Source organism: Xenopus laevis, chromosome 1S (genome assembly GCF_017654675.1).
Source record: "Xenopus laevis strain J_2021 chromosome 1S, Xenopus_laevis_v10.1, whole genome shotgun sequence".
In the NCBI taxonomy this organism is placed as follows: domain Eukaryota; kingdom Metazoa; phylum Chordata; class Amphibia; order Anura; family Pipidae; genus Xenopus; species Xenopus laevis.
The window spans coordinates 52,393,667-52,515,562 of record NC_054372.1 but is presented as its reverse complement, the minus strand read 5'-3'; the positions used below and the strand labels follow the sequence as shown (position 1 = coordinate 52,515,562).

General features: G+C 38.2%; 1 protein-coding gene across 2 annotated transcripts; it reads left to right on the top strand.

Moving 5' to 3' along the window:
• The first annotated feature begins 405 nt into the window (after positions 1 to 405).
• On the top strand, positions 406 to 55,303 carry LOC108706074 (UPF0462 protein C4orf33 homolog). Of its 2 annotated transcripts, none has more exons than XM_041579577.1 (7): positions 406 to 499; positions 27,365 to 27,407; positions 29,426 to 29,606; positions 31,637 to 31,697; positions 43,442 to 43,493; positions 52,978 to 53,183; positions 55,051 to 55,303. In XM_041579577.1, the coding sequence occupies exons 1-7, from the start codon at positions 429 to 431 to the stop codon at positions 55,145 to 55,147; spliced, it is 711 nt and encodes a 236-aa protein (XP_041435511.1). In that variant the 5' UTR covers positions 406 to 428; the 3' UTR covers positions 55,148 to 55,303. The 2 variants fall into 2 exon arrangements, with proteins under 2 accessions (XP_041435511.1, XP_018098230.2); XM_018242741.2 differs by having other exon boundaries at positions 417 to 499; positions 27,365 to 27,402.
• Positions 55,304 to 121,896: the final 66,593 nt, after the last annotated feature.

Genomic DNA, 121,896 nt, shown 5'->3' with positions numbered 1-121,896 from the left:
TATTTTTCTGATAGGCATAACATTTTTTTAAAATATATGCTGCTAGATTGATGAAAACTGAATAATGATTTTTTTTGTTCGATGAGAATTTTGAATTAGTTTCTGATTTTCTTAGCATAGGTTTCAGTATCAATACATAAATGAACAAGGTCATTTGATACTGTAATATTCATTGTTGTTTACAACATCTATAGAAACTACAGGGGGAACCGCAATACTACTGTAAGGTTCTGCAGCCAAAGGGCTTTAATAATGATTAACCTGCACAAATCACTATATCCATTATTTATCAGTTCTAAAACCACAAGGTTATTTGGATTATTAATCACTAGGCCTTGAAAGGGGCTAAATATTTAAACAGTCACTTGGCTTTCGGAACGAAACTCTGGGTATAAATATGTTACATGTACCTTCACACAACATTCAAAATGAAGGCTGTACTGATTTTAAGTGCAATTGTCGGATGTGTATCTGGTGGCTTTCAAAAGTTGTCTAACAGGTAAGAGCTATAAAATATAAGAGAGGGCAGAGCTGTTTAAGCAATGAAAGGTTTTTAGTTTCATCTTAAATTAATGGTAGTCACACAATAAGGGGTCTAAGCCCACTGATGGATGCTAAGATGGTTTTCTTGCAACTGCTAGAGTGCCAGAGCTTGTTCCTTTTATCCTTTCAAGCTTTATTTTAAAGGTCAAAAATAGATCCCTGTACATATTCATATAAAAGGACATTGTCATTATAGTATCACACCCTTACTGACCCCCTGCTGATGAACTTTTTCTTTAAGTGGATCTAGAATTATAACTTTCTTAATGGCTTTGAGATAGTTTATGATAACTCTATAGAAAGTAATGGACCTCTTTCTATAAGCAGGGTCATTGTTCTTATACTATATATGACTTCTGATGTATCTAAAGGTACTATACCTAGGACTGCCACCTTTTTCTAAATAAACTCCAGGCGGGTGACGTGGGGGGGGGCTGATGATGTTGTGGGTGGGCAGGTGATATCAGGGACAGGGCTGATGACGTGGTGATCAAAGATTAGCTGATCATCATGCCATTCACCGCAATTTGTAAATCCAGGCAGCCAGTTTTCAACCGAACAGCCCTTCCAAAAAACAGGCTGTCCGGGTTAAAACTGGACAAGTGGATACCCTAACTGTACGTAGTCAGGTGTACCATCTCTTTGTAACTAGGCATATTAACAACTTTGTGACTCTGGTATGGACTGCAGAGAGGCGTGTCTGACTTTGAATATGGGGACGTGCATATCAGCTGTCCATGAGGTGCGAATAGAAGTGGTTCCTGGCACAATGAACATCTTGAGTCCTGTACATTTTCAGCTGAGCATTTTGTGTAGCTTGTACTGTGACTTGGGTAGGTACACTTGGGCTCAGATTTATCAATGGTCGAATTGAAAAATCTAATTTTTAAATTAGAATTTTGAGCTAATTTTAGTGTAATTCGACTAGGGAAGAGTCCAAATTTGAGTCAACTGCGATATTCCTTCGATTCGTACGATTCGAATTCGGCCGAATACAGACCTATTCGATTGAAAACGGACCTATTCGACCAAAAAAAAACATTGACTTAATTTTGGTTGGTCTATTTGAATTTTTAAATCTTTTCAATTCAAAATTCGACCCTTGATAAATATGCCCCATACTCTTTCTTTAAAAATTCGACTTGACTATTGTCAAAAAAAAAATTCGAAATGACTATTCACCATTTAAAATCGGCGAATTGCTGTTTTGGCCTATGGGGACCTCCAAGAACTTATTTGGAGTCATTTGGTGGACTTCGAATTTTCAAAACTTCGAAGTTTTTTTAAAAAAATACTGTACTTCTAAGCAAATTCGATAGAATACAATCCAAATTTGATTCAAACGATCAAATACAGCCTATTCACTCGAAGTTAAACATTTTTATTTTTTTAATAAATTTGGTACACTTGCCAAAAGATTTCGCACTTGAACCTTCCTAGCCTTATAAAATGTTCCATTATGTTTACAAAACGTTGTAAACAATTGATGAACACCTTTGTAAAATAACCTTCCTGATTTTCTCTTCTTAATCCTCAAGCTGTGAACAACACTATTGGGGAAATGATGGGGAAAGTCTTAATTGCAATACAAACACAATTGTTACACTTTTGGGCAAATTTATTAAGGGTCAATTTGAAAATTTGAATTCGAATTTTCAAATTTATTTTATGGTTACAACTGTCAAATTTGACTAGGGAATTATCCAAACTCAATTCGAGTTTTTTTTTAAAAAAAAAAAATTAAATTTGATTTTCGAGATTTATTATGCTTTGGACCTTTAAGAAATCAAATTTGACTATTCTCCACCTAAAACCTGCTGAATTACTGCATAAATCAATGGGAGAGTTTTCAACATTCAAGTTTATTTTGGAGAAAAAACTCTAATTGAGTTTGGTTGAATTTTATTCAAGTTTTCGAGTCTTAAAATTTGTCCGAGTTTGATGTATTGAATTTTATTAAAAAATAGTTGAATATTTGAATTTAAAAAAGTGAGTTACAAAAGACTCTTTATAAATAAAAGCCTCATAGTATTGATGTCGTTATTTAAAGGCCAGTAAGAGATTTGATTACATACACTGTATACTGGTGCAAACTCTATAATTTCTTTCTTTTTTATGTCCAATACTGGATGTTGCTACATACCTTTGGTTATGAACAAAAAAATGTTCATGACTTTTATTACATTACCCCTTGTTAGCCAACTTACTTCACATTTCCCCAGCACCTGAACAATTATAAGCAATACATATCGCAAATCCATAAGCAATGTGAAGTATTCAACATTAAAATTTCACTTTTTGAATTTTATATCAACCCTTCACTTCCATCACATTAAACAGGTCACCATCAGTCATGCATAAAGAAATAGAAGCCTTTGCTGTTATTACATTTGTGTCAAAGATGTAACAGACTTTTGTTTGATGCAGAGGACCCCGAATGGGTAATGAGAAAGAATCAAACTGTTTAAAAGAGATTCAAGGGGACAAATAGCTGACAACCTGTGATTTAATCATCAAAACCGAACCCGCACAGTGGGCTTTTCCAACATGTTTTCACTGCGAGACGGAAAATGTGTCTTTGCTTGTACTAGTACTAGTCTCTACCAAAAAAAAGAATAATAATAACATTAAATCCTCACTGTATGTGTTCTCTGGTTACCATAAAACTAGCTTTTCCCTTTGGAATGGAAATGGACAAAATAGGAATTCTGCCATTCAAAATCATACAAAATGAAGACCATCTGAGACATTTTTTAGAATAAATCACTAAAAACATAACAGGAGTATAGTAAAATGTGCAAATTTTGCCTAGGTCTGGTATCCAAGGATATTGGGATACTAAAATCTATAGTTACTGTATGGGTATATATAGTTTATGTGAGTATATGGAGAGGTCAGTGTGTGTATGTGTGTATGAATGGATGGATTTGGAGGGGTTGAATTTAATTGACTTTGGTCTTTTTTTAACCCGATCTAACTATTTAACTATGTAACCCATAACAACTAAGGTTGTAAGCAACTAAACCTTTGCTCACATTACAATCATTTAAACATGACCTTCTTCTTCAGTACAGGCTTAAAGGAGAAGGAAAGGCTAAAATTAAGTCAGCTTTATCAGAAAGGTTTATATAAATACACCAGTAAACCCTCAAAGTAATGTTGCTCTGATTCCTCTGTCAAAAGAAACACTGCATTTCTTTCCTTCTATTGTGTAAACATGGGCTTCTGTATCAGACTTCCTGTTTTCAGCATAAACTTCCAGGGCTAGGGCTTGAGCATGCTCAGTTTGCTCCTCTCTCCCTTTCCCCCCCTCCCCTCCCTGCTGTAATCTGAGCCCAGAGTGAGCAGGGAGAGACTCAGGAAGTGAGTCACACCAAGATAATATGGCAGACGCTATCCTAAACAAACAGAGGGCTACTAGAGTTGTTTATTCTGGTATGGTAAAGCATTATGCGGAATAAATATAGTGTTATAGCTTGCACTATTGTGGCTAATCTATTGGCAATAAGCTGCTTCGGTAGCTTTCCTTCTCCTTTAACATGCAAACATTTTCGAGACAGTGATGGATGATGAGCATAAACCTACCCTTCTTTTCATACTTGCATTTATACATTTAAAACAAGCATCAACATCAAATGAGGAATGCTGTAGACAGCCATGTATGTTATGAAAAGTATTCAATGTTTATTCTACCTTATTCTACCTTATTTGTGGATACAAACATATACAATTGTTGTGCTATTAGGTTTTTAAAAGTTTTTTTTTTGTAATACAGAATGAATATAGAATGAAATATAGCATCTTGCCTGTGTAACATACCAGTATTATGAAGACTATATCAGTTTGCTACTTAGATAAGGATACTTTACTTGCCACTCTATATATTATGTAGGTGCACCGTGGGTTATGGAAAGGCCCATACATCTGCAATATAGTTCTGATGCCTACTTAAAATGTATTTTTCTTTAAGCTTTCACTGCTACCCTACCCATACCCCTTTCTACTATAGTTCTTAGTGCTATCAATATTTTTAGCAGTATGCATTTTATAATATGCTATATAAAAGGTTATTGTAGGCATAGGCTTCCAGTTCAGTCTATGATTAAGTGTTAAATGGAACGCGTAAGGCTGTGGACTCAATAAACATTTTTTACTTTGAACTGTTGTCCTGGTGGAGGTTTGCCTACATTGAGTGCCTACTCTCAATTGGTTTTCGGTTTGTCCACTCCCAGTGCTGAGGGCTCAGGGCGGTGCACCTGGGCCACTTCCCCTATGTGGAGAGTAACTACTTTACCTTTGGAGACCCTTTACCACAGATGTATCATAGGCTACCAGTTTCAAGAGAAGTTACTGTGATCTCCCTATGAACAAGCCAAGAAACTTCTAGACAAACTGGCCTCATACCATCCAGGAGTAACTCAGAAATCTCATCTAACTTGCTGAAACTAACCTCTGGAAGGAGATCTTGGAATGATAAGGGGACTCTTCAATTGACCCTTCACCTTCACGCAATCCACTGAACCCCATTGTTACATATTGTAATGAAACACCAGGAGCCAGACATAGGGTTAAAATGGCCATAGCATTTAATAACATTTTATCAAATAAATAGGACCTTGCCAGCCTAAGCCAACACATTATATTCTAAAGCCAGAATTGCATAAAAGATCACTACTATGCTTTGCTGCTCCTCACTTGAGATCAGCACTATGTCATTATATCCACCACTGTGTATTATGCTCCTGCTACCTACAGAGAGGATGGACCAAAATCTACTACCAGCAAGAGCTGCATCTCCCACCATGAGAGAAGTTCAGCAGCCCTGCTGTAGGCCCTGAATCTGCAGTGTCTCCAAGCAGGCTGTCACCTAGCACAAGCAGTAGTAGCATCTGTATCAATCAAACTCACAGTTGAGAACCTCCTTTCTCCCACTTCCTGTGAAGTACTTTGGCAATGTCCTATCGCCACAACGAGCCCAACTGAAAACCTTCATACCTCTATAATAAAATAGAATAAAATTGGCCATTAGCCCTATGATATATATGTTTTTTTTAATATCTTTTTTAATATCATATGTATGCAAAAACAAATAAATGCATTCCTTTATTGAAATACATTTAAAGTAATCTATGACCGTGTGCATCTGCCGGCCACCCTTCTATGGATGTAGATTTATGGGACAGGTTAAAGCGAGGTGAAGTTACCACTAGGTTACTAACTTACTTTTCTTTTAATAATAATGGGGTGCAGGTTAGCCTGCCCATTCTGTAGGGACCCCCCTCCAGCCATAGATGCCTGGCTCAAAGGGTAAGGTCAACCAATGATTTTACCATGCTGCTCCCTTAGATGCTCATCCACTCTATAGAGACCTCCCTCTAGCTGTACATGCCCAGCATAGAGGTTGAAAGCTCACAGTGTAAGGTCAACAAATCACTATTTCCATAGCAGCCATTAGAGTAGAGACCTCTCTCCAGCCGCTCATGCGTAACTTATAAGGGCCCATCTCAGAGTGTAAAATCAACCAACCACTTTTCCTTAAAGGAGAACTAAACCCTAAAGTTAAAAAAACCCTACCCTACATAAACCCCTCACCCCAGCCTAAATGGTACCCTGGGCAAATGCCCCTACCATTTTACTTACCCCTCGGTGCAAATTCATGCATCGGAGTTCACGAGTGCCATCTTCAGCCGATTTGGTAATCTTCGAAATGAGACCGGTGCTTCGAATATTTTAATTTCAGGCTTCTTCTTGCTTCTTGCGGCTGCACATGCACAGTAGAGCAAAAAACAGAACTTTAACTATAATGTTGGCTTTTTAGTTCTACTGCGCATGCGTCTGCCCTGGGAAATTTGAAGAAAGAAGCCGGAAGACAATCGCTCCGTGGTACTCGCACCCCGGGCCAGTGCAGTTTTCTGCTGATAGGAGCACTGGCCCGGGGTTTCAGGTAAGTAAATACAATCACTTGGGGTGCACCCCCAAGTGGAAGAAGATTTTCCTTCTCCTTTAAGGTGCAAATTGTGGCTGCCATGTCAAAGGCAGCACATGGGTGGGTAATAGGCTTATAGTAGAAGGTTTTGCACACTTCCTATTCAGTAGGTACAAAAGCTAGTGCCTATAGGCGCAACATGGGATCATCTTAAAGAATGCTTTCTCAAAAAGGTACAATAGTCTCTTGAAGGACTGAGACAGATTGTGGAAAGTATGTGGCTAAATGTGTAGTCTAAGATATATTACTGCAGTTTAATGGATTATTTGTGTGCAAGGCAGTACTCCTTTAAGGGAAAATAATTTTTCAAGTACCCCCCCAATATCTCTTTTAGCAGTCAATACTGATGTACGATGGTTACAAATGAAAACGGCCCCCATATAAGGTACAGGTAAAGGTAATGTATAGCGACTGAGACAATAATTACACTTATCGGTTGTGAACAGGAAACCATTTCCAATTCCCTGAAGGGTAAAATCAGGACAACATTTAATTCTGGAAACTAGCTTTTATTTTTTAAGTCGTCACGAGTATCCACTGCAGACAATAAATAAACAGACAGATTTGCTGCACCTGCAAAACAACTATTTTTTAGAGCAGAAAAAGTAACATTCAGCATTTGCAGTGAACTCCAGAAGTTAAATGCACAGTTACACTCATGCAGAGCTCTTTGTGTTTTCCACTGTAGCTCTGTCTCAGTAACAAGCTGCCAGGTGGGTTTAAACAACATATTGATTTGACAGGTGAGCTTTCTAAGCAGTCGCAGTTAGTAATCTTATAACCCATTGCCGGGGTTGCTTGTTGCTGGGACTCTGTATTTGCTGTATGTACAGGTCTGGAAATTTCCACTGCCCTACTAGTCAGTGATGAGTAGAAAAATACATGACACAATAAAACAGACTTTTTCCATACTTATTCATATCCATTTTTCATAATCACTCGGAATATCCTGAGTTGTCTGCTTGTGAATGTAGATGAGTCATCTATGACTATCAGTCAAGTATGATAAGACCTGCTTTTAATTTTTTTTAAGGACATTAATAAACAATTAAAATTGTTAGTTTGTGGTTTGCTTTAGCAGTTCTACCTACATCAATGTTAATGCCACAAACTATATACAGGTAGCACAGTAGTCTTAGGCTCATTGGTGTGTGTTAAGTGGTATGAACTTTCTGTATGTAAATGTGATTGTATGTTGTATTTTGTATATATACTGTATATGTTTGTCAGCGCTGTGAGCGCTTCATGTTCCATCTGCCAACCTTTAGTTAAGATTGAGAGGCAGGTTTGTGTCTTTTAAAAATGATAATTGACAAAGTACTTTTAATGGTTTAATAGATTACTTCTTGTAAAATAGTGAGAGTCAAATTTGCCAAAAGGTGAAGCCAAAGCTGGATACAGTTTGCAAGAGTTCACAGCTCTTAAATGGGGCCTGTCAGCCAGATATGAAAAGCTGTATAATAAAAGTGTTTTGTAAATTATCAAGAAAGTCAATTTTTTTGTGTTAAAACATCCATACCTGTTATCAATTTATTTAAAAAATCTCAGCTGTGAACCATATATTGCTTGCTCCGCCTCTATGTCTCAGACATAGAGAAGTGAAAGTCAGTTACGTTCCCCTTCAATTCAGCACATCTTAGATGTCACTGCACTCTTCTCATATCCCCCCTCACTTATAATTGTATAGCTTGTGCTTGGGCATGGGCAATTATGTTCCCCATTCTGGCAAATACAGAAGAATTTGGGGTGATACAAAACTTAATAACAGTGTCCACAAAATGGGGCCTGCCTGCTTAATGCGATTTTAAGACTGGGTGGAACAAAATTAAAATAATTTATGTAGTGTAAGTAAAGTTTATTTTGACCAACTAACATGATAGAAATAGGCTAGAATTTATTTAGGGTGACAGGTCTTGCATAGGATTTTAGGGACCAGGTGTAGGGTGTAAATAACTTGTATGAGGAAATGTAATAAAAGGTGCAAAGTTCACTACAGGTTTCATCACCTATCATCAGCTATTCATCAGGAAGCATTTACTGGTCCCCTGTTTAAAAGCAAACTATGGTTTACTGCATGGGCAAATGTTGTACCATTTATTACATATGGATTTTTTTTAAAAAAATTGCTAAATATGCCACTAAAATACCATGCAAGTGAACAGACAGCTGAGATCAAATGTGCTGAACTCTTTTCACTCTTTGAGAAATATTCTTCAAAGCAAAAGTGGGGTGATGTAGATAAACAAGACAAGAGTAGGGCAGCGAGGGCAAAACAAGATTAGAAACTTTAGAGAAAGCATGTAGTTTGTTACAGTTTTGGTACAGGTGGTAGAAAACAGAGAGACGGGGGGGGGAATATGGACGAGAAAAGCCAATCATACAGCATGACATGCTGCTTTTTGGTGCTTTATATTGTAGAGGTCAGTTGAGCATTTCCATTAATAAACACCTATCTGACCATTAACAAAGTCAAGCCAGTGTGTTTTAATAGAGCTTTGTATTTCACCCTTAAATTTTCAAAATTGCTATTTTCATAGTTTTCCTTAGAGCCAAACACCCAAACTTGCAAAGTCATCATGTGTTATAAGATGACCCCAATTCCACATGACCCTTAATTAAACGCATTTAATTAAATAGAATATATCTCGAAAAATAAGTGTTAGAATTTCCTTGGTTTGTACGTCATATCTGTCATGTCAAAAACGAATATAAATGTAAGATGTTCTTTATCCTTTTTTTGCAAAATAGATTCATCTTTTTCAAAAGTGTAATTTACATTTTAGACAACACACAATGCCACAATATTTATTTTAATAAAAAAGGACTTCTCTGAAGGACCTTCTGTCTTCTGCTTACATCCTAAATCAAAAGTATCTGACTGTAAATTGTTCATGAACATCTTCTTAGCATAGTATTAATCAGCTGCTATAAATTTCTTCATTAGGATTGTCAAAAGAGCCAGTGGCATCTTTAATCAGATGCTAAGCAATTAGTTGAATTTAGTATCCATACCTGCATCTCATTGAATTCATTGTTGTTTTGTCAAGATAAATAGCATTTTGAAAGTCATCTAGGCTTGTTGGCTAATTCATCATTGTTATATCATGAAATACAATCAAGTATAAACAAATTAATTTTTTAAGCAGTGAAAAAGTGAAGTGTCAAAAAAGACGGCCATAGAGCCAGAAACATTCCAGCTTCCTCCCAGCGTTGCGTGAAATGCATAATGCAAAATCTTAGCATGAGTGTGTTGTTCTGTCTTGTAGAATGTAACCTGTAACCTTTTAATCCATCACATAACAGTTTAGCATCCTTCACATTCATGCATTTCTGCTATGATCAACAATACAAACTAGGAGTAGCATTTTTTTCATAAGCAGCTACTTTTGGAAATTCGTAAAATGTGTCTGACTTTATTTCATACATTTTTGTTCAAATGGAACACAATGCAGAGGAGTTGCATACTTCTGCATAATTACATCACACAATGAAGAGGAAAGTAACGTACAACTCCTGCATTTGCATTCACTTTTTTGATTGATTCTGTTTAGAATCACCTGGAAAAAAATAATTCCTGAAATTTCATATTGTCGAGTAGTGGAAATGGTGTTTCCATTGGCATAAGAAGGGGCTAAGACATAAACTCATTTCGGGGCACATTTACCTAGGGTCGAATATCGAGGGTTAATTAACCCTCGATATTCGACTGTCAAAGTAAAATCCTTCGACTTCGAATATCGAAGTCGAAGGATTTTGCGCTATTCCTACGATCGAACGATCAAAGGAATAACGATTAAATCCTTCGAATCGAATGATTCGAAGGATTTTAATTCATCGATCGAAGGATTTTCCTTCGATCAGGAAATTGTTAGGAAGCCTATGGGGACCTTCTGCATAGGCTAACATTGGCCTCGGTAGGTTTTAGGTGGCGAACTAGGGGGTCGAAGAAATTTTAAAAAGAGTCAGTACTTCGACTATCGAATGGTCGAATAGTCGAACGATTTTTAGTTCGAATCGTTCGATTCGTAGTCGAAGGTCGTAGTCAAAGGTCGAAGTAGCCCATTCGATGGTCGAAGTAGCCATATTCGACCATTCGAAATTCAAACTTTTTTTCCTCTTTTCCTTCACTTGAACTAAGCAAATGGGCCCCTAAAAGTTTAAAATATTAGTTATTTTATTATGCAGGAACAAGGCATGAAAAATGCATTCTCCAAAGATGAACTTGTTATTACATGGCCCAGAAAACAAAATTTTAGCTGGTGTCCTTGTAATTAGAGGAATTTATTGTCACTTTTGTTTGAACTTTGTATAATAAATTAAATAAAACTGTTTTCATAACAGTTAATAAATACATATGTGCCTTGTGTTGTTCATGGACAGTATACTTTATTAGGCATCATTGTACACATCAACTATGTTTCATTGCATACAGACATATAAAAAAGTTTGGGAACCCCTCTCAGCCTGCATAATAATTTACTCCACTTTCAATAAAAAAGATAACAGTTATATCTTTTATTTCTCAGGAACATCTGAGTACTGGGGTGTTTTCTGAACAAAGATTTTTAGTGAAACAGTATTCAGTTGTATGTAATTAAATCAAATGTGAAAAACTGGCTGTGCAAAAATGTGGATACCCTTGTAATTTTGTTAAGATGTATGCATGTAACTGCTCAATACTGGTCACTGGCAACACCAAATTGGTTGGATTAGCTCGTTAAGCCTTGAACTTCATAGGCAAGTGTGTCCAATCATCAGAAAAGGAATTTAAGGTGGCCAATTGCAAGTTGTGCTTCTGTTCGACTCTCCTCTGAAGAGTGACAGCAAGAGATCCTCAAAGCAAATCTCAAAGCAAAGATTGTTGAGTATCATGGTTTAGGGGAAGGCTACAAAAAGCTATCTAAGAGGTTTAAACTGTCAGTTTCAACTGTAAAGAATGTATTCAGGAAATGGAAGTTACTGTAAAACCCAGGTCTGGCAGGCCAAGAAAAATACAGGAGCAGCATATGCAGAGGATTGTGAGAATGGTTCCAGATAACCCAAAGATCACCTCCAAAGACCTGCTGCAGGTGGTGTATCTGTACATCGTTCTACAATTCAACCCAATTTGCACAAAGAACATCTGTGTGGCAGGGTGATGAGAAAAAAAGCCCTTTCTGCGCTAACGCCACAAACAGAGTCGCTTGTTGTATGAAAAAGCTCATTTAGACAAGCCACAGTCATTTTGGAACAAAGTGCTTTGGACTGATGAGACAAAAATTTAGTTATTTGGTCATAACGAAAAGCGATTTGCATGGCGGAAGAAGAACAACGCATTTCAAGAAAAACACCTGCTACCTACTGCATGCCACTAAAATACCATGCAAGTGAACAGACAGCTGAGATCAAATGTGCTGTGGAACTGTGTGGCTAGTTCAGGGACTTAAAAGTCAAGGGTCGGATAAATTCAACCCAATAGTAACAAATTCTTCAGGATAATGTTCAAGCATCAGTCACAAAGTTGAAGTTACGCAGGGGTTGGATATTCCAACAAGACAATGACCCTAAACACACTTCAAAATCTATAAAGGTATTTATGCAGAGGGAGAAGTACAATATTCTGGAATGGCCATCACAGTCCCCCGACCTGAATATCATGGAAAATCTATGGGATGATTTGAAGCAGGCTGTCCATGCTCGGCAGCCAACAAATTTAACTGAACTGGAGAGATTTTGTATGGACTAATGGTCAAAATTACCACCATCAAAGGCTACAGGAGGCATCTAGAGGCTGTTACATTTGCAAAAGGAGGCTCAATTAAGAATTGATGTAATATCTCTGTTAGGGTGCCCAAATGTATGCACCTGTCTAATTTTGTTATGATGTATGTTTCATATTTTCTGTTAATAAAATAAACTTTATGTCACTGCTGAAATACAAATTTTTCCATAAGGCATATTATATATTAAAAGGAAGTTGCTACTTTGAAAGCTCAACCAATGATAAACAAAACTACAAAGAATTAAGAGGGGTTTCAAAACTTTTTCATACGACTGTATGTAGGGAAAAGATCTTCAGCTTACTATAGCTAGTGTATAGATAGTGTGTTTCTCCTACATTAAGAAATACATAATTATGAGGTTCATTGGTGTTACAATTCTTAAGATTTAGACTGCATTCAATAATTAGTAATTAAATGTCTAAAAGGTGTTCAGCTTCCAAACACTTTTTTCCAGTTGTTTTCAGATTGTTCCCCAGAAATAAAGACTTTTTTCATTTACTTTCCATTATTTATTTTTTTACTGTTTTTCCAAAATCTAATTTAAATTTGAATGTTCCTGTCTGTGGTGTTTGAGTCTGGCAGCTCAGTAATTCAGGTGCAGACTCTGAACTGTTAAAATTTTGCGACATTTAGTTGATACCTTTCTCAGCAGCATCTCTTGAGTACAGTAGAACCCCCATTTTACATTTTTCAGGGGACCAGGAAAAAATCATGTAAAATGGGTAATGGGGTTGCCAAGACAGAAAAAGCTAGTAGGTTTGTAAATCTGCTGAATGACAACTTTTTATTCCAGCTCGTTCAAGAACCTACTAGGAATAACTCACTTTTGGACCGTGTAATAACTAATAATACTCAAGTCATCTCTGGCATTTGTGTGGGTGAGCATTTAGGGAATAGTGATCATAACATGGTCTCCTTTGAGATTCTGTTGCAGAAGCAATTCTATAAGGGAGTAACTAAAACACAAAATTTCAGACGTGCAAACTTTGACAGTATAAGGGCATCTCTGCAAAATATTAAGTGGGAAATGCTTTTCACACTGTTAAACACAGAACAAAAATGGGAAGTCTTTAAAATGTTGCTTAATAATATACTTGTCAGTATATTCCCCTTGTAAGCAAGAAACGACGTTGCAAAGCAAAACCTTTTTGGTTCAATAGAAGTGTTGGTGTTGAGGTGGGTAAGAAAAGATCTGCTTTCAAGGCATTCAAGTTAGCTGGGACAGCCGAATCATTTATACGGTACAAGGAGGCCAATAAATCATGCAAAGAAGCTATAAGGCAAGCTAAAATTGATATGGAAAAGGATAATGCAGCAAGCAGTAAAAAGAATCCAAAATAATTTTTTAAATATGTTAATAGTAAAAAAATAAAGCAGGATGGGGTTGGGACCTTTAATATCAGAGGGGGGTCAGTTGGTTGATGAAAACAAAATATAGATTCATATTCTCATATTTTTCGTCTGTCTACACAAATGAGGAACCTGTTAATGAAGGTTTCCTTCTTAGTAGTCCCAATTCTAGTAATACAACTAATGTTGCATGGTTCACACATGAGGAATTTCAAAAGAGACTAGAACATGTTAAGATTACCAAAAGTCCAAAAGAGGCCAAACCTCTTTACTTAATTTTTCAGGATTCATTGAGGTCTGGCATAGTGCCGAGAGACTGGCAAATTGCTAATGTGGTGCCTCTATTCAAAAAAGGATCCAGTTCTCAGCCTCAAAACTATAGGCCAGTTAGTCCGACATCAGTGGTAGGAAAGCTTTTTCAAGGGTTAATAAAGGATAAGATACTGGACTTTATAGCAAATCATAATACTATGAGTGTTTTTATGCGTAATAGATCTTGCCAGACTAACTTAATTTCTTTTTATGAGAAGGTAAGTAGAGACCTTGATTCTGGGATGACAGTGGATGTGATTTACTTAAGCTTAGCTAAAGCATTTGATACAGTGCCACACAAAAGGTTACTGGTTAAGGAATGTTGGCCTGGAACATAGTATTTGTACCTGGATAGAGAACTGGCTAAAAGATAGACTACAAAGAGTGGTGGTAAATGGAACATTTTCTAATTGGACCAGTGTTGTTAGTGGAGTACCGCAGGGTAGAGATGTCGCGAACTGTTCGCCGGCGAACTTGTTCGCGCGAACATCGGGTGTTCGCGCTCGCCGGAAGTTCGCGAACGTCGCGCGACGTTCGCCATTTTGGGTTCGCCATTGTTGGCGCTTTTTTTTGCCCTCTCACCCCAGACCAGCAGGTACATGGCAGCCAATCAGGAAGCTCTCCCCTGGACCACTCCCCTTCCCTATAAAAACCGAAGCCCTGCAGCGTTTTTTCACTCTGCCTGTGTGTGCTGAAGAGATAGTGTAGGGAGAGAGCTGCTGCCTGTTAGTGATTTCAGGGACAGTTGAAAGTTTGCTGGCTAGTAATCGTTTTGATACTGCTCTGTTATTGGAGGGACAGAAGTCTGCAGGGGTTTGAGGGACATTTAAGCTTAGGTAGCTTTGCTGGCTAGTAATCTACCTTCTACTGCAGTGCTCTGTATGTAGCTGCAGTGGGCAGCTGTCCTGCTTCTGATCTCATCTGCTGACTGCTGCAATAACAGTAGTCCTTGTAAGGACTGCTTTTATTTATTTTTTTGTTGTTTTACTACTACTACTACTACTACTACTATAAGAGCCCAGTGCTATTAGTCTAGCAGTGTTGGGGAGTGGGACTGGTGTGCTAATCTGCTGCTCCTAGTAGTTCAGCAGCACCAACTTTAATTTTTTTTTTTAATATTCATTTTTTTTTTATTTTACTTTTTTTTATTTTACTACCGCTGTAGTAGTGTATAAGTTGACCTTTTAGGCATTATTTGCCCTGTAGGCATTATTTGCACACTGTTTTCTTCAACCCGCCATCGAGCTGTGTGACCTTGTTCACATTCTGTCTAAATATCCATAATATTACCGTCTCCAGAAAAAACACCGGAGTCACTTTTTTCAAGCAGCCATAATATATTTTACGTAATCCGTATCCACCGCTGTAGTAGTGTATACGTTGGCCTTGTAGGCATTATTTGCACACTGTTTTCTTCAACCCGCCATCGAGCTGTGTGACCTTGTTCACATTCTGTCTAAATATCCATAATATTACCGTCTCCAGAAAAAACACCGGAGTCACTTTTTTCAAGCAGCCATAATATATTTTACGTAATCCGTATCCACCGCTGTAGTAGTGTATACGTTGGCCTTGTAGGCATTATTTGCACACTGTTTTCTTCAACCCGCCATCGAGCTGTGTGACCTTGTTCACATTCTGTCTAAATATCCATAATATTACCGTCTCCAGAAAAAACACCGGAGTCACTTTTTTCAAGCAGCATTCATATATTTTACGTAATCCGTATCCACCGCTGTAGTAGTGTATACGTTGGCCTTGTAGGCATTATTTGCACACTGTTTTCTTCAACCCGCCATCGAGCTGTGTGACCTTGTTCACATTCTGTCTAAATATCCATAATATTACCGTCTCCAGAAAAAACACCGGAGTCACTTTTTTCAAGCAGCATTCATATATTTTACGTAATCCGTATCCACCGCTGTAGTAGTGTATACGTTGGCCTTGTAGGCATTATTTGCACACTGTTTTCTTCAACCCGCCATCGAGCTGTGTGACCTTGTTCACATTCTGTCTAAATATCCATAATATTACCGTCTCCAGAAAAAACACCGGAGTCACTTTTTTCAAGCAGCATTCATATATTTTACGTAATCCGTATCCACCGCTGTAGTAGTGTATACGTTGGCCTTGTAGGCATTATTTGCACACTGTTTTCTTCAACCCGCCATCGAGCTGTGTGACCTTGTTCACATTCTGTCTAAATATCCATAATATTACCGTCTCCAGAAAAAACACCGGAGTCACTTTTTTCAAGCAGCATTCATATATTTTACGTAATCCGTATCCACCGCTGTAGTAGTGTATACGTTGACCTTGTAGGCATTATTTGCACACTGTTTTCTTCAACCCGCCATCGAGCTGTGTGAGCTTGTTCACATTTTGTCTAAATATTGATAATATTATCGTCTCTAGAAAAACCACTTGAGTTACTTTTTTTCAAGCAGCATTCATATATTTTACGTAATCCGTATCCACCGCTGTAGTAGTGTATACGTTGGCCTTGTAGGCATTATTTGCACACTGTTTTCTTCAACCCGCCATCGAGCTGTGTGAGCTTGTTCACATTTTGTCTAAATATTGATAATATTATCGTCTCTAGAAAAACCACTTGAGTTACTTTTTTTCAAGCAGCATTCATATATTTTACGTAATCCGTATCCACCGCTGTAGTAGTGTATACGTTGACCTTGTAGGCATTATTTGCACACTGTTTTCTTCAACCCGCCATCGAGCTGTGTGAGCTTGTTCACATTTTGTCTAAATATTGATAATATTATCGTCTCTAGAAAAACCACTTGAGTTACTTTTTTTCAAGCAGCATTCATATATTTTACGTAATCCGTATCCACCGCTGTAGTAGTGTATACGTTGACCTTGTAGGCATTATTTGCACAGTGTTTTCTTCAACCCGCCATCTAGCTGTGTGTATTATCGTTTCCAGAAAAACCAACTGAGTTTTTGTTGTTGTTGTTGTTTTTTTAAAAATAATGCCAGGCAAAGGCAGGCCGCCACGCAGAGGCCGTGCTAGGGGCCGTGCTGCTATGCAATCCTGTGGCCCTAGCAAATTGCCCAGTTTTAAAAAGCCAATGACCCTGAACTCCCAAAATGCTGAAGAGGTAGTTGACTGGCTTACACAGCACACCCCATCCTCTACCGTTTCTAACTTTACCACAACATCCTCCTCATCCTCCACTGCTATGGCCACCCCACGTAACACTTCCTCCACCACCGGTGCCCCTTCTTCACTGGGGTCAGAGGAGTTATTTTCCAATGAGTTTCTTGAACTGAGTAATGCGCAACCATTATTGCCAGAAGAAGATGAAGGAGATGAGGACCTTACACCAGATTTAATTCTGGCAGAGAACACGATAGAGATGGACATAATGAGTGATGAGGAGGAGGTCCCCGCTGCTGCTTCCTTCTGTGATGTGTCAGAAGAAATTGATGCATCTGAGGAGAATGATGATGAGGAGATTGATGTTTTGTGGGTGCCTAGTAGAAGAGAGCAAGAGGAGGGTAGTTCAGATGGAGAGACGGAGAGTCAGAGAGGCAGTAGGAGAATAAGACTTAGAAGAAGCAGGGAGGACAGCCCGCAGGGATCAGTAGGGCAACAACATGTATCGGCACCTGTGTTCAGCCGGCCAACGCACCCGCCATTGCCGCCAATACCGCCAACTCCGCCAACTTCTACTGTTACCGCCAGATCGCACACTTCCAAAAAGTCAGCAGTGTGGGATTTTTTTAATGTGTGTGCCTCTGACAAAAGCATTGTAATTTGCAATGAGTGCAGTCAGAAACTGAGCCTTGGTAAGCCCAACAGCCACATAGGTACAACTTCTATGCGAAGGCACATGAGCGGCAAGCACAAAGCACTTTGGGAGCAACACCTCAAAGGCAACAGGCAAACTAAAAGCCACACTCCTTCTGGTCCAGCATCTTACTGCTCTACCTCTGCTCTCCTTGACCCGTCTGAACCACCCTCCACTCCGCCTTCCACCTTGACCACCTGTTCCCATTCCCAGTCATCTGCCACCAGCCAAGTTTCTGTGAAGGCCATGTTTGAGCGTAAGAAGCCAATGTCTGACTGTCACCCCCTTGCCCGGCGTCTGACAGCTGGCTTGTCTGCACTCTTAGCCCGCCAGCTTTTACCATACCAGCTGGTGGACTCTGAGGCCTTCCGCAAATTTGTAGCAATTGGGACACCGCAGTGGAAGGTACCCAGCCGCAATTTTTTTTCTAAAAAGGGAATACCACACCTGTACCAACATGTGCAGAGCCAAGTTACCGCATCTCTGTCACTTAGTGTTGGGCCAAAGGTCCATATGACTACTGACGCATGGTCCTCCAAGCATGGTCAGGGCAGGTATGTCACCTACACTGCCCACTGGGTGAACTTGGTAATGGCTGGGAAGCAGGGAATGGGTAGCTCAACAACAACAGTGGAGTTGGTGTCACCGCCACGGATTGCACGCGGTTCTGCCACCACCTCTACTCCTCCATCGCTCTCTACCTCGTCTTCTTCTTCTTCTTACTCTGCTGCTGGGTCCTCCTTCTCCTCCTCCACACCTGTGCACCCCCAGCTCCCCCTAGGCTATTCGACGTGCCAGGTACGCCGTTGTCACGCTGTCTTGGGGATGACGTGCCTGGAAAGCAAAAACCATACCGGATCTGTACTCCTGTCATCTCTGCAGTCACAGGCCGATCGGTGGCTGACCCCACACCAACTGCAGATCGGAAAAGTGGTGTGTGACAATGGAAGCAATCTGTTGGCAGCGTTGAGACTAGGCAATTTAACACATGTGCCCTGCATGGCACATGTGTTAAATTTAATAGTCCAACGTTTTGTCTCCAAGTACCCAGGATTCCAGGACGTTCTCACCCAGTCCAGAAAGGTGTCGGCCCATTTCAGGCGTTCCTACACAGCCATGGCACGCCTTGCTGACATTCAGCAGCGCTACAACATGCCAGTCAGGCATTTGATTTCTGACAGCCAGACTCGCTGGAATTCAACGCTCCTTATGTTGGAACGTCTGCTGCAACAACAAAGGGCCGTCAACGAGTACCTTTTTGAACTGGGTGGTAGGACTGGATCTGCACAGCTGGGGATTTTTTTCCCCCGTTACTGGGTGCTTATGCGCGATGCCTGCAGGCTCATGCGACCTTTTGAAGAGGTGACAAATATGGTCAGTCGCACCGAAGGCACCATCAGCAACCTAATACCCTTCGCTTTATTCCTGGAGCGTGCCGTGCGACGAGTGACAGATGAGGCTGTAGACCAGCGTGACGAGGAGCTGGAAGCGCACGATTTCTGGTCGGAATCACCAGAACGAACCCAGGCACCTGCTGCAACGCAGGGAGAGGTGCCAGAAGTGGAGTCAGAGGAGGAAGGTGGCTTTGTGGAGGAGGAGGAGGAGGACCAACAGGAGCAGGCTTCCCAGGGGGCTAGTGGTGACCTTTTGGGGACCCCTGGTCTTGTACGTGGCTGGGGGGAGGAGACCGTGGATGATGCAGTCCTTGATAATGAGGAAGCGGAGATGGATAGCTCTGCATCCAACCTTGTGAGAATGGGGTCTTTCATGCTGTCATGCCTGTTGAAGGACCCCCGTATCAAGAGGCTTAAGGAGAAGGACCTGTACTGGGTCGCAACGCTACTAGACCCTCGGTACAAGCATAAAGTGTCAGAAATGTTACCAACATACCACAAGTCCGAAAAGATGCGGCATTTACAAACCAGCCTGCAAAACATGTTGTACAATGCTTTTAAGGGTGATGTCACTTCAGGAACTCATCAACATTCCAGGGGCAGAGGTGCCAGTAATCCTGCCACGAGCACACCTGCAAGGACAAAGCCCTTTGGCCAGTCTGTAACGTCAGACATGCAAATGTTTTTCTGTCCAAGGCAGCGCCACAACCCTTCTGGATCCACCCTCAAAGAACGCCTCGACCGGCAGGTAGCAGACTACCTGGCATTAACTGCAGATATCGACACTCTGAGGAGCGATGAACCCCTGGACTACTGGGTGCGCAGGCTTGATCTGTGGCCAGAGCTGTCACAATTTGCCATGAACCTCTTGTCTTGCCCAGCCTCAAGTGTGCTCTCAGAAAGGACCTTCAGTGCAGCAGGAGGGATTGTAACTGAGAAGAGAACTCGCCTAGGTCACAAAAGTGTCGATTACCTGACCTTTATTAAAATGAATGAGGGGTGGATCTCGGAGGGTTACTGCACGCCGGAAGACTTGTTCTGACTTCTATGCAGCTGTCCTTCTCTTCAAGCCTCATGACTCCACACACAGCTGTCCTTTAGCGTCCTCCTCCTCCCTCCGCCACCGTTACAAACTAGGGTGCAAACCCTACTGGTTTAATTTTTTCTGGCCTCTGTGCTTCAGTGGCTGCAACCAAAAAAACTGGGCAAACAATGTCTACAAGGTCAACGTATGGCAAAAAATGACTATTTTCAGCATTTATATGGCATATTTTTTCTGGCAACTGTGCTTCAGTGGCTGCAACCAAAAAAATGCATATTTTCTGCATTTATATGGCATAATTTTTCTGGCCTCTGTGCTTCAGTGGCTGCGTCCAAAAAAATGCATATTTTCTGCATTTATATGGCATAATTTTTCTGGCCTCTGTGCTTCAGTGGCTGCAACCAAAAAAATGCATATTTTCTGCATTTATATGGCATAATTTTTCTGGCCTCTGTGCTTCAGTGGCTGCAACCAAAAAAAATTATATTTTCAGCATTTATATGGCATAATTTTTCTGTCAACTGTGCTTCAGTGGCTGCAACCAAAAAAATTTATATTTTCAGCATTTATATGGCATAATTTTTCTGGCCTCTGTGCTTCAGTGGCTGCAACCAAAAAAATTTATATTTTCAGCATTTATATGGCATAATTTTTCTGGCAACTGTGCTTCAGTGGCTGCGACCAAAAAAATGACTATTTTCAGCATTTATATGGCATATTTTTTCTGGCAACTGTGCTTCAGTGGCTGCGTCCAAAAAAACTGGGCAAACAATGCCTACAAGGTCAACGTATGGCAGTTGTTTAAAGAGAACAGTAGATTACTAGCCAGCAAAGCTACCTAAGATAAAATGTCCCTCAAATCCCTGCAGACTTCTGTCCCTCCAATACAGAGCAGTATCAAGCAGATTACTAGCCAGCAAGCTTACTATCATCTGTCCCTGAAATCACTAACAGCTCTCCCCCTACACTATCTCTTCCAAGCACACACAGGCAGATTTTTCAGATACATTTTTGCCCTTGATCCCCCTCTGGCATGCCACTGTCCAGGTCGTTGCACCCTTTAAACAACTTTAAAATCATTTTTCTGGCCAGAAATGTCTTTTCTAGATGTTAAAGTTCGCCTTCCCATTGAAGTCTATGGGGTTCGCGAACCGTTCGCGAACCGCTCGCATTTTTGCGCAAGTTCGCGAATATGTTCGCGAACTTTTTTTCCGACGTTCGCTACATCCCTACCGCAGGGCACTGTACTAGGTCCCTTGCTTTTCAACTTGTTTATTAATGACCTGGAGGTGGGCATTGAAAGTACTGTTTATATTTTTGCAGATGATACTAAATATTGCAGAACTATATGTTCCATGCAGGATGCTGCCACTTTGCAGAGTGATTTGTCTAAGTTGGAAAACTGGGCAGCAAACTGGAAAATGAGGTTTAATGTTGATAAATGCAAGGTTATTCACTTTGGCAAAAAATAATATAAATGCAAGTTATACACCAAATGGAGTTTCCTTAAATGAGAAGGATCTATGGGATTTTTGTATATAACAAGTTGTCTAATTCTGGACAGTGTCATTCTGTGGCTACTAAAGCAAATAAAGTTCTGTCTTGCATTAAAAGGGCATTAACTCAAGGGATGAAAACATAATTATGCCTCTTTATAGGACCCTGGTGAGGCCTCATCTGGAGTATGCAGTGCAGTTTTGGACTCCAGTCCTTAAGAGGGATATAAATGAGCTGGAGAGAGTTCAGAGACGTGCAACTAAATTGGTTAGAGGGATGGAAGAATTAAATTATGAGGGTAGACTGTCAAGGTTGGTGTTGTTTTCTCCGGAAAAAAGGCGGGGACATGATTACACTTTACAAGTACATTAGAGGACATTATAGACAAATAGCAGGGGACCTTTTTACCCATAAAGTGGATCACCGTACCAGAGGCCACCCCTTTAGACTAGAAGAAAAGAACTTTCATTTGAAGCAACGTAGGGGGTTCTTCACAGTCAGGACAGTGAGGTTGTGGAATGCACTGCCGGGTGATGTTGTGATGGCTGATTCAGTTAATGCCTTTAAGAATGGCTTTGATGATTTTTTGGACAGACATAATATCAAAGGCTATTGTGATACTATAGTTAGTATAGGTATGGGTATATATATTTAACTATGTAACTGATGCTTGACATTTTGTGTTTCACAAATAGTCTCTATTACTTTTTTGTCGTACATTTATTTGTATACGTAATGATTTATTTGTCTGTTTCTCAGCCTCCCGAGCTGCACTCAACACACTCATGCTGTGAGTCAGTGACAGATTACACAAGCTTTAATTGGTTCATTCCTGCACAAGTCAGCAGTATGTAATGCACTCCTGACGAACATCATGGGTGGGCTGTTTGAACTGAAATGTTAGATATATGTGCATATATATTGTTAAATATAACAATAAAGGCCATTTGTATTTTAATATATGAAGTATATATGAAGAATCCACTACATTGTGGGTGCTTTTATATTAGTGACATTTCTGTTTTTTAATAAGAGCTGCTTGAGTTAGTACTGAATGTGTCATGTCACATCAAAGAACTACATTTGAAGCTGCTGCAAATGTTGGGATTGTTTATAGCAGGCTGAAACTTTGGTCTAACTGGAGCTGTCAGACCAACAATTTTCATATTTACCTCTATGAAGCCAACTGGAAGGACGAGATTTCCACAGAAAGCTGTATTTATTTTCTCTCTTTGAAAACTGGATCTGGGTAACTTGCTTTAAAATCCCAAGCAACTGCATGATGTGATTGTCAGTCACATCCAAATTCTGTTGGATCCGATTGTCATGCTGCTGGGAGCTGCCAAATGTGATCACATCACAGGCTGCTGTGTGAAACAGTTCACGCTGGACCTTTTCCTTTATACGTAGAAGGTGCTTTGTGCAAACCACCAAAAAATGGCAAAATCATTGGAATATTGATGATAACATTAAATGGGCAAAACAGACCAGCTTGTATATGTGTTTTTTTTAATTAAAAACAACCAATTCTGAGTGGACGATGTCTGATATTTCAAAGTATTGATCGAACCAGTGTTTACTAAAGTGACGTTTAATACATATCCTTGCCACTAGGTGGAAGAAGCAGCTCAATGAAATAATTTCTCTTACGTCTAATAATCTCTCTTAATTTCTTGTACATTTATTTTTTTCTGGTTTTAAAACGTACTTGCTATAGCAGCTGCATAATAATGCAATTCTAGGAGTTGCACAGAAATCTCTTGTATGTGTCAAAAATATGTCAGCTCAACCTAGTTATTGGCTTTTTTTATATAATAAATAAAAAAATAAAAATGATATCCTCTTTTATCAACTATCCCTCCCCAATGCTCCCCCTCCCCCACCTCCGGTTTCAAGCTGATCCATTGCATAGAAAAACAAACACAGCCTGCATTAGCTTGATATAAAATCTTGGCTCATAATCTGTAGCAGTCAATAGCTTCGGAATCAGGAATAATCCATTTGACTATTCTCTTATTTCATGTAATAATACAGGAAATGTATATTTAATCACAGGTGTGGAAGCTGCCAAGCAATTTATAAAATGTTGAGTATTTCTGCTCATGATTTGTGGCCCAGAATCCTCTACCTGAACTTTGTGGAAAATAAAATGAAATTGTCACTGAGCAGAATGATAGCAAAATGGTACCATAGCACATTGGGATCTTGTCTTTAACCTTTTCAGTGCCACACGCAATATAATCTACAATGCTGGCATGAAAGTTCCATAGCACCAAACATGTTTTTTTAATTTGATCTATGCCATGTTTCTTGTTTACCAGCACTTAAAGGGTTACTTTTTCTTAAGGTGGCCATAGACATAAAGATCCGCTCGTTTGGTGATGACGCCAAACGAGCGGATCTCTCCCCGATATGCCTACATTGAAGTGGGCGATATTGGGTTGATCCGATCGTGGGCCCTAGGGCCAGGTACAGACTAAGAATTAAAATAGGCCCTGGCATTTCAGGCACACAGAGGCCCAATCAGCCACCACCAGCTCATGAAATACTGACTTTCTATGGCACCTTATAGCAGCTCTTCATTTGCCAGAAGCCACAGATTGCCAGCCTAGGGCCCAAAGTTCGGAACAGAATGGATCCGATACGGGCGGTTGGATCGCAGGACCGCATAGACGCACAGATGCGGCCGCAATCTGACGGTATTTTTTAACCTGCCCGATCGAGATCTGGCCGATTTAAGACCAGATATCATTCAAGGAAGCCCCACACACGGGCCAATAAGCTGCCATTTCGGCCTGTTGAGAGCTTTTTTCGGCCCATGTATGGAGGCTTTTAGAGTGACTTTTGCCAGAAGCAGTGTAAAATAATAGCTTCAAATCTGGCATTCGCATGGCAGCTTTTTACACCATTTTTTCGCAGATTTTCATTTTAAACAGCTAAATGAAAATACCCGTAAGGGCTAACCATTGGCATTATCTACTACGAGTGGAGTTTATGTGATCTTCTCAATTTTGTGTGGGTTTTCTCTAGGCTAAAAGGACACTTACGTTTGAATGATTTAAAACATTTAGTAACATGCAAAAATTCCTACAAAATACAATATATATATATTTATTTTTTTAACTCCCTTCAATCAAATGTTTGCTCTCAAACAGCAGATCATAAAATCTTACCTGATTGGATACTTTGGTGTACTTAGCCTAGAGCGTTGCACATTTTTATTATATTTCCTCTGCTCTTGGTGTACAGAGAAATAAAATATGATCGTAAAACAGTTGAAATGTAGGTTTTATTTTCGTGCACTTTTCTACTGATATACTGCAAAGCCTCACTCCTAACAAGATAGACTCTTATGCAGCCTTTACACTTTGTGAGGTTGGAGAAGAGTCACCTTCCAATGCCAACAGCCTATAGATATAATTTAAAGTATTTAAACATTAACAGGACTCCATTGTTTTATTTGCATGTGTTAAGCCTTGTTTCCTGCATGCCAAATCCGGATTATGGGGAATGAGTCAAATAAATCAGGTGCATAGTAAAGGCACAGAGAAAGTTGTAAAGAATAAACACATTTAATTTTTCAGGGTTTAACTTTTATTCCTCTATCTATAAAAGGTGCTTATAACCAGATAAATAAATGGGGTGACATACCTCCATTTGATCTTCTCTACTAAATAGTGTGTCGGTCCCTTGACTTAGCACCAGAGATCATTAACAGAGGTAGTATCTGCAGATGGATTATCATTACGGTTAGAATCGTATATACTGTTACTAATTATACATAGTGGCGTACACAGCTATTCAGTCCCTGCCTCATTTAGCTGATGATTTAAGTTTAATGTTTGATGCACAGGCAGATTAATTGCCATATTTTTAAAAAGATGAAAAGTACATTTCAAGGTCATATAAAAGCAAACTGGATTTCCATTTTTTTCTGTTCAATATTTCATAAATAAATATGGCCTTTTGCCCTTGGCTACAAAGAGTTATTTCATATGCTTTGATTGCTGCCTTGATTGCAAAAATAATAATAATAATATTTTTTTTCAATACTTTTAACCCAATCATATAGTTGCGCCTGTGTAAAATTATGCTATTGTTCATTATTTTGTTGGTCAGGGGTTATTTAATAACAATTTAAAGCAATTTAGAGTGCTTCAGAAATCTGTTGTAGGCATATCAGTGCTGGTTAATTCTTGTCAATTCCCACTGGCTAGAACAGTGGGGCACATTTCCCAAAATATACATTTTTTCTGCATTAAGAGTAATTGGATAACACTTTGTGTTATATTTTGGGTAGCCGAGGATGAGTAGAGTATAACGGTGCTTTATTAGCAGGCTCATGCAGGCATTACACAACAGTAACAGCTGACAGGAAGTATGCATAGTATGTCTTGAGCACAGTGACATCTACAGGCCATTTGTATAAACACCACACTTCGCATTAATGCTTCTCCATGTAACATTCCAGCCACTTATAAACTGCAAGGATTATACAGTAAATGCTAAGGACTAATTTAAAATGAGCCTTAGAAAATAGGATTCACAGTCGAATATGACAATGGTACATTTATTTTTAAAAAAAATATTATATTGTTATACTCGTTCATCTTATAGACTGAAAATAACAATAAGCTTAATAAATAATTATACTAAGCCTTCAACCTCTGCAAAAATCTCATCTCCCACCTGTGTTTTAGTGGCAGATTTATCAAAGGTTTGAATTGAAATTTTTTGTAAAAAATTTTTTTTTCAAATTCGGGTGAAACTTAAATCAAATTCGATTCGAGTTTTTTCACCAAAAAAACCTAGATTTTCAGGATGTCTCCAAATTGATTCAAGGACGTCCCCCATAGGCTAAAACAGCAATTCAGCAGGTTTAAGGTGGCGAATAGTCGAATTTTAATTCTTAAAGGGCCAGTACATGATAAAATTAGAATTAAAATTAGAATTTTAGAAATCTCAAATCGAATTTTAAGGGGCAGATTAATCAAGATTCGAATTTCGAAGTAATGGGAGTTTTTTTTAACTCCCATAACTTCGAAATTCGAAGAAAAAAAGACGTTTTTTTCTGCGGGTGAATAGGCTGTATTTGAATAGTTCGAATTGATGTAAGATCATATTCAATCTACTTAGATTTTTCAAAGTCCACCAAATAACTCCAAATAGGTTATAGGAGGTCCCCCATAGGCTAAAACAGCAATTTGGCAGGTTTTAGATGGCGAATGGTCGAAGTTGAAGTTTTAAAGAAACAGTACATGATAAATTTCGATATTTGAATAGTCACATTTTTTCCAAATTCTAATCTAATTTTGGCCTGTTCGATAGCCGAAGTACACAAAAATAGCTCGAAATTTTAATTTTTTTACTTAGAATTTTTACTTAGACTCTTGATAAATCTGCCCCTAACTATTCCCTAGTCAAATTACACTAAAATAAACTTGAAAATTATAATTTCTAAATTTGAAATTCGAATTCAAAATTTAAATTTTCACTTCAAATCTGCCCCTTAATGTTCTGAAAATTGTACCTAAGTCATTATTCAGCAACCATCTTTCCCTTCAGAAGAATAAGGTTATAATCCAGTACAATAAACATCTTGGAATAACAAATGATACTGATGATAGACTAAAACTGTTTTATTTACTTTATGCTTTTGATTACAGAAACATTCATGGAAATGAATTTGAGAATCACCCGTCAGGTGAGGTAAATAATCCTTTTAATATCAACATACTTAATGGTCTTTTTTTTTTTTTACAAATATTTTCTCTTTCTTTTTTTTAGCTTTCTTATGGCTAAAACACAAAAATTAAGACTGTGGTAGACGTGTAGTGTTTCTATTGCTATGTGATTGCATTAAATGCAAAGGCAACAAAGTTGATTGTTGAATGTAGAGTTCATTGTATTTAGCATAGCCCTTTAGGGCCCTCTAGACTGTCTTACTGTAAATAATTGTAGGCTGAGGGTAAAGGAGACATCACCACTCAAGGAACAAAAAATGCAGTCTTCAATGCAAACACAAAAAGGACAAATTCGTTTCAGAATTTTAAGTGAATTATTTGTCCAAACATGGGTAGGGTCCCAGGTGTATAGATAGAACTGATAATATTTAATACATATGTACAAAAGTTATATATTTCACAAGATTTGTGATTTTTTGTGATCCCTAAATGGACCATGATATAATCCCAGAAACTTCTAGTAAGGCGTCTGTTTCCTGCACAAATGTACTATTAATACCAATTTCTAATTTGTGGAGAGTTTACTTTTCAACACCCAGTAGTTGCAGTGAACAGCAAAACACAAGTCTTATCAGTCATCAGGTTTATCTGACCTTCAACTTTGGGCATTTTAATGAAAAATGAAAAATGAAAAATGGATATACCAATGTTTACTGACCAGCAGGTAGGGAAATGTACTTCTTAGGAAATGAAATAAAGCTCTTGGCCTAGTTAAAGGAGAACTAAAGCAAGCAGGCAGAAATGTACATTGTGTTCTGGGCTTCTGTACCAGCCCAAGACACACAGTCCTTTAGCAGAAAAGATCTCCAAAGATTTTTACTAAACTGGTTCAATAAATTCAATATACAGTATAACATAAATATAGCCATATTCATATTTAGGATTGAGTTCTCCTATCATTAAACCCATTCCGCCAAAGATTTCAAGCCCATGCCTTTCATGGAGCAAAATGAACCAATTCACAAACACTGATCAGACCCCCACGAGGAGTGATCCTAGGGGTGCTGCCGCCCTGATGCCGACCTTCCGAGCTTAAAACATCAGTGTCAGAATGGGTCAAAGGAGAGCCGCATCGCTAGTGTAGTGTGGGCAATAGCACTCTCTGCATAAGCGGAGCTGAATTTCTGGGTTAAAGCCTAGAAATTCAGCTCTTAAAGTTACAAGAGGCTTTTTTTGCCTCCCTTTGTAACTGGACAGGGCCACTCCTGCCATGAGGCAAGGTAAGAACGGAAGGGGCAGCAGCAGGCCCAGAATCGCCCCTATAAATGGACACTCGCTAAAGGTTCTTACTTTGCCTCATGGCAGGAGCTGCCCTGGACCCCAGTTGAAACACGATTTAAATTGAGTAATATTTTGAGTGTTTTGTTTAATATGCAATGAAATTCTGGTTGGTTTGTTTGTTTTCTTAACATTGTAATATCCTATAGTCTATATTAAGGGACAGATTTATCAATGGTCGAAGTGAAAATTTTCGAACGTCAAATTCAAATTTTCTATTTTTTTTATGACCAAAACTGTCAAATTCGACTAGGGAATTGTTAAAATTTGATTAGATTTTTATTTCAAATTCGATTTTCGAAATTTATCATACACTGGCCCTTTGAGAACTCAAATTCGACTATTTGCCACCTTAAACTGCCAAATTGCTGTTTTAGCCTATGGAAGACCTCCTGGGATCAATTTGGAGTTGTTAGCAGCCTTCCTGACATTCGATTTGAATTTGCGGGTCGATCGTATTCCCCCAAGTTTATTCGATTTTTAAAATAAATTGCAATTGGTTGACTTTCGAGTTTATGGGAGTTTAAAAAAACTAATTGACCCTTGATAAATCTGCCCCTAAATCATTGTGATTAACTGGATGAAAAACATAGTAATCTTGGATTACATGAAATACAATGTATGAAATAAGTGTTGGGATAAATGCTAAGAAAAGAAAAAAACTGCTGAGCATAATAATAACTATGTGATACACCTCATACGCAGCTGGTTTATGAAATAAGGACGACATGGAATAGCATACCAGTTTTGCATTCTGCTGTCACAATCTATTTCAAACCACATGTGGAAGGACTGATAATGGAAGTTAATGCTCCATTCTTTGATGATCCAAAGTCACCTCCTGGTGAGCCTGGGGAACCATTTAATGGTCTTTGGGACTTTGAAGGTAAGGGGTCCTACTGTATTTGTTTATTTTTTTCCCTTGTTTACATTTTTTGGCTAACGATGCTGTGTGTATTAATAAAACTCCAGTAGCGATCAGATGACTTTTCAACAAAACATGTACATTGGTGTTGAAAGGGAAACTGGGAACTGGTTGTCAGATTTTATAATCTAAAGGAAATGGAAATAAGATTTTAACACATATTGCTCAGAGTTATCTGCACTACCAAAGAAGATCAAGGACTAAGCAGGAATACATTTAGTGGAAGTGTTTGAAGTTGTAGTTCGGCAAAATGAATGGCAGTAGGAGCAAAAAAGTAGCAGCAATGGACTCCAAGGATAGTAGAAGAACTGTAGAAGAAACTCTGGACATGGATGCTGGAAAAAAATACATTTTTGTTTAATGGGATGAGGAAGAGTAAGAAATTCCAGGATTTGATAATAGCATGGGAAAGTCCTGCAGTTTGTTTATACTGTTTAAATGCTAAACCTAAAAATGTTTGTACTCTAGAAGGGGGGATATAATAGTATTTTTCTAGAAAAACCCAAATCCAGCACTCCGGCCCCTGAATCAGGAGGATACTCCCAATGTGGATGACCATGTTTGGTCACACGCATAAGCATAATGAGCAAGTGCCCCATGTTGTTTGCTATGCACATGCTTGCAATGTAGGTAGGTGGGAGTACAGCATCCGATATACAGTATGCAACATGCATGTGCATAATGAACAAGCTGGGGCACTTGTTCATTATGTGCAATAGTGTGCCCCAAAATAACTGCCTGCACTGGGTGCTCCCTATTGGGGTGAGGCTTGAGTGCTCCAGAGAGGATTTTTCTTAGAAAAATACAATTGTTTCCCCTACACAAAACATGGGCTCTGTTAATCCGCACCTCTGACGGGGAAAATCATTTTAGGTGATAGGAGCACTTTTAATTAGACTAGAAATATTAGACGTGAAATATATGAGTGTAAAAGTGACATAATTTACAGAGTGTTTGAATGTAGAAGAGAAAAAGTCAAATATAAATCAGAGGGAGTGATGAGTGATTTCAGAGTAAAAAGTTGGACAAAAAAGAAAGTCATTGAGGTTACTTGTAAAGATATTAATTTCTGAAAATGAAGGACGTCCAGGGAGTAACAATAGAAAATCTCTTAGCATAGAGAACACGTTGAAAACAAGAATAACAATTTACACAGTGAAGCAGTGCATGCCTTTGATTTGGTCATGGTTTGGCTTTTGTATAAATCCTGTTTCTTTTTTTTTCTGCTTTATTGTGCCATATTTTTTTGCTCTTATGACCTCTAATATACAGACAAAACACCAGCTATCCCATAAGGTGTCTGCTTACAACCAGTTGCAATATCCCACAATAACTCATTCAGTTAACCTGTGGGCTCCTGTGGTTGGTTATTCCCTGGGGACATCCGGAGAAGGGTATCCTGTTGTGGGAAATTGGAGGCCCAGCTGTCGGCTTCTCTTCCCAAGGCTCTTGGAACACTGGCCTAGGCTTCTAGAGTGCACTGTATCTACTAAAGTCTCTAGATCTAAGCAAGCAATAGGGCGGCTTCTGCTCATGTATCAGCTCCAATATACATAAATATGTATGCTGTAAGAAGATATAGACAACAGGGCCCATTTATTATCGAATTGTGATTTTTTTTTTCCCACGAATCTCGAAAAATTTGTGGTTTTCCTATATTTCTAAAAAGCTCTGAAAATTTGACATTTAAGTGTAAAAACCATAAAAAATTCTGACTTTTAGAGGTTTTCAGATTTTTTCTATAGGAATTGTCCGAAAAACTCAATTTATAAATTCAATTTGTGGTTTTAAAGTTTGTGAGTTTACTCGTGGTTTCAAAAACCTCTAAAACCACTAAAATCCGACCTATAATAAATAAGCCTCTCATTCATGCATATTAATACAAATAAAAGAGAAACTCTGCCTATAAATAACATACTTATGCCACACACAGTTCCAGTACAATCCTATTTTCTCCTCCTTTTAACATCATTTCTTTTTTTGACTTGCAGTGGTTGAATCATTTTTTCTGAACAATGGGACAACTCAATATCTGGAAGTAGAACTGTGCCCGTAAGTACATTTATGTCTGTGTATAAAATCATTTCTAGGTGATGAAAACAATGGTTTAAGCGCGACAGCACTGAACTGTGAATGCTATAGACATTTAACAAAGGAACAGGTACAACGCTGACTGTAAATGTACAGAGTTTCTATAAACTGTTAAGCTTTGACAGCCCTGACCCTTTGTCAGTGTAAGTCAGAAAAAATTGCTCTATTTTAGTGAAACTCAGCCAAGAGGGAAGCATTTTGGATTAAGACATGTTTTAGTTGGCTGATGTACAAGCGAGCGTGAAGTCTTTAAATCTTGCTACTGAGAGAGGCTCTGAATGACATATACACAGTACTTTATACAAGCACTGCAATGTCTTTTGCAGCCAACCTTTGTAAATGTTGATGTTTAAGGCAAGATGATAAAAGTTATGAGTAGGACATAGATTCCCTGGGTAGTTCTTTCTACTCTGTAATTTCCCCTTAAAGGAGAAGGAAAGCTACTGAAGTAGTTTATTGTAATAGATTAGCAACAATAGTGCAAGCTATAAGACTATATTTATTCTGCAGAATGTTTTAGCGTACCTGATTAAACAGCTCTAGAAGCTCTCTCTCTCTGTGTTTAGTATAGCAGCTGCCATATTAGCTTGGTGTGATATCACTTCTTACTTGATTTTCTTCCTGCTCACTCATAGCTCTGGGCTCAGATTACAACAGGGAGGTGGGAAAAGGAAGGGCGGGAGGGAGAGAAGAGCAAACTGAGCATGCTTAAGCCCTAGCCCTGGGGGTTTAAGCTGAAGGCAGGAAGTCTGATACAGAAGCCCATGTGTACATAATAGAAGGAAAGAAATGCTGTGTTTCTTTTGTCAGAGCACTCAGAGCAGCATTACTTTGAGGGTTTACTGGTGTATTAACATATACCTTTCTGTTAAAGCTTATTTAATTTTAGCATTTCCTTCTCCTTTAAGTAACTCTTCTGTCCATTGTCCTATTCCCTCTTATTTTTCCTTTATTCTAGCCTTACTTCTGTCTCTATCTTTGCTGTCATTTATCTCTTTACTTGACACTCTATTTCCCCACTCTCAATACTCACTGCAAACAGTAGAACAAATACACATTGAAGCAATATTTCTTCCACTTGACGTTTCTGTTAAGGCCGTTTTTCATTCTGTAAAAGTTGATATAGTGCACAAAGTAATAGAATGGAAGAATGTTCATTCCCAGCATATTGCTAATGTGTCAGTCTAAAACACATGCAATACTCTGAATGTGCTCACAGAACTGTACAGTTACGTAAAACACTTGGATTGAAAACATCTGAATGTGTGTTGGCTAAAAGGCTGCATTAATGAAGCGTGTCAATACAGTGGACACAGTGTTGGTATCAGGGGCAAAGATTCACCCTGTCTTTTAGGATAGCTTGCATGTAAGGGGGTAAAAAAATTACTTTTATTTTTCATCATGTAAATGGTTGGCAATGTGGTAGTTCAGCCAACAAGTGGTGCCAACCCCCAAGGTTGGCCTGTAGGGGAATTCCCCTGCAGGAGCCTATATAAGGCAGTGCCTTGTTGAGACACTTCCGCTTTTGGCCTAAGAAAAGCTAGAGACATCATCCAGGCCAAAGTGTCCAGACCTATGGGGAGGTTAGTAATATCAAGGCAAGCTAGAGGATAGTATAGGGTTGCCACCTTTCGATACGGCGGAGACCAGGCAGGGGGGCGGGCTGTGACATCAGGGGCAGGGCCCCAACATACATGGGAGTGCTTGTGACATAAGGGCATGGGGCTATGATGCAGCGATTGGCCGATCGCTGTGTCAATCAAGGGAATCCTGCCCAGTTTTCCTTAATTGGAAAACCGGCAGAAAGTTTTGAGCTGGGTAGCCCTTCAAAATACCAGGCTGTCTGGGTCAAAACTGGACAGGTGGCAACCCTAAGATAGCAGTAGCAAGTAAGTTCACTCTATGGGGTATATTTATCGAAGAGGGAAGTTAGAGATTGCCACAGTCCACTAGAGTGAAATAATGCCTCTCTCCATTCATTTCTGTGGCATGTTTATCAAAGGGTGAACCTCCACTTTCACCCATTGATAAAATATTCATAGAAATTGAGCGTACCCCTTTGAGTGAAGGTTAGAGAGGGCTAGCAAGCACAAATAACCTTTCCCCAATATGCCCACCAACATAGGGCTATATTCCGAACGTTCAGCCCTAGGGATTACAACGAGGAGCAATGGGCTCCGACAGGTCAGTTGTATGAAAATTTAAACCTTCCCGATTGATATGATGGCCAGATATCGATCAGGAAGACCAGTCGGAAGCCCCCATACGCGGACAGATAACTGCCGAATTGGTCTAAAGGACCGATATCGGCAGTTTTAATCTGCCCGTGTATGGCCACCTTTATAGATCTTCCAGTCTCTCATTCAAACAACTGCCTAGTTGCTATGGTAAAATTAACCTGAGTAACCGAATACCTGCTGAGCACAAAGCTGCTGAACAAAAAGCTAAATATATACAAAAAATACAAATTAAAACCAACTGCAAATATGCTTAGAATATAAATGTTTATGTCATACTAAATTGTATTTCAAAGGTGAACAACCCATTTAATCCCCTTCTGGTATATAAACAGTGTCGAACTGGGACACCAGTGCCTGTCAGAGAAAAATCCTGCTATCCCCATGTTTAAGAAGATCATTCTTGAAATGTAACTGATTAATATTGCTTTGAAGGTGCTGTTTTCAGTAAACATTCTCTTTGGGCAGCTGTGCTCTCCTTCGTGTTCTGTTATTTGCATTATTGCTAGTACAAGCTGTGAAAGAACACAGAGCAAGACAGTGGATATAGACAGATTGCAGAGAACAGCAAAGAGAGAAACAGTGTGCAGGTAGAATCTCTCTATCCCTGTGATTGGTGGGGGAAAGGTCATAAAGGAGCGCAGGAGCTGCCGGTTGTGGGGAGCGGGTCGGCCCAGTCCAGCTCTGACCATCACAGACTCATAAAACTAACCATTTCCAATCTTTCTCACTGCTGGCAATAAATAAACATATTCTGTTCCTGGTGCTATCTGTATTTGTTTACAAAACGGGTGGAAGTGGCCACCTCAGACCTTCACCTGCATCCAATATACCCTAAGGGTGAGTGCTGATTTCTAATCTCCATTAATAAATAAACATAATCAGATTCTGGAAAAGTTAAAAAAGACAATGCTCTGTGTTCTAGAAAGGGCCCACTAAGGCCATTACCCACCGTGAAAAATACTGGTTACTCGGAAGGGCAGTCTAACATTGTACATTAGTGATAGGCGAATTTGTCCTGTTTCACTGAAAAATTAGCGAATTAACCCAGAAATTCATGAAACGTCAAAAATTACCGAAACGCATTGAAGTCAATGGGCATCAAAATTATTTTGATGTGCGTCAATTTTGAAACCCGCGACAATTTTTATGAGCGCCTATTTTGTCCGAATAGTTATGACGCACATCAATTTTTGATGCAGCAGAGTTTTTGGCAGCGAACTTTCGCCAAAGTTTTGCAAATGTATTTGCCGGGGCGAAACGCGGAAATTTGCTGTGAATTCACGCCTGCCGAATTTATTTATTGTACATATAAAAAAATAAAATCAACAACCTGCTCCGACTTATATATGTATTCCTATTCATGACTCTATGGCATGTTTCATTCTATTTTGTATATCTTTTTGGTGCTAATATAAGCATTTATTTAAAAAAAAAAAAATTTAAAAACTAACATCTGCCCCTAATATGTTATTTTAGATTCTTGCTCGGAAGGATCCCAGTGCCTAATGCTGTTTTTGTGTAAATATCTTATTTTTTGTCCACTTGTGGGAACTTACCTTCACTAAGCATATGTAATATGTGTATGCTGTTGTTTCATTGTGTAGGTAAAGTGGGCACTTTGGAATATAAATGCAGAGTGGAAAAAATAACATTGCTCAATAAGTAGTTGCTGGAGGTAAATACTGGTCTTTTGACAAAATAAATTGCTTAAGCAGTGTAATTGATGTCATTTGGAATATAAGACAGCAGGGATGATGAAAATTGATGCAATTCAGAACTGCTTCTTATAAAACTCCTAGTGCCATGGTCCTAGTCAGTTCTCTCTAAGATTACTGAATCTGGATTTCTTCTTTCAGTGAGCTGCCTTTTTTTTAAGTGCCCTGATCCACATCCTCCCTGGCTTATATCTAAAGCCTTTAAAATGGAGAAAAAGTAGTACTTATAAATAACACAACAACAAGTGACTGCACTCCAAAGAACACTGGGGAAAATGAATATGGATACAGGTTTGGGTTTTGTTTTCTGGAAACCCCAACACACCCCTGATTGCATTGTATAGTATAATACCAAGCATAAATTCCTCTTTATGATGGAACGACTATATTCCAATTTCAAATATTATGTAATGTTTATGTGTGTTTTACTAGATCTTGGGCATCGTAGAAATATCAGTTGCCCAGGTCTGAGGCAGAGAGGGGACTAACGGAGGGGGGCCAGTGGGAACCTAACATTGTGGGGGGTTTAGTTCCCCTTTAAGGCAGGAGTGTGTCCCTGGTAGAAGAGACCACTTGATGGTGTGAGACAAAACCTTTTAATAACAAACTCTATGTTGTTAGTTGCCTAGGTGATCACCCAGCAGAGTAGGAATTGAAGTGAATAGGTCCATAGTAGTGGATACTCCTCTTGAGGCAACATTTAGTATGATGTTACTCTGGATAGAGAATTGAGGGTGATTTATCATGCATTGGACAGGGTGCAAAGTGCAAAACAGGTACATGCCTTTCAAAAACAGTGCACACCTTAAAGTTTTGTTGTTGTGTCTCGGGCTCATTTACCAATGCAAAGTGCAGTTCAAAGCACAAACTGCTTGCAAAACTGTGTTCATCCAAATGCTGTTAAAGCACTATTAAAGCATTCTTCTGTACTTGATCCTCCACCTAAATGCTTGGCTGGGGGCCATTGTTTAAATGAACCCAGTTGACTGTCACCTACTAAATTGCACACAACTGATTGTGAGGAGCTGGTGTGCTGCATAACTGTCACGGCCAGCACCCAATACCAGAACAAGTGCCAAGCACCCTGGTCTCTTCACCAGTAGTGTGACCACCGTTGGGCTTCGGGAGGAGCCCTCAGCTTACTTGGGTGCCACCTGGACTTAACGAAGGGTGCAAGGCGAGATGTTCTGGCTGGTGAAGGGGCACGGCTGTTTAGCAGAGTCTTTAGGCCGAAGGTCACGGTACAAAGGTCAAGGCAAGCGGATGGTCAGACAGGCTGGGTCAAGGCAGGCAGATAACAGAATCGTCAGGCAGGCAAGGGTCAAAACCGGGTATCAAACAGGCAGAAGGGATTAGGCAAAGAGTGGTCAAAGTTCAGGCTGGGTCGATATTCAGAATTCAGTAGTCAGTATACAGGCAGGGTCAAGCACGGATTACCAAACAAGATCAAGGTTCAGGAACAGAGAGCACAAGGCTAAGAAGCACCAGGATATCAATGCTATCACGGGCAATGATTACAAAAAAGACTGTCCCTTTAATACATTCAAATTTCGTGCCATTGCGCGCTGACGTAATCACGCCAGCGCGCATGCGCCTATAAAATGCGGAAGTGCGCGCCGCGCGCACACTAGAAAGCCGGCACACAGAGGGAAGAGGAGCGGCGTGGCGGGCGTACCTGCCGCACCACTAGACTACCAGGGTATTACAATAACTACTTACTATTCTGAGGCTTTACATTAAAAAGGCTTAATACAATTAAAATGAAACCACAGGGAGCTTAGCAGAAAATGCATAAAAGGAACTGGCAGAAAACAAATCCAGGTTCAGGCACAGGGTCAGGGCAGGCAGCAAGTAAATAGAGTCTGTGAAACAGGCGGAAGATTGAGGCTCATGGCAGACAAGCATAAATCAAATAACAGGCCGAGGGTCAGACGCCAGAGGAGAATAAGGGCAGGAACTGACTTACAGGACAGGAGCTCAGGATAGGAACTTGGACGACTTAGACAAAGCAGAAGGGATAATGATCCAGCAAAGCTGAATTGAGGCCATGGCAGTAGAAAAGATAATTAGATAACTTGGCAGGCTACAACCACAGACTCAACCCAGAGGAGCAGTGGCCAGTATACACCAGGCCCATGGTTCTAAACCAGAGAGTTCTTGTTCCCATTCTGTATATGATTGATGATATACAAAGACCAAACCCATATGTTGGAATTGAGCTATAAAAAATGTTTGGTTATATAATTTTTACAATGTCACACTGCAACTTTCTAGTTCAATGCCTCAGGGCTGAACTAGTTTAAAATTATATGGTGCCACTTCTGCAAGGTGCTTAGAATATACTTCCATCACTTGCTGGATCTTGTTTAAAAATGAGTGATCAGTAGTGATGGGTGAATAAATTCGCCAGGCGTGAATACGATGCGAATTTCCACGTTTCACCATTGGCGCATTCACCGTTGACACATGCGGCAACAATCGCGTTTCGTGAATTTTTCGACGAATCGATATGGGACAAATTCACCCATCACTAATGACCAGATCACCAGAAACCCTATTTACAGAGTGAATGTTCATATTGGCCTCACTTTTTTTTAATGAAAAGGAGTTAAAATATAATCTTGCCCAAAACGAAAGTTATTTTCTCTCTGCAATTCATCATGGAAAAGCTAAATTGACGTCTCTTTTTTTTTTTTAAATTCTTGAGAGATATTTGCATTTTGACATCTAAAATACCTAGAGGCATAGCATTAGATTAGTGTATTTAGCATAGCGTATGGGACCAAAAACTCACCTACATTAATCACTTTAAAGAAAATAGTTGAAAACCCCTGTTATTGGTTAATTGCTGTCACAGTAATGTGGGGGCCGTGTAAAAGAATAAAGGTTCATAAAACTCATAAAACTAAAGACATGGCTTTGGCTGCCTTGAGTAAGAACAAAGGCCCGTGAAGCTCATCTAATTGCAAACATGACTTTTACTTATATTATTTGAGCTTTGCTTTCTGACACATTTTATAGCAATGTAACTGAGCTTAGAAAAACAACAAATAAAAAAATGGTGGTCTCTGCCTTCAATAAACAGCCCATTTGAATTTTCAGTAGAAAAGGCTGTTATGGACATTAACTTCTCTTAATATAGTTCTTTGTGTTTTTTCCTCTTGTCCTTCTCTTGCTTCAGAACATGACCTACTTTGTTCTGTTCTTTCTATGAAATACATCTTTTTCTTTGTTGTCTGCCAGACCTTTAAATATAGCTGATTGTTGCAATCATATACTGATGAAATATAGACAGGGTTCTATAGACTTTACTGATTGAATCCATTTAAAGTATGCAGGCTCCAATTTGAACATTTTGCTACTAAGAGGAGGAAAAAGGGATTTATAAATGTCAGCTTTCTAGATGTCCATTTCAACAACAACAACAAAAAACCCACAAAAAATGTATGTGTTGCTTTATGTGTAATATCAGATTTTTACTTTATGTGGGGCACAGAATGTACAGTGTATGAAAAAATCACACTTCTGTTCATTTATTTAGAAACAGCCTCTGGCAAATCTTCAATCTGATATGCATGACAAAAATGAAAGCATAAAAAATACATTGCAGCCCCTTGAGCATTAGCTAAACATGTTTGGTTATGTGTCACTGGACAGTTAAACTAGAAATATATATTTTATCTTTCTTTCTTTTTAAATTTCTTATAATATTTTATTTTTCGTTTAAGCAACATTAAAATAAGCAAAGAAACAGCAAAGAGAAAAAAAAGAAGATGGGCTGCTATGAGAGCTGGGGGTTAATCAGCTGTCTGGTTTAGTTAATGCCCTTGTGTCCTTACCTTATTATTGCCTATCATGTGCTTTATATGGTATGAAGGTTTTTGGGCAGCCTCTGGCCACATAGGTTACTGAGTATTTGATTAGACAGCAGGTCATTTATTAGTTTCTTCCAGAAGCTCAGAGTTTAAGGTTCAGTGGATTTCAAGTGCTGTAGTATAGCTTATGTTGTATAACTGAACAGATGCATAAAACACATTTAAGAATATGAGTTTATCTTCAAATCAGCAGTGATAGTAAGCAACAAGATACTTGGTGAATTGATATTAGGTAGGCCAAGTTTCTGCTTTGCATATATCAGCAAACAGAACCAAATATCAGCACATTCTTAAAGGGCATGTAAATGCAAAAAAATAAAATCCCATTTTTACTTTTTCATTACTTTAATGAAAAAGAAACCTATCTCCAATATACTTTAATTAAAAAATGTGTACCGTTTTTATAAGAAACCTGACTGTATGCAGTGAAATTCTCCATTAATTTACTGCTGTGGACAGGAATTGTCAAGATGGTCCCTAACTGCTGGGCAGGGAAACAATCATACTTCTGAACAGCAGGGGGAGCCCCCACCTTACTTCCAAGCCATGCAAAAATTAAGCAGCTTTGTTTTTTTCCCTGTAGCGCAGTTGTCGACTGTGTAGAGATTTGTTTTGGATTTTATTTTTGCCTTTACATCCCCTTTACTGTTTCCAACTCCAGCTGCAGGGACAAAAATCATGGAACCAGATTTAAACAGATAAACTGGGATTATATTTGGAGGATTATTTTGCTGCAGCCACTGGTTCTGTAGAGTTGGAGAAAGTTTGTATTAAACAATACAAAAATTACAAAATCCACATTAGATTACATGACAACACAGGACCCAGCGCAGTCTGCCTATTCTGATTATTAATCAGTCTTGCTGTATCGGCTTCTGGCAGATATTATTTGACTGTATTGATAATTTATGATGATCCCTAAGCAGCTCAGACCACATTGAGCATGTGCACAGTCTTGGTCTTGCAAAGATGTTTAACAAAGTTACAAGATGGTGACCCCCTATGGCCAACTTTGAAAGCATACATCATTTGTTTTATTAGGCTTCTGGTGCAGTAAATTCATGTTTATTTTTAAAAATACAGCATTTATAGCTTTATTCTATTTTAGACTTTCCTTCTCCTTTAAAGTGCATGAAAAAAATGCCCACTGCTCTCATACACTTTGGGCATATATCATATATTTATCATTTAGCTAACCTTAACTCCAGCCTAAAAGCATCTTTCTGCTAGTCTAGTTTAATTCTGGCATATCCCTTTTCTATTTCTGTTCTGCTCTTTCAAGATGACAAGGACTACCTGGATCAGTATACTAAAGCACCATGATAGTGGTTAACAACATTTCTGTCTGAATAAGCATTCTTTTAGCGTGGTAACCAGTTCAATAAATCTTTTAGGAAACCATGGACGAAATTCAAGTTCAGTGAGAAAAAGTTATTTCATGGTTTATCACATGAAATTCAATTCAAGGTGAAAAATGTTGGGCTTTTCAAAATCCACTGGCACAACAGGTCTGGTGCAAGCAGGGACTTGATCAAGCAATGCAATTCACCATACATGACAGACATGTGTCCCCGAAACATCACAGTTCAATCTTCACTTGTATTAGACCAGACCTGATTATATAATAATTATATCTCTATTTAATTGTGTTATAGGACAGTGAAATTTAAAGATATGGAAGCTCCTGATTCAAAGTAATTCAGGGGTATTAGTTCCCTGAATTCAGCATTGGAGCCAGAGATAAGTAAAATCCAGAAGTCTAATATTGAGATAAAGCAAAGTAAGACTTCCTGTCCTTGACACTTATGTTGCAAAGGTTTTTAATACAGTACATTGTGTCATTGTTTGAAAGGATGTTTATCTATTACCTGTTACTATATAGCACTTTCTGCAATTCACTTCTTTTGTAACAATATATGAGTATGAGATATCTAATTTGGTATATTGAAAATAATTTGCTATGAAAATAGCTCACTGCGACTCATGGGTAATTTGGAGGTGCAATGGTGTGACTCCTCCATGTGGTGGGTATTTAAGCACATTTAGACACTGTTAATTAATGGCTTGACAAAGGGCCTGCGTAGCCCGAAACGTTGCCTATGGCATTTGAGTAAAGTTTTTCAATTTTTCAAAGATATCGGAGTGCTGCTGCTTTATTTGCTACATGTATACTTTGCCCTGGCAGGGGGTACGGCTTGTACCCGGGGCTGCAAGGAGCCTAATCCGCTTTTGAAGCACACTTTAACTACATTTACTAGACCTGTTGTGCCAGTTCTTTCCTTATGGTTATAAACAGGGGTGCGTTCCTCTATGCTGTGCACCAGATTATTAATTAGAAAAGGGCCGAGAAGTGCTGGTGACTAATTTTTAACCTACTTTTTACAATTGAGTCAGGTTGATCTGTTGGATCTGTTGAATAATGATTATACTGTATATTACTAGTGCAAATAAAAGGGCACATTGTTAAAATGCATTTATTGAACCGTGATATCTCCAACCAGCAGGGCCGGATTTATATAGCCGGCGCCCCTAGGCCCACTGCTGTTCAGTGCCCTGGTCCTCTCCAAATGTTAGGCATCCCAAGTGATTGTATTGACTTACCTGAAACCCCAGACCGGTGCTCCTATCAGCAGAAAACTGCAATGGCCCAGGGTTATACCAATGAGCACCACGGAGTGATCCTCTTCCTGCTTCCTCCTTCTTCACGCAGCTGTGCATGCGCAGTAGAACGAAAAGCCGAACTTTAACTAAAGAGCCTGCTATTTTGTTCAACTGAGCATGCATTGGCCCCGGTATATTTGAAGACAGAAGAAGACGGAAGTGGATCACTCCGTGGTGCTCACTGGTATAACCCCGGGCCAGGGATATGGGGGTTGCGGACACCGCCAGCTGATATCAGTAAATGCGAACTGGAACGTATTAAAACAAATCCATCTTTATTAGACAATTTAAAAATAACCCCGGGCCAGTGCAGTTTTCTGCTGATAGTAGCGCCAGCTCAGGGTTTCAGGTAAGTCAATACAATCACTTGGGGGTGCCTAACATTTGGCACCACCAAGTGCAACAAGCCTTTCCTTCTCCTTTAAGTAAGGATCTGCCTATCATGAGGACATGTCTGTGAGTTGGGATGTCATTACTCATCTGCTATCACTCTCTCCTCGAACTTGTCTTTCACTGCAGTAAAGTATTAGCTAAATCAGGCATCTCATTAGTATGTAGCCCCATAGCAGTAAGTCGTCACTTCATACTGTATCTCACCAACTGCATAATTTCAGTCAAAGGGTCTCCCACCCTTACAAATGCAAGGATGACTGTGTGGGCTTTAATACAAACTAGGGATGGACCAGATCCACTATTATAAGATTTGGTCAAACCCCGAATCCTTTGTGAAAGATTTGCAGAATACCGAATCGGAATCCTAATTTGCATAGAAAAGAAAGAAGCATTTTTGACTTTCTTGTTTATGTGGAAGGCCGAACTGAATCTTGGATTTGGTGCATGCCTAATCCAAACATCAAATAGTACTATTGTACGATTAGAGAAGAACTACAGTACTTTTTAGTTTACTCTTTATGTCATGCCATATATTTAATCAGCAGCCAGTGAAATCGAGCTTTAGAGTCCATTCCATTGAATATACAGTATACTGCATACCAAAATATTGTGTTTATACAAATAATGAATCATGACTTTGTTTTAATTGTAATTTTACAAATTTTACATTAATTGTGCATATATTACGTTTTACAGAATATTACAGATGGAGTGTGCAATGGCATCTGTATTTGCTTTTATTATAACCAAGAGTTTTTTTTTTTGGAATTTCATTTAGCCAATCCCTTAATTGCAGTTGGATTATTTCTATTTTTTTCTAGGCACGGGCAACATCTGGTACTTTTACTCTCTGGAGTTGGAAATGCTTTTAAAGTAAGTAATTCAACACAAAACTATTAACAGATTGTAGAAAAACAAAATCTCAAAATAAATAAATCTTGTTTAGCAAACAACAGATTATATTGGAACCGACATCCCAACAAGGTATTAACTTTCTGTGAATGTCATGAAGAGAAATGTTTATTATTGCTCTTGAACAATCCCTGGAACTGGCATCTGCTTTTGTGTGAAAAAGTGTTGCCTTGAGGGAGGTAATCGAGAGGGGCATTAGCCTTGCATTTGTTTCTTCAGGGGGTACAATTATAATCAGCTACATTGTATTCTTATACCTCACTCCCTCAAGCAATAAACAGCCATAAACATATATTCAGGTCACAGGTATTTATACAGTGCAGTACTTATATGCAATCAGAAACGTAGTATTTTTTCCCATATTGTAAGAAGTCCATTGCAGGCAGATAATTGCTACTCTTTTAGCTAACTCTATTGTGCGAGGACTAACATGCTCATTATAGAGTTTCTTCATTCTCAGTTATGTAACATAATTTCTAAAACACCAAGAGAAAAACATAAAATATTATTCATTTGTGAACAGTGATTTGACGTGGAGCTTGTTTGGACTCTCTCTTTGATGACTAGATTTCCATCTAATGCCATAAATGTGAGACGGTTAGTATAAATGTAGAGTGCTCATACTACATTGTGTGTCTAAATGCTTTTTAACAGAGCCATTTATCCTAGGAAGTATGGACATGGGACAGATCAATTCTTTGAACAGGTTTTCTCTTGAGATTCCAGTTCCCCAACTACCACATATAACTCGCTCAGAATGTAAATATGCAGCTTAAAATAGCCCATCCTCACTCTGCTTCCTCAACTTTTGACTCTAGTGGATCATTTCTGCATCAAAATGAGCCTAGCCACAGATGTTTATGCTTGCTGTCTACCCCATGATTCAAATCTAGTTAAGTCATGGCCTGGTTACAGTTTTGGAAGCCACCTCTAATTCTGAAACCAGCTGACGATACAATGAACTACTGTATACAGTATACTGAGCTACGCTTTCAATTACTTTAACTTTATGTCTGTGATAGATCCTTAAATGTATGGAGCTAGCTCTCAAACACCTGTCAATATTGTAGATTTGTATGTATCCATGGAATCTTGGGGGCAGATCACTAAAGGGCGAATTGTCGCCAGCGACCACTTCGCACACATCACAAGTTGCAAATTCGCTACCACTACGCTAATTAACTAATATGTGAAGTTGCGCTCTGGGCGCCGAACAATGGCGACTTATCGCTAGCGTTACTTCGGCAGTGCAAGCATTTTATAGTGCTTATTACAAGTATCCAGGGAATCTTAATAAAGACAAGAGAATTTATATAATGCCCTACACATGAGCCCACTGTAAAATGAATGTTCCATATGTTAGGAAATGTCTGGAGAAAACCAGTTACTTTTGCAGGCTATTTTATTGCACAGTGTTATAATATGTTAAAGGAACATCTCAGTGTAAAAATAGATAGGTGTTAAATTAGATGTTAAATACATAGGCTGTGCAAAATAAAAAAAGTTTTTAATATAGTTCATTAGCCAAAAATGCAATGTATAAAGACTGGAGTGAGAGGATGTCGAAGAGAACAGAACACTACTTCCTGTTTTTCAGCTCTCTAAGGGGCAAATTTACTAAAGGGCAAAGTGGCTAATGCTAGCGACTTTCCGCCATCGTTGCCATCCGCAGGGACATCGCCGATTTTCTGGCACAGGCACCAATTCGGTAGCAAAAGAGACTGGCACTAGCGGTCATTCACACTCTATCGGCAGGCAACTTTTCACGCTAACAGACGCTATTCCACAAATTCACTAAAATGCGGATTTTACTGAACGTTACCTCTTTCGACAGAGTTGCCTTTCCCAGCTCAGACCAGGCGAAGTGCAATGGAGTTCATAGATCTACCTCAATCTTCTGTCACTTACATTATATTCTGTGAGTAGAAAATGCATCAAAGTTCAAAAAACGCTGGCATCTTTACCTTTTTTCAGAGTGATAGGCTGCAAAAGTCCTAAAAATTTTTTTTTGTGTAACCGGTTTCCCCCATAAATTTTCTAACTTATGGAACATTAGCTATACAGTGGGCTCATGTGAAGGGCATTGTAACAACTCTATTGTCTTTATAAAGGTTCCCTGGACATGTGTAATTAACAGTGGAAATGTAATGTATTTGCTACAACATATAACATAAAGACGTCCATTCAACTTTAAATTTCCCACCGTATGTAAATTAACCTGAGCACAAGACCTCTAGAGAACTTGCGCTAGGCAGAAATGAATGCTAGTGCATCTTCGCTTTGAACTGCTCGTATTGGCAAAGTAACGCTAGCGAAAATTCGCCAGCGTTCAGTGCCCAGGATGAAACTCTGCCTGTTAGTGAATTAGCATTGTCTGGGCGAATTTTCGCCTGGTGCATTTTTGCGATGGGTGTGCGCTGGCAAATTTTCGCCGGTTACTAAATCTGCCCCACACTCTGAGTTAGTCAGCGACTTGAAGGGGGGAAACATGGTACATATCTGCTCAGTGAGTTTGCAATTGATCCTCAGCATTCAGCTCAGATTCAAAAGCAACACTTATGACCCATGTGGCCCTCTCTCAAGTCACTGATTGGTTACTGCCTGCCAACCAATCAGTGCAAACCAAGAGAGCTGCAAAGCAGGAAGTGGTGTTCTGGCTATTATGTTAGACATCCGCTCACTCCAGCCTTTATACATTACATCTTTGGCTAACTTACTATATTAGAAACATTTTTTTTATTTTGCACAGCCTATCTATTTAGCCAGTTTTTATACTGAACAGTCCATTTCAAGCATTTACACAAAAGATTTTTTTCTGCCCAAGAAGCCCTTTTTCTAAGGAAGTAGGCCCAGCACTTATGTTGTCTCTACACTCAGACAGCAACTCTCGGAGATCCATCACTTACATAAAATAGTGTCTATGTAGATTAGCACCTTGCCGGTTTTCACTAAAGAGAATATCCACTATTCTGCAGCTTGACTGTAAATATACGTATATTTCTTCAGTCCGAAAATATTCCCGTTGTTTTCCTGTACCAATTAAATGGTGCATGGATGTCTTTCGAATTAAATGCCTTGCAGCTAACAGAAACAGACTAAAATAGATATTAGGAAAATTATACTGAGCGTGGGCTGGAGGATGTAGGATATCTACAATGAAGTGTTGTCAGCGTAGGAGAAGAAAAAGAAACATTTTGTAAAGTTAATGGGGAAGGTGATATCTTTGATATGTGAGGTAATTTTTTTAAGGTCACAATTTTAATTGCATCGATAACATTATTCAAAGCAATTTTCATTATCACATTCTGTAATTTTTTTTACTCTACTGGCAGTTGGCTTATTGCAAATCAGTGCTTTATTCTCATTTTTGCAGCAGTAATTGAAGATTGTGAATTTGTTAGATCGTTTATGTTAGCACAAGCAACATATTTCTTGCCAATAGTCACCCATTTGTTTGAATCATGCCAGAATATCTTGAAATTTCTTCTGAATTGGTTTTTACAGATTTTCTTTAATCAAATGAATCAAAAAGTCAGCTGACTTTTCTCACATAGTCCAAAGAACCCATTTTAAATACCTGAAGCAACATTCCCCCCTCGGGCCCCATCATCTTTTGAATAATGGAGTAATTTATTCTGCATAAAATATTATAGAGTATGTAATGGTGCCTTTCTAAAATGCAAGTGTTAGTTTAAAGAGGACAAAATATTTGACAAAAATATTGCAGTATTAAAACAGCAGAATAAAACAGCAGAATAAAACATATTTTAGAGATTATATTTATATTATAACCTAGAGCAGTTTGGAGGTCTGCAAAGCTTTAATGCAATGTCCAATTGCATTAAGACTTAAAGGAGAATTCAACCCTAAAGTTAAAAAAAACCCTACCCCCTACCCTACGTAGACCCCCCTGTCCCCATCCTAAATGCTACCCCAGGCTAATGACTCTAATGTTTACTTACCCCTCAGTGAGGGAGTTCACAGGCGCCATCTTAAGCCACTATGTTGATCTTCAGAATGAGACTGGCGATTCGACAATTTTCGTTAGTTTCGGTGCATGCTCCAACTGCGCAGGCACCACAACGCCGGTCTCATTCTGAAGATTTCTGAAGAGAAGAAGAAGATGGCACCCGTGAACTCTGATTCCTGAATCTGCACCGAGGGGTGAGTAAAACATTAGGCGCATTTGCCAGGGGTAACACTTAGGCTTTGGGGAGGAGGGAGGGGGTCTATGTGGGGGGGGGGGTAAGGTTTTTTTAACTTTATTGTTGAATTTGCCTTTGATACTTTTATACTGGTAAATCATTTTGAAGACTATCTAAATTTATTTTTTCACTTTGAGATGAAAATATAGGAAATTTTGTGTACATGTGACTTAAAATACATTTAATTCCAGGTTGTAACACAACTAAATTAAAAAAGAAAAAAAAGGTAAATATTTAAGCAAGGTACTATATTATAAATAACTAATAGGTCAGGTAAAAGTAACTTTAACTCTAAAGTAAAGGGAAACACAATGGCCTCCTGTGTCCAGATGCTGTTAAGCAAGATAAGTGCATACAGTACATTGCAGTTTCTAATGATATTTTAAATGCCATGCATTTGCACTCTTACTTTATATTTGTTTTACTGGAAATCGTTAACCAATTTATAGATCCTCCTCCTACCAACACTGATTTTATTTCCAAATATGAACCTTAAAAAGCAAAATGAACAGGCAAGCCGTCTCAAATTACCATTCAGTGGCAGCTTGTTCCCTTCACATCTATATTTTATGTCAAAGATTTTATGCAATGATGAGGTTTATATTGAAAGTTTAGTGACATATTGCAGCCGTCACAGGAGTTTTCTTTGATATTAAAATATGAATAAACTTTCATTTAAAGCTGTCTTCATCCTTCAAGACATAAGGGCCACCATGCAGCAGGATTGATCGCAGTGTTAAAGGATTAGATCAGTGGAATTAGATTTCCCTATCAGAGGCTCAAAATTCATCCCAAGTGTCTCTTTGATGTCATATTTTGAAAAAGGAAAGCTGCCGACCCGTTCCAAATAGCTTCAAGTAATCAATGTCAGGAATATTATTTTTATAAAATTTTGCAGCTGTGTTCTCTATTTTTGTTATGAAAATAAGTGGATCAAAACATGGATGGGTTGTGACTGTTGAAGCACATTTGGCTTTGTACAATAGCATTCAAAATGTAGTGCATTAGATATATTAGGATATATTATTTTTAGTATATATTTTTTTAAAAAGTATATATTGAAATAGTAATATCTAGGAAAAAAAACACGAGTCCATGAAGGTTTTTGCAAAATGTATCTTTCTGGTGCAGAGCTGGCTCAAGTAGTATCAACACCCAAGGCAATACTACTTGACCTGATGCCCTGCCACTCATCTACTCAGTTACCCAAAGGCACCCCTCACCCATTGCTTGATCTACAATACATCCCCTTTCCACTGCTCCACCCCATGGCCTTCTTGCTGCTTTCTCTTCTTTTTTTTTTCATTGCAAAAATCACTCTCACCTTGCCCCACTGTCATTTAATAACCCCCAAAGAATGTCTGTCAACATATTTTAAGTTTTGAAGGACAAATACACTAACCTCGACAAAAATCCTGCAATGAATGCCCATTTCATGGTTTCACCACCAGACATAAGGTCATAGATAAACAAAAAACAATCCAACATTACCCATATGGCACAGCAAACCTCTTTAGCACCTCTGTTGAATGGGGATTGACGACTATCAACAGTATAACAGTTTTTAAAAAGAATTGTGAAGTTGGTGTGTAAATAATAAAATTGCTACACTACCAACAGTATATCCAAACAAAGCTATCTGCAGCTGAACTTAATGCAACATCAGGGCTTTCTCTTTCTGCATGTAACATTGTACCTGTCTCTGATTCTGCTTAATCTATTGCTTGATGCCACATTGCCTTGCTTTTTTCATCCAACATTAATGATTCATTTCACTTGTGGGTGTAAAAATGTTATATGGCTGCTTTTTTTTCTTTTCTATTTCTGTCTTCACCTTATTATCACATTAAATTAATATGAGTTTGGCTCTTAAGCATCCTTTTTTCTCTCCAGCTGCAGATGATGTGTGAAAAACATTGAAAGGGTTCCTACTATACCAGCTCCTATGATCAATTTCAATTGGCAATATTTTTGTAAAAGCACAGGTTCCTTGATCACATTTTTTTTATGTTTTAAAATGTATTTTTTTTGGGGGATATAAGGCTCCACCTACCAATTTGTCATTTTCTTTATTTGGTAGGTTATTTATCAAAGTCCGAATTTATCTCAACATGTTTTGCCAAAAACTCTGATTACATCCGCACAGGTTTTTTTCCGCTTATTTATTGTTAGATTTTCCCGCAAATGTGGTGTGTGGGAAAAATACAAATTTCACGATTTTTTTAGGATTTTCCACCCGAAAACTCCAATTTTGTTTGCTTTTTCCCCCGAAAACTCTGAAATCTTCTGGGTATTGCATGATACACAGCGCACATCAAAAAAATCATTGGGACTTCTTCCATTGGAAAAAAACAAAAGTTGAACCTGACAGACGTGTGTCTTTTTTCAACCTTACTTACTATGTTACTATGTTACTATGTTACTATGTTACTATGTTACTATGACTTATATGCAATCCTGAGATGCCGGATTTTTTGATTCTGACTTTTTTCATCCGCGGTATAATAAATTCTAAAGAATTTGTGATTTCTTTAAAGTCCGATTTTTGCATTCGGAGTTTTGTAAATAACCCCCTTAATTGTCATTCAGTCTAGATATATTGTTAAAAACAATTCGGGAACATTTTCAACCAATCAGATGTGTGCCTTCAATGTTCATTCTGCAGCTGACCGTAAATACTAATCACTGATAGGCTGCTGTAAATGTACCCATCATTTATAAATAAACCCTACTACTTACTTTTTCTTGACTGTCCTATACAACAACTGTAGCTACCCTGCTGTAGTAACCCAGATCATTTATGGCAGTTTGAGGAGTGTACAGTATGTATGTAATTATTATATAAATGCTAGATATTAACTATTGTGAATTTATGTTGTTTAATTATTGCACAGTTTGTACTTTTCAGGAAAGTTTCAACTGGGAATTAATTGGTAAACAATATATTTCAGTAGTATATTTTTATTATAATGTTTTCGGCCCAGCACTAGTTATCAGATAGGAGTAAAGCAGTCTGATCATCTTGTGTTAAAATGAGATATCATTTTTTTTATTAGATGTTGCAAACTCCAAGAAGATTGCGATTGAATATATATTAATAAATTATCTGATGTCCCTGGGTATCTGTGCAAGTTTACAGACAATTCAGAGTCATGTTTCAGCTAATGGCACAGCGGGAGATGTTGCCCTCCTCCAAGGGTAATATGGGAGAAACTAGAGTTTAAATATCAATATTTGATGCAATAACTAAGGAATGTACTTGTCAACAGAGATATCCAGCTCCAGGAAAATATACAACATAATCAAATACATCGAAGTAAGAATCAAGGGTATTAGTTCTAAAGAGATTATATGCAGAGATAACAATACAACATTTCAGTCACTAGCTAAACAAAAGCAACCTAGTTATCTTAATAAAAAGAACAGTGTAATTCGCAGTATAAGCCCTCAGGGTACATTGATTGCAGATTTTATGAAGGAATGATTTCTTGCTCTTGGGTATTGTGGTAAAATGTGCCCTTTGATTCGCCTTTACTTGCAAAACTATCCTACAGTCTGAGTATTGATCTTAGGCCCTATAAGACTTTTACTTTTGTGTTCAGATAAAAAGCTGCATGAAAAGTAACATCTATATTTTTGAAGTGTCTTTACAGAATCCTGTATAAAACAAAAAGTCTGCCATGATTTTTCTAAACTTAAGGGGAACTATTGCAAAACTGTAATATAAGCTTCATCATACTAAAATAAAACAAATTGTAAATATAATCAACTATGCCCCTAATACCTTCATGCAGGAGTTGGGAGTCTGATTTGGAATCATTTGCGTTCAGCAATGGGCCGTGCACAGAAATCTTTGCAAACATTATTTTCTAGTCTTCATATATAGTTGGGTTGAAGAAGGATGAGCCAATCGAAAGAGCAGCATTTTAAAATAATGGGATGTGGTGCTCTTTGATCTACAATAAGCGTGAGAGACTTCTTTGCAACTCTGTCTGATAAAATAAATTCCAGCTCTTCTGTTACAGTAAAACACTGTTCAAAGAAAAATTAGGACTACATTCATTTTGGATATAGTGAAAACCATTTTTACAGCAGAATTAACAAGACCTTTGTATGATATACATTTACCATATTATGCAAACTGGATCAGCTTTAAACCTAACATTAGGCAGCACTATTTTTGTCTGCATGAAGCGTTAACAAGATTTTTAATGAAATAAGACTTTAAGGGGCAGATTTACTAAAGGGTGAAGTAGCTAACGCTAACGGCTTTTCACCAGCTTTGCCACCTGCAGGGACATTGCCAATTCACTAACAGGCGCAGGCGCCAATTCACTAGCAGGACTGTCGCTATCGGTTATTCGCACTCTATCGCCAGGCAATGCTCTGGCAAACGATAATTCACTACAGTGTGGATTACTGAACGTTGCTTCTTTCGCCAGAGTTAACTTCGCCACCTCAGACCAGGCGAAGTGCTAAAAAGAAGCTAGATCTTCCTCTATCTTCTGTTACTTGCTTCATATCCTGTTTGTCGAAATGCATTAAAGTTCCAAAATGCTGGCGACTTTTCCTTTTTTTAAGCGGGATTGGCTGCAAAAGTCCCAACAAACTTTTTTTGGGTAACCGGTTTTCTCCACACGTTTTATAACATATGGAACATCAGTTTTACAGTGGGCTTATGTTTAGGGCACTATATTAACTCTCTTGTCTTTATTAAGGTTCCCTGAACAAGTGGTAACTTCAAGCATTTGCACCAACATTAATAATAATAAAGATGTAAATACAACTTTAAATTACCCACCCTATGCAACTTGACGGAAGCGCAAGATCTCTAGCGAATTTTCGCTAGGCACAAATGAATTATAGTGCATCTTTGCTATGAAAAGCTTGCACTGCCGAAGTAATGCTAGCGAAAAGTCGATACAATTCTCCCTTTGGTGAATCTGCCCTTAGGTATGTTATTTGTCTAACTTCGAAAAAAATATTGATTATTAATATACAGGTTTCTATTTGTCATGTCTTAGCTATGCCTCAGTTCACTTTATGTGTAAATTACACATAAGATTTTCCTTTTGACTTTTTAAGAAAAGGGGATTTTTCTTTTACTATGTGTTACAGTATGATAAACATTCTAGATTATACTAAGCAGTACATCATATATTCATATGCTTACAATTTCTTAAATAAACATGATGTATTTTCATACTTAACCCTTAAAATAACTTATTCTCTGGCATTAGAAAGAGTTGGAATTGAAGTTTAATGTGGATACTACATCGGACTGGGGTAAATGGTATGGCAGTGCCCTTATTCCTTGGAGTTATTTTCCACCTAATGTTAACATGATGAATTCCTATGCTATCCATGGCTCTGGTATTGGGAGAACATATGAAGCCTTGTATCCAATACCTCCAGAAGAAATAATTGATGGACAAGGCCCCAACTTGTAAGTATTGAGTGTCGAGATAACTATCCATACAAGTTTCTCCAAATTCAAGTATGGGACCTGTTATGTAGAGTGCTCAGGACCTGGGGTTTTCTAGATAAGGGGACTTTCCAGAATTAGACTCTCCACACCTTAAGTCTTCTAAAAAATGATTTAAACATTAATTAAAACCAATAGGATTGTTTTGTCTCCAATAAGGATTAATGATATCTTAGCTTGGCTCAAGTACAACGTACTGTTTTATTAAATACAATTATTTTATTAAAATGAAGTCTGTGGGAGATGACCTTCCCATCATTTGGAACTGTCTGGACAACAGGTTTCCGTATAATGGAATGTCTAAAGTTGCTAGGGTTGTCCAGTTTTGATCCTGACAGCCGGTTTTGAAAAAGAAAGGAAAACCTTTCTCCTTGATTGAAATGGCTACAGTGTTGGACTGGGAAACCAAGGGCCCACCAAAAAACCTTAGACAAGGGCCCACCAAAAAACTTTAGACCAGGGCCTCACCCTCAGTACAATTTTCTTCCTCTCTTCACTCAACCTCTATTCTCCTAGTCTCTTTTCTTAACATACTATAATCTATTATTCTATCTATTTAACCTCTTTGTTCTCATAGAAATAGGGAATGGCTATGGAATAGGCCAAGTGTTTAGCAGCATGAGGGCCCACTGACACCTGGGCCCACCGGGAGTTTCCCTGATATCCTGGTGGGCCAGTCCGACACTGCATGGCTATTTACCAAACACTGATCGCCACATCATAGCCCTGCCAACAACATCACACACCCCTCCCCTTGATGGCATGCTCCCCTCCCTGTGCAGTCACATTTCCCACTCTGTGATGTCATGTACCTGCCCACTGTCCAAGGCGGCTACTACAGGAAAGATGGCAACCCTAAATATTGCAGTTAAAGGAGAAACAAACCCTTAATAAAAAAAAACCAACCCCTACCCTACATAGACCCCTCTCCCTCCCCCCCGCCTAGCTGTCCCCCCAGGTAAATGCCCCTAACTCCTTACTTACCCATCTGTGCAGATTCTATCCAGTGGAGTTCACGGACGCCATCTTCTTCTCTTCGGTAATCTTCGGAACAAGACAGGTATGCATGTGCAGTTGGAGCAATTTTCTGTTTGGTGACAACTACGCATACGCCGAAACTTGTGAAAATTGCCAAAGCGCCGGTCTCATTTAGAAGATTACCTAAGCGCCTGAAAATTGCACCCGTGAACTCCACTGGACAAAATATGCATGGAGGGGTAAGTAAAGAGTTAGGGGCATTTGCCCGGGGGGCAGCTAAGCTGGGGGGAGGGGGGGCTATGTAGGGTAGGGGGTAGGGTTTTTTTTATTAAGGGTTTGTTTCTTATGTAAAACTGTGCCAACCAATATGCACCTAAACTATAGATATATTTATTGCTTTTCAGGTTAGTAATTTACATTTTAAATCCTGATTCTGTATGTCTTATCTTTTAGACCCCCTGCATCTTTCATCTCCACCACTATCATTGCGTGATATAAAATTATATATTTTCTTGTCTGTCTTAATAAAATATTAATAAAGATGGTAGAACTGCAATGTTTAAGGAACAGTTTAACAAGTATGTCTGGCATCATGTATACAATAACGTATTCCCCTTCACAGCACTACTGTATTAATTTGCTTAAAATGTTAATTAAAAACTGTTTCCCTGTTATTGTTAAGTCTAGTTCTTGCAACTTCTGTAAACTTTTATGCCAGCTTGATCACATTTTGTGTGCACATTTGTCAAAGACTGTTCTTTTATTCAGCATGCTGCAATTCCATTTTTGTTATAAGCTACGTAGATTAATGCTGAAAGAGTTTATATTACTATTCCAAATTGTTTTTCAGTCATCGTCTGGAATATTTTCAAGAATTCAGCCTTAAATGGATTATGGGAGAAGCCTGGGAACAACCTGTTTCTGACCTCTGGGAATCATCTCCTTGAAACTCTCCTATACAGACGATATATATCTATTTTTTATCATCTGTGTTAAAAAAGATTATCCCTGTTGGCATTTAATACTTAACAAGCCTCTTATTCTTCCTCATGACTGAAACTTATATGATTATGCAAATTAATAAAATGAGCTTTCCACAGTGACTCCGTTTGATCCATCTATTTTCAGCGCTCAGTTAATGTAATTGTTTTCTATACTAGTTCTTTTACTTGTTATTATTATTTTCATTTCACAGATTGCTTGTAAAATATATTCTGTGGATTACACAAAGATAAAGGACCTCTACGCACGGAACAAAAATGCTGGAATAATCTTACACTGCTTGAAACTCCTTTATTCCCTTTTGTCATTATTGAATGCATGTACTTAGAAATTCTACTTGCTGTTTTATAAACAAACTGTAATGTCCTTGCTTTTGCTATTTGCCCTTGGAACAGACTGTTCCCGTAACATAAAAGCATAAAACATCCTAGATAATCAATTGATATCTTTATTAAACTATTTCAAATTAATTTTCTAAAGGCATTATCTCTTACACAATTCATGGAGTGGGTGGAAAAGAAAAAAATGTAGTCCAGACAGAGGGAGGACATATAACTAACTGATTGCTAAAAAAATAAATAACAACACAATACATGCTCTGAATTCCTGAGGCTCAGTATCTGGTTGAAACTGGGTGACAATTCAACTGAATGCCCCAAGGTCAGATCTGTGGTTTATCCCAGGAACAGAGAAATATTTTTAACCTGATGCTTAAAGTTGCCCAAATACAGGACAATACAGACCACTACTAACCAAGTTGGCAGTTCGGTGGTCTGTGTTCAGAGACATAAAATATGGCCTCATTGATAACATATTAAGGAACTGAACAGTTTAGGCTCACCCAGTAGCTTATCATGCCTCCATTTAACATTTTACTGGTGCTCCAAGTTCCATCAGAAATGCATGTGGCTGAAAATATCTAAATATACTACATAAGCAAGTGGTGATTGCAAGTTGACTACGGAAACTGAGCACTCTGTTATATGACTGAAGACATTCCAGATCCCTAGTGTCCATAAAAATCAATACGGATAATGTACCCTGAAAACTAAATACTGAGCGGTTTATTTATTTAGAGGGTTATTTACCAAAATCTGAAAATTTCTCACTATTATCTTAAAACCACTTCAACCAAACTCCAGTGCACATTTTTACCATATTTATCAATAAATGTATGCGCCAAACACATTTGTGTTTTTGCTCTGTTTGTTTCTCAAATTAAAGTAATTTTTAATTAGGTTAATTGGGCTAGATAGCTTTGAAAATGATGCCATTGCTGGGTCAGCAGGAATATCTACTTTTGCCTTGATATATTGAATATCTATGTCCCAAAGGCTTTAATCGGTTTAAAATACCACCAGATAAACAGGAATTTATAAGGATTGAGCAGCATTATCAGCCAGGCTGAATTTTGTAGTTTGTTTTCTTGGTTGCAATACTGTATTTATGGGAGTTATCATAATGTCTTACATTATCTTTACCTGTGTACATGATTTTCAGGTACTGTATGTTAAGAATCCAGGCTAAAAGCTGATAATTGTGATTATTTAAATGTATCTGTAAGGAAACGTAAAATGGGTCTTTTTCTCAGAAAACAAACTCAATGAACAGTAAAAGTCAAGGACAAGTTTCTAAATTGAAGAGATAACTGCAAGCTAAAATGTTCAGTGTTTACCAATGTACTGCGGTCCATTTGGGAACTGAGAAAATTTGACATATCACTTTATAGCTATGTGCAAACCCTCTATTTTACTGCAATCTGATGAACAGAACTCTGCAGGCTGCTGCTGCACCGAAATGCAAGTATGTATAGATCTTTCACAGACCATGAAGAAAAATGTTCTTCCAGGGTACAAAATGAAACAAATCTCTGCTGGGCTACAATAAAGTACAGCAAATTAACTGTAATATGTTGCTATGTGCCATTTAGCAGCAAGCTATTCCTGTTGTCTCCGGTAAATGCTTTACAGGCAAATTATGACCTTGGATGATCTTGAGATGTGGGAATAATGCTTGTTCTGGAGGGTATGTGTGGGATGTGACTATTTATTTTGGTGCCGTGTAATATTTCAGTCCAGAAACACAATAGTTTTTATTTGTATTTATTTGTTTTTTAAACTTTCAATTTTTATTGCACACCAGCCATTTTGATAGCGGCCATTCAAATGCCCAGCATGTACTTTGCACTCCGTTTATATAAGAAAATCACCTGGGTGCCAGAATAAAAAGACTATATATATATATATATATATATATATATATATATATATATATATATATATATATATATATATATATATATATATATATATATATATATATATATATATATATATATATATATATATATACTGAACTAAACAAATTAACCCAGCACTATCATTATACAACTTTAAGGAACAATTGGATTAAAGAGAATTTATCTGAATTTGGCAAAAAGAGACAGAGAGAGTGTCTCTTTTTGCCAAATCCAGATAAGTTCTCTTTAATACAATTGTTCCTAAAAGTTGTATAATGATAGTGCTGGGTTAATTTGTTTAGTTCAGTATATGATATAAGCCACACACCCATGCACCAGACTGATTTTAATTGCAACACATGGATGAGCTGCATTTTTTGTTTTTATATATATATATATATATATATATATATATATATATATATATATATATATATATATATATATATAGGCAAATACAAGATTCCTCTGCACTCAACCCATTATCAATATATTTAAGACAGAGACATTTTGTGCATACTGCTACTGAAAAATGCCTTACCCTTTAAACAAAACAGGGATTGTTTGTCCATATATTGCAATATATTTAAGCTGGCCAACTACGTCAAAGTCATCCCATATCTGGCCAGTCCTATGCTCAATTTTCATCTGATTCATTAAGAATTCTATGGTTTAATTATACATTTTATAAAAGGGACGAATACGTTTTACCTGCAACTTACTAGCTGCTTTCAAAGTAAAACTCCCAAACTTGGCTGCCCTTTTATTAGACACCAGTGGGATCACCTGACTATAGTTGGAGGGGGTGGGAGCTACAACATGGAGCTGGTCACTGCTCTTGTAGAACTATAACAAACAAGGGAAAGTTGTGCTCACCACTAGTTTTTTAAAAACATTAGGCGGGGGTGCAATGAGGCTGTGACCACAAAATACAATATAGACAAATACAAGATTCCTCTGCACTCAACCCATTATCAATATATTTAAGACAGAGACATTTTGTGCATACTGCTACTGAAAAATGCCTTACCCTTTAAACAAAACAGGGATTGTTTGTCCATATATTGCAATATATTTAAGCTGGCCCAACTACGTCAAAGTCATCCCATATCTGGCCAGTCCTATGCTCAATTTTCATCTGATTCATTAAGAATTCTATGGTTTAATTATACATTTTATAAAAGGGACGAATACGTTTTACCTGCAACTTACTAGCTGCTTTCAAAGTAAAACTCCCAAACTTGGCTGCCCTTTTATTAGACACCAGTGGGATCACCTGACTATAGTTGGAGGGGGTGGGAGCTACAACATGGAGCTGGTCACTGCTCTTGTAGAACTATAACAAACAAGGGAAAGTTGTGCTCACCACTAGTTTTTAAAAACATTAGGCGGGGGTGCAATGAGGCTGTGACCACAAAATACATATAGACAAATACAAGATTCCTCTGCACTCAACCCATTATCAATATATTTAAGACAGAGACATTTTGTGCATACTGCTACTGAAAAATGCCTTACCCTTTAAACAAAACAGGGATTGTTTGTCCATATATTGCAATATATTTAAGCTGGCCAACTACGTCAAAGTCATCCCATATCTGGCCAGTCCTATGCTCAATTTTCATCTGATTCATTAAGAATTCTATTGCTTCATTATACATTTTACAAAGGGACTAAGTTTTACTTGCAACTTACTAGCTGCTTTCAAAGTAAAATGCCCAAACTTGGCTGCCCTTTTATTAGACAAAAGTGGGATCACCGACTATAGCTGGGAGGGGTGGAGCTACAACATGGAGCTGGTCACTGCTCCTGTATAACTATAACAAACAAGGGAAAGTTATGCTCACCACTAATTTTAAAACCATTAGGCGGTGTGCAATGGGAAAATTAGTGCTGTGAAGTACAAGGGTGAGCCAAACTTGTTTTGATTTTGCTGGTAGTCCACAAGGGGCCCAGTTTATTAAGGGACTTCTTTAAATTTCTGAAGGTAGTGCCCAGTGGGCAGGATTTATTTTTAGGATTTATGTTATCTATGCTGAAATAGTCATCCCTGGCTGAATGTCTGATGAGAAAAGGAACCAATAGCACACAGGACTGGTGAAATCTTCCAATTATTTTATTGTGCAAGCGGAGTGCAATGCAACGTTTCGGGGAACAATACCCCTTTGTCAAGCATACAAAAGTGTGCAAAAAATGCATTTAAATACACAGGTGAGTGTGTTCGATTAACATATCGAATTGTGATTGGTGTGCATCATAAGTGTCAAATAACAACAGTTCCCTCCTTCATTTAAAGGGTAAATGAACCATATATCTCATTAAAATTCAATGTGTTTAAAACATGGGAAGTTAAATTTTTTTCACAAACATTAAAATACAATGTGTATAAATCGTGAGAATTGAGCAATGATTAATGCAAGTGTATTAGTGTAAGATAAAAAACGCACATACAAAAATATCAACAGAGGATAAATCGATGGAAACAACAAACAAACAGCTGTAACATAATTACTAGCTTACCCTACCACATGTGTGCAGGGCAGGACACTGATTGGTCATATAAGGTAAGTTCATCAATGTCTGATGAGGCATACTAAGACTATGTTGGAAATTTGGGAAAATAAACCTGTGTTTTCTTTGAAAAACTGTGGTGTCCCTGTCTGATTGTTCCTTTTCCTATGACTTCCTACCTACTATTTGCCAATTTCCCCCAAAATTACATGTACAAGCAACCAGCTTGTCACAATATATATATATATATATATATATATATATATATATATATATATATATATATATATATATATATATATATATATTGTGACAAGCTGGTTGCTTGTACATGTAATTTTGGGGGAAATTGGCAAATATATATATATATGTACAGTAGTCAAAAATATTAACCTGATGAATATCTAATTTAATGAACAGTCTAAGACAATAATTACCTGCTTGTGCATATCAGGCCTTTTTCAAGGAATTTACCTTATATCATGTTCCTCTTACATATACAGTAAGGGGGTTATTTGCTACAACTCAATTTTTTTTCATAGTCTGGCTAATTTACTAATAATTAAACTTAAAATCAAAGTATCAGTAAAGGAGTAAATACCTAAAATGTTTGAGTTTATAGGCTTACAACCCTCTAATACCAGCATTAAACACCCCAAAAGGAACCTCTGGCATTGACTTTTACATGAATTTGAATGGTTTTAGCTGGAGCATTTTCAGATTCGGATTTTTTGCTGCTTTGGGCAAAATAAATCTTGGAAAAATTAAAGTTTTTTCCCTCTAAAAATTCAAGTTTTTCACAAAAAATCGTGTTTTAATAACCGACTATGTGTTGCCACGTACTGTACAAGGACCAGGTTATAAGATTCTGTTTTTTTTATTAAACATTGTTGTTGGGTGACCCAAATAAAGATGCAAAATCAGCTTTGCAACCCCAGAAATTAGCACTCAAATCGTTAGTACAAATCAAAGTAATTTGATTTTTCAAAGTCCACCAATTTACTCCAAATAGGTTCTAGGAGGTCCCCCGTAGATGATAAATTGCAATATTCAAATTTTCTAATTTTTTTCAAATTCAAATCGAATTTTGACTATTCCATAGTCGAAGTACACAAAAGTTAGCTCGAAATTCAAATTTTTTAAATTTGAATTTTTACTTTGACCTTTGATAAATCTGCCCCTTAGAGTACACGGCCCCTGACCTTGCTACGGGGAAAGGAGAAGAGCAAACATGTAAAACACCTGGTAATAAAGCATTGTTTTAAAAAAAGTGATTTTTATTAAAAATAACGGTTCAGAATGAAATAAAATAATGATTTTATTAAACTAAACATCATGTTAGGATAATACCTTTATCGAAGGTGAACCACCTCTTTAAAGGAGAAGGAAAGCTACGGAGACATTTTATTGCCAATAGATTAGCTGCAATAGTGCAAGCTAGAATGCTATATTTATTCTGTAGAATGTTTTACCACACCTGAGTAAAAAGCTCTAGAAGCTCTCTGTTTGTTTAGGAAAGCAGCTGCCATATTAGCTTAGTGTGACATCACTTCCTGCCTGAGTCTCTCCCTGCTCACTTATAGCTCTGGGCTCAGATTACAGAAGAGAAGAGAGGAGAGGAGCAAATTGAGCATGCTCACACCTGAGGTAAGGAAGTTTAAGATGAAAACAGGAAGTCTGATCCAGAAGCCCATGTGTACACAATAGAAGGAAAGAAATGCAGTGTTTCTTTTGACAGGGGACTCAGATCAGCATTACTTTGAGGGTGTACAGGTATATTTAGATTGACCTTTCTGATAAAGCTTACTTAGTTTTAACCTTTCCTTCTCCTTTAAGAACCCAGGTTAATAGCATCTAATTGGCAAAAGCCACATTAAGTTACTCCATATTCATGTATACAGAGTCTTGGCTTCTGGAAGAGTCCAGCATAGAGTACACACAACTGACTTTTCTTTAATTTTGCAACACAAAGGAAATTAGTCTATTACATTGGGAGAATACTCAAACATTCAAAAACATTGACCTTCTAGCTCAGGCTCCCTAAGTTTTTGCTGGAAGGGCACAGGCTGAAGGTTATTATTCTAGTTCATCGATTTCAAACTGTCAGGGATCCAGCTGTCACCCCAGCACTCAAGAGAACTGGCAAGCCTCAGTCCGATTACTGTGTTATAATGCTTCAATTAACTTACAGCAATTCTTATTCTGTCCTGCCACTGAGAAGGCTTTTCGGTATAACATTTCAATACACCCACAGTTTAAAAAGCAAAGCTCCAATAATATGCAATTATATATCACAATTTCAAAAAAAAAAAGAAAAAAAAGAAATTGATTAACTGTCACTTGAGAAGGGATATTAGGAAGTGAAAATTGCAAAGATTTTTGTCTGCACACTGTAAGCTGAGGGGATTCTGGACTCATTTAACAACTATCCCTGTTCTTTCAGAGATGAGCAACACTGTCAGATAATCTTAATTACACTTTAAGTGGGATGCAAATGAGTTGTGACACTACATCATTTCACATGAAAGGTTCATTACTTACATTAACTTCCACAATGATGTTTCTAGCATGGAAGTTTTAGAATGTGTGCACTGTTAACCCCTGCAGGGCATGTGTGCAGTACTGCCTGCTAATGTGACATTGGCACCTCTCTGTATATTCCTTAGAGGAATGCGTGGCCGCACTATGAAACATGCTTTTCCGAGGTTTATGTCAGTTTGCTGAACTAGCGTGGATGATTTGCCTGCCCATGTGATGTGATGTGAGGTCACGTACGGCAGATTCAAGCTTTCAGCCTTTGGGTTACAACCCAATTACACTGCCCGTGGTTCTTTTTAAACCATATAATCTATTATCTAGCTATCCACTATCTATCTATCTATCTATCTATCTATCTATCTATCTATCTATCTATCTATCTATCTATCTATCTATTATCTATCTATCTATCTATCTATCTATCTATCTATCTATCTATCTATCTAGCTATCTATCTATCTATCATCCATCTATCTATCTATCTATCTATCTATCTATCTATCCATTATCTATCTATCTATCTATCTATCTATCTATCTATCTATCTATCTATCTATCTATCTATCTATCTATCTATCTATCTATCTATCATCTATATACAAAACTACACTTAAAGGTGTAAATTAATACATACAGTAAATATAAGAATAATATTAATATTTAAATTGTGCCATAAGTTAACCTAACCCAAAGTTGATCATGACCAAGGTCAGGCTAGGCTGGCACGACACTGGGAAAAAACCCGGTGTGCCCCGGTCCATATGGGCCCCTGCTGAGGTCAGAATTTAGAGGTTGGGAGGGGGCCCCAGGGGATTGCCAGGAGGGCACCTTCATTTTGCATCCCCTGTGGGCCCCCAAGGCTCCAGTCCGATTCTGATCATGACTTTAATCGAATTATTAGTAATTAGAGACATCTTTGGCAGTTTGAGAGTGTCAGTGTACATATGCTACAAATGGAACTAACTGGAAGAAACGATTATCACGGTTTTACAAAAGGGAGACTTGTGAATTCATTACGCTCTGCTAAAACTGCCTTTAGATATCTTCCCTGACAGCAAATTAGTAACTACACTTTGGCAACATTAAAACATAATCAGGCTTTTTAAAGTCTTGTGATTACAGACTAGTTCTGAGATGATATATACGGTATCATTCAAGGCAAGGCTCAGTACTGCAATGTGGGGGCTGAGCTTTAGAAAACCCGTTGCTTTATACTTGTTCTGCTTCCCTATTTTATTCAATAAATTGAATTGCAAAAAAAAAAAATCACCTAAAGTAAACATTAAACATCAAGCAGTTTTTCTGAAAAGCCTTTAGGTAGTTTGTGCCACTTATATCACTAAACAATTCTTTCTTCTAACCTCCCAGTATTTAAGCGGGGAATTCTAGCTGTGGTTACACCAGATCCAATACCAGTTGTGAAATTCATGAGAAATACAAAAATCCGTTAACTTTTAATACGAGTTAACTTTTAGTATGGTGTAGAGAGTGACATTCTGAGACAATTTGCAATTGGTTTTCATGTTTTATTATTTGTGTTTTGGGAGTTATTTATCTTTTTATTCAGCCAATCTTCAATTTGCAAGATTAGCAATCTGGTTGCTAGGATCCAAATTACCCTAGCAACTATGCACTGATTTGAATAAGAGATTGGAATGTGAATAGGAGAGGCCTTAATAGAAAGATGAGTAATACAAAGTAGCAATAACAATGCATTAGTAGCCTTACAGAGCATTTGTTTTTTAGATGTGTATATATATATATATATATACACAAATAAATAGAAGATATACCCTTGATAAAAGGTTAGGGACACTTATTCAACTGTATAGTAATCTGATCCATTTAGCTAACAGCACATTTATTATTTCTGAACATCACACTTTGTAATATATAAACTGAATTGTTTTGTGAGGTACAATGATGGCACTTCAACAATAAAGATACATACACAATGCCATTTAACTAAACTATTCTTGCATGAAGTACAGCTAGACTATTGTTTAGAACATTTACAGAGATTGTATTATAGTGCTTAAAACTGTTCCATTAGGCGCAGTACATTTCTAAAGCGCGTTATAGCTCTCCAGTAACACAAAGTGCAAATCAACACAAATGAAACAATAAGATAACAGAATAACTGTTTATTAGGCTACTGAAGCATCTTACTAGTTTTACTCTTGACTTATGGTGATACATTTCAATTCAGAAAATACTGTGAAATAAATGGTTCTCTCTGTTTTGTGGCAGCTAATTATTGTTTCTAGCAGCAGCCCACGAACAATGACAATGTCAGCATATTGTCACATGATTACAGCATCATGTTATGGACATTTATCAGCAAAGGGGGTCCAAACAAAGAGATAACAAATAGCAGGGATTGCCATCAAGTTCAACCCCTCCAAATAAAATCCAGCATCCATACACACACATATTGACCCCTCCATGCACTCACACAAACTATATATACTGTATACTCATACACTAACTATAGAGTTTAGTATCACAATAGCCGAGTCGGCGTACAGAGATGAGGTTCAGCAGCTAGCGGTCTGGTGCAGTGAGAACAACCTGTCACTGAATGTGGCTAAAACTAAAGAGATGATCGTCGACTTCAGGAGAACTCGCTCTGCTCACACACCACTCAACATCAACGGCTCCACAGTAGAGACAGTAAAGAACGCCAAATTCCTGGGACTCCACATCTCTGATGACCTCACCTGGATCACCAACACCGCCTTCATCACCAAAAAGGCTCAGCAGCGTCTTCACTTCCTAAGACGACTGAAATGGGCCAGCCTTCCGCCTCCCACCCTCACAGTGTTCTATAGGGGCACCATAGAGAGCGTCCTGGCGAGCTGCATCTCTATCTGGTACAGTAGTGCCAGCTCTGCTGACCGGAAAAGTCTACAGCGGACTGTCAGAGCACAGGAAACCTTCCACAAGCGATGTGCAAGAAAGGCCTCCTGCATTGCACTGGACTCCACACACCCCTCACATGGACTGTTCACGCTGCTCCCATCCGGCAGACGCATTCGCAGCATTAAAGCCCGAGCAACCAGGCTGCACGAAAGCTTTTTTCCACAAGCGATCAGACTCCTCAACTCACTGCCTGCCCTCCCACTACATTCCAGACACACCTGAACTGTGAACTTAACTTTGTGAACTGTTAATTTATTTGTACAATTCTAAAGGTTTACACATGTATATATCCAATGTCTGCCTATATATTGCACATTTCAAATGTTTATATATTTATTGTGTATTCTAAGTGCCTTTTTGTGATATGTACTAGCTGGAGCCATGTTGTCTCGTCTCACTGTGTATTCGTATACTGCTGAGATGACAATAAAGTTACTGCTGAGATGACAATAAAGTTTACTTTGACTTACTTACTTTGACTTGATATTATGTCTGTCCAAGAAATCATCCAAGCCATTCTTAAAGGCATTAACATCACCCGGCAGTGCATTCCACAACCTCACTGTCCTGACTGTGAAGAACCCCCTATGTTGCTTCAAATGAAAGTTCTTTTCTTCTAGTCTAAAGGGGTGGCCTCTGGTACGGTGATCCTCTTTATGGGTAAAAAGGTCCCCTGCTATTTGTCTATAATGTCCTTGTAATGTGTAATCATGTCCCCTCGCAAGTGCCTTGACAGTCTACCCTCATAATTGAAGTCTTCCATCCCTCTAACCAGTTTAGTTGCAGATCTCTGCACTCGCTCTCTCTCTTCTCTCCTCCTTGTACCTGATAAACGTTTTGACTTTCCCAGCTAACTCGAAAACCTTAAAAGCTTACCCACCTCAACAGCAACACTTCTATTGAACCACAACGCGTTTGTTTTTCAACAATGTTCCTTGCTTACACGGAGAATATACTGACCTGTATATTTATTAAACACCATTTTACATTTTTGTTCTGTGTTTAACTCTGTGAAAAGCATTCCCCACTTAATATGTTCCAGAGATGCCCTTATACTGTTGAAGTTTGCATGCCTTAAATTTAATTCAATGCTTTCGCCATTTTGGAAATTATTTTGCAGTTTCACAGATTATACAGATTCGCCCATCACTAATGATCACTATTCCCTAAATGTTCACCCACACAAATGCCAGAGATAAATTCGGTATTATTAGTTATTACAAGATCCAAAAAAGACTGATTCCTATTTGGTTCTTGAATAAAAAGTTGTCATTCAGCATATTTACAAAACTGCTTTTCCTGACTTGGCAAACCCGTTGCCCTGGTCAATGTCTGGATAATTAAAGTCACCCATAATAGTTACGAAGCCACTTCTGTTTGTAAAAGTAGCTGGGATTCATTCTTGTCACTTATACGAGGTGGTTTATAACATACACCAATGATCACTTTCTTTGTAACCTTTTGCCCAATTGAAATCTCTACCCAGAGGGATTCCACCCTGCCCCAGTGCCAGCAATGGTTATTTCTTTAGTGCATGGCTTTAATTCAGTCTTTACATACAAACACACTCCTCCTCCCTTTTTATTCCCTCTGTCCCCGACTCCCTTTTAAAAAGAGTGTAACCATTTAAATTCACAATCCAGTCACATGTGTCATCCCACCAGGTCTCAGTGATACCAATTATATCATAATTTTTGGAGCATGCAGTTAATTCTAGGTCTCCCATTTTACCTGACAAACTCCGTGCATTTGCCCCCTTCCATTGACTCTAGAATAGCCTCTTGAAAACCATCAAGCTATTGCATAGCCAGAGATGCACTATATTGACTATATCTACAGATATTTTAATAATTGTTGGAATAAACTCCCAAGTCTCATTTGCCCATCATCATATTTCAGAAAATCAATCAGGGCGAGGGTAGAGCAAAGAGCTTTCATTGGAGGTGGGGTTTGGGAAGACCAAAACTTTCTATGCAAAAACTGTTCCTGTAAAGGTCAAGGTTAAATTCCACTTTAAAATTAGCTAGCCAGATTCTAAAGCCCATGCAATTCATTTCCATCTTCTTGGGTAAATATTCAAATTGGAATTGATGCAATAAAGAATTCTGCAGGCATGATATAACTTTTCTTGAAAAATGTTTACACACCATGCATACTGTAGGTTGGGGGGGGGAAGGCCTTTATATTTCAGAGGAAATAATGGTTTAAAGCAGTTTGCTGGAAAAGGAACTATCCCAATAAATCATCTGTCAGTGTGGATAATAGAATACTACATCATCCTCTATCAGCGAGAATAAAGGTTAAACACTATACCTTACTCACACACTGTGCCATCTCTCCAGCAAATTCAGCACTTGCTTCAGTATCCCTCTTGTTTCATACTTAATATAACACCTTTTCAACTTTCTAGAACTCTGTAATAATTTCTGAGAACTCCTGGAATCTTGAGATAATAATAAGAAAATGCTAATCAGGCTGATGCCCTCGTTTTAGTGACAGAATGAGCTGCTTGTGGAGTAACTGGATAAACATTGCAACATACCACCTGGGAAGTGAAAGTATAACAGTTTAGATACCATTAGAATTAATCATTTTAGTTTTGTGAAAGTGTCATTAAAAGTAACACAAAAAGACATATTTATATAGAGTCTAAAGGCCCCTAATTATATAAAAATGCCTAGTACTGTATCATATGTCACAGGTTCATTTTTAAAAAAGCTGTTTTTGATGCAGAGCTGATTCTATACAACTGGTGCATATTATATTCTTATGTATTATATACAGTAACTACGTATACCTGTTTCATATGCATTGGAATCTGTCTGTGTTGTTTGCAACCAACAGTAGCGATGGGCGACTTTCTCCCTTTTGTCGAAAAATTTGCGAATTTCCAGCAAAATTCACGAAAATGTGAAAATTTTTCGAAACGCGAACTTGACAGTTTTGAAAAATTTACGTGCATTACAGTCAATGACGTGCGTTTAATTGTCACCAAAAAAAAAACCTTTGATGCCGACAAATTTTCACAGCAACCAACAGTGCCAACAGTATATGCTAATTTAAGTCAATCTGCCATAAACGTTGACCACATTATGAAGACTCTTCAGAAAAGAAGTGCCCTTTGTACATAATACTCTACTTCAGTGCTGTCCAATTTATATGGTACAGACAGGGCCGGAACTAGAGGTAGGCAGAGTAGTCACGTGCCTAGGGCGCAAAGCTGGGGGGGGCACCAGGCACGCACCTCCTCTGTCGCCTACCCCCAGTCCAGTGCCCGACTCTGTGTGGTCTTTACTTCTTCTTGCTCTCCTGCACATGCGCCCGAATGTATTTGTCGGCAATTTGCGCATGCGCACATTCACGCATGCGCAGAAGCGCAAAAGAAGTAAAAACTACCGCTACATGCGCACTTGGGCTAAGCCGGCGACGCGTCCGCCAGCTTGCCTTGGGCGCCTGTGCGGCGCGGCCCGGCTCTGGGTACAGAGGGCCTGAATTTTTCTAATCTACATGGTGGAGGGCTGATAATGGAAACCAGTGTTAGCCACTCCTTGTTTTTAGACCACACCTACTTTAAACCACACCCATGTTACCACAAGGTCATGTCCACATAAATAGCACATCAAAAAACCAGATGGTTGGTGCTCACTGCAGGGATCAGGGCTGGAACTAGGGGTAGGCAGAGTAGGCAGCTGTCTAGGACGCCATCATTGAGGGGTGCACTTTTAATGGGGTTTTTTTATTTCATTTTTTTTAAGCGTATTTAATCATTTGTTTCAGTAATCATGGTCACTCAGTCCGGTAGATCAGATTTATTTTTGGCTGCTCTGTTGTACATTTTCTTGCTTACTTTATTTAAAAACCATCATGGTAAGGAGGTAAATGGTAATACAGGACGGTGGCGCTAACTGAAGCTCTTGCCTAGGGTGCCAAACTACCTTGGCCCGGCACTGGCAGGGATGCCACTCATATGTGAAAAAAGTAGGGATGCACCGAATCCACTATTTTGGATTCAGCCAAACCCCAAAATCCTTCGTGAAAGATTCGGCCGAATACCGAAACAAATCCGAACCCTAATTTGCATATGCAAATGCAAATTAGGGGTGGGAAGGGGAAAACTTTTTTTTCACGCGATTTCCCTCCCTGCCCCTAATTTGTATATGCAAATTAGGATTCGGATTCGGTTCGGCTGGGCAGAAGGATTCGGCCGAATCCGAATCCTGCTGAAAAAGGCCAAATCCTGGCTGAATCCCGAACCGAATGGACCCGAACCTGGATTCGGTGCATCCCTAGAAAAAAGTTAAGTCATTTTAAGACATACCCTTAAATCCATATGCCTCCTCCTCCCCTGTGTATAATACAGTACCCCAGCGTATGATAAAACACCTTAGGGGCCCCTAACAACAATTTTCAAATGCTAACAAAACCCCAGAGCAAATAGCAGGCTTATGTTCCATTGGGATCATAGGTCAGGCAGAGTATGGCAAACACACTGTGCAAAGAGCAGGCAAAGTATGACACACACAGGGAGCATAGGGAAAACAGAACAGAGCAGGAGACAGGGAAATCAGGACCAGTCTAATACCAGTCTACATACAGTGACACAGTGCTGGTGCCCCATTAGTATTTTTTATAAAGTGTGAACAGGTGAACAATGTGGGCAGTTTCAGTCTGGGTCTCAGGTGTGAACAGTACAGGCCTTTAGGATATAAACAATAGAGGTGTCAGAAGTGTGAACAATGCAGGAGGATCACAGGTGTGAACAATAGAAGGGATTACAGTGTGAATTTTATTAAACAATGCAAGGGCCATTTAATCTCTGTAGTGATACCTTTTAAATTTTACAAATGGTAAGAAGACACAGCAGGTAGACTTTGATATGGAGGGCCACATCCATGCTCCCGCGGGCTGCCAGTTGGACAGCCCTGCTCTACTTTATCAAATAACTCAAACCGTATATATACACATATATTATAGAGAAAAGGAGAGAAAAAGAAAACAGGGGAAACAGAGAAAATAAAGATATTATACAGCAACTGATTACGGAATAGTGAGAGAATGATATACACTATATTAAATAATATTGGGTAATATAGAATATGATGGGGTTGTGCTATGTTATGACACACAATACACAGGTAAGGGGCTGTGTTTGCAGAATCTGAATTGTCAAGAAAAGTCATTTGTACAATTTTCGCTTTGTGGTCCCTACAGGTCACATACTTAGGTAAATCTATGCATACTGGGCATTAAACTGTGCGTTAGAAGGAAATACCAAAATGGAAATACCAAAATAGCTTTGCATTAAAGTGGGTGAAATCAGAAGGTATTGGGGTGCGAGGCTTATTATAACAATGGGTGTGGCTTATAGTTGTGGGAGGGGCTTCTTTCAGCACACCACTCTACACTCACCACACTGAGAATCCCCCTTTTTTTTACTCCAATTCAAGCACTGTATATATATATATATATATATATATATATATATATGTATATATATATATATATATATAAAAGAACAAAAAAACAGCACCAAGGGTCTTCAAGTGAACTTCAACGTTTCGATCCCCCGATCGAAACGTTGAGGCTTAATAATAAAACATTTTTTTTGTTTTTTCACTAAAACCCTGTGAGTGCCGCAATCCTTTTTATATATATATATATATAGGTAGCCCCAGCTATCTCAATATATAACCCCCTGAAAAAATATTCTTGCACAGCTGAACTGTAACTTTCTTAAAAAAGACACTTTTAGTTACAAAGTTTGTACAAAGCATGCATAAGCTGAAAAGTTAAAAAAATTAAGTGCTATCTTTGGGGGGGAGACCATACCTGATTTTCTCTTTATTTAAAGACACCAATATATATATATATATATATATATATATATATATATATATATATCTAGTACAAATCACAGGTCCTGCCATACTGTTTCTTCTCAGTGAAAGTAGTATCTATGGACTCTATTGACAAGAGGAGCTTCAGGTGGAAAAAGAATGAACAAAGAGGAAGCAATTTGCATGGCTGCCATATAAAAACAGCCTTCTGCCACTTGAAGGCCAGTTTTAGTATAAAGTGCAGGGGAACAGATTGCATGAACAGAGCCCTGTAATTAAGGCAGCAGAGCCCTGTAATTATGTCAAGCGGTAATTGTAGGGTTTCCTGTATAAGAAGAAGTCAAAACTCCTACAGTATATGCTGCTTTCTCATGCCACACGACACAGGACCATAGTAAGTTGAAGCACTAGTAGCATGCAGTGGTGAATACTATCAAGCTATTTGCAACTCCTCAACCACTAACATGGTATGGTGAGAGAGAATGGAATGTTTGCTGGTAAATGAGCCCTCAGGTATAGGGGTACACAATTCTAGCTGACAAGGACGCATTTTAAACATACACAAACTGTGCCATTTACCTATTTAAACATACACTGTACACAAAACACAATACATGCAGGAAAATTAAAAGTGCTGTACAGAGAAACCACTCACGAAGGACATGTCCACAGTACTTCCGTCTCAGCCGCTCCGGCACTCCCCCTAATATCTCTGATTCACGCCAGAGTCCAATTCCAGCCGCACAAAATTGGGCGGTTTTGGACTTTTAAAACCTGCCACTACATTTTAAAAACAGCCCAATTTGGCGGTAAACCCACCAACCTAGCAATCCTGCCCTGCGTCGGTGCCTGTAACCCCATATCACCAGGGAGAGCAATGTCACATTATCCCCCCATAGGCAACACAGAGCAAAGATAACAGCGCCTCCACCCGCGCACCCTACTTTAATGAATGTAAAGGCCTTCTTCATACAATGAGCTTACTGCTGCTTTATAGTCTCAGTTTGGGCTATAAATACTGTTAGTACACATTGGGAGGAAAGTAATAAAACTCGGTAATGCAAAAAATATTTGCAATGCGAAAAGTTCTGCCTTTGTGCAAACAAATTTGCTTTTGTGCGAATTTAATATAGCTTGTGCAAACCCGGAAACTATTTAGTGACCACTTCTGACAGGGGAAGAATTTTATAGTTTGCACCAGTGCGCAGTAAATGTAACAAAACTTCTTACTGAAAAACCGTTATGTTTGCTCCAAAAGATTATGACACCTTCAAGCACTTCTTTAAAGTGGGCAATGCCCAATTAAAATTTGCGATCCAATAACAATTTAAGGAAGAGTATTACATTGCGAAAATTTGTATTCTTATTTGTGCAAATTGTTTTGCTCTTCACAACTTTTATTACATTCCCTCGATTATGTCATATCGTTCTTTCATTCCTGTGTTTAACAATTGTTAAGAAATTCTCACAGCGAAATTGTGATCTTTGTCTTATCAATATATGGAAAAAGAATCTGGTTCTTACATGCCCAATGCTCTTGCATTGGTTTTAGTTTTGTCCTAAGTGGTTATAATAAATAAATGGTTTTATATAAATACTGTATGTGTTTACAAGTGGCAAGGATCAGCGGATTAATCACGCTAATAAATCTGTGGCCAACCTTTACCCACAAGACATCCATTCATTTGGTTTGACGTTTTTTTTTGGGGGGGGGGGAATAGGTGTTCACTTCCCCACAGTCTTATTTGAAAGGAAATTGCTTTGATACACTGGGGTCACTAGGGCTCACACCCTGCCAGCGAGAGAGACAAGAATAATGGGGATTTACCATGAAGCTCATAAGGATTTGTTTTTTTTATCCTCCACTACATTTTACATGTGAAAAATCAGCGATGAGGCGCAACATCAGCCATGTTGAAATTGCCTTCACAGCATGCAAGATTATTGATCATTTCAGATAAATAAACACAAGCTGCATGCATTACGTAAAGCAGCATATTTTACACTGCATATTAAAATAGTCTGCTTTTCTAGTGAAATCACTGGGTAACCTTTACACAAAAAACACAGGAGCAGATGATGCTATATATTTTTTTTTTTCCAACTTCAATATGTCAATTCTTGGATCCTGCTTAGAGAAAAATGTTCCGACTTTGTGCTCCACGGCTGTAAAAATAACACATTTTAGAAATTAGAGTTAAAGCCTTCCATCCAGTAAAACTGCGAAAGGTCTGTATTTTTTGTAATCTGTGCCATCTGGTTCCCAAACTTTCTTCAAACTGATTGTAACCCTGGCAGAGCCTGCGTGCTGACCTTGCACAGTCTATTCTTGCTGTGAAATGGAGCCAAAATCCTTGCTTTATATTGTTCTTCAGCCTTGCTCCAATTTTACTGTGAAAGGACATTACGGGCGCCTTATTCATAGAACAGAACAGGTGCACATTTACTTTTATGCTATGCTAATATGGTTTGTAATTCAAAGGTTTTATGCCTATTATGATCCCAGGCAAAATAGCCTCTCTGTCATTAAAGGGGAAGAGACATTTTTTTATAACTGTACATGGAGAATTCTTCTGTAAGTTGATGCAGTTCACAAAATAGGTGCTACTTTTAGGAAACCTCCAGGTTTATTCCCATTGGGCCCCTTGAGTTGATAAAGGCACATGGGATATGTTAATTGAGAAATATTTTAATGTGTTTAAATGAGCGACTTGCTTTACTTCAGCTCATCCTGCCAGTGGAGTGTTGCAGCTTTAAGATCCTTTACATATTAGAGCTCATTTATGGGTGCAAATGCGTTGTGCAAAGTGCAATTTTGTTTCCCACAATGCAACATTTTTCTCATAATTAAACTGTGGTTGTGACCACATGGTGCTGATGTGCCTGGTGCAATTTCATCTGAAGTGTTAAATCATGAGCAATTATGTATTTGCTTCAATGTGTATCAGATGCAGTTTGTACTTAACAATTTCATTATCATTATTAAGCATCCTAATTATGTCTGTGCTCTGCTCTACTCTTTTCAAGTGTGTGAACCCTAAAGCTACTGCCACTTTTGTGGATGTGATCCCATCTTGTCCAGGGCAGACACACAATATTTCTTGTTCTTTTCCTATGTAACTCACATAAATTGTTATATTAAGACAAAAGCTTTTTCCTGGAATCAGTAACAGAATCTCTCAAATCCAGGATCATCACTGCTATAATAATAATCAACAAAGGGGCTGTATCATAAGTATTGATAGATAATCAGTGCCCGGCGTCTATCTAATTTGCTTCTGCTTGCCCTGTATTTCATCAGCCTGCAATTTTTATGATTGTCTCATTTCTCTTTTCCTTTCTTCACATTGGGTATCATGCTTGTCAGTAGCTATTTCTGTATTTCCCTTCTTTCCTACTTAGCAACTATCTTTCAGGCCATTGCTTTTCTTCACCTCTTTAATTTCTACCTTGTTTCGCTTTCAAGTCTGTTTACCACCTCCTCATGTGTGAGCAAATTATCCCAATAATATCAGTAAAGCAATGCATACCCAGATATTATTGAGATAATTTGTCTCTAATGTCACGGACAACTCGTACATTTTACTTTTGTTCACTAGATCCCAGTGTGAGGTAAAGAGGGGTTTATCGATAAAAGGCTACACACAGTCATCCATGGGGTAGATTTTCCAGCGAAATTCACGAAACGGTGAAAAAATTAGCGAAACCTCGAATTTTTGAGACAATTTTGACGCCTGCGTAAATTCACGGAAATTTTGACGCTTGCTTCAATTTGGACGCCGGCATTAAAGTCAATGGGCATCTGAATAGTGTTGACGTGTGAAAATTGGAAATTCCCCAAATTTGCACCTGCCGAATTTATGCGCCCATCACTACCAATAGAATCTGGGGAGGATGGTTCAGAAGAGGTGCTTGGGCAAGAGCGGGAGACCATCTTCATTCCTGAGTAGTTAGGCCAGCTATGAGGGCATATTGTGTCAAGCTCACCTTGAAAAATTAGATGTAGGAATAGACCAGCCATTTGTGGAGCATGGGCTCTGCAGAGGAGGATAGTGGAATCATGACAAGCATGTCATCAGTACAAGGGCCAAAGAAACAGGGCCAGAGATAGTGAAAACCTTATATGTATCCAAAATGTGTGCTGGGAAGGTCAAACATCTTTGAAGGCCCGGTGGATGTCTGCAAGTTTGAGTCAAACAAGCCCAAAGAAAGCACCATGGGCATGTGAATAAATATACTGATTTTCATCTTGAAGAACTTGAAGTTGTAGAATTATCTCCCAAAGGTAGAATTTGCAAGGAGATTCAATAGACAGACTTTTTGCTACATTGCCCTAATATCGAATGCTAAAACATGATGGAAATGGCAACAGCATGGATGGAGCTAAAAAATGAAGTAAAAATCTTGATAGTGATTCTAGGACATAGTTTGCTGGTATATTATTTCAGGAAGTACCACTAATATCTTTTGATATAGACTGGCTGGCATTATACTTGCTCTATAAGTTTACTTGTCTGCTTGAGTGCTGATCAGAACATTATGTTAATGGGAACATAGGGGGGCAGACAAAATTACTTATTTTCAGATGCTAGTTGCATAAGATGCCCAGAAAAAAAAAATAGTTGGGAAAAACATTCACAAAGGCATTCAGTTTCAGATTTGTCAGTGGCATCTGCTTTGATGCATATGGTGTTTAGTGTGGCTATTAAAGCCCAGGAATTATTGCCTGCCTTGAGCAGTCAGATGTTAGGGGCATTAGCTGAATTAGCTTGTAGGAGCCTATGTGCTATTTACCCCTATCAGACATTTGCAGGAAATGTGTATTTAAACAGAAGAATTAATAATAAAAACCCTATAACAACAACCTAGCATAAAAGTATAATGAGCAGACAGAAAAACAATTCCCAGACAATTGGTCTGGGCAGGCGCCAAACAAAACCACCATTGAGGCAGAAACAGACAGAAGCTCATGGTAGACAAGCAGAAATTCAGATCATGGGCCACAGGTCAAACTTGGGAGTCAGGATTGGGGGAACAAGGATAAGCAGGAACAGGCTCACAGGATTCCAGAAGACTAGGATTTCAGGACACAAGATTATGCTCAGTGCCAACAGACCATTGACCAGGCTTAAATATCCATTTAGTTGGGCTATTATCTGCTGCTGAATCAGTGTCAGGGAAAATTAGTAGGGAAAATTATTGATATTAACATCCAGGCCAAAACCACAATACCTTCTGTGGTTCCGTACTTCTGGAATTCCATCCCTAAATTATTCTGAAAAGAATAGACCTTAGAATTACTTATGAGACAGGGGACCAGGGAATGTGCATTGATTAATTGGCAAAATCAGTAGCACTTCCATTGTACTTAAACATGTTTTAACTTAGCCTTTGACTGCAACCACAGCCCCCCTTTTTGTATTCTGAAAAGAACTCTCTCTCAGTCTCTTCAAGAACAAACTTAGATCCTACCTTTTGGAGCAGTAAAACACTACCTGCCGAGTGCTCAAACTTAAGTGCCAATGACCAAACTTTTTTGCACTTTTGCTCTCCTATTTGTGCCTGTATGCTATCCACCCACTCAGACTGTAAGCTCTACAGGGCAGGGATTCCTTTTTACTGTGTCTTTTACCACATGGTATTTAATAGCTGTATATTTATACTTATTTATTTATTGCAATATTGGCGTCCCTGTGTATACTTTTCTATATTGTATATTGCGTATCCTGCTCTATAAATAAAGTTATACACACACTTACACACAAATAATTTTTTGCATATAAAGGCATTGCATACCTTGCACTTGTTCAGCAAATGACTCCAACATATTTTGTTCTGAAGGTGTTTTCTTTAACGCAGCAGATATGTGTAGTTCAGCTCCTCAAACAGTGTTGTAGGTTTGCCACTTCCACAGCTGATTATCGTGTATAATGATTCACTGGAGAGCTAAGTAGTGCAATTCGTTAGGGCCGGAACTAGGGGTAGGCAGAGTAGGCACGTGCCTAGGGCGCGAAGCTGGGCAGGGGCGCCAGGCACGTACCTCCTCTGTCGCCTACCCCCAGACCAGTGCCAGTTCGGGGTGATTAGTTGCCCCGAAGAAGAGATTTTTCACCGGCAACTAATCTCCCTGAATCTGCCTGTGTGCCCTGACTCTAATGATGGAATTACAGTTCCCACAATTTAAACAAGGAAAGGTTCCATATTTTGGTTTTGCCAGGAATTGTGTTCTGTCCTGAGGCTTATTAGTCTTTGCCCTTCTTAGGTGGCTAGCAATGTTTTTACCCCTCTTGTATGAAAATAAGGGGTTATTTCTAAACAATCTGCCAAACGGGAAGTCTTTCTTCAATAGTAGACAGAGTTTAATTACAATTTTCTCAATGATTTTACATAAAGGGCCATAGTCAGAAACAAATGGGATCCTTTAGATTTTATTTTTATTAACCAAGCCCTTTAATAGTTTGTTCCTTGGGATCCTTTGTACTTCATACCGAGGTACATTTATCATATCCCCTGATAATGAATTTCTGATTTAATTTGTCTGAAGCCTCATCTGAGGATATTCTCCTAATCCTAAAAAATTGTCCCTTTGGTATTCCTCTAATGGTAGTCGGTGTATGATAGCTATCACTTCTCAAAATGTTATTTCTTTCCAATGGTTTAGAGTATAATTCAGTGGAAATATATACTCATTAGTATTTATCACCTTAACCTCAAGATAGTTCATGTTAATGTGACTATAATCAGCAGTGAATTTTACTGTTCAGTGATGTCAGATTTTCTGACATACCTGAATTTACAGCACGAAACAGTACATGAAACATGATTTTCACTGGCTATGGAAAAAGTGCCAAGGTATTGAATAAATATTATACAGAAATACTTTCATCTATAGTTCTTAATTCGACCATAGTTCCTATCTTATTAAGAAGCTTTTGGACTGTCTCTGGTAACTCTCACAGAGACCTCTACATTTTGACAGGCAAAGAGATATTCATTGAAAAAACACATTTATGTGCCTTGATAAGATCTTGGTCGGGGGGGGGGGATTAATGAACAAACTCCACTAGGCTATATCCTAGTAGCCCATCTAGCTTTTTTCATTTATTTATTATTTCTAATTTTTTCCCTTTAATATTTATGTTTATCTGCACTGATGGGTCTAGTCAAGCTCACCTCCTGGGAGAAGAATGATGGCAAGGATTGGCTCCCGAAATGTGTGCCAATCCAATGACATCACTGGCATGCACCAAACTTGACTTGACAGCATAGAGAGCTCACATATCTGGTCCCAGTAGTATCTTAGAAAGGGGGGGGGGGCTGTCATCTCTTTAATCTGCCACTCTCTGCCTGCCATTTTTAAATGTGTTAATTGTTCTTACATCATTCCCATTGTTAGGATGGGGAGAAATGTTGGGTATTTAACAATAGGAATGCTTTATAATAGCTGATAAATGGGATTGTCCTAGACATAAGATGTATGGTTTCCTTCTACTGGGAAAATTCACAAGTAACACTGACTTGGTTTTTTTTGGCAGACTCCCTATCTAAGAGTGGCCTTACCAGCACCTGCACTTAGGTAAATTCCCTTCTAACATTTTTACCACATTACTCTGGGTCCCTCCCATCATTTCCCCTCTCCAATGCCATAATGCTTTTAAGTAGATTTGTTAATAATATAACTTTGTAACCCCTCAGTGCTAGTTAGTGACCATTTCCAAAACATTTACAGTGAGTTTGTAATGCCAATTTTAAAGTCACTTTTTCCAAAAACCACCAATAACGGCAAAGTTAAAGCAGAAAAACAGCAACAGCAATATTGCTTGTATACAAGCCCCAAGAGACAACATGTTATTTCCAAATATCATCATGTCATTTCACAGTGAGACATTGTGGCAGTAAATGGGTATCTCTATCTTCCCAGATGAGTCACTTTGTCTCTGGAGATGAAGCTTATTGAAATTCAAAATAGTTTTCGGGGAAAAAAACTTGACCGGTTTAGCATTAGTGTCTCTGGCTTGCTCCCCAAAGAATTCTTCTGGCTGCCAATTTTTCTTTTTCTTTCATTACCCTCAAAAGAGAACACTGTTTACAAACAGATCTGATATAGAGAGATGCCTTTTGTCTATTGTGTGAATTTGTGGTAGTATTCTGGGCGGTGACAATACAGATCTCTAAGAAGTAAGAATTTCAATATGCTCTACGAGCAATTTATGATAATGCTGGAAAAATCAGCATTCTAACCATGCTAAACTAACCAACTTCTGAAACAAAATAAATCATTCATCAACTCATGGCTGACAAAACATTAATTTGCCCAGAGATCGGTTTGAATCAATCTATCCTGACAGTACCATTCATTTCTGGATGACTACAGACAACAAAAGTTTGTTCGCAGTTTTGAAAACGTTGTAGAATGATTCATGTATGATGAAAGGCAGTTTTTTTTCCCCATTGTTAATGCAATTTTCAGAAATGACCATTAAAATGCGCTTGTTTTGGTCTCTGTCAGTTTAGAACTGAGTAGCTAAAGAAATTGTGTTTTCAGAATGTGTGTTGCAGCTTCTGTTAATGAATGTGAAAAGGAAGGATATATATGGAATGAAATTAATCAGGGTGGGGGTTCACATTAGTTATGTTACTGATGGTGGTCGCGTAAATGCAGATGAGATTGAGGATTTATTTGAAGGCTTTCAGCTGAGCTTCTGTATTTACAATTACAACATTTTTACACCTTTTTCACAATGTTAATTGAAATTTGCACCTGACACAGTTATTCATTAAACCTTGTGAACTCTTGCATGTGAGGAACTCCCTGGTTTCGAACCAGGAACCTGTTATGTTCCAGGCACTGCTCCTCCTGCTTGAGCCGCAGTGTGGTGGCTCCCTAACTTTGACAGGATGCCTTTTGTTTTGATGCCTTCATGTCAGTGTCTGCAAGTACACACACTATATCGAGCTGAGGGCTATTGCTCATTTGAGGGCTATTTAAGCCTGATTCCCCCAATACCCTGTGTTGGATTATTGGCCCTACTGCTGACTCCAAGCCTCGTGACCATGGGATATCCTGATCGTGTTATTGATCCTGTTCCTGAAATATTCTGATAAATCTTGTCTTGTTTCCCTGCTCTGTTTCATATCTGCTCCCTGTTACCCCTGATTTTTGGATCTCCCGGTATTGACCTCAGCCTGTTTTTGACCTTGTATGAACTCTGCCCGTCCCGACTTTTGGCCCATCCCTCATATGTTTGTCTGCTGCCTGCCATGGACTTTTGGCCTGTACCTGGACTTGTGTTTTTGCTGCCATTTATGTTTCTGCAAAGGACTGTGCAAATTTTTGTTATTAAACATCTTGAAATTATTCAGCACATTGGCTATTGTCTGTGAACCCTTACATTGCAAAGTGGATTATTAGATTAGTTTAGGTTTGTTGTGACTGTTTTGTTGCAACAGTCCATTATGCAGCAGTATTATCTGTGCACTGGAATCGAATTAACTTCCTCCCAAGGACCAAACATGGAGTAGCTTCAGTTTGCTACAGTATGTTTAGATAAAGACATACTGTAACAAAAAAAAAACAGTGGCGTAACTACCGGGGGAGAAGGGGTACGATTGGACCAGGTCCTGCACCCCCTCAGGGCCCCCCGGCAGCTCGCGGGCCACGAATTCCGGGCGGTTCCGGGCCTAAGGAGGGGGGGGGACTGCTGCGCATCCCGCGCCAGGGGCGCCCCCCTCTAGTTAAGTTGCTGGAAAAAAAAATAGGGCAAAGTGTGTTCACCACTTTAACTATTGGTGTTCTACAATATAGCCCAATGCTATATTGAAAGGTTACCAGATTAGTTAAAAAATTAGGGACACTTCTAGACCATCCAAAAACTATAATCAATTATATTTGATAGAAATCCTGTCAGTTAACAATCGGTCCAGCCCAGCCCAGCAACAGATTCCTGGATTTGAATATAGAGGATATTTATTAACATAGTTAAGATCACAAATCACAGAGCAGATCACTGTTTGGTGTTGATAATTTTTGATTGTTCAAAGCAAAACTGTACCCCTGAACGTTGTAGGTCTCTATAATATATATCACATAAAACAGTTCATACATAAAGCATCTAAATAAATCATCATCATCATTTCATCATCATTTATTTATATAGCATGTGTCAGCCCTAAATGAAATGTCTCCCCCTAGCTCATACAATTCACTTTGCTCATATACACAAACAAAGAAAATGCATTAGGTACTGTAACTTCAAGAAGTGGCTGAATGGCTTTTTACAATTGAGGGTTATTGAAAATAGCTCTTAGTACAAGTTGATTCAGGGACTGGTCCAATTGCCATTCTGGAATCAGGAAGGAATTATTTCCCCCTGTTGAAGCAAATAAGAGAATTTCAGAAGCTTTTTATTGCCTTCCGCTGGATCAACTAGCAGTTAGGTAGTAATGATGGGCGAATTTGTCCCGTTTCCTGCGAAATTCACAAAACGGGCGAAAAATTTGTGAACCACGAATTTCACTGCCGGCGACATTGGATGTCCATTAAAATCAATGGGCGTCCGTTAATCGCTGACGATGTCAAAATTGGCGCTGGCATCCGAACCATCGTCGGCGTTGAAAAAACTTTGACGACGGCATCTGAACAATTGCCGGCATTACAATTTCTTTGACACCTGCGAATTGTGGCAGCAAATTTGCGAATTTATTCGGCAGCGGTAAAACACGTCCTGCCTGGCGAATACATTCACCCATCACTGTAATAGGTACTTTTTATTTAGACAGAAGAGGTTAAACATGATGGATGTATATATATTTTTTAACCTAACTTACTATCTTACAAGCTAAGGGCACACATACATTCTAGGTTATCAGCCAATTAATGGCTATCCATATGTACACATGGGACTTGTACCTTGCTCTGCATCTACACCACAATTTATTAAATAAAATATACAATTTCACATTTCAGCAGTGTCAGATTGGGTCTCCATGGATCCACCAGCAAACCTGACATCAGAGGCCCACTCTCACAACAATTAAATGTACAGTAGATTGTGCTAAATGTAATATGCTTCATATTGACCTATTGTGGAATAAGGAAGGGCTGATATAAATAGTCCTGGGCTGGGGCCACTGGACTAATGCACAGCTTTTTTTGAGTGCTTGAGTGATGTGCTTGACTGGAACAAACATGGCTAGAAATATATATATATATATATATATATATATATATATATATATATATATATATATATATATATATATATATATATATATATATATATTTTGCATTGTTACTTTTTTCATTCCAAGCACTAACAAAAAACATGGCCAGTGCAGGGTTTTTTTTTTTAAAAAAAACCCCATATTAGATAGATCAATCCATCATGCTACACCTGCAATTTTGCAATGAATAAATGAAGTACTGTAGTTTAAGAGTAAAACGCTGGTACATTCTGAAAGCCCTTTCCTTAATGGTTTGTGTCTGGAGCAGCGTAAGCACCAGACTGGAGAGAGCCATGACAGAATACAAACGAGGAACTTTTCAAGGCAGGCTGATGCCAGGAAGCTTTCTGCGTAGGCAAAAAGAAAAACCCAGAGAGCTCAGCTGAACAGGGGCCTTTTTAGGCATTGGGAGATAGGAAGACATTGCTTGTCTCCAATATAAATGATAGTAGCTATGAGGGGGAGATATATCACTTTTATCACAAGTGTATCTTCCTGTTATGCACTGTCTTAGAAATTCTTAGATATTCCAAAACAGAGGGAAAACATATTTTAACCCTGACTAGAACTATAGTATTCAGTATTTCACAAATACAAAACTGGCACATACAGAGGAGAGGACAAGGCGAGTGAGTGGCTTTACAATGCTTTGATGCCTATTTACTCTATCACTCTGAAAGGCAATGCTATGCTTTATAGGACAGAGACAAATGGCTGGCCTTTCATATACTGCTTTCTTTCACCTTACACGGCTCTCTTGAGCAAAGACGTAAATGCCTTCCCAGACACGCTGAATTTAAATGATGTACCGCTCCCTTGCACTTCAAAAGATTATTTTCTGATCAATTATTTTCACTAATTGCTCTATAAAACACCCACCAACTGCTGCAAACTATTGTTTTATATATAGCAAGTCAACACCACTGTGATTCATTAGCTGCATGCTTCCTCAGTCCTGATATTTCATTTATATGAGAGCTTGCGAACAAACCGTTGTGCAGCTGATAATGATGTATGTACAGTGCAGCAAGATAAAGGTTCTGTTTCTGCTGAAGTCATCATTGTGGGATACTAACCTCAGTGTCTGTGGCCTATGCTAGAGAAGGTCAGTGCTAGACATGACTAACAGGACTGCACATTCACATCAGGGACTTACACTGTCTGATTTCATTTAATGGAAGCACAATGACTCATTTGTATACATTACTATAACTATCAAGCAAAGTTTCTTCTGCAGATGGGCCCCGAGATCCCATGGTGTAATGTTCCTAATAAAGATTCTTGGCAAAACAAATGATGCCCTATTCAAAGTTGAGATAATATATCACACAGATACATTTAGTAAAAGTAAGGGGTTTATTCATTGTTATCCAAAAAGCTCAGAAATAATGGAGAACCTTTATTTCCCATAGAGTCTTATTTAAACAAGCAGTTGTTCATTTTTGATGGATTTATTTTTCCTCTGTAATAATGAGACAGTACCTTGTCTCTCTTGATAACTAAATTAGCATAAATTCACATTTTTGTTGAAACAAGCCTTTTTTAATGTTTTTAGTAGCTTAATACAAATTATGGAACAGATGGGAAATACCCAAATGTAATTTGGATAACTGGGAAATAATTATTGCATGCTTTTTAGAATGGAGCAGTGACATTCAGAAACACATTTAATACAATAATCCATGGCATAATTTTTCCCATGCTTACAGATGATGTACTATATATGATGTTACAGGAGAACTATACCCTTCGAAAAAACATAGGTCTCTACATTATGAAAAACCCTGCTTCATGTAAAAAAAATCATTTTCATAAAAATATATTTTTTGGTAGTATGTGCCATTGGGTAATCCTAAATAGAAAATTGGCATTTTAAAAACCATACATGTTAGGTCACATAGTTCTGTCTTTTGCTTCCACACTTCTTCCTGTTACAGTTAGGGACAGATTTATCAAAGGTCAAAGTGAATTTTCAAATTAAAAAAAAATTCAAATTTCAACTATTTTTGTGTACCTCGACTAGCGAATAGTCCAAATTAGATTCAAATTTGAAAAAAAAATTGAAAATTAGAATATCGTAACTTATCATGTACTGTCTCTTTAAAAATTAGACTTCCACCATTCTCCATCTAAAACCTGGGGAATTGCTGTTTTAACCTCCTAGAACATATTTGGAGTCAACTGGTGGACTTAAAAAACATTTTTTTTGGGAATAACTTTGATTTGAAATCGATCGAATGCGCTATTACTTCGATTTGTACAATTCGAATTCGGCTGAATAATAACCTGGGGAATTAGACTTCCACCATTCTCCATCTAAAACCTGGGGAATTGCTGTTTTAACCTCCTAGAACATATTTGGAGTCAACTGGTGGACTTAAAAAACATTTTTTTTAGAATATCGTAACTTATCATGTACTGTCTCTTTAAAAATTAGACTTCCACCATTCTTCATCTAAAACCTGGGGAATTGCTGTTTTAACCTCCTAGAACATATTTGGAGTCAACTGGTGGACTTAAAAAACATTTTTTTTGGGAATAACTTTGATTTGAAATCGATCGAATGCGCTATTACTTCGATTTGTACAATTCGAATTCGGCTGAATATGGACCTATTTGATTGAAAACTGAACTATTCGGCCAAAAAAAAACTTCAACTTAATTTTGTTTCATCTTTTTGAATTCGAATTTCAAAGTTTTTCAAATTCGAAATTCGACCAGAAATAAATAAATATGCCCCTTAGAGTTGTAGTATTTCTGGTCAGGTGATCTCTGAGGCAGCACAGAGACCATCCCAAAATGGTGGTTCAAGGCAAGAGATGTAATAGGTCAATATTGTGATAACTCACCCTGGTGGTCTAGTGGGAGGAGGTCTGCAGGGACGCCTGCAGCCTCCTCCTCTAGGCCACAAGAGAGTAATAGTTAGGGCGTGCGCTGCGCAACTTCCTGGTTTGTTTGCGCATGCCCGCTGGCGTGTGACATCAGCGTGCAGTGGTGCGAAATTTGAAAAGTATTTAAAGCCACAAAGCATCTCTCCACATTGCCCGTTATAGGATCTTGTTCCTGGTGCTTCCGTGCTTTAGAGCTTCTGTCTAGTGATGGGCGAATTTATTCGCCAGGTGCGAATTCGCAGCGAATTTGCGCGATTCGCCCGCGAAAATTGGCGGCAAAAATTCGCCGGCGGCAAAAAAAATTTTACCGAAAAAACGGACGCCGGCGTCAAAAACGGGCGCCGGTGTCAAAAACGAGACACCGTCGCCGTTTCGCGAATTACCAACTTCGATTCTGCTTAAACCTTCTGATTGACTTCCTGGTTTGACCCTTGCCTGCCTGACTACGTTATTCTCTGCCTGCCCCGACCCCGCCTGATCTGACTACTCTTTTGCTTTACGTCTTGTACTGCGACCTTCGGCCTAAAGACTCTAGCTAACAGTCGTGCCCCTCTGCCTATCCAGAACCTCTTGCCTTGCACCTCTCGTTTAAGTCCTGGTGGCATCCAAGTAGCTGAGGACTCTTCCCGAGGCCAAAGGCGGTCACGCTACAGGTGAAGCGCGAGCCGAGACCAGGTTGCTTGGCATTTGTTCTGGTGTTGGGTGCCGACTGTGACAAATATTTACTTAAATATATATACGAGTTTGGTAAGATTCTTTAATATGGTATATAACTAATTCTACTGTGAAGATCAACTGGTAACATGCAATAACATCTTCAAAATGCCAGGACCACTTATTGTATCTTTGAACAGCTCTGCAATGGAATAGAATCTATTGGTCAACAAGGTTAATGGTGGTTGATGGTGGTGTTAAAGCACTTCAGTCTTATTTTCAAAGAAAAATATAACCTATAATCCCTTGCTATCCAGCAAATCCTAGCAAAAGATGAGTTCTCTTTGTGGATGAAAGATACTGGGAACTGGGATTTACAGCACAGTGCCCCTACCTAGTGAACACTGAGGATCACACCTCAGGGGAAATCCACTAGGAAAATAAAACACATAATTTGCAGTAAACCAAGAGAAACTTTATATAAAGAATAAAGAAAGAACAGGTTTAAACACGTGCAATGCAGTAATATTACTACACTGGAGAAATGTGGTCTAGCAACTAGCACAGTCTCTTTCCATTCCGGATGAACAACACAATACAGTTCACATGAAATGTCCCTTTTCCCAGAACCCTTTATTCTCCAGGTAGCGCTACCTGCCCCAATTTACCTCTACTTTAAGGTATAGGCTGTAGCTCCCATGTGGCAGACTAACGAGAAACACCTGTCCTCCCACCGGGGACACACAAGGGTTGCAACTGGCATCCAATGCAGGGTAACCTTTCTTTCTAGGCTGAAACTCAGATCTGTCCAGCTGAGCAAAAAACACAGTTTCACTTAGTACTGCAGCTCTTTCACATTACATGCTGCACTTTCACTCTCCCTAGATCCGCTCTGGCTGGCTGCTGCAGCAGGGGCTCCCTTTATCAGCTCTGTCTGCAACCCTGTGCATTTAGCTCCAAAGTCAGGCACTTCCCTGGGTCATCCTCCTCTCCCTTTGATGCACTGAGGCACCCAGCCAATCAAATGGCTTTCCAGCCTGCAACGGGGCTGGATGATGTCACAGAACGAAAAACAGGAGAAGGACTTGTCTGATCCCCTACATTTCATCACTATACACTTGAATGCACTACACCATTAAATCATTCCCAATCATTCATATTTTTTTAATAAACCCCAGGTGGCAGAGCGTAAATGATAAGCGGATGAGAACTATGGTGAAATGACAGTTTTTGAAGGCAGTAATATTGACATTGCTCTTGTTGCTGTTCCAGGGTCCTGTAATGAGCGTTACCTCTCAAGACAAGCCTGGTCCCAGCTGCTGGAAAGCAATAACTGCTGAGCTCTGTACATAAACAAAGGCTTGAGAGTGCCTCAGAGTTAGTGTAGAGCAAACAAGAAGCCAACCCGGGTTTGCTGTGTTGATAAACAAGTTGTAGCTAAGATGTGAATTTGTATCACTGAAACTCTTGTTGACTAAATGTAATGAGACAAAGCCTAATCCTTCTCTAAATCTGCAGTGATGATTAATTGCTTGGAAATAAGCAGCATAATGACATCTTGTTCTGAAAACAAGAGCTTTGACCTGCTTACAGGCTTTGGGCCTGCAGCCCTGTTCCTTCATATTGTTGCATTATGGGAAATCTCTGTTACTAATAGACCTAGACCATGTATTACTCCAGCAGGTAAGATAATTTGCAGCAATTAAACTGGTCTTTCTGTTTAGCTAAAAGAATGGGGGGGGGGCAAACACAAGTCTAAATTATCTGTAAAATTAAATTGGGTTAGAATTGACAGAAAAGGTCCAATACATTTGTTGTAAAACCCAGATTGAATTATGTAGCAGTAATGCATTAAATATGGCTGGCCTAGAAATCAAGAGAAGCTTGGCAGACTGAGAAACAATATCGACAAAAAACTCTAAAAACTGTTTTTTAAAATTATATATTTCGGAAAGAGCAGGTCTATCAGCAACACCGGGCTTTTTAGAATGCATTTTTATTACAGTTTTCTATTAACATTCTCTAGCTTACAGCTACTTTATGCTTTCACATTTAACACTGGCTGTAATAACCTAAAAGACTGAGATTGGGCAATTACAGTAACATACGGAACTGTGCGCTGTGTAAACCCTTCACAGAATTGTTCAGTTTCTCCTGCACACAGCCTGCACACAGCCTAGTAATCTAAACATTTTTCAACTACTCTATATAAATGGCTCTTAGGTTTGTCTGTGTTTTCTAAAATAAACATAAATGTGCCTGATTTAAACAAGGTTATATACGTAAAGTACAGAGTCCATCCTAATGCTTTACTGATGATAGTCTAGCTCCAAGCATCCCCTTTTGAGGCACAGGTATGGGACCTGTTATCCAGATTGCTGGGGTTTTCTGGATTAAGAATCTTTTCATAATTTGGATCTCCATACTTTAAAGGGGTGGTTCACCTTCAAACAACTAGTTGTTTTCAGGTAGATCACCAGAAATAATGACTTTTTCCAATGACTTTCTATTTTCCATGTGTGAACGTTTTTCTAATATTGAAGTGTCAAGTGCATTTTTCACCTTCTGAAGCAGCCCTGGGAGGGGGGGTCGCCGACCCTGTAAACTGTTCTAAATTGATACATTTAGTTGATACATTTCTTATCTTTGTCCCTGCTAAGCAGAATATTTGGGTTTCATTACAGGCAGCTGTTAGAATTGATACAATAGTTGCTAAGAATCCACAGATACTGCTGAAAAATGTATCAACTAAATGTTGCAAAATTGTAACAGTTTAAAGTCTGCATTAGAATTACTGAGCTGCCAGACTGAAACACCAGAGACACCATCATTCAACTTTAAACTCAGATTTTGGAAAAACAGTAAAAAATAAATAATGTAAAGTAATTGAAAAACGTCTTTATTTCTGAGGAACAATATGAAAACAACTGAACTGGAAAAAGTGTTTGGAAGGTGAACAACCCCTTTAAAAGAATCATTTAATTAGTAATAAACCCCAATAGGATTGTTCTGTATCCAATAAGGATTAATTATATCTCTGTTAGGATTAAGTACTAGGTACTGTTTTGTTATTACAGAGAAAATAATAAAATTGAATTATTTTAATGGGTTTTGAGAAAAGTCCCTTACCTGTATATTCACAAGATTTATGTCAACGTATACATATGGACACAGGATTCATGAATTTAAGTTGCATTTTACTGCTTATTAATTCAGCTGAGCAATACACAAAATCATTTATTCAAACATTTTCATTAATTTGCATAGTGCTTTTCTTAAGACTGTGGACATGCTCAGTTTGGTCTGGGCTGCTTAGGGATCGTCATAAACAAAGCTGCTTGAGTTCTGCATGGCTGGGAAGTAAGGCAGGGGCTCCCCCTGCTGTTCATAAGTATGATGGTTTCCCTGCTCAGCAGTTAGGGACCATCTGACCATTCCTATCAACAGCAGTAAATGAAGGGAGAATTTTACTGCATACAGTCAGGTTTCTTATAAAAATGTTACACATTTTGTCATTAAAGTATATTGGAGATAGGTTTCTTTTTCATTAAAGAAAGTAAAAATGGGATTTTATTTTTTTTTGCCTTTACATGCCCTTTAAGTGGTCTTTCCTCGGAGTCTGCCTGCCTGTAATGGGGGACTTCCTTCCTGTGATTTGTAGCTTTCTAGATATAGGCTTGTGGATAATGGATCCCATACATGTACTTGCATTTGCATTCAAAGTTGGAAACACTTGTACATGCTTGGTGTATATGCAGCTCCTCACTTTACAAGATGCTGGTAGTTATCTTACATTCTCATTCAAGTTGTTCCATGTATCCATGCAACTCCCTTTAACACACTGATAGTGTCCAGTTCTATTAAAAAAACACAAGTGTTTATGGAACAAAGCTGTTTACTGGGCAGTAGATACACAAAGGCCCAGGATTGGCAGGGCAAAGTACAATGGAACCATCTGCATCTTCTCTCTACAGTTACTCTGGCTCTGAACGACATGGATGTGGCTGCATATTTATGTGGTACCCAGCCCCATCCCAGCTCACAACAGATGCTGACAGTACAAACAGCTCAACTGAAATGACAAAAAACAAGTATAAGCAACATAACTGCATGTTTATATATGAATTACATTTTACTAAGGATACTCAGGATTTGAAGGGTTATAGCTGTTATTTCTATTAACTTTGGGTAATGATTTACTTGTGATCAAATCGCCTCCATTGCAATGGAGCATAATAGCAGAAAGATAACCCCAAATTCAGAAAACAATGCTCTAAAATATAAGTCTTTCCTGTTCCTGGCCATGTTACCTTTTGAAAATGTTCAAATAAACTACTGAATAAATGTGAGTATAATCCTGTAGATGGCAGCATAAGACAATCTACACCAACAAATGAACACACCCAATTCAAGCATCCAAACAAGCCAAAAGATTAATGGTGCTGTACAGTGTTGATTATGAGTCTAACTAAATGCAGCCACCATGTCTGTTCTAAATGACAGTGCAGGTAAGAAGAGGGATGTTTTATTCATCTGACTGATATATACACAGTAAAAATTAACACTTCATATGCATACGGCATCAATATTTCAGTGTCTGGGGTCCGTTTGTTACGTAAATAACAGTTTTCTTTCGGTAGTTACAGGAGGAAATGCAAAAGCATGTACATAATTGTCTGTTGTGTCAATTTGATTTATTCCTAAGCTGTTTCTTTATTTAGCAGTGATCTACGTTTCAGTTCTTCCGAGTTGTCATGTCTCCAGTATCAGTAAGGCTATGATTACTAGACAAGGCAATGCATAAATAAAATTACAGATTGCAAAGGGCGTTGTGACAACCACTCTAAGAGCCTAGTTTATCCAGACGATTCCTTCGATAATGCACTAGCTCCATGAGTTATCTTCTGAATTACAGCCGGAATGTTTTAATCATGAATCTTCCCTATGGCATTATTATAATAAAAAAGACAAAATGTCCCTGAATCAAATTATTTTTAGTTGTTTTGCAGCAGAAGTATGACCAGCATGTGCTATCAATTCATATAACTGCATCTACATGTTTTTTTTACTCACTGTACTCTATTTGTGAATCACATGAAATGGAATATTCTGGAACAGTATTTTGGGCCACCATTGCAAGTAGATTTGCGCAGGACACTTACTGTACTTTTATGGGAAGACGGTTTCACTAATACAATGCAATAACTGCTATTTACTTAAATGGTATTTTTTGAGTCATAATTCTGTTATTATTTGCTGGAAGGTATGATTATTGCCTTGTACCACTGTTTTCAAGACTAACGTAATAAAAAAGTAATTCTTTTTTATATGTTTAGTTCAGTACGTGAGGACGCTGTTAAAACACATTACCTAGGACTCCATTTTAACAGAATTCAGCATGGAAAAGATGGGTTTAAATCATTTTTACTCACACTTTTATCCAAGCTGTGCCTAACTACAAGCTTGCACCCAGAGTTCTGCCATTGGGGTTAAAGACTTTAGTGCAACAGAAGCTCAGCACTATATCTGTCAAAATTGTCCGTCTGGTTTTCCTATTGCCTGCCTGGTTTTTCCAATTAGGATTCTCCTAGACTTATATGAGATTGACAATGGCCATGTCATAGTTCCAAGAGGATTTGAGGGGCACACACCTGGTTAATTTTCTCAAGCTTGGGTGCACCTCCCGCAGTGTCCTTCCACACTGAACCACAGGAATCAGAGAAGAGATGGGCAGCACTCCAGGATAAAGTAAAAATTGCCTTTATTTACAAACAGCAGGGCAGCATAGCAACGTTTCGAGCCTCGCACAGCTCTTTGTCAAGCTTGACCAATGGCCATGTCATAGCCCGTCCCATGATGTCACCCGGTTCGCGTTGCAATGACCCACATTCTGCCCAGCATATGTGTCAGAGAAAGGTGGCAACCCTACTTATTAGGGTGGATTAACCCAGTTAAAATGGTTGTTCTGCCAGAGTTACTATATTTTTACATAATTCACCTGTCCCTTTCCCATTCAGTCTAAACTGGCTTCAATGATCTCTCCATTTTTATTGGGCAAGAAGCAACCATATATTGGCTTAAAAAAGTTAGCAGCCCTGAAGCCAAGGATGGGTTCTTACTGTACTATACACCTGCACAGCTAGTATATGTTGCTTAGTGGGTCTCTCCTTTGGGTGAAAAAAACACCTTCCCTAAATCAGTGGAGGGGGCAGTCTCTGTTGAAGCAATGGTAAATATTACCCTCCAGTGGGGTGCCCAAATGTTGCAAGTTCTAGCGTTAATATGGGTAATGACCCTCTGATATGATAAAACTCTTTTAAACACTGTCTTCCAAACACCTCCTTCTAGTGCAACAGGCTGCATAAGCTCTTCCAGTACCAGTCCCAGTTATCTGGGCAAGATACAAAATGAAATACTGTATGTTGGTCAGTTAAATAACAATCAAGGATCTAAATCTTTTGCTACTTTGGCAGCACAATCTCCTAGGACCTATGTTGTATAGATATCTGTATCTCAGGCCCACTGCTAGCAGCCAGTTCTGCAGTCTGTTAAGGTTGCCCTGTCTGAACTGGAATGTGATCATAGGCCACCAGGTACTAAGAGACTACTGCATGATACACAGAATGTACTGTATTGCCACGGTATTGGCCATAGACCAGATAACTTATGCTTCAAGTGTGGGATTAGTCCAGGAACTTTCTTTTACTTCTTCTGAACCTGTCCCAATGATCAGAAGCTATACCAAAATGTCAAATCCCCAGAGGCATGATTTAGTGGTAGAAAATACAGCCCTGGTATAAAGCAAAGTATCCCTTTGAGACTACTATTTTATGCTAAGAAATCAATAGTTCTAATCAGGAAGTTGGCAACTACACGTACCCTAACGATCTGGAAGAAACCCGACTCTCTTTATAATCAGACTTACATGAGCAGGGGTTGCCTAGACAAATACGGACGTATTGAAAAGTTGATTAGACCACAGTCTCAATCCAGCAAACTGACTAAATTGGTATAGCATAGCTTGTGACATGTCAACCCAAACGTTTTGACAGGTCATGTATACCCCATGGTCTACCTTCTTCCCTTCTCTTTACTTAAATCTCTTTCTTTCTATAACCTACTATAATTGATCATATTCATATTTTTGGTTGTTCTTACTGTTCCAACCTTGAAAAGAAATGGTATACTGGCTTTCAATTGTCAACCAGATAACTTGATTTTTCCATTCATTTATTTGAAAGCAAATAAATAAAACCTTTAAAAAGAAAAATATTTAATTGAGAAACTTTCTTGGTTTTCTTTTTAATGTTAACTTCTAATAGACCGTACTTAGTTATGACCAAATGCTTTGCAGTACTTGTATTACTGCTCTTATGGGCAACTAGATGTGTTACTTAAAATGATAGTCTATGAATTATTTATTTATACTAACTGCCAATGATTAAACTGTGAAACTGTAAAACTTATTAAAACAGTATGTTTAGTTGCAAAGGATTGTCAGTAATACCAATTCCTTGTTCCAATAAATGAAGCTGTCTAAAGGGAAGTATTTTCCCAGCACCTGCTTTTTACATTGACATAAATGGTTTGCCGTATGCATTATGAACCTCCATATTGAATTCGTACCTTGAAGTCCAAAAACAATAATAACACCATATGTAAGAGGCATCTTTTTTTGGCCAACGTGTTTAGACTTATTCCAGTTTATTTTTTGTGCCATGGTGTATTTCCAGAGAGGAAGACTTTTCTTACACATATTTTCTGCGTGACTGGGCCCACCAGTTGGGTTATCCATACTCAACAGTTCATTCTCTGTTTCTTGCTTACAGTAGGGCCATAAAAATGAGTAATGCCCTGAACTTGCATGCTGTTCTGCTTATGGAATCTCATCTCTGTCACAAGACCGTCCCCCAAAGCTTCACAATCAGATCATATTTAATTGTTGTCTACATGGCACCAGCATTGGCATTTTATAGCAAACTGGAGCATACACATGGTTATAGATAGTGGATTAGTTGTGACTTTGATTTCATTCTTTTCAAGTACCAAAGTTTACCCTAATATAATACAAAACTAAGGAAATTGAAGTATTATTCTCCATTAGAAAAGAAAAGTAGTACCCTTAGTTAAACATACAAAGTAACCTTTTAGTCTAAGCTCAGTTTGAAGGTTTACATCACTCAATTCTGTTGACTATGTTCATTATGACCATGAGCCAGTAAACCTAGGTGCAAAGTGCATGAGGGTGTTGCTTCCTGAGGCAGCAGCTGCAATGCTGCCTCTCTTTACCCCCCAGCCCTTACTTCTATCACAAAGAAGTGGGTCAGGGGCACTGATGTTTTTCCATTTTAAAATTAAACTAGTTAGGATAATTTTTTTAAGGTAATTAAATTTTTTTCCATTTCGATGTTCTTCAGCTAAGCGTATATTTGGAGAATACAGGGGCAACATTTATTAACATTATTCCATTAACATTTATTCTGCCAACTCATGCTGGAAAACTAGCAACTGCAAGAAGTTCGGTAATAAAAAGGATAAAGAAAGGCAGTTTAAAAACAGGCAAAAGAGCCAGAACAACCCATCAATTAAATAAATAAAAGCCTGATTACAATAAGGTGTCAATCCAATTGCCTATATATGCAGTAGAGCACTGTCCCTCTTTGGTGACACATCAACAGACATCAACAAAAACCTACCGAAGCTGGATCTCAGTTTGCTTGGAATATAGCAGAGAAGTAAATGTGAAATTGTTCACACACACACTTTCACTGCTAAATGAGAATCCTGCCAGTTATAGGTGAAGAACAGATTTTATGCTTTTGTTTGTCAAATACCTGTTCACTATACTGACACAGAAAACAAAACATGATTTCAGAACAGATAAGAGATAAAATATTTTTTCTTTCCAATTAGATGATGATGAACATTGTGTAGAACATACTGTATATCAAGTTTTTGCACCTTATTTTTTTGTGCTAAGATAATAGTCTAATGTAGAAAGGGATGCTCGGATATGGTGTCATGGCAAAGTGTCATGGAGTATAAATGTTAGCATTCTGATCCATCTCAAAGTTCTATTACAGGCCTCCTGAACAAGTTCATGACTGCTTTTTCATTACTTGCTCGTGCCTGTTTCTGTGCATGTTTTTTCTTCCTGTTTCACTTATTTGCTGAATCTCAATCTGCCCTAAACTCTTGCTTAGCCTCTGGCTATGTTGACCTCATCACTCCTCGTCACTGCTGTACCTGTCAGATATAAAGGTATTTTGTACAGAAAAACTGAGAAACTGGCTTTTAATAATGTAAAATATGACTGGTTGAATTTAAAGTGGCAAAATTATGCAGAAATAGGCATAAATTATGTTATCACTTTTGCAAAAGTGCAATTGAATTATTTTGTTACTAAAACTCCTAACATTTTTTACACAAGGAAATTATAAATGATGAAGAAAATTTACAACAAGCAATTGATTGCAGAATATAATGCACTAGGCCTGGGGTGAGCCACATTCAAATGTAAAAAAAAAGTTGGAGAGCAACATAAGTATGCAAAGTTTTTTTGGGGTACCAAATATGGGCTGCTATTTATTTGTTAGCCCCTATGTGGACTGCCAGTCTACAAAAGACTGTGTTTGGCAGTCCACATGGTTTTTATGCAACCAAGTCTTGCCTTTAAGCCTGGAGTTGAAAAATTAGCTCCTGCTTTGAAGCCACTAGGAGCAACTGGTTGGGGATCACTACACTAGGCTATTGCGTACACTGCTTGTTTCCTTGTACTACTGCAATTAAAACAAATTGACTTGGCTTTCCTGTCACTGTGTCAGGGCCAGGAAGAGTGGACTAAGGAGGATGTAATGTAGGACATAAAAAGTTAAATATCGTGGTACTAGAACAAAATCGTAATCCAAATATTAGGAGTAGGTCGAGGCAGATAAGACTAGCCATGAACAGGCTGAGAGTCAATGAACCAGAATCAGAGAAAGTGCACCCAGGAACTTAGCATAGTAAGAACTAGTACCATCAAGAAATATTAGGATGAAAGTACAAACCAAAATACTGTAATAATAGATCTAACAACTTCATTTAAGCTTATAGCACATTGGTGTATGGGAGAGTCCAGTAATTGGGAGCCTCACAAGTCTGATCGTGTAGTTCTTGAGCAGAAGGTATTTACATGCCTCATCCTACACACATAGCACTGTCACAAAACAAAAAATGAAGAGGCTTTAACCTTCATTTAAGGAACTGTGGTCTATAATTCTTTAAGTGAGGGGTGAAGCCTGCACTTTACATAATGGCTAATGGTGCCAGCACAGTCACCCCTCAATGTGATATCTAAAAAGTTAATCACGCTGGAGTCCCATGTAATTGTAAATACAAGTTTCATGTTGCTATTATGCCAATTCTTTAGGATAAGAGGGGTCCAGATTTCCATAAAAGCGTCAAGTCATCAATATACCTACCGTACTAGACAATACAGGTTCCCATCTTCAGAGAAAGGCATAGGATTGGGCCAAAACGTCAGGCTGGAGTTCTGAAAATAAAGATTAATTTTGTACTCTTAAGCCCTGTGAGTGCAGATTCTTCTGGAGGTACAGTGAATATTTGATGTTTCTGCACCCTGGCATATTCAATATTCATATGACTTTATTGAGAGTGCCGGTAGGTTTGAATAAAAAGTAGGGATGCACCAAATCCAGGATGCGATTCAGGATTTGGCCAACTGAATCTGAATCCTCCTTTGCATATGCAAATTAGGGGCAGGGAGGGAAAGTGCATGACTTTTTGTCACAAAACAAGGAAGTTATAGAATGTTTTCCCCTTCCCACCACTAATTTGCATATGCAAATTAGGATTCAGATTTGGTTCCATATTCGGCCCAATCTTTCGCAAAGGATTCGGGGGTTCGTCCAAATACAAAATAGTGGATTCGGTGCATCTCTAATAAAAAGGAACAAAGGCTGCACCCATGGTGGTTGAATAAAGAAGCTTCCATCAAAAACAAAATTATGTGTTAATAAAATAAACACAATTTTTTAGATCAAAAGAATAATGTGAAAAATGTACACAACGTTATTGTATATTTTCTGCTGCCTTATTGTGGGAAATGTATGAATAAAGGGATCTCACATAAAATGAAATCTGAATATATAAACAGTTTTCTTAAATGTATTTTAAATGTGCCTAGTGTCCCTGATGTAAGAGTCTAATCTTAATACCACTGGCTGGATGCAGTTGTCCACCCACATCAAGTCCAAAAGAGTTAAGATGATCGTTTGGATTTTTTTAGCTAGGAATTATCTGGAAAACTCACATTTTTAGAGATTTTAAAGGTTTTTGGATAACATAGTGCATTGTTCAGCGTTTTTTTTTTTTCGTTGGCACTTTCTGTATATGGATCTTTTAATAAATTCAATGACAATCGTGGTTTTAGAGTTTATAGTCAGTTTTAGAGTCAGACATGGTATAAGCTGTGTGCTTGAGCCCTATCCTGGTTTCACAAACTTATCTGCTTATCAAAGTTATGTTTTAATGATAGGATACAGTGAGGCCTGGCTTCCTTTTTCCTTGTGTAGCCACCTGGCCAAAGTTGTTGCAAACATGATAGAAAAAGTTTGATTGGGGAGTCCATATTTCCTGACCCCTGTGGTTTTTTTTTTATTAATTCATTGTTAAAAAGTGAATATAGTTTAAAAAATAGGGCTTTTAGTTAGCTGCAAACCCTGAAGAAATCCATTCAAATCCATTAAATTTGGCATGGCCAGTTGCCTTGGCTCATCTGACAACATTAACATAATATTTATGCAAGCAAACAGAGGAGCAATAGTCTATTAAAGAAAAAAAGTGTTATAAATAGGCCTTTTCTACCTTCATTTAATTAAACTAATACAACATCTAATTTGAAGAGATTTCCTTGCATTTACCCCAAGGATTAAATGATCCCATGAGAACTATTGCTATTGATTATTAAAGGCTTGTATGTTTTTTCTTTCTTGGAAATCTCATTGTGTCCTGTATGTTAGCTATATATAGATAGTTATGATTTTCTGGTTGAGGATAAACTGCGGGAACAATGTACTGCAAATAATCATCCAGATGTCAGAATAATTATTTAGAGAACATCAACCAATAATGCTCCATTGCCATGGCAAGCTGTAGAGATCAGAAATCAGCACTTGCATAATAACAGGCTCTGATGTGCATAAAGTGGCATGGGTAATGGTTAGCAACGTTTTAGCCCTAGACAAGACCAGCTTCCTCTTATTTTCTGCCATGCACCCATGACTACAATCGGATTTACATGCCAAGAAGATTATTTGTAGGATGAAATAACAAAGAACAGAAAAATGATGAATCTACAAAGTATTGGATAGCCACTAATTATTCTACCTACTGGTCAGTAACAGGTTCTATGTATTCCCGCTATATGAATTGAATTATGGAAGTTGAAATTAGTTGCATTTTTCTGATTTATAGGGATTGAACTGCCATATAACAGTACATATTCAGTCTGTACCCTTGTGAATGAACTGCAACATCTAACTAATTAACATGATTTTGTTCTTATGTTGGCAGTGAGCTCAGTTTTTGTTCAGGCAAATGTTGACCACATGTTGCTTTTGAAAGGAAATTATTACAGTATAGAAAATATATGTAAAATGTACCACAGCTTCACAGAGGTCTAGCTTTCCTAATTAGCAATATTTCTTTGCTTGCTTGGATTTTCTGAATTTCCCATTGCCCTCCTGCTGATTCATTACCAGGATCTGTAGATTAATAATCACAGCTTTATAGATTCCAATGTAAGTTTAGGAGACTAACACACAAGGCTAATGCTCACAATCTGTCTGTAGCTGATCACAAATAACTTTCAGAATAAATGTTCTGTTATTAAGAAATGGAGCTCAGTGGTGAAGACCCAGAGGTCAGTCAGACAGCTGTTGTAGCAGACAATCTTCAGCGAAATAAACAAACTGCGGCTTCTTGTAAAGGTCAGGGTACAGTGTGGGAAATAGAAAACTGTAAAGATGTGGGAAGTTTACGTTTGTGTGCTTTTATAATATCAACTGTCATATAAAACAATCATTGTATTACTATGCCTTAATGTATATGACAATGAATTCCTGCTCAAGATGTTGGCTAATTCCATAGTTAATTGCTTTACAGAGTAACAGTTTTTAAAAGGTAAGGAAAGGCTCCCAAAAAATTATACATAAAGCCCCTTATGATTACTTTATTATTTGCTTAAATGTTTTAAAAATACAATTCTATTGGTTGCCCATGTGGTGATTTACTCTAGAGAAGACATTTCAGAAACCTAATATATAGGGTATCTTTTTTTCATACTGCTCTCAGGTCACAGCACTGGACTCTGGAGAGATGAATTAACATCGCTAAACCCAGATAAATGCTTTGACAGCTTCTACAGATCCCCTAGCCATGCTGGTACCAATAAAAGAACAGCGTTTACATAATTTTCAAAGACACTCAATAGACCCAGATCCCAAAACACTTTTGCAGCAGTTAGTACTGCTTTATTAGCTGTCTCTCAGTGGCTTTATTTCCAAATTCAGTTGCATTAATACACCTGTTGTGGGGGTGTACACTGGGATTGAGAGCTTCAAAAATTAAGTTTCAAAGGCATCAATACTTTTAATGTGTTGGACTGAACCCTAGAATTGCTTTTTTGTTTCCTGAAGGTATATTAACAGTGATGCCCTTTCCTGTTTCTACTGTTGATGGTGAGCTTGTTACTGATTTGGTTCCTCCCTGTGAAATATACAGAATTATTGTTCCATTATTACTGAAAGGGGGACTCCACAAAAACAAAACTTAAGCTTTTTGAAAAGTAAACATAATTTCAAGCAAGTTTGCAATATACATCGATTCAAAAATATGCAGACTTTTCATGATTTTTAAAGGTTTGGAAAAGGAGAGACTAAAAACTGATGTTACAAATTGTAACAACTTCTCCACAGCTTACAGACAGCATGCAGGAACTACATAACCCACAATGTGTTGCACTGTGATGTTACATTCCTTATTGAACTCACATGTGCAGGGAATTGTGGGGTTTGAAGGATGCAGTCTAATAACAACTGGCTGTTGATACAAAGTAACAGTAGTCAGCCAGATTAGCAAAGTAGTCAGAGAGATTAGCAGGAGAGCAGGGGGCTAGGCTTAATATTTTTTAACTGATGTATATTGCAAAATTGCTTGAAATTATGTATACTTTTCAAAAAGCTTAAGTTATGTTTTGTGGAGTTCCCCTGTAATAAAACCCAGGGATTCAGCTCAGCAGAAATAAAGATAAGAAATGTATAAATTTAGAACAGTTTAGAGCAGTGCCGTCCAACTTCTGTGGTACCGCGGGCCGGAATTTTTCCTGCTTACATAGTGGAGGGCCGAAAATGGAAGCCAGTGTTGGCCACTCCCTGTTTTTAAACCACGCCCACTTTCAACCACATCCATGTTATCACAAGATCATGTCCACATTAACAGTGGTAGCACACCAAAAAACCAAATGGTTGGTGCTCATTGCAGGGATATCACTCAACACTCATATGTGAAGAAAGTTGTCATATTAAGACATACCCTTAAATCCATATGCCTCCTCTTCCCCTTGGATAATACAGCACCCCCAGCACATGATTAGGGGCCCTTAATAAAAATTTATTTTCAAATGCTAACAAACCCCCAGAACAAATACCAGGCTTATGTTCCACAGGCAGAGCAGGGCACACACAGGCAGATCAGGGCACATGCAGGCAGAGTAGGGCACATGCAGGCAGAGCAGGGCACACACACAGGCAAAGAAGGACACACACAGGCAGAGCAGGGCACACACAGGCAGAGCAGGGCACACACAAGCAAAGTAGGGCACACACAAGCAAAGAAAGACACACACAGGCAAAGTAGGGCACACACAGGCAGAGCATGGCAGACACAGGCAGAGCAGGGCACACACAGGCAGAGCAGGGCTCACACAGGCAGAGCAGAGCAAGGCACACACAGGCAGAGCAGGGCACACACAGGCAAAGCATGGCACACACAGGCAGAGTAGGGCACACACAGGCAGAGCAAGGCACACACAGGCAGAACAGAGCAAGGCACACACAGGCAGAGCAGTGCAGGGCACACGCAGGCAGAGTAGGGCACACACAGACAGAGCAGGACCTACACAGGCAGAGCATGGCACACACAGGCATAGCAGGGCACACACAGGCAAAGTATGACACACACAGGCAAAGTAGGGCGCGCACACAGGCAGAGCAGGGCACACACAGGCAGAGCATGGCACACACAGGCAGAGCAGGGCACACACAGGCAGAGCAGGGCTCACACAGGCAGAGCGGGGCACACACAGGCAGAGTAGGACACACGGCACACTCAGGCAGAATATTGCACACACAGGCAGAACAGGGGACATACAGGCAGAGCAGGGTACTCTCAGGCAGAATATGGCACACACATTCAGAGCAGGGCACACACAGGTAGAGCAGGGCACACACACACAGGCAGAGCAGGGCACACACAGGCAGAGCAGGGCACACACAGGCAGAGCAGGGCACAAACAAGCAGAGCATGGCACACACAGGCAGAGCAGGGCACACGCAGGCAGAGTAGGGCACACACAGGCAAAGCACGGCACACACAGGCAGAGCAGGGCACACAGAGGCAGAGCATGGCACACACAGGCAAAGCAGGGCACACACAGGCAAAGCAGGGCACACACAAGGAAAGTAGGGCACACACGAGCAAAGTAGGACACACACAGACAAAGTGGGGCATACACAGGCAGAGCGGGGCACACACAGGCAGAGCATGGCACACACAGGCAGAGCAGGGCACACAAAGGCAGAGCAGGGCACACACAGGCAGAGCAGGGCACACACAGGCAGAGCAGAGCACTGCACACACAGCGAGAGCAGAGCATGCACACAAAGGCAGAGCAGAGCAAGGCACACACAGGCAGAGTAGGGCACACACAGACAGAGCAGGACACACACAGGTAGAGCAGGGCACATACAGGCAGAGCAGGGCACAGACAAGCAGAGCATGGCACACACAGGCAGAGCAGGGCACACGCAGGCAGAGTAGGGCACACACAGGCAAAGCACGGCACACACAGACAGAGCAGGGCACACAGAGGCAGAGCATGGCACACACAGGCAAAGCAGGGCACACACACGCAAAGCAGGGCACACACAAGCAAAGTAGGGCACACACAAGCAAAGTAGGACACACACAGGCAAAGTAGGACACACATAGGCAAAGTAGGGCACACACAGGGAGCATATGGAAGGCAGAACAGAGCAAGAGATGGGGAAACCTAGCAGGACCACTCTAAAATGTACTACATACAGTGATACAGTGCTTGTGCCCCATTAGCCTTTTGTATAAAGTGTGAGCAGGTGAACAATGTGGGCAGTTTCAGTCTGGGCCTCAGGTATGAACAATACAGGTGTGAACAGTACAGGGCATTAGGATGTGAATAATAGAGGTGTTACAAGTGTGAACAATGCAGGGGGATCACTGGTGTGAATAATACAGGGGATTAGTCTGAATTTGAGGTTTAAATAATGCAGGGGCCAGTTAATCTCTGTAGTGAAACCATTTAAAGTTTACACATGGTAAGCAAACACAGCAGGTAGGTGGGGGCCACACAAGGGGGGATCACCAGTTGGACAGCCTTGATTTAGAGGGTCGGCAACCAGAGCTGCTTTAGAAGGTGAAAAATTACACTTTACACTTCAATCTTTGAAGAACGGTCACACATAGAAAATATAAAGTAATTGGAAATAGTCTTTATTTCTAGTGAACTGTCTGAAACCAACTAAACTGAAAAACATGAAAGGAAAACAACAATTTTAAGGCTGGTACTATCATACTACTTTCACCATTACATTGCTAAGCATTTCAAATGCATATGTATCCTATAAATGTTATACAGATCACTAAGTAATAAAATGTGATGAATTGTTAAAGTCTTAAAGGAATAGTTCAGTGTGAAAATAAAAACTGTGTAAATAGATAGGCTGTGCAAAATAAAAAATGTTTCTAATATAGTTAGTTAGCCAAAAATGTAATGTATAAAGGCTGGAGTGAACAGATGTCTAATAAAACAGCCAGAATCCAACTTCCTGCTTTTCAGCTCTATAACTCTGAGTTAGTCAGCGACTTGAAGGGGGGCCACATGGTACATAACTGTTCAGTGAGTTTGTAATTGATCCTCAGCATTCAGCTCAGATTCAAAAGCAACAGAAATGACCCATGTGGCCCCCCCTCAAGTCTCTGATTGGTTACTGCCTGGTAACCAGGGCAACCAGTCAGTGTAAACCAAGAAAGCTGAAAAGTAGTGCTCTGACTGACTTGTTATACATCAAATCACTCCAGCCTTTATACAATACATTTTTGGCTAACTAACTATATTAGAAACATTTTTAATTTTGCACAGCCTATCTATTTACCCAGTTTTTATTTTTACACTGAACAATTCCTTTAATGATTGCTTCAATCATTGTACATCAATAGTTTCTAGCTAGGACATTTATCGTCAGGTATCTTGTTCATCTCAAATGCAGTAGATGGTCCCTTTGCTTGTCGTTTGAACTAGAAAAACAGGAGGAGGGCAACAGGAGGTTGTTATAAATCATTGTGCTTCTTGCCATAGTGTCACAGCACTAGGACCATTTACAAAACTCTATACTATATCTTTATTTGGGCTTGTTTAACCAATTCTAATGATGGTATGTGATAATTGGTGTTCTAATTTCAATCGTATAGACTTGTCCAGCTCTATCACTTCCGATGAGTAGAAATGTTATTGAAGTCTACACATACTTTAAAAATGCTTGTTTTTATGACTTACCACACTTGCTATAATTTAGATGTTAGACCTGTCCTTCAGCACTCCATCAGTGCATGCTTTCAGGATATCCTCACAGGATCCTAATGCAGTCTGTCAGAATAATTCATCCACTTATTGATTTACCTTTGTTACTGGCAATATATCCTAAAAGCTTACATTACATATACAGTAAGTCCTAAGGACAGATATGAAAGACTCTGGTTCACACAACTCAGGTGTTTCATCTTTTGATAAACCCGGGGAATGGTAAAAAAGGTGCAACTTGAATCATTTTGAACATTTGTCTGAGATTAGATGTTTTATATATGAAAGAAAAGTATTTGGTTCAGTATCTTGACAAGAATCAGGAATGCCTGGGCTTGGTTCATGTATAGACTTCTTTTGGACCCGTGGTCTGAAAAATAAGATTGTGTGCTCTTTGGGCCAGTTAAATTTGCAGATTATCTAGATTTCATATATGCAGTATTATAGCACAGGGCAAATTGTTAAATATTGTTGCATTCTAAAACAAAACAATTGTGTGTTAGTATTGTTGCTTTAAGAGTCTCACACATTTATGATCATTGCACTGGAGTATTAATGCATCGTACGTTATATTGATTAACAACGGGTGTAATAAAAACATTGCACTACACATTTAGTATCTCTGGTCATTATCAATATGTAGAAAGTCATCAACTTCATATAATGAATCATAAAATCTCATTAACAGCTACATTTCATAAGGGGCTAATTACAAGGCAAACATTAAGTTTCTAGCATGGATCTTTAAAAATAGTATTAGCTGAGAAACACTAATGAAACATCTGCCAACAAATGCAAATGTTTCTCATCCTTCTCCTTTAAATAGACTGCACCTATTCTGACCTGCAACTGTTTTGGGAATTCACTTACGTGTATTCCTGCTGCACTGGTACGTGCAGAATCATGTTCATATATCAATAATTAATGATTAAAATTAAAATATCAGTGTTTGCAGACGACACAAAACTATGCAGCCCAATTAATTCCATCCAGGATGTGGCATCTTTTCAACAGGATCTTAACAAACTGGCAATCTGGGCAGCTAAGTGGCAAATGAGATTCAATGTTGATAAATGTAAAGTCATGCACCTGGGATGTAAAAATATCCAAGCCACCTATACCCTTAATGTGACTGCACTAGACAAATCCATAATAGAAAAGGACCTTGTAGAGTCCTTGTAGATAATAAACTTGGCTGTAGTAAACAATGCCAGTCAGCTGCATCAAGGGCAAATAAGGTCTTGAGCTGTATTAAAAGGGACATAGATTTGTGGGAGGAGGGGGTAATTTTTCCACTGTACAGAGCACTGGTAAGGCCCCATCTAGAATATGCCGTACAGTTTTGGTCTCCATCGCTAAAACAGGAATTAGAATTAGAGTGGGTGCAGAGAAGGGCAACTAAAAGTATTGAAAATCTTAGCTATGAGGAAAGACTGGCCAAGTTGGGGTTGTTAACGCTGGAGAAGAGGTGCCTGGGGGTGATATGTTAGCTATGTATAAATATATACGGGGATCATATAATAATCTCTCTAATGCTTTATTTACCAGTAGGTCTTTCCAACTGACACAATGTCATACATTTCGATTAGAAGAAAAGAGGTTCCGTCTAAATATTTGGATGGGTTTTTACAGTGTGAGCTGTGAAGATGTGGAATTCTCTCCGTGAATCAGTTGTACAGGCTGATAAATTAGATAGCTTTAAGAAGGGGTTGGATGCCTTTTTAGCAGTTGAGGGAATACAAGGTTATGGAAGATAGAACATAGAACAAGTTGATCCATGGACTAGTCCGATTGCCATCTTGGATTCAGGAAGATTTTTATCCCCCTCTGAGGCAAAATGGAGAGGCTTCAGATTTTTTTTTTGCCTTTCTCTGGATCAACTGGCAGTTAGTCAGGTTATATATAGATTTAAAAGGTTGAACTTGATGGACGTGTGTCTTTTTTTCAACCTAACTTACTATGTTACTATGTCAAAAAGATGAACCTTCTGCTCTGATTCACAACAGGTAGTCAAATCACAGAATAACAGAAGCTACAGTATATTAGCACAGAAGCACCAGGAACTCGCAAGGAGATTACCTATAATGGGCAAGGATCTACAGACAGAATGCTCCTTTTATACCCCTTTAAATTTTGCGCAATTTTGCTGACATCATACATCAGCGCGAATGCACCTATAAAAGAAGCAGAGGCGCGCCGCGCATGCCCTAAGAACCGGCAGAAATAGAGGAAGAAGGACCTCATTCTTTCAAATAGTAAGCATAAATATGGACTAAATTATTGTCTATTGTATAGAAAAACTCTACTGTCAGATGCCAAAGTTTTTGGGGAAATGGCTAACGAAAGAAAAAAACCCTTTATAGATGTACAGTATGGGGGTTTGTCATCCAAAAACCAAAGGAAAGCAGCAAAACACAGGAATGCCATTTCCCATAGGATCTATTTAAACAGTTGACATGCTTTGCCCTTTTCTATCTATCTATCTATCTATCTATCTATCTATCTATCTATCTATCTATCTATCTATCTATCTATCATCTATCTATCTATTATCTATCTATCTATCTATCTATCTATCTATCTATCTATCTATCTATCTATCTATCTATCTATCTATCTATCTATCTATCTATCTATCTATCTATCTATCTATCTATCTATCTATCTATCTATCTATCTATCTATCTATCTATCTATCTATCTATCTATCTATCTATCTATCTATCTATCTATCTATCTATTATCTATCTATCTCATCTATCTATCTATCTATCTATCTATCTATCTATCTATCTATCTATCTATCTATCATCTATCTATCTATCTATCTATCTATCTATCTATCTATTATCTATCTATCTATCTATCTATCTATCTATCTATCTATCTATCTATCTATCTATCTATCTATCTATCTATCTATCTACAGTACCTATCTATATATCTATCTACCTAATGTAACTATCTTCAGTGTTTAAACCTAGAAAGAGGCTGCAAATCTGTGTGCAATGAAGTTGCTCAGAAACCATTGTTGTATGACCTGAGATCATAATTCACACCACAGCATAAAATATGATGAATCAAAGGTGGTCAAGCATTCAGTGCACATGATTCATGGTGCCCATCTGCTTGCACAGTTATTGTATGCTCTAAAGAACAACTTAAGTAGGACAAAGATATTAGCTAGAAATAGGGAAAATAATCGTAATAATAATTATTAGTTGTAATAATAACTTTTATATTTTACTGTGCAATTTAATAGATCATCCGCAGTATATCTGGCCAGCACTAGCCTGTGTGTAGTTGGCATTACTATATATGACATTGTAAATATGTGAATATTAGCTTAATCATAAAGGTGAATGATTTGTTCTCACAATGTAAAAAAAAGCTTAATAATTATTCCATTTTTTATATCAGCATCTTAAAAACATCACTATGAATATCAGTGAATATTATATACTGTAACCTCATGTCATTATCAATAAACAGATGCTCATTAACATCATACAGGGAAGCACAAAGTCGTTAACAATTACTTTACATAGGGGGGTAATTAAATGAGAATATTTTGCCTCCGGAATAGCTACAGTACATAGAAATGGTATTTGCTTTGGAAACCAAATTAAACATCAGGCCTTGAGAAAAACCTTAGTTACTCACACTGGCACTAGATGAAAGGCAGTTTAGATAGAACACAGTTTAGGTTTTGTGCATGGTGTGTTTGCAAATGTACAGTGAATAAAGAATGTTTCATATTTTAGGATTTAAACCAGGGCCACAATATTGCCAGAATATTTTTAGTCTTGGACTTGACATAAATTGACACAAAAGGAGAAAGAGACAATTTTGCTCCAAAAACAGCTAAAAATTAGTTTAGTAATACTATGGGGCACATTTACTTAGCTCGAGTGAAGGAATACAATAAAAAATACTTCGAATTTCGACTTCGACTTCGAATTGAACGATTCAAACTAAAAATCGTTCGACTATTCGACCATTCGATAGTCGAAGTACTGGCTCTTTAAAAAAAACTTCGACCCCCTACTTCGCCACCTAAAACCTACCGAACATCAATGTTAGCCTATGGGGAAGGTCTCCATAGGCTTTCTAGCCAATTTGTGATTGAAGGAAAATCGTTCGATCGATGGATTAAAATCCTTCGAATCGTTTGATTCGAAGGATTTAATCGTTCAATCGAATGATTATTCCTTCGATCGATCGTTTGAACGAATAGGGCTAAATCCTTCGATATTCGAAGTCGAAGGATTTAACTTTGACAGTCGAATATCGAGGGTTAATTAACCCTCGATATTCGAACCCAAGTAAATTTGCCCCTATGTATCCATTCCAAATACCATATTAACAGGTTTGGCATTGATATACTGTTCTTTTAATGCACTCAAAGGAGGATGGGCACTGATGTGGATTTTTTGCAATAAAACTTTTTTCTTTATATTAAGTCCCAGTGTGCGGTACTCTCTGTCTATTTATTTTATTTTGACCAGCACCCGGGCAGTTAACTAAATTTTTTAGGGTTGTGCTCCTCTATGCACCTATTTTTATATACACCTATTTTTATATATACCTGTATATAGACACACACACACTCAAGTATATATATATATATATATATATATATATATATATATATATATATTTATATATATTTATATATATATATATATTTCTATTTCCTGAAAAAAATGCACAAAAACTATTGACATTTTTACAACAATTAGTACTGGGAATTATTTTAGCTTATCTTGGTTAAAATCACTGGCACAACTTCTTGCTTCAGGGGTTGTACAGCAGTTGGGGATTATTTGCATATCTGGTGGACATGTCCTGTAGCACAACAATATTGGGCAGAGATTTATAACTTAATTGACCGAGTATTTCACACACATATAGTCCCCGAAGCTACTACGGCTCTTTTAGCCTGCCCGTCCAAGTCCCTTACGAAACTCCAGAATACTTTGATGAGACAAATCTTAGCTGCTGCACGAACCAATTTAGCGAAACACTGGCTACAATACGCTATTGATACTCATGTTGTCATTGCAAAAATTACTCAAACACAGAATATGTTATATTTAACGGCTTTATTGGAAGACAGGGTAGAGAGACATATGCAAATTTGGGCCCCATGGGATTCGTTTCTGCAACCTTGAGCAAAACAATAAGTTCAATGTATGTTATACTACATGGAATTGTACTGATGTGTTCTACTTTCACTGTTCTATACTGGAAAATATATTTACGTTATCCTCTGTCAATGTATCTATTTTTGAAAAATAAAAGAGATTATAAAAAAAAAAAAAAACCAAAAGAGGTCCTAATGAAAGGTCAATGTAATCATGTCACATAAGCAGTCCCCTTAAGGGTACAATACACTGACTGACACTCCATGGTATGCAACTGATTGGCCTATGTGCAATAGAACTAGCAACATACAGTATATTTTGTGTCCCAATGCTACTGTTATGTTTTTTAGGACAAAATGATTTAAAATGCAGGAAGTGTATGCTGGTTGAGAAGCTAGTAACTTGAATGAACAGCTGCTATATGGCCATTTGGCATCCCTGAATTCCATTTTTAATCTATATATAGTAATACTTTCTGAAAAGTCACCATTTATTGTGTATTTACTTTCTAGTAAAAACTTTTTGCAGCAAAGAAGGAAAACCACAGGCTGGCCATACATCAAGGCCTTTAAACAAGCATATGTTCCAGTGTTTAGCATTAATAAATCAGGTGTGTAGCAGCTCTGTGAGACGTTGCTGAACCTGCTTGTATGTATGAATTAGACGGTTCTGGCTTTGCTCATGTTAGATTTATGTCTGACTGTGTAAAGTATCTTTCTGCACCTGTTTCATTGTTTTTCTTGGTAAATTGCTTGGCTGCCTTTTTAGAGTGACATCAATAATCAATTTGCATACTATCCATTATAGAATTATGCTGGAAAAGAGATTATTGTTCTAACACATTGATGGGTCTTTGGTTGTTGTTTTGCTTTGTTTAAAGAAAACAGTATTCTACAGGTTAAAACACATTTTAGAACTGTTGGTTGAATGAAGATTCAGAAAAAAACATGTTCCGGTGGACTCCAGGCAACTGAAATGCACAAAAACTGGGCATCTTCCCAGGGTACTCTGGAAAATAACACCCATTTAGCATTCAGTGGGAGCAACTCATGTGGAACTAACAGATACATTCTGTATAGTTACATAGTTATTTTGTGACAATGTCAGTTGTAATTGATCTAATTTCCTCATTACTCTACAATTATACATTCATAAAGCATGATAACATGTCTTGGCAGCATCCAGTTCTAGGGAAAAAACACACAATAAAACCTGTTAATTGGGAGAATACGTGAATTGCCACAAAAAAGTTCAGCGGTTACCTGTACGATATATTTAAATAACAGACATTATGCTAAAGTTGTGACATGTTAATGAGTTAGGATGTTTAAAGCAGGGACATCAGGTGCACTTTTTGCTTGCTGAATGTATAACATGTGCTGCCACATCTGTTTCTTTTTTTTTTTTTGTAACTTAATTTTTATTGATTTCCAAAAGAAAAAATAAAACAAAGAAAAATACAGACATTCCCAACCGTACTAGGTATCCATGCATGCGTAGAATTGCACAACATTAGCCAGTACATTGTTCACATAAAACAAGTCCATCAAAGGAAGAATCATATGCCACATCTGTTTCTTAAAGTTGGAAAAATTCTCAAAGGGTCATTTGAATGATTTTTTGGCTTAGAGCAATCGCTGCAGTAAATCTCGTCGCATGATACATTAAACATTGTGCTTTTGTTGGCAGTTGGTGTTTGTGGAAAATATGTTTCTTCTGCTGTAGAGAAATAACGCTTATGATTGAGCATGGTTGTTAATGGAGCATGCATAACAGGTAATTATCTAAATAATACAAGCAAAAATTGCTGCTTATATTTCACTGATCTAGGGGCGTAATTTTGAATTTCAATTCTCTTAAGTGCAACAAGTGCACAATAATGTGGTACATTAACAACATATTGGCCATATTGTATTTTTCCATACATGTGATGTCCATACTGTCTAGTGCAATACTTATTCAATAGGGGGTGCCAATATGTTAGGCACGCCTGCTCAATTCAATTGCTAGTTTTTTCCAGGCCTGGTGCTCCTTTTAGGAAAAAAGTAAAGTAATTCCATGCTGCCATTTACCATTCCCAAGCATCCCTTGGGAGACAACCTTGTTTTTACACATGAGAGTAGAGTTTTTTTTCAACTGCAAATGCAGTAGAATACGGACAACTGAGAAAGCAAAATACCTTAGGAGTAGTGTGGTGCTGCAAAAGCAACCATGGGGTAAGATATCTGCAATAATAAGGCATTATCATGGCAAAACAGCAGACAGCCTAGAGCAACTATGCATACAAGGTATTGTACTACTGAGACTCATGAGCTTTCAGGTGTTTTTGCTGGTTTGGGCAGTCTGAAGCACACCTCCAGGGGCATATCACTTCCCCTGGACTACCCGCTATCTTTATAACTAGAAGATGAGAGGTGGAAGAATGAGCATTCATTTGGTGCTCTGAGCTACGGGACAGATGACAACCAGTTGCAGGCAGGGGATACTGCAGGATACTGTAAAATTTAGTTCCTGTGCTGTGCATGCAGTTAAATTCAATAAAAATAAATTAGTGATATATAGTAAGTAATTATAATAGGACAGAGGGAAAGGAAGTCACTATTTGACATCCAGACCTGGAACCCTGTGACAGACAGGAAAACTCCATCTAGGGGGCTCCGGGCCCCACCAAAATGGTTCCAATTGGCCCCCGCAGTGGGTAAGACCAGGAAGTTAGCAAATACCAGTTATACCTGTATACCTGTTCTGGTTGTACGGTAAGTCTGGCTCTGACTGTAAGTTGCTTTAGAGGTGGGTAGTAAAGTTAAAGAGCATGTAAAGGCAAAAAATTAAAATCCCATTTTTCCTTTCTTTAATGAACAAGTAACCTATCTCCAATATATTTTAATTAAAAAAAGAAACCTGACCTATATGCAGTGAAATTCTCCCTTCATTTACTGCTGTTGATAGTAAATTGTCAGATGGTCCCTAATTGCTGAGCAGGGAAACAATCATACTTATGAACAGCAGGGGGAGCCCCGCCTTACTTCCCAGCCATGCAGAACTCAAGCACTTTTGTTTATGATGATCCCTAAGCATCCCAGACCACACTGAGCATGTGCACAGTCTTAGTCTTGCAAAGATGTTTAACAAAATTACAAGATGGTGACCCCCTGTAGCCAACTTTGAAAGCATAAATCATTTGTTTGATTAGGCTTGTGGTGCAGTAAGTTCATGTTTATATTTAGTATACAAAATACAGCATTTCTAGCCTTCTTCTATTTTAGACTTTACATGCCCTTTAATTGTATTGCTTTATAAGGATCCGTTGAATCCGTTGCCTAGAAAAGGATCAGCTTCATGGCATAAATGGAGAGCTTATTATATTACTCATATATCATAAGATACAGAGATAAAAAGTATTATGTACTGTAGTGGGTACTTAGAAAAGTGATACTACATGTTATTTTTTCCATACCTGTCACCAATTGTTGGAGCAAGACTATCATTATCTCACTAGGATCTTGTGGCTAAAGCAGTATGAAGGGTATATATATATATATATATATATATATATATATATATATATATATATATATATATATATATATATATATATATATATATTTATATATATATATATATATATATACTGAACTTATCTCTAGCATTTGTGTGGATAAGCATTTAGGGAATACTGATAATAACTTTGAGATTCTCTTGCAGAAGCAATTCAATAATTGAGTAACTAAAACACTAAAACGTGCAAACTTTGACAGTATAAGGGCATCTCTGCATCATATTAAGTGGGAAATGATTTTCACAGGGTTAAACACAGAACAAAAATGGGAAGTCTTTAAAATGCTGCTTAATAAATGTACATCAGTATATTCCCCTTGTAAGCAAGGAACGACGTTGCAAAGCAAAACCTTTTTGGTTCAATAGAAGTGTTGGTGTTGAGGTGGGTAAGAAAAGACGTGCTTTTAAGGCTTTCAAGTTAGCTGGGACAGCCAAATCATTTATAAGGTACAAGGAGGCCAATAAATCATGCAAATCAGCTATAAGGCAAGCTAAAATTGACATGGAAAAGGATATTGCAGCAAGCAGTAAAAAGAATACAAAATTATTTTTTAAATATGTTAATATTAAAAAATTAAGCAGGAAGGGGTGGGACCTTTAGTTTCAGAGGGGGGTCAGTTGGTTAATGAAAACAAAATAAAAGCGCAGATTCTGAATTCATATGTTTTGTCTGTCTACACAAATGAGGAACCAGTTATTGAAGGTTTCCTTCTTAATAGTCCGATTCTAGTAATACAACTAATGATGCATGGTTCACACATAAGGAAATTCAAATGAGACTAGAACATGTTAAGATAAACAAAGGTCCGGGGCCAGATGGTATCCCATGGTATTTAGCGAGCTTAGCTCTGTGATTGCCTAACCTCTTTACTTAATTTGTGCAGGATTCATTGAGGTCTGGCATAGTGCAGAGAGACTGGCGAATTGCTAATGTGGTGCCTCTATTTAAAAAAGGATCCCGTTATCAGCCTCAAAATTATAGGCTAGTTAGTGTGACGTCAGTAGTAGGAAAGCTTTTTGAAGGGTAATTAAAGGATAAGATACTGGACTTTATAGCAAATCATAATACTATGACTTTGTGCAAGCATGGTTTTATGCGTAATAGATCTTGCCAGACTAACTTAATTTCTTTTTATGAGAAGGTAAGCAGGGACCTCGATTCTGGGATGGCAGTGGATGTGATTTACTTAGACTTTGCTAAAGCATTTGATACAGTGCCACATAAAAGGTTACTGGTTAAATTAAGAAATGTTGGCCTGGAACATAGTATTTTTACCTGGATAGAGAACTGGCTAACAGATAGACTACAAAGAGTGGTGGTAAATGGAACATTTTTTAATTGGACCAGTGTTGTTAGTGGAGTACCGCAGGGCTCTGTACTAGGTCCCTTGCTTTTCAACTTGTTTATTAATGACCTGGAGGTGGGAATTGAAAGTACTGTTTCTATATTTTGCAGATGATATAAAATTGTGCAGAACTATAGGTTCCATGCAGGATGCTGCCACTTTGCAGAGTAAGTTGACAAAACTGGACAATTGGGCAGCAAACTGGAAAATGAGGTTCAATGTTGATAAATACAAGGTTATGCACTTTGGCAAAAATAATATAAATGCAAGTTATACAGGACCTAGGTGTTTTTGTAGATAACAAGTTGTCTAATTCTGGGCAGTGTCATTCTGTGGCTACTAAAGCAAATAAAGTTCTGTCTTGCATAAAAAAGGACATTAAGTCAAGGGATAAAAACAGAATTACGTCTCTTTATAGGTCCCTGGTGAGGCCTCATCTGGAGTATGCAGGGCAGTTTTGGACTCCAGTCCTTAAGAGGGATATAAATGACCTGGAGAGAGTGCAGAGACGTGCAACTAAACTGGTTAGAGGGATGGAAGACTTAAATTATGAGGGTAGACTGTCAAGGTTGGGGTTGTTTTCTCTGAAAAAAAGGCAAGGGGACATGATTACACTTTACAAGTACATTAGAGGACATTATAGACAAATAGCAGGGGACCTTTTTACCCATAAAGTGGGTCACCGTACCAGAGGCCACCCCTATAGACTAGAAGAAAAGAACTTTCATTTGAAGCAACGTAGGGGGTTCTTTACAGTCAGGACAGTGAGGTTGTGGAATGCACTGCCGGGTGATGTTGTGATGGCTGATTCAGTTAATGTCTTTAAGAATGGCTTGGATGATTTCTTGGACAGACATAATATCAAAGTCTGTTGTGATACTAAACTCTATAGTTAGTATAGATATGGGTATATACAATTTATGTGAAAGTAGGGAGGGGTGTGTGTATGGATGCTGGGTTTTCATTTGGAGGGGTTGAACGTGATGGACTTTGTCTTTTTTAAACTTAATTTAACTATGTAACTAACTATGTAACTATATATATATATATATATATATATATATATATAGTCATTTTGTGTATTACATAAAATATGTCCTTACTGTTTATCCACAGGGATGCTGTGTAAATACATACAGTATATACATACTATACATACCGTATCTGTTTATATACATACAGGTATACATGTAATACCGCTTACACTATACCATACACATAAATAAAATGTTTTCATTATCAGTATCAGTACTGTAATTCTTCATTAACACCACTATGACTCTTTTCAAGCATTTTTAGTAGCCTTCTTTTCAACACAACACATACAATTTGATAATAATAACATTGTTTCCTCTACTTTCCAAAGGCTATGTTACTATTTCATACAGGGGCTTATTATACATAAAGGTGTCAAGGTCTGTGCCCAAGTTACTTCTCTATTTTTATACGAAGTATGGAAGGTCATTTATGCCAAAGCAAAAAGAACAATTTTATGGATATGTTTATTCTCCTACCTGGAAATTAGTGTCTAAATATGCGTGTCTTGTCTGCATGCTGTAAAAACTGAAACCATCATTTTTCTTGTTTATGAATCTATTTTACCCTGTTGAAAAAAAAAAAAACCCACAAAACAAACAACGAGTAACAATATAAGCAGATGGATAATGGATGTATTCATGAGGCAGCCTTCATTGAAGCTGGTACAATAACATCATGGTGTTAAACAAAAGTACAGGATAAGGGAAAGCGGTTTCTCTATTTTATACTACAATCAAAATCATTTGGTTTCATAAATTATTTTTTTATAAGCAGCTCTTTGATTACCAGAAGTAGTTGCCTGCAGTTCTTTTTTTGCCAGAGAAAATAGGCATTTGTGGAGCAAATATACGTAAGTTTGGAAATAAGCAACTTAAAGGGATACTGTCATGGGAAAAAAAAAATTTTTCAAAATGAATCAGTTAATAGTGCTGCTCCAGCAGAATTCTGCACTGAAATCCATTTCTCAAAAGAGCAAACAGATTTTTTTATATTCAATTTTGAAATCTGACATGGGGCTAGACATTTTGTCAATTTCCCAGCTGCCCCATGTCATGTGACTTGTGCCTGCACTTCAGGAGAGAAATGGTTTTTGGCAGGCTGCTGTTTTTCCTTCTCAATGTAACTGAATGTGTCCCAGTGGGACATGGGTTTTTACTATTGAGTGTTGTTCTTAGATCTACCAGGCAGCTGTTATCTTGTGTTAGGGAGCTGCTATCTGGTTACCTTCCCATTGTTCTGTTATTAGGCTGCTGGGGGGGGAAAGGGAGGGGGTGATATCACTCCAACTTGCAGTACAGCAGTAAAGAGTGATTGAAGTTTATCAGAGCACAAGTCACATGACTTGGGGCAGCTGGGAAATTGACAAAATGTCTAGCCCCATGTCAGATTTCAAAATTGAATATAAAAAAATCTGTTTGCTCTTTTGAGAAATGGATTTCAGTGCAGAATTCTGCTGGAGCAGCACTATTAACTGATTCATTTTGAAAAAAATTTTTTTTCCCATGACAGTATCCCTTTAAGGAGTGTTGATGTATGCAAGCTATAAATTGTATGTTTGTCTCTGCAGGAGTTAACCTAACAATTATAGCTGTATACACTATATGGTGATGGCTGTAACGTGTAATCAACAAAATTTTAGCTTTAGCCTTGTAGGTGTATCTTATGTTGACCCAGCTTGCCAAGGGATACTGTCATGGGAAAAATTTTTTTTTTCAAAATGAATCAGTTAATAGTGCTGCTCCAGCAGAATTCTGCACTGAAATCCATTGAAATCTCTTTTCTCTTATATACAATTTTGAAATCCAACATGGGGCTAGACATATTGTCAATTTCCCAGCTGCCCCAAGTCATGTGACTTGTGCTTTGATAAACTTCAATCACTCTTTACTGCTGTACTGCATGTTTGAGTGATATCTCCCCCTCCCTTTTCTCCCCCTGCAGCCAAACAAAAGAACAATGGGAAGGTAACCAGATAACAGCTCCCTAACACAAGATAACAGCTGCCTGGTAGATCTAAGAACAACACTCAATAGTAAAAACCCATGTCCCACTGAGACACATTCAGTTACATTGAGAATGAAAAACAGCAGCCTGCCAGAAAGCATTTCTCTCCTAAAGTGCAGGCACAAGTCACATGACCAGGGGCAGCTGGGAAATTGATAAAATGTCTAGCCCCATGTCAGATTTCAAAATTGAATATAAAAAAATCTGTTTGCTCTTTTGAGAAATGGATTTCAGTGCAGAATTCTGCTGGAGTACCACTATTAACTGATGTGTTTTGAATAAAACATGTTTTCCGATGACAGGATCCCTTTAACTAAAAAAATTATTTTTTATGGCAACCTAGACAAAATGCAAGAAAATAAAATGTTTATTAAGTGGATTGCTTGGCATGTATTATGTACATAGTACCAACATATTGCACAGTGATGGAGGAGCATTCATGAATCGATTAGTAGTTTGTAAGGAGCCGTGTTTATAGTAACTTTCTCACTAAGGGTAGATGGAACATATGTAAAGTTGTGCTACGTCATGTCACCATGCAAGACATAACCATGTGGCACAATGGAGCTCCATCAAAGCAATAGATTATGTAAGGCTGCTGACATACTGGCTAATTCCATTCCCTCATCAGATCTTTAGCACATGTCCACTGATGCATTATGTAACATTACATTATGTAATAAAAGTAATTCAAGAAAAAAAATATGCAAAATGTGAAATATTATTCTTTTCATTCTTTTCAAGAGTTTAATGCTTGTCATCGTGATTTATGGTACACCATATCTACTTGGTCTTATGTACGCTGCTCAAACCATTTACCGTTAAAATGTTGTTCTAATGGACTGTACCATATCAATTTTGAGGCTTTTTCTTAAGTACAAAAAGTAAAAAAAAAAAACAAATAGGTAAGGTCCTCTATAACTCTTTTTTTTTTATGAGATAAAGGGGGAAGGGAATTATGTGGAAATTCTTCTTTTTGTGAACTGCCATCCTGTTACCTGGAAAACAAACTCATAGAAGACATTAGCACCAATGTACATCAGCTTTTGTTCTTTTAATTTGAGAAATCTCTACTTCTTTTATATGGGAGGGACAATGTATTGTTATCAGCATACATTTTAGGGTGAGAGGCCTGTACTGCAGACACCCTTTTAATTGCAGACTGTTGCCTGGGTTCAATAGGTTTGTAAACCTGAGCTTTAGGAACGTCCTGCTTTTGTACCTCACTCCTATTTTCTGTACATTTCATTGACACTATAGGAGGCTTGGCCTGTCTGCAACAATCCACATTTAGCATTTTACTTTTGACTGCTAATTCACAATTCCTATTGCTGTCTTTTATGTATTTCACAGCAGTTACATTTCTATCATTTTTAGTAGTGTTCTGTACTGCAGAAACTACACAATATCTTGTTCCTAACTGAGCCTTTAATTGTTTAAGCTCAGATTTGCAATTTGAATCATCAGCCCCTACTTTTCTGAAAGTTGCAACCAAACTTTCTGCATCCCTCAGCCTTTGTTTGAGCTGCTCATTCTCTATGCAAACCTGCTTGTATTCTGCAGTAGTGTGCTGGTTGCTTACTGTAATAGCAGCAGCATTTTCTACAGTAAATTTCAGAGAATCTACTAACACATTTAAACAATGAACCTTTTCTTCAAGATTTCCTTTTTGCACAGATAAAATGTTATACTGCTCTGCTATCCAACAGGCAGCATAAACCAGTGCACCTTTACCCTTTGACTTAGACATAGATTTGTCATGATTTGCCCTGGCCACATAATCTTGAGCCTTAGCCCATGGATCTGGAGATCCTTGCATATATTTCACAATTTGTCCTGAGCATTTGACCATGGCCATCTTTTTAGCTAAACCCTCCATGATTATTTTAACAACAATTAAAACAATGTGAAACAATCAATTAATTTACTACACAACATTACACACTTATAAATATGGAATAAATGCCATGCATTGCACTCCTTCACTGGATCAACACTGTAAGTTTATACCTGTACAACACCACCTATGCTGACCACAGCTGTCTTCTGGTTTTGGGTTTGTGTGTCATTTCCTAAGACTGCTATGTTCCTCATGAAGTGCAAAAGATTCTTCTCTCCTTAAAGTGGACCTGTCATCCAGACACAAAAATCTGTATTGTAAAAGTCCTTTTCAAATTAAACATGAAATACAATTTCTATTTTTTATTAAAGCATTCATAGCTGTCGTAAGCTCATTTAAAAATCTCAGCTGTCAATCAAATATTGTCTGCCCCTCCTCTATGCCAGTGGCATAGAGGCGGGGCAGACAATAACTTTCACTTTCCATTCAGCACTTCCTAGATGTCACTGCTCTCCACACATTCCCCCGTTCTCTTTACCGTTTAATTGTGTACCCAGGGCATAGGAATGGACATCGGGTCCCCCACAAACAAGATTCTGAGGTGATACAAGGCTTGTCTTAATAACAGTGTCCACAAAATGGCTCCTGCCTGCTTGTTATAATTATGAATTCCCAGACTGAAGGAAACAAGATTCAAATAATTTATATAGTGTAATTAAAGTTAATTTTGCTTGACTAATGTGATAAAATAGGATTTGGAATGTTTTTTTTTTGGGTGACGGGTCCCCTTTAAGTGAGTTCAGTTTTAAATCTCTGGAGTTTCTCTTCCTTCCTTGTTCTCTTCCTTCCTTGTCACATAGATTGCTTGATCTAAGTGCTGTTCTATAAGCTATGTATCTTATATACTGTAAATATTGTAATTTTATAATTGTATAAGATACATAGCATATTGTAATTGTAATATATTGTAATTCTCAATCTTGTATTGTATTTATGCAAACATTTAACTCTTTAGAAGTGTGGGACGTGCAGCCGGGCCCCCCATTCCCCTGGCCCATTCGCACCCCCTGCTCCCCCGGTAGTTCCGCCACTGCATGCAAGTTCAAGGGTTCACATGTTATTCCCACCCTGGTAAATAGTTTGAATCTGACAAAGCATTCTGCTCCAAAATGTTGTGAATGTTTTGCTATCATTGTAATATACAGTAAACATATGGCATATCATCTTTTGCAATCAACATTTCCCTTAGTTTATTTTTACTCTTACTGTACAAGGCATTTGTTAAGCCCCCCCAACTTTGTTACACCAACTACACAATTCTTTAAAGGTACAGAACATGCAACCTAAGATCCTCCTTGCTCTTTTGTATAGTTGCTCTTGGCATTGGAGTACCTGCCCCACCTCCTGTTCACAACTGCATACAGGCGTGCCTACTGACTCAGACGAGAGGAATGGAAGATTTTCAGTGCTGCATCGGTAGTAACTATGGTTACATTTTGCACACTACATTTGGATAATTGGTAATTTATTTTTTATTAACAGATTCTGCCAGCCATCAGGTTCATTTCAGTTGTATTATAAGAATTAAATACCACACACACAAAATATTTTAACTAAAAATAAAAGTATACATTTGATTTATTGTCTGATGGGAGTTTCTGCTTTGTGGGGCGATGGTTGACACCTTATTTGTGGTACACAAACCAAACCATTACAATGCCTTCTACAGGAAGCTACTGAAGGTGATTCATATGTTAGGGGGTTATTTACTAAACTCTGAATGCAAAAATCACAAAAAATTTGTGATTTTTTTTTTTTTTATAAAATCGGAATTTATTAAACCCAGAGGGTGGAAAAGTCCGAATCTGAAAATCCGGCATCTTAGACCTGTCGAGGTTGCATTTAAGTCAATGGGAGAAGTCCCAATGATTTTTTGATGTGCGATGAGTTTCGTGCAATACCCTGAAGTTTTTGGTTGAAAATTCCGAAAAAATCTTTAAATCGTATGAACAAATTAGAAAAAATCCTGAAAATCAGATTTTTTTCCTGAAAAACTAATTTCCGGGAAAATATAATAATAAATAAGCGTAAAAAACTCGAGTGGATTTGGAGCTTGTAGCAGAAAAGATTGAGAAGAATTCGGACTAATAAATAACCCCCTTAGTGTCAGTTGTTAAGTGTTATTGAAACAAGTCCATTGCTGGGGAAATATTCTTTTTTAAATGCTTAAATATTGTATAAATAAATCTGACGTGCACAAAGCATTTTCTCACAATTTCTTTCTTTTTGTTCAAAAAACCATTGGTGATGAATTTGAATGCAGCCTCTGTTTGGTTTTAAATCCAGCACAAATGAAAGCCAGTGCATATCTATAGAATTGGGGTCAAATTGTTGGGAAACAAGTTCATTTCTAACGTATTCATTTGGTCAGTAAATAAGTAGGAATCATCTCTTTAGATAAAAGCTATCATGTAAGGCATAGATACCGAAAAGTAAATATTAAGTAGGTGAAAGGTGGTAATTGTTTCGAAGAGTATACTGCTATTTTTTCATAACAGTAATAGCCTACTTCTTTATAGCTTCCATGCAGCTTTCTGAACCCATTATCTTTTGCATTCATGAGTCTGAATTACCAAAATAGCAGACACACAGCTTTAGAGAAATTGTTTCAGATAGAGCTAAATGACACTGTGCTCATATTCAGGATAAGGGCAGGGTTGTCTTATTTACCCAATGCATTGCAATTTTCTTTTTGTACTGCGTCTGTCTGTAAAATTCACTGTCATTTATTTGCCTAATTATCTTCCATCTTCTTTCTGTAATTCATCCAAATGAAATACAGTCATCATGGCTGTCTAAGTTCACTGTGAAAGACACATGCATATATCATGTATAGTTAGAATATAAGTGTTTAAAGTGCCTTTTATTTCCTACGTTTTTTGTGCTATATAGGGATTATATTATATAAGAGGAGACAGTTAGCAATTAAATGCAAAGGGCTAAGTGTAGGAACAAATACAAATTGCTATGTTACTATTGCTATTTTACCC

Excerpts from the sequence above, each read along its gene's own strand:
- LOC108706074 (XM_041579577.1), top strand. The coding sequence starts at position 429 with ATGAAGGCTGTACTGATTTTAAGTGCAATTGTCGGATGTGTATCTGGT. Across the intron at positions 500-27,364 it reads TTTCAAAAGTTGTCTAACAG|AAACATTCATGGAAATGAAT; the intron begins GTAAGAGCTATA and ends TTTTGATTACAG. Across the intron at positions 43,494-52,977 it reads GAGTTGGAAATGCTTTTAAA|AAAGAGTTGGAATTGAAGTT; the intron begins GTAAGTAATTCA and ends CTCTGGCATTAG.